The sequence below is a fragment of the Pollachius pollachius genome, assembly GCF_949987615.1.
Source record: "Pollachius pollachius genome assembly, chromosome: 11".
Taxonomy (NCBI): domain Eukaryota; kingdom Metazoa; phylum Chordata; class Actinopteri; order Gadiformes; family Gadidae; genus Pollachius; species Pollachius pollachius.
Genome location: NC_136944.1, coordinates 15,252,967 through 15,378,207, shown reverse-complemented (window position 1 = coordinate 15,378,207; position 125,241 = coordinate 15,252,967). Strand labels below are relative to the sequence as shown.

Genomic DNA, 125,241 nt, shown 5'->3' with positions numbered 1-125,241 from the left:
AAGGGATTGTAAACATGGACAAAGCTTAAGCTCACTTCTGACCGAACAAGTACAGGAAGGAAAGGACAAGAAGGGTAAGGAAGCGAGGAGGCCTAAGGTACCATCGGATGCTGCGGGACACCTCTCTCTTTGCTAAAGAGAGAGGGGGAGGAGGGCAGGGTGGTGGGGTTGGGCGACGAGGGGGACACCTGAAGTGTTTGACGCTAAATGAGCTTTTCAAAGACAATAATTAGACTTCTAGCCCTGAAGGTAAATTACCTGCTAACCAATTGAGCTGTGCTTCTAATTATAGCTTCTTGCCTCTGAGCCACATGCCACGGATTCCTTGTTCCCGTGCGCCGAAGATGTAAAACACATTAATAGATTCACGCAGGACTGGCAAAGGCCTACAGAGAACCACAGTGTTCAGGAAACATGTGCTACACTTCCACGGTGTACCGCCGCTGATTGCACCGATAACCTTTACATATTTTAATCTCGGCAAATAATTAGTATTCCATCGGGAGAGTTTTTTGTCCAAAAAATTAAACAAAAAGATTCTGGGGGGGAAGAAAGCTGGCGAAAAGGAACCCGATTTACGCGGGGGCAAGAAAGACCTACTAAGGACAAAACATGGGGAAGTCGCATTCCACCGTCAACTGAATGTGTGCAAAAATAATGCATGCATTATTTATCAATGGGTAAGACGACCATAATCATGTGATAGGGTGTGTATTTGTGCCCTTAAGCCTCAGCCATTCGTCATTGTTCCGTGGAACGTGCGCCACAGAGCCAGACAGCACTGTGGATGCAGATTGCCATGAAGCAAAGGACCACTCATTTGAATTCATCCCCCTGCCCCCCCCACCCTCCTCCACCCACACCACCGAATCCAGCGACGCTAATTAATATGTAAATTTCTCATTGTTTGTTTGCTTCTATGTCAAACTTTGATGAGAGGAGCAGCTTCCAGGTTAACAGAGATTTAGTTTAGATTGAGGGGTTGGAGAACTGCCAAGTAAACCATGCAGCCGCCCCTGTAATCTAATACTTTATTTAAATAGAGCAACCAATACTGTACGACGTCTCCTCAGCTCAGAACCTGGGAGACCGCCTAATGATATTTTATTAAGCCAGAGTAATTGAGGATCCCGTCAAAATATGTAATTAAACACTTAAGCGTAATTATGCAACACAGTAGGAGTCTGAATGAATTAATTAAAAAAATGTCAATACATCACTTTATTTGGATTCCTTTGTCCCTTTCATAGCGTCATAATTAACGTTTTAATTGTAGTAATCTGTGACTGTTTAACGGAAAAGAATGGCAATAACGCATAGAATTTTAGTAAAAATGTATAAATGTGCGTAAAAAAATATGAAAAAAACTAACACAATCCACATACACATAGTACATACATAAAACATACATGCATATATATGTTCTGGTGTAATGTTTTCTTAGTACTAATTAAAGTATGCTATCATGTGTCTTTTTGTGTGTGTGTGTGTGTGTGTGTGTGTGTGTGTGTGTGTGTGTGTGTGTGTGTGTCTGTGTGTGTGTGTGTGTGTGTGTTATTATTATTATTATTATCAGACTGTCTGGGGTTGATGCCTACCTGGAGAGGGAGCTAATATTCTAGGACTAGCGCTAACATGTCAGGTCACGAGTAACACACACCTATACAGACACCAACGCACGCACACACACACATACGCACACACACACACACACACTGTGCGCACACACACACACACACACACACACACACACACACACACAAACACACACACACCTTTCTCCAAGTAGGTTCAAGATATTAATTAAGATAAATCGAGCTCAATTCACACATTCGCCATCCGACTATTTATCAGAATTATGTTAATCATTTCTGTAGGGCAGAAGAATTATTGCACATTTTCCTATGTAATTCATATTAACGTTTAGAATTAAATGATTCGGTATTCTTACTCCACGTGGGTTGCATTTTTGCCATCACATTTTCTTAAAGAAACGTACCATTTCATAATATTAATATGTTTGGCAGCAATGCCACTCTACGGTATCTCAACAATATGGAAATGTGACCATTATAATCATATGCAACCTTCCAAGTCGATATCACTATAGTTTCCCCCATATAGACCTGTAACAATAAGCCAACTCTAAAATATATACATATATACAGTATATTATTGGAGACGTTAGTGGAAGGCACCCAAATGCTAGGAAGCGGTCCGACCGTCATCATCAATCATATCACACATTGGCCCCTGTCTTCCTCAAGCACCGTCATGGCAGACGTTTTGGCACAGGAAAGAGGCTCTGGTTAATTAAACTCGGAGGAGATAATTAAGTTGCAATGGTGGCTCGGATGGCTCCGGTCATCCGCCCTGCAATCCCCCCACACCCCATACCCTACCACCTCTGCCCACCCGGCCTCTCTTTAGCTGGGGCACGGACCTGACAGGTGGTGCAGCTGACAGCTCACACCGTTACTGACAAGACACTACACATGGTGGGGTCTGTGGGCCAAGTCGTTGGCCTGCTCTCTCGGTCTCTCTCGCTCTCCATCTTCACCTCTCTCTCTCTCTCTCGATTTCTCTCACCATGCTGCACTCAAAAGATGGCTATAAGCCGTGTCGCACAGTCCACAACACAGGTATATAAGGGGGGAGCTTGCTCGACACATGCATTGTATTGCTGTGAGCTTCGTGTCTTCTTCTGCTGTTGTTGCGCGGCGGTGGTGGTGGGTGTGCCGATGGTGGGGTGGGGTTGATGTAGTCGACGTCTCTGGTCCAGTTGAGTGTGCGTTTGTGTGTGTGTGTGTGTGGGGGGGGGGGGGGGGGGGGGTCAGAGAGAGAGAGAGCGAGCGAGAGTGGCTCAGGAAGGTTTAGGGGGCAAAGGGGGCCTGATCTTCCTCCTACACCAGCACCAGGACTAATGAGGGTTAGGACGGGGAGGCCAGACGACGGCCATGTTAATAAATTTAGATCTGCAGAGAGATCTTGACTCGTGGAGCCTGCCGTCTAAGTGACATTTACCCAGGAGAAATCCACCGCAGCTGAGCCATATTAACCTTTTATAGATCCGCGTCGAACCGTGCGTCCTAATTGGCAATTGGTTTATGAAAGACGTTTTTTTTTCACTTTCTCTTTATTCTCTCCTGTGAAATCCTGTAACATGTACGTTTGATGTCCAGCATATGGCAAACAGTGTCTGTGTGTGTGTATTTGTGTGTGTGTTTGTCTGTTTTATGTATACAGGCAACAGTAAGCAAATAAGAACTGTAAGCTAGCCAACATTTGTCACGTTGATAATTACCCTGGGATAATGTACTTGGATGTCATAGAACAGTCAAACATCTGGTCAGAATTATTATCCAAAAAAGCAGCAGTGAACTTACATGTATCCCTCCACTATTAATGAAACACCTTCACAAGTAAAAGTAGGCATAGGCCCATGCTTTTCCAGATGTGCCAGTCCAGCACATCTGGACTGGCACTGAGGTGTGCGCTATTCAAAGGATGTTTTGTACCTCATTAGCATTTGTCGGTCCCCAATTTGATGTTGTGTGTCTGCCAATAATGCAAAAGTAATTGAGTGGTCTTCTTCCTCTATTTGGGCATGGATGACCCCAGCATTTAACATCGGTTCAACGTGGTGATCAGCACGAAAGCAGTGGTCAGCGGAGCGTACTCTACATTAGGGCAATGGTAGCAGGGAAGGGGAACTAAGGCCTCTGTAAATTGGTTGGGTAGTTTTGCTCACACCATGAGATGTTCAGGACCCTCATGAGAGGCCTGGTGTACGTGCCATCCATCACGGCAAGCTCAAGGATAGTTCTTCATGGTCCAATTTTCCGGACCATGAATCTCTACAAAGGCTTTGAAGAAGGCTAGCTTTGTTGATTTTGAGATACTTGATGGGCATTTGTTGTGACGCTGGATACAGGCACTCAAGGCTTGTCTTTTGTTTGTCAGGAAGTCCTTCTTACTGTCAGCAATATAGAACCAAAGGTAGCTGAAGCCAGTGACCTCTTTGAAATGCCGTCATTGGAAACTTTTTGGAAGGTAGCTTTGGGCCTTATTTATGGTCATAAAATCATGTACTTCTAAAACGATTGGCTTATCTCTAAAAGGACCATACCTGAGCAGATTTGACTATTCACCATGAATGGGGATTTTCCGCTCTTCAAATCAGAGCAGAAGAGATTGGTCCCTGATGCCCCCGTTCTACTTAATTATAAATTAAAGTAATGCAGCCAACGTTAATGAGTTAATTTAATTTGTCTCGTACATTCTGTTCCATTCTGTTCCATTCTCGCCATCAGTAATTTCAAGTTAAATTTTTGTCTGTGCCTAACTTGGATAAGGTGAGATAAAACAGTCAATAAGTTATTATTTACAGAGTTTTTAAGGTTTGATTATATGTAAACTGTATGTAAAACACAAACATGTGACCAATAAAACTTTGAACTTGATTAAATACAATTTCCCGGAATTTAGGGGGTAAAGGTGAATAATGCCATTTACAGGTGACCAAATTAACAAGCCAGATTATGTAAGCACAACACTCAACAAATTACATATTATAGGTATAGACATTTGTAAATATTTGAATGTTGAAATGTTACCTTTAAGAACATTAACTGAGGGTATTTCACAAGCCGTGGGTGCATAACTACGACAACAACTGCAACATATGAGTCGTTGACCACAGGAGAGCACACACAAACAGTATACAGTATACAGCATACAGTATACAGCATACATCAGGCCAGGCCAGACAGAGCGTGACAAGGAAGTTGTTGCACAACGCTTTTGTGCGGCTCTTTGCGAAGATATTCATTTATAATTAATTAATCCTACCCACGATGGCCACCACCACATGTGGACTTCTAACGGTAGGTAAAGATGACCGACAAGCCACTGGTGAGAACGTTCAGACAGTTTTATTCTTCTGGTGCCACCACCACAGTCTCGCTAGCATGAGCTGTCTGGCTGAGGAATAAGGGAGGAGGGGATCAACGCACTCTAAATGAGTAGACGTAATCCTACTGAATGTGGAGTTAATCCATCCCATAATTAGCAGATTTTCTAATGTATGCCGGGCTTTAATGACCTTTGCAAATGAGAATGGTTGTTTGAATTTCCATCCTTCACATCGTTTTATCCCCGCCGTATCAGCACTGATGGAACCGAGAGCGGCAGATGATGATATGAGAGAGAGAGAGAGAGAGAGAGAGAGAGAGAGAGAGAGAGAGAGAGAGAGAGAGGGAGAGAGAGGGAGGGAGAGGGAGAGAGAGGGAGAGGGAGAGAGAGGGATGGCTTAATGAACAAATGCGCACGGTTTTGAAATGGAAACTGATGGTCTTGAGCCCACCACGAGATTGGGAATGCATTTCCACACCTTGCATATCATCATGAGCGTAAGTGGGGAGGGGGGAGGGGGGAGCCCTGACCCATTAACAACGGATTTCAAGCCTCTTCCTTCAATTAGCCTCACCGCACTCGCTAGCTCTCTCACACACACACACACACACACGCACACGCACACGCACACACACCCATCTAAAAGACCCATCTCACCGCACTCGCTAGCTCTCACACACACACACACACACGCACACGCACACGCACACGCACACGCACACACACACACACACGCACACGCACACACACACCCATCTAAAAGACTATTTCACACACCGGAGCATATAAATACTAGCCGAAAACTAGCCATAAAACAAAGGTGCAGTCGAAACGATGACTACTAAATACTGTTGAGTTATGGGGGACTTGGAAGTGGTTTGGGAAAGTTTGGAACTGGTAGCAAGAGGCCAATCTGGTAGCCATAAGAGGCTAGAGGTCAACAAATACACGGCAGGTAACTTTCCCTGTTCAATAAAATAACGGACAAACAACAAAATATCTGTCCCTACAGTAGACATGATGAAGTTATTGAAAACAACTTGGTAAAATGTATTATATTTATTATTAAAGAAAAAGTTTGCCACTATAAACCACTATGCCTGACAGAGAGGAAGTTCAAATAACTGACAAGGGTGGATTTAATGCCCCCTCCCATACAAGACGCGTAAGAAGTATGCCATCTTCAGATGCTGCGCGTAAGAAGCCACCGCGCTAAAGCAAAGCTCAACTAAAACCCAAAGACATTCATCGTGGCTTTAATGCTATCAAACTCTAATCTGTGTGGGATTTTGCGTGTGTTAACACACAGCTACAAAAACGCTGAGAGCAAACACTTCAAAAAGCACTACATAAATGTCTCACTATATTAGCGAGACAATAAACAACCTATTCAATTCGAGGGATTTGCATGGGAAATGGGAGCATTAGAGAAGACACGAGTCTCTTTCGTTTCTCTGTGTACTTTGAGGGGAAGGATGGCTCCACTGTGGGCAAGGGGATAGGAGCCCCAAACGCAGGCAGACAAGCCTCCCCTGTTTTGGGAACATTCACTCTCACAATGCCTTAGCTTAGCGCCATCCTGACCACAGAGCAGAAATAAGCTAATTGCTTAATTAGCTGACCCAATTCGATAATCTTTTGGCATATTAACATGAGCTATGCAACGAATAGCCGTGATTCACAGTCACCGTGGTTATTTATGGGTTTACCGTAGTGAGGATCAAACACAAAAACCCACAGTCAACGTTGTTCCTTTTACGGAAATGGCTGCTTTAGAAAATACTTTTTGTATTCCAGCAAATATTTAGAAATGTATTTTTTTTATTTCATCCGATTCTAATTGACCTTGGCCTAGACACCAACGGTTATTTTTTTCAACAAAGTTCCTGGCCTGCTCCCAACACAATTGGGCTACAGTTGGAAATGATTGGACCATTTATACAATAATGGCAGATGAGAGAAGGGGTACCACACAATTATAAAAGTTGTATTTGATCAAATGATGGTTGAAATGGATTAATTTACTCTTTTTCTCTCTACATGTACACTTTTACATACATGATCTTTGCTCAGCACTGGCAGTTATGGGCAAAAAGTATGCCATTTGTATGAGATGAACTCATCTATATGCTAATTCCTTGGCATGTAGCACTGCCTGGTTTCTCCCATGCAGGGGCTGTTTACCTATTAGCTCTCATGGATGCAAGGGGAATTGGAATATTAGAATAAAAAGATCAGAAATAGCGCGCATTAGCAGTACATCAGCTGTTATTAAATGTGTAACAGCGTGCCGTTTCTGGCCTTTGTGTTCGAGATGTGACAACAACATGGACGTCGACGACAGTCATTACAGCTGAAATAGGCCACCGTACCAACTTGTGAGATACAGGGCCTTGTTGCCTCTTTAAAAAGGCAAAGTGGGTTTTATTTCCCCTTCTCCAAAGTCATTCAAATGACTGTGCCACTACTGCTGAAATAGTGTATGCTTTCCCCACCCCCCACCCCCCCGCTCATTTAAATAAGGATTAATCTCAAAAGTACAAAGTTAAGAAAGAACCCATTTTGAGTTTGGGCAAATTACATCCTTCCCTACTAACTTGAATGAAACACTACAGCTCTTTGCTATGTGTGTAAAAACATACACACACACCAACACCCACACACACATACACATACACTATGACTCGTGCCACAGTGACAAAATGTGTGCAAGGAGACAGGCAGACCCATATAGAGGCAGAGGGTTGTTTGACAGATCACATTACAAGCCAGGCCCCTAAATGCTAATGTAATTTTCATATGAACCAGGCTTAAAGAGATCCAATCGCCATCCCCTGATTCAGGCGACTGTTGTGTTCAAGGAGGATGACAACCCCTCCTTATTGTCTATGTAATTCACCAAAAATTGCCACTTACAGTCCGCTCAGAGTAGGACGCTTGATCTTCAAGCTTCCTCTGGTCTCTGCCACTCATCCCCGTTTTCTACTTCTTCCAAAAGTGCCACCACTTCATTAACCTCGCCAGGCAGGAGATAAGAGAGAGGCAGTGCATCAAAAGCTGCTCTCAGTCAGAGAGAGAGGGGTGTGGGGGGGGGGGGGGGGGGGGGGGAGAGAGAGAGAGAGAGAGAGAAAGAGAGAGAGAGATATATGCATGGCAGGCCTATCAGACACACAGACCAGAACCCAACAAAAAACACACACACAGAAAGTACCCCCACAGAGAGTATCGTTTGTTTCCTGGCATTCATTTACAGACATGTGCAGCACATGTATTATTGTCAGGGTTTTTTTTTTGCCTGCTTTCTTTCATGGTTTGAAGAAATTTGATTGGAAAGGTTAACATCTTAATTGGAGAAGCATGTTTGAATATATTGTAGTTTTGTCCGGTTCCTTAATAAAATAGGTTGAAATATTTAGTTGCCAGTTCAAAGAAGCTTGATTGGAAGAGCCTTGGACCTGAGTTGAAGGGTATTCTTTAACCACGGCGGTTTTAGTATACCCAACGATGGAGAAAGATGGAAGTTCATTCGTAATAACGTTACATTAAAGTTAATTGTCACTGGTTTTGTTTTTTGTCGTTTAAACCGTGAACCAATGTAGACAGATCTTTCAGCCCAAATTCAAAAGAAGCGTGAAAAAACTTGACTTAAACAACTGTGGTTCAATCCTCAGACAATGGAGAAACATGCTTCGGTACAATACCTGCCTCATCTCATGATAAGTTTTAAAGTTAAACCTAAGTTTGAGGAAGCTTATTTTTCACTAACCAAGGACTATATTTTATTAAACTTGGAATAAGAACATTCCCAGTGACATCAAAAGGTTCTGTGAAACCAGATGGGTACAACCACTTCTGACTCCCTCTCAAGACATGAAAGAACATCATGTATTAACTGAGTCACAATATTGTTTTACTTGCACCACATATAAATCTCGCTGGTGCTTTTAATCCCTCTACGCACAGTTTCCTCAGAAAAAAAAAGAGGAGGACATAAATTATTTTTCTTTGGTGGCAACGGTAAATCCCTGCCTGGATTCTGTTAAAAGGCTTAAAATGTCACTAAATGCCAGGGCTGAGACTAGCGCGAACACACAGCTTCTTTGAGACAAGACTTTGAGAAAAAGCTGTTGAAAGTTACCTGAAACTGATGAGGTTAATATTCTTATCAGAAGCCCAGGCTCCTGTGAAAGTGGATATTGAAAATAGCAAAGGTAACACTCCCCATTAAAAGGCTATCACAGGGATTAACGGCATAAACACCAATTACACATCTAATTGTTTATTGTCATAGCGCTTTCTAAAACTGCTTGAACACTTGGAAGTACGGAAAGGTAACTTCATAAACCGTGTGAGAGTGGAATAAAACCGAATAGAAAAACATCACACAAATAACAGGCAATCCAGCTTGGGGTATTCATGAAAAAAAAAAGGACTCAAATACCATGCACATCCCTCTCTAGCCAAATGGAGGCCTTAGGAGTTTGGAACTAACTTTATACGAGCATGGGCCTTTCACTGAAAGGTAACAGAGGACAATGGCCCAGCGAGGAAATACACTCGACATGTGTGAATCAGAAGGTAAAATACAGTGCATTAAGTCGCCCTCTGCGGAGAAACCACAGAGGGAGGGGAAGAAGGGAAAGAGTGAGACATTCTCCTATCTATTAAGACTTTTTTATATATATATATGTGTGTGTGTGTGTGTGTGTGTGTGTGTGTGTGTGTGTGTGTGTGTGTGTGTGTGTGTGTGTGTGTGTGTGTGTGTGTTTGGAAGGAGTTTTTACTGAGCCACAAAACCCAGCAGCAGGAAAAGGGATAAAAAAAAAAGACTAGGCGGTATGTAACCGCAGTGCTGAATCTCAGGCTGGAGTTAAAAGTTGTACCGCGGTGTTAAGGAAAGAGAGGGAGAGAGGGAAGGAGAGAGCGAGAGAGAGGGAGAAGTGTGGCAGGATCCTGCATGCCGGCTGATAACATGCTTGGATTAGGGATGTTTAAGGGGAAGTGAAAATTATTCATTTGAGATGGATGAAAGCTGCACTTGTCAAGTCTACCAGTCATGCACTTTATACATTTCATTTCCAACCGCTGCCATGCATAATTTCTCCTCAATGCAAATTTCGTACACACACTGAAATGGTGGGAATATTTACCCCCTCTGCCAGAACACATTCTGACACAGAAAATGGATCATCTCAATTGAACAGGGATGGAGAGGGAGGGGGGTAACAATGCAATTTGTTTTTATTAAATGTTTGGAGTGGTGTGAGAATTTGAAATTTGTGTCAAAGCAAAATAATGGGAAATGATAAATTCCACTTAAAAAAAATGCTTAAATCTTAAAAAAAAACAGATGTCATGGTAACAACAGAAGAATCTAGAGCGTTGTGCACACATACGTCTTCATCGCAGTGAGTTTCACTATTAGGGAGTGTGTGACTTGGTATCTGATTAATTAGCGGAATTAGGTTTAAAATATCTACTAATGTTGGTCTAAGAGCCTAGTATCTACACGTGTGTGTGTGTGTGTGTGTGTGTGTGTGTGTGTGTGTGTGTGAGTGAGTGAATGAGTGACTGAGTGTGTGTGTGGCTATACAAATATTATGATCTCTCTGATGAGAATTAGGTCTCCAGCCTGAATAGCCAATAAATTAGAGGCACGATTCTCGTTTACTCATCAGAGCTAATGAGCCTGATAAAATTACCTCGAGCATCATAATTACAGGCTAGTGGCAGACTCTGGCACATGCTATCAAATGAGACCTCCTCGCTTCAACAACTCTCACACACACACAAATCCGACACACACACAGGCCAGACACATGCACCAAAAAAACTTGGGTCAGGATAGAAGTTGCCACCCATCCCGGATAAATGTGAAATATTAAATTAAAACAATTATATTTGAAGAGAGCAGCATAACAATATTATAATGTTGTTATGCTGCTATTCATGTATGTATATATCTATATCTTTATCTAAATATATATACATACATAAATAAAAAAAAGAGGAAGTAGCACAATCCAGGATACACCGATCAACTATCTGTTATACCTCATTGTTCTTAAAAATAATCAAAATAAATGATAAAAGTTTCATCAACAAAACAGAATTCAAATTTCCCTTCTTTCTGTCACCCGTGTTCCCACTGATTTTGTTCGTATTCTCTCCCAGGCCTTTCATAGAGATTAAGCACTTCATGGGTAATGGCATATTTTAATGAGCGCTGGCAGACTGGACACGAGAGCTCACCTCCGAGGATTCCATTTCATCACACGTTCACAGGATGAATTGTTTTTTTGACTTATGAATATTAATATCCCTCTAATTTGAGGCTGTTGTTAATGCTTGTCGCTAGGAGCTCGGCAAATCAGGTCCCATTCCAGTTTAAAACCCATGTATTAGACAACCCCCTCCCCCCCCCCATACACACAGCAACCCCCCCCATCCCCCACCCCCTGACACTAAGCCATCGCCTTTGATTCTTAATTGCAGAAGTGCAAGCATTTGCAGTATATGGCGCGCAAAGCTTTAATTAACTCTAATATCACACATATTCAGTGTTGACTGTCACAGACATCATGCCTTGCATTTTTTTTCTGTACCCCGCCACCCAATCTTCGGCGGGCGCTCAACTAGAAAGATTGTTTTTCCAAGTTCATGATCACAATTTCATGCATTTCAAAACGGGAAAGGGGGGGATGGGGGAGACGGATTCCTTAAGTAGCTGAATTATATTGACGGGAGCAAATTAACTTGATGCCTTCCTAAAAACATTATTTAAAAACACGTTAAATGCACACATTGATTGCCATTCGTCTTCAAAAGAAAAAACTGATTTATTGGGACAATAAGTTCAGTCAAAACACTATAAATATGTACGTCCATCATCAGTTCAAAATTGTGGCATGAAAAAGAAACAGACACCGCCTACAAACACTGGAAATAGCATTTTCACAGATGAGTGACTAAGCAAATCAATAACGTTAAGGAATGTGAAATTTATAATAGGCCAGGTAGGGATTGGGGGCCATTCTTTAACAGATATTAGTGAAGAGTAATGTTTAATTAAACCTGGTGTGCAGATAAGGAGCTCCATACAAACCTATAGTTTATAAGCCCTGCCTGGCCATAAGCTACAGCTCTAAACTAATCCTCTTTCACGTAATATTATTGCTTCAGCCCAGCTGAACATTTTGCAGCATTTATAAAATTAGCAAAGAAATTAACTGTCTGTACTGTGGCAAATTGGATTTCAAAGTTCCTGCGGTGTGATACTGCATACCCAGGCTGCCACCTACAGTACAGAATGAGAGCTTTTATGGGCGGTAAAAAAAAAAGGGCAAAAAACATCTCATTCAACATGTGTGGGTTATGTCAACATGTGTGTCTTTGCCATCATTTTGACATCTTGATATTTTTCCTGTTTAAATTTCCTTTTTTATGTTCCCTAAAACTGATAGAAATCGATTATAAAAATGTAGAATTGTTTTAGTCTTGGATTAAGACAACTAACTAAAAGTAACATTACTTAAAATGTGTTATAATTCTAAATACACGGTCAAATGGAAATCAATCTCTCCTTGCTTCTTTTGATATGAATTAAATTGGAAGATTTCCTGTATAATAATAATAATTCATAAACATGCCTTTTTTGCTATACGAGTGACTATGCTACAGAGTTGAAAATATATGAAAATATATGTATTTTTACAATTTCAATCGCATAAAAAATGCTTCAAATACATTGTGATGGGTTCTCTAAACATTTATTATTACACAGACATGTTAAGACAACCTATCCTATAAAAAACCTGAGGACACACACACACACACACACACACACACACACACACACACACAAACAAATTCTAACAATATGCTGAAGAAAACAATTCAAGGTTTAAATTCAAGGTGAGCTATTAAACAGTGTAAATTTAACAAAACCATGATCATCTTCCAATACATACAATAGTGAATATTTTAACATGAAGCAAATTATTTTATCGGTCACACTTGCCAAATTTTCCACAGTAACCCAATTCAAAAAAAAAAGGACACAATTAATTCTTCTATAATATATTCAAATCGTTGAGATATAAAACCATTAAAAGCTGACTTAATACCCACACACTTTTCAGTTAGTGTATTAGGGCATGGCAGTAAGCTTCAACACCGGTTCTGTGTTTAATCCACCACTCTCTTACTTCTTCGCCTGAAGAGTTTTGAAACAGACGACTTCCTCCTTTTGGGTGATTTCTTTACCCCTGTTCACCAAAATAAAAGTCTCATAACAAACGGCATTGGGACGTAAATCAAAAAACTTCTTAATGTTCAAAACAACATATAGACTTTGAACTTACCAAGGCTCTGCATCATATTATTTAACTGTTGATCCTCTTCCACTTCCCTGAAATGAATTTAACATGAGTAATGCATTGTTAACGTGGTCCTGAATCAACCAAGTGCAGAAGAAAAAAAAGGATGATAAATTTAATGTGAACAGCAGTTCGAGTGAGAAGGAATGAAGCTCATAAAAAAATCACTTCCACTGTTCTCCAAGACTACCGACAAAACTAACAACAACAAAGCCAATTGAATCTCACCTGAGCCTGTCTTCATCCAAAACCTGCACAATGGCGTTTCGGCCGTTCACTATCTCCACCAGTCTCTCCATCAGCCTCTCCTCACGCTCTCGATCCGACGCAGACTTTAAACTATCTGGTCGAGCAAAATTAACACGGCTGAGAAGGAGATAATGAAGACAATACTACACTCAAATTAATTATTTGTGCACACACACACACACACACACACACACACACACACCTGGTTTTCCCAACAGTATTCGGAGTTCTGCCTCCACTCCAGGCTGTTGTACCTCCAGGTCTTGTATCCTGGCTCTGGATGGATGTAGGCATTCATGGCAGTTGGTAAATGCTGCAATTTACCAACTAAAAAAGGTACTTAAGCTAAAAAGTAAACCTAACAAATAATCAAGAAATATATAGTGAATTGTACGCAAAAGATGTATTTTGAACAAGTATCGCGTGAACTAAAAGTTTTAAATTGGTGAAATATAATTATGGGGTTGGGTTTCAACGTGTAGAATATAGTGCCTACATTGGAAAGACGGATGGACAGACGCACATGCACACACGCACACGCAGACAGCAATTAACACTCACATGTAGACCAGTTCGGACTCCTTCCTAATGTACACCTGCTTCTTCCTGATGAGGTTGAACCACTCAACCATTACAGGGTCCATCAAAATGTCCCCCCCTACATCTGAAAGGGGACGTCATAGTTTTGGATACATAGCGCTTAATTGGAAAAGTGTGAGTCAATTACTATTCAATTAATCAAAGTTATACTGTTAATTATAAACTCGGGGGCCCATGTATGAACATTTATTGGGCCCTGGATTCAGGATTCTGGCACAAACCTCATGTCAAGACAGTCACACGGCTTTTAATTTAGTAAATTTAGATTCCTTTATCTCGTCAAATTGAAAATGCTGCCAATTAGCAAATGCATTGCCATGTGCATGCATTATATCTTTCTAATCACATTAGTAACAGATTCATACCCGGACCGAAATATTGCAGGAAGAATCCAAAAAATGTGCAAAGGCGGAAACATCATAATTTAATATCAAGCTTTAAATTAACAGCTTTTGTTGAGGCCGAAATTACACTTGGCTTGTCTTTCCGTTTCACGATCGCTGAAGCCAAGGTTTCTCACACGCTCATTTAGCCTCCAATTAATCAATCAATCAAGTAAAGACGACAAGTGATGTCTCCAACGAGTATCTGTTCAAATCTGATTGAGTACGTTATGTGATGGGGGGCAAGAACAACCAATGAAAACCAAACCAACATTCAGACCAAAATGGCAGCATGTTCACTGTATAAATTCATAAAGTTAAAAAAGACTGTATAAAGGAATAATATTGGTGAGAATTATATATTTTTTATTGTTGGACAGTGTGCCAAAAACTAGCAAACTATTGACTTATGTTTGCTGCATAGATCAAGGACACATCAGGTAGAGTCCAGGCTTACATTGTGAAGTCATAGAAATCCAAGAATCCCTCTATGCTGTACCATCACCTTTATCAGTAAAAATACAGGCAAGAATTTTTAAAGCCAGAGTTTAAACAATTATACACACTTAATTGGTTTGTGCCACGGCAGAAGCAAACATAAAGGATCCTGCCTGACCAATCGTGCCTCAAACAATGAATCGTTTTGCCAAGAGGCCCCTTCGGATACCCAGGAATTAGTGTCTAGGTCATCATCTCAGAGTCAAATCACAGATGAGGTGCTAAACACTTGAAGCTTATACACACGTTTCCACTGGGGAAACTGACTTACACGCATGTTAGAGAAAGGTTAGACAAAAAATAAAATAACCAGATTGGTGTTTAATCTTGCTGAAACGGTAAACTAGGGAAATCCAACACACTATCCTTACGTATGATAATCAGATTTATAAGGCAATGAACATGTCCAAATATGACCCTTAACATTGCACTTGTAGTTCTGGGCAACGCAAAAGCAACATGGGTTTACACACGACACAATAGAGAGGAGTACATTTGCCTAACAAAGTATAGATCAAATTGAATGGCCCTTTTATGTCTTTTATAAAGTGTAAAATTGGTATAATGGAGTTGAGAAAATAAATCAATGGGGTCTTGTTTGGGGAATATGCAAATATCAAAATTTGCTGCTCAACAATTATGGCCAGTACCCTCTGGGATGTCAAGGGACCAGAGATAAAACGGCCAACCTTGTTCTTAGAGCCTCCATCTCTAAAAATAATACGCTTGTACGATGAATTACTAACAAGGTTTGGTTCCCCCCTCCTCTCCCCTCCCCCTTTCCAAATGTCCATTCATGGGAGGTATTTTAATTCAAAAAGGCGGAACATTCATTTTAAATTCTGACCAAAATGACAGCACGTTCACAGCCTGAGCTCAGGACAGATTCATCGAGCCAAAGAGAGTGAAAGGAATAATATTGGGTGGTTGGAAAAAAAAAATGACTGTGGCCCAAGCCATGTTTACCTTGAACAAAGCAATCAAGCACCTTCAGGCTCCAACTAATGAGTATTTGAACTGTGATTTAGTCCATGAAACGTCATAAATAATGACAAATGTCCATCACAAGGAACCAGAAGCCAATGCCTTGTCAAAATATGCTTGCTTTGTCTGCAGCCAGGAAAAACAATGAAGGTATTCATTCTAGAATCTGAAATATCTTAATATCCGAGTTCAGTCTGTACACAGGGATGGATCGAACTTCTTTAAAATAAGTAAAGTGGTAAATATTCACATGGGTAGGACAGTGTATTAGCTAGTGTGTTTGAATCCTAGCCAAAAAGGTAGGTGGTTTGATCCCCATGTCCCCAATGACTAGCATCTGAAGTCGCTAAACTGAATAATAAAAATAAAATAAAAGTATTCGAAATGACTTCATCGTAAAAAGACACACCTTCCTCACAGCTGCGTAGCTTTTTCTCCAGCTCCACCCCCTCCTTCTCCAAGGTGCCCAGTTCCTCCTCGATATCGCCCAGCTCCTTCACGATCTGATCTGTCGGTATGTGATGACACCTTATCTGATGGCATCCAATCAGAAAAAACACAAGTCACCACATACTGGAGGGATGATCAAACCGCCACATTTGAAGCAGGTTGCTAAATACACGGGAAAGCCTGTCACGACAGTCACCGGCGAGGTAATAAAAATATAATCATATTTGGATAGCCGTTAATTAATCTCTTAAAAAAAAGAGAGACTTAATAGGGGAAAACTTACAATGGTTGACCTCATTTCGGTCTTGGAGGCGTTGGCGGGTGACAGATACTTTCCCCTTTTAGTGCCTAAAAAAGGAGGTAGATAAAATTGGATTAGGTAGACCTTTTCATGGCGGATCATCGGGAAACCATTGTCGCATGTGACTTAACCTGCTTCTTATGTTAAAAAAAAGAAAGAAAAAAAGGTCGACATGTTCTCATGATCTTTCCCCTGTCGTAAGGAAGAGCCCGGAATATCAACAGGAAGGGGAGAGAGGCCAGGCCCAGGCGCCTGGCGGTTGGCGATAACAGAGAGAGAGAGAGAGAGGGAGGGAGGGAGGGAGGGGGGAAAGAGAGAGAGAGAGAGAGAGAGAGAGAGAGAGAGAGAGAGAGAGAGAGAGAGAGAGAGAGAGAGAGAGAGAGAGAGAGAGAGAGAGAGAGAGAGAGAGAGAGAGAGAGAGAGAGAGAGAGAGAGAGAGAGAGAGAGAGAGAGAGAGAGAGACAGAGAGAGAGAGAGAGCAGGGTCTCGACCTGGTGAGCCGCTGAGGTGTAGATGTTCCTGATTGGCTGAAGTCCGAGGTGAGTAGGCGGGGTTTGGTGAAGGACATCCCGCGGTAACGCGTGTCATGGCTGAAGTAAAACCAAGCAGGGGAATGGGGGGGATCAAAGAGGGTCTATGATTTCTATTGCGAAACCGCAAAACACAGGAAAAGTAGAATACTGATTAAATGTTGACAATGATCACGTCTTCACACCCCTCTTTTATTTGGATCAATTAGTTGGAATGACGCAACAATTATATGACACCAACGAGGAGCAAAAAACAATCTTACCATTCAATAAATGCGAAAATGTTAAATTATTTTGTTACAAATGTAAATGTATGTGTCAGACTTGAATGACGGACCAAAACCATCACCAAACCATCATATTTGCGAAATGTATCAAAAAGGTCAACCAGATTACCCAAGGAGGTCTGCGGTTCCACTGGGATCAAAAGGTTCCCACATGGAGGATGAACCAAGGGTACGTCCGGTTGAAACACTTCAGGTGCCACAGCCGTAGCGCTGATGGTGGCCAGACACACCTCAGGGACCGTCTGAGGCACGTCCTGCTTTCCGCCAACGTAGACGTCCGAACTTCTGCAAGGATAATAAGGAAAAATCGAACAATGTCTGCTGTCTATGCATAGACCCACCAATGAATACGAGGGATGTATAAAAGGTGAAAAGAGATAGAACTCACCTTTCATGTTAGAATGGTAAAAGAAAGGCCATGAAAACAGTGGGAGGGTCATCGCGACTGGGAAGTAATGAGGCGGCTGAGGTGTTGGGACAGTGGTGGAGAGGGGGGGGGGGGGAGACGGACGGACGGGGGAGAGGTTGTAGGGCCAGCGGGCGTTTCCTTAGGACCGGACTAGAAGATGGGCAGGGCTACAGAAGGGGAATAGTGGCATGGCACTCTGAGCCCGTCGACAACCACAAGCACAACAGATGAGAGAAGGGAGAGGAAGTGGTCTCAGTAGAGAGCAGAGTACAGAAGCTGCACGGTTTCAAGGTCAAAATGTTTCAAGACATTTTCTCCCTCAACGGTTAGCCTTTTTTTCTGAGCCGCCTTTCACTAAGCAAGCTCGTGGTAGTAAGCCGGTTTAGCCGGAGACTTACCTTCTTTCTGGATCCGTTGTGACGAGCATCAGCTTTGAACGCCTGTCCTGACAGGCCGTCAAGTCTGCACGCGAAATACAAAACTGATTGAGAGGCCTACTTTGATAGCCATAGCTCAGCCTAATGCAGAATTATACAGCAAAACCCCTTGATTCAACACTGCATCACGGTTGAAGTGGGACTCATCCGTTGCTTGTGGACGTTGAGCCTACCCATTCTGTAGGCTCAACCCTGGCTGGATGTGGGCCAATAAAGCATCTCTAGTTAGCCTGTAGGAAATGCATGCGTTAGGGCCTGAACCCCTACTCTTGTAAGCAGATGGCTTAATCTGTATAGAAGTACTGGTTCCACTGAGACATATGCGCACATCTGCAGGTACTATGAGATCATTGGTATGGTCTGGGGAATTATCGCACTAGTTCATAAGAGCTCCGTGTTGAGCAAAATAATGCAAATAACACATGGCATGATCATCAACCAACTAATGAAGCCGCCGTCCAAAAAAAAAAGTGAAACCTTTGTTTACCAGGAACCATCTGGTTTAGTCTATCAGTGAAAAATTGCGTCATGACACCTGGCCTTAGCAAGATATTTCTTTCCACATCGAGTATACAAGATTGGAGCAATATTACTTGGAGTTAATTGGAAGTTTAAAGTATACACTGCAATGTTTGTTTTTTTATGCCTTATGCCTAACAAGGACATGTAGCATAGGACCACAGGTGAGAGTCAAACCTGGGTCGCTGCAATAGTTTTTCCTAGATGGTTAGCACACTAGTGGTTTGAGCCACTAAGCCATAAACACACTGTGGCCACTAGAAATTTGACTATAGTCAGAAAAACATTGTTTTTTTTTCCCCCAATTCCTGGTTGAATTTATGTATATTTAATTAGATCATATCTTACCTGTGGTTGTGTTTCCCACCGTTGTCAACCTGGTCTCGTCCATCTGAACGGACTTCAGGCCAGAGGCTTCCACAACGGTTTGCTGTCCTCTCTGGGTCCTTTCCTTGCCTTGGGTAGACGTTTCCTGTGTGAAGCCAGCACCACCATCTGGACTGGGGTCATCTCCGAACCTGCATCCAAACAAAACACGTGCATCATCATCTTCGACAGCAGCATCAGCATCAGCATTATCATCAGCATCATCGGCATGACGACCATAAATAGAAAGCATAGGGCCACCTTGCGGTCCAAACACAAGGTCCCAAAAAAGAGGGTACCAGAACAATGACACCCACCTTCTCTTCGCCGATCGGACGGTGAAATGGCGGACATTGTTGTTGTTGCAGTTCTCCTGAGCCAGCTTATTGCCGCTCTTCTCCTTTGTGCCTTTGGAGTGGCTGTGGACGTCGGCCGGTCCAGGGGGCTTCCTGTGGGTCCCAGGGGGCTCCACCAAGGGCCCGGCCTGGCCCGTCTGGAAGAACCTCTGGCGGGCTGCCTGGGTCTTCTGTGCCGACAGGGAGAGCGGGGTGGAGTGGTCCGCCGTCTTGTTCGCAGAGGAGCTCACTGGGGTGACGGGGGTCAAAGAGGTCACGGGGGTCGCAGAGGTCAAAGAGGTCACAGGGGTCACTGGGGACACAGAGCTGAGGTCGGCGGCCTTGTAGGTGACGGGGTTGGTCGAGACGGAGACGGGACGCGGGGCGGGGGGGGTTTGGCTGACGCTTCTGGGTCGTGGCGCTAGCGTGGGACGATTACCGTCCGGTCGCTGAATTGAAGCAGGAGGATCATGATGGTGATGATGAGGATGGCGGCCGTTGGATTGCGCCGTCGAAGCCGGCTTGAACGCGTTTGACCAGCTAGACACGAGAGGATCAGGATCGGTCGGGACCGTCGCTGTGGACGATACAGTCTTGGGCTCGCTCTTCTGCTGATCCCGCTGGTGGGAATTGCAGACGAAAGTGTCTGGCGACGAGCCGACCCTGTAGGCCCCGGGACGGAGCGTTCCAGAGCAGTCGCTGCATCTGGGTGGAAGGGGGGTGGAGGGGTGGCGGTAGTTTAGACATAATAATTCATTCAGCTTATGTAGCGCTTTTCTTAATGCTCAAAGTCACTTAACAGTGATTGAACACAGATTCAAATCATTTATTAATAAAGTATGCAAGTCAAAAGATAAAATAGGATGAAAATAGGAAGCTAAAAAACTGAAATAGCTATATAAGACTAGGACTAGTTAAAAGGAGGGAGGGGAGAGAAGGAAAGGAGGTTATGTGTTGAAAGCGATCTTGAAAACGTGGGTTTTGAGGGCCTGTTTAAACGATGGGAGTGTGAAAGCCTGTTGGATGTGGTTGGGGAGGGAGTTCCAGAGGGAGGAGGCGGCAACTTAGAGGGCCGCACAGCTTGTGGGTTACTTCACCGCACAGTGTGGGAGACTGAGTGGCTTAGAAAAAGAAGTAGCTTCTCACCTGAAGCAGCTCCGGTGATAGAGCTTTCCGTCCACAAAGTGCCTCTGGACCAGGTGAACGTGACTTTGGCACGTGACACATTTGCTGTTAAGGGTCCCGGACTTTCCCGTGTTTCCGGGTGTGGCCGTCTTCTACAAAGTGGAGAGACGGTATAACAATTTGAATTGGTCTGTTTGAAAGGGTAACAGAACAACTACAGTCAAAGAAGCTGCTTATGGTGTGTTCCTGAATCCTCGGACGCCAGCCTTCCGAGTCGGAAGTCGGGAAATCTCCCAGCTTTCTTGTGGCATTTCTCGGAGGCACACCCCCTTTTGGTCCTCATCTCTCGGAGAGAGAGTTGACCGAGAGCAGTGATGACGCTCTCAATTGATTTTCTTTGTATTTGTACCACGTTGGTCATTTCAATGCTCTTTCACACTTGATTACATTGCTCCTTTATTCTGGTCACCAATTTATGCATTGCACGGTCTTGCTGTGCGTGCAATACAATGTGAAGTTGTGTTGTTTGTGTTCGGGCTGGTTTGCTAAAGAGGCTAATGTAGCTAACAATAAACAACGACTAGCCAATTTCATGACACAATCACAGAGACGAACGGGAACGCTATAAATGCTCCGAGACCGGAAATGACGTAGAAGTGCAACTCGGAAGGCTGGCGTCCGAGGATTCAGGAACACACCATAAGCATATGTCACTCTTCTATGACATGGGTATATGCATTTTAGAGAATTTTAAAAAGGAAATCTGGGATTCCCCCCTCCCCCCCAAATAACCCGACCTGCAACATCCAACTGATCTTTATTCACTTTCTGTCTCCTACCTTATCCTGAATGAACTCATTTCTGAATTGACTGAAATCATTCACTTTGCATGAATGCCTCTCCTCAATGACTAAAGACTAACTAGGCTGTCGTCAGGTGACACCCACAACTAGAACCAACCTCAGCAGTGGCAGAAGAGTCTCTGGCCGTTCCGGGGGAGGACTCTGCAGCGTCCGGGGAAGGAAAACCTTTCTCAGTCGCCGTTTTAGAAACAAAGGTTTTGGAGACCATGGGGATATTCTTCTTCGACAGATTCTCTTTGGAGCCCTCTGCTGGCCGTTTAACACCTCCAACTGGAAATATGACAAGCAATTACTCTCTCTCTATAGATACACAAGTAAGCCTAAGCTAAACAAACATTTTCCAAAATAAAAGTTTGTGGGTTTCATTGTGGAACAGGTTTAAGATAGCTCAATATATATCATATAAAGTGGGTTCCATAACTATTAATTTAATTTGAAGTGGTAAATTGGACAATTACATATAAAGTGGATACACAACCCAAGTCAGTGAACAACATTCTTACTGGCAGAGCGTCCATTGAAATAGTTGTAGTACTGGGAAACATAGGTGAGGATGCTGAGCCTGTCTGGAACCCGTAAGGCCACCATGTCCTCTGCATCCAACAGAGCAGGAATCCCCAGCTTCTCCTCAGCAATACGGAATGCCTAGAGGAAAATGATAATCATGATACAGCTATTAAGTCGACGGCTTTCATAACCATACAGGCAGGGATGGGCACAAATACATCAAAATGTGTTTCCAAATAAAATACCAAATACCAACCTTAAAAATGTATCAAAATAAGCTACAAAATACAGCAGCCAAAAAATGTATCAAAATAAAATACTTGTATTTTCAAAATACTACAAAATACTTCTTTCCCAAAGGCAGTTTTTTAAACAACCTTTCTCTAATAGCTTTTTTCATCTATCCCTTCACTTGTACACTACCTGGAAAAACATCTGAAAGCAAGAGACTCCTTCCATAACCAGTCAACAGATTAGATATGCTGACCCCTCATGTTAGAAACATCCAGATATAAACCTCTGCCCTGAGAAATGTTCTGTAACTCAATGAACCCTTCCTTATTTATTCTCTTGGTGTAATAGATTGCCCACTATGAATCAGTGACAATAACTCAAAGACAAACAATCCAAATGGATGATTTATTTAGAAATTTAAACTAGGTAGCATTTTAATCTTTTCAGTTATTTAAGACCATCACTACCAAACGTATGGTGAGTTGCATCACAGTTGAATCATTTTGTATGCACCTGAAATTGGTGTGTGCACAACCTCTATCAATCTAAACACAAAAAAAAAGTTTAAAAAAAAATAAATCAGTTTGTCACATTGATACCATCCAATCAGTTAGGCCAATTAGAAGCCAATAATTATGACATTATCAATAATTTCTTATTTGGAATGTGCAAGAGGTTGGAAATGTCCTTGTTTGAGGAAAGAAATTATGTTGTCAAGTCACCATAGCACTGAAATATTTCACAGGTCAGAGAACAGACATATTGAAAGTCAAGAAAAAAACTGTAAAACAGAAAAAAGAAAGGAAAATAGCAAACTCAAGTGTGCTATCAAAGCTTGTGAACTCAAGTCCTTGTGCTGTCCTTGTGTGAGCAAAGGAGTATGTGTAACCTTAGCCACCTTAGCTAGTAGTGTCTCCTCAGGTGATGCCTTTAAGCACAACTAACTTCTCAAACAGTGTTGCATTCAGACAACGCCTATGGGGCCTGTTAATCAGTCCAGCAAAGGAAAATAAACGCTCTACCGAAGCAGAACACGGAATGGTGGTATTGAACCTTACAAAAAGGGGTTTTGATGAAGGGGTACTGGTCCAAGGATGGCAAGTCCTTCCTTTGGTCCTCTAAAACATGCAGTGACTCTAGCTCAGCCTTGCTGTGAGTTGGCTTCTGGATAACCTCCATGTCTTCTGTGAAGATGAAGAAGTCATCCTCTTCCTCTACCGTAGCAGTTGCGTTTCAAGCCTCACTCTCAGTAACAAGCCCAAGATCTGTGGCAGCCTGAAGCATCAGTTCTTGGATTCTTTTTTTTTTTTTACTTGCCATTTGTGGAGGCAGCCAGCACATCTTAAAGTACAGATGGGTCACACTCGCCAGGATCGCTTCATTCACTTCTGGTCGAAGTTCTAGAAAGGCACCAAATCTGCGCCGGAAACCATCCACTGTGGCATGCAGATGGTGTGACCAGAAACTGAGGTTGTTGAGCTTCAAGCTTTGCCTCTACCGCAAATAAGGTCAGAATTAATTCTGCGTAATAGCAAGGTGACTGGCTCTCCAATCGATCGATTGCCTGCGCAAGGGGTTTAAGGACTTATATTCTTCGATGTGCTCCATCTCTGCATCCTTAAATAATGGCAGGTTTAACTTTTTCATGAGATCAGGGAGTGTCTCGCGGATGCCGCAGAGCTGATGAAGGCTGTCATATAGAGAGTTCCAATGTGTCGCACAAGGTGTAATCTACCTGAATTTAAGCCACAGACAGACAGAGACTTCGTGCTTTATAGTTAGATAGATAGATGTCATCACGGTGTTTGACAGAAAGTATTTTACAATATTTTGAAAATACAAAAAAACACAACACTAAAGTATTTTGATACAAAATACGAAGGCATTTTCATCATCTCAATAAAATACAAATTACAAAATAGTATTTTGTATTTGAAATACGTATTTGAAATACAGGTATTAGAAATACTGCCCATCCCTGTATACAGGGAGAGTTTTTTGATGTGCTTCATAATAGATGCTGAAGCACAAGAACCGTTTGTATAAAAATAGGAATTGTTGGGAAAAAAAACAATACGGGGACCTCACCCAATTGTCTGTTGAAATGCCAAACTTTCCGATAAACAGTCCACACACATCAAAAAAAACAGTCCCTCTACCGTGTGTGTGTGTGTGTGTGTGTGTGTGTGTGTGTGTGTGTGTGTGTGTGTGTGTGTGTGTGTGTGTGTGTGTGTGTGTGTGTGTGTGTGTGTGTGTGTGTGTTTTCCTGTGCGCTCTCAGGGATAAGACTGAGGATAAGGGGGGCAGGATGCAGAGCCATTGTCTAGGATCAGCCTGGACTGACTCATTAAAAATCCACATCAGGATTAACATGGAGGACCCCCACTGTCCTAATTTCAGAGTCCCAATTCGTGCATTTAATAAGAGTGCTCGGAGTGCAAAACATTGAACTTGTGTTAATAAGCAAAATGAAAAACAAAACACACACAAAAAATAGATAAAACAACTGTGGAGAAGAGCAACACCAAAGGGACAGTTCATGAGACAAAATCCCACCGTATAATATATCTACTGAAAAAAAACTAAAAAGCCTTCACATGAGAGGAATATCGTTTGTCACTTTCTCAGTTCAACGAGTTCATTCTTATCTAGAATTCAGTGAAGCACACGTGTTTTCATGGGCACTAGAACACACTTTTAAAAGGGAAACGTAGCCTCTGCGACCATGACACAGTTCCACACAGCCTACACTAGGATCACCAGGATCGAGTGGCCTGTAGAACAGTCAGTCTCATTCAAAATAAATAGGTTGGAGAGCTTCTCCTCAGATCGGGTTCTTCATCTGACGACACGGTCAGGACTATCCCAGACCAGGAAGTCCATTTAGTAGACTATCTAGGCATAGCCCCATTGGGCATGTGATCGTCAAACGCTAGAATACTTGGACCTCAGCCTGCGTTTAGGGTCGTTAAGGGGTTAAGTAAATTGTGTGTAGAATAAACAGGCATTAACTGCGAATATTAAGAATCGTTTAATATGAGCGTGGCATACAATTACCTTTGGTCTGTGATATGTTGATTTTACTAATTGGCTTTTTATTACACTGCCACCACCAATCACAAACCAGTTTACATTTACATCAATCAACCTCCTGAGAATCTCAGAGCAGTCTTTATGTTGTAGGCATGTGGTTGAACCTATCAATGGTTGGTCTTCAACTTTGAATAAGTGGTTGACAGTATTTATATTTCACAGTAAAAGATGCCTTATTTGAAACACGTAGGCCTACAATGTAGCGAAGAGACCTTACCAAGTGGTTGTTTTGAAATACATCCTCTTTGTTTAGTGACTCATAGTCTCTGGAACAGAAAAAATGTTAAAAACGTTAAAAGGACAAGCCTTTAATGGCCTAATTAAATAGCAATACACATCACACATTCATACATTTAGGACGATACTCAACAAAGACTAACTCTTAACAACGATCCACTGCATTACAACTCATTGCAAACTAAGCTGACATGTTCCTAGAGTTTAATTATCTAGACAGACTAGATCAGATCAGATCAATTTACAGAATGAACACATACTTACATCAGGTCCGGTCTGTACTTGTGAATCAGAGCGCAGAATGCCATTCCGTTTTTAAACGAAGTCGTCATGTTGTTGATGGCAACATCTTGGTACCCATCACACTGCATTTTGCACCATTTCTCCAAAGCTTTGATAGCGGACATCCTTCTCCGTCCACGAACACTGCACACGGCTTGCGACCTAGCTTCGATTCCACCACGTAAGTTATAGTACAATTTTTAAAAAAAGAAGCCACATCGACCGTGAACAAAACGGCGGACATAAAGTTATCGACGAGATCTGGCGTGTAAATAAATACGGAGCTGGCTGTCTGCAGCCGAGGCTCTGCGTCCGGTGTCCTGTTGTACCTGCGAGGGGTGGGAACTTTCTTGTTCATTAGCCTGATTGCTACTATAGGGGATGATTCATATTTAATACACTAGTTAATGTTCATTGTTGTATAAGGGGAGTGTGTGTGTGTGTGTGTGTGTGTGTGTGTGTGTGTGTGTGTGTGTGTGTGTGTGTGTGTGTGTGTGTGTGTGTGTGTGTGTGTGTGTGTGTGTGTGTGTGTGTGTGTGGATTTGTTCGAAAAGCTGAATGTATGCCTTGGTAATGTGTGTTTTGTTTAGTGTAGTTGTAGGCTACAGCATAACATGACATAAACTGCCCAATGTTTAGTGGGATGGTAGGCCTATGCAAAGTTTTGTTTCAGAGAAAAGGGATTCTTGTTGTTGAATGTTATTTGGTTAATTCCGGTCACAATTGTGAACCGTGCACCAAGTGTGTGTTTACATTTTGGAATTGCAAAGATTACTTCAGTGCATTATCTCTAATGACATGTGTAACATGTGAACATGCAACGCAAGATAAAACTCAACGCCACCGCCTACTTTTGGTCTGTCCACACTCCAGTGGATTAGTAAACAGATAGCTCTGCTGTTTTTGGCAGAGCACTCGCTTGGTTGAAAAAGTATACAAATGAAGGGGGGCAATAGAGATGGAACATGCTTTTTAATAAACTCAACCCCCTCTAATAGTATATTCGACAACAACCCCCTTTAACATATTGTGAGTCAGAAAAGAGAGCAAACAGGGGAATTGTCTTTAATTTATTTGGTGAGTCATTCATGTTTAAACCCTGCTTAAACAATACAACAATAGGGGCGCGTGTGATGGAATCATCCATATGTTGTTTACTTTTAATAATTTAAGCTTTGCTTTCTATTCTTTGTATTGTCTAGCCACCCCGTTCCTAGAGTTATCTAACGTTAACTTTGTGCCTGGGGTAAACTGGTCACAAGGGAGCAGGGATCCCCCTTATGCCTTCTTCTGCTTGATGAGAACACAGGCAACTCTGTGCTTTGGTAAAACATCTCCCTGATTTGATCATTGAAAACTGCATTTTGGGCATGTGGTAAAACTATTTAAATAGCTCAGTGAAACTGTATTCTGGGATCACTCTGCTAGAGAGGAGACTAGTATGCTTACATTAAAATAGGTTAATTGTCTACAACTATTGTGTGCTTTTTTGCATTTAGAAGTCTGTCCTAGACACATTATCTTGTAAAGAAATTGCAACGACGCTCAAACAATAGCAGAAACACTAATTTCTCCCCATGGGTAACAACCAGCGCATTGTGTGTTCACAAACAAAAGAGCCAGTCCCCCTATTATATTTGCATTAAATGTTGGAATTCAGACAAGACCCCCAACACAGATTTTGATTACACATGTGTCTCATTCTCATATACGTGGCTGCTGGGTCAGAGATTATGAACTAATGGGAAAACATTGTTATTGATTGGTGTTAGAACGCTATACCCCCCTTGGTACACCGGCTTCGTCATGTCCACCATAACTAAAGGGACGAAGAGTTAATTGATGCATGTGAACTGTGGACCTTTGGCCTGAAAACATCATTGAGCTCCACTTTATTTTTCTTTGAAAGGTTAATGTTCTCTCTCTGAAGTGTAATCAATGTCAACATGGGCATGGAAGAAGAATGATTTGTAGGGCTTTTATAAAAAATAATTGTGCTCATGTCTTCACATTTGAGAAAATAGGTGTATTCTTTATTTTTATATCCAGTGGAGGGCACTGTAAGACTACAACTGCCACCTAACCAAAAGATAGGATATGTAAACACAAACAGTGCAACATAAAGTCCATGAATAGGAATTGCTGCATTTTATTTCAGTAGCTGAGATACACATGTCTTGTTTGTTGAGGCACTGTTGGCCCCCAAGGCTCCTTTGTGGACGGAGTTGTTTGTATTTTGTTGAATGATACAGGAAACTGACGGGAAATTAACAGTCTTGGAAATAAATGGAAGAGAATTTCTTATCAGGATTTATGTGTTTGTGATAAGATTTGTATGTGTTATATATATCGTGTTTTGTGTTAAATAAGGTCATGTTTTATCAGCAGTATTTCTGTAAAAATACAAAATATATATATACAACATCCAATACTCACCAATACTCATATGATACCTGAAACAATATTTGACTCCCACACAGGCAGATATTAATTATTTGGTGAAACATGATATGTGAGGCTAGGTGTCTCCAAACACCAAATGATGTTCTTGAACACAACTTGTGTTGATGTTCCTGGACTCTATTGTATCCAATTAAAATTCTAACCGCATAATTGTGGACTCTTTTCGAATTCAGGGTTAAATTACAAATACAGAATATGAGTTGTTGATTACTTTCTGAGATGCCAGTTGGCGAGGCCAATTTACAGCCACTTCCATAGTTTCCTGTCCGAGATTGTGTCTTGTGTTGGGTCAGACATCCTGCAGGTCAGAGGAAGCCTGAAAACTGATGACATCATTTAGACATCTACAAAGCACAGACCCCTTTTCTTTAAAACCGTGATTGTTTGTTTGGAGAATATGTTTGCCTTCAGAGATATTCCACCTTTTTTTGTTTTACATGTTCACTTTACCGCATAGTCAACACCTTTTATGTTGCCTGTATACTTTTATTTTGAGACAAAAACTAAACAAAGCTATGTACACGTTTAGATATATGAAATAAAAGAGGAGCAAAACAGCTATATAACAAAATGTTATAACAAAAAAAGGCCTGGCAAGAATATGAAAAGTAAATATTAATGAATGTTCCAAGAAAAAAACTCCTTTATAATGGGCACCAAACTGTACAAACAAGACAAGTAAACTCAAAAGAGTTAAAAAAAAAAAGAATGAAATAAAATAAAAGATAAACATCAGCAAAACTCAACTAAGGCCCTCCCATTAGAACCTTCCAACAAAATAAGTCTCTCTCTGACCTCATTTGAGCTATAGATAGTTTAAAGACTCCCCATACTCCTCTTAATCAGACTGTTCAGTACACACAGGAAGTACAAGTACAAGCAAAAGGCCATCCGTCATGCCTCCTGTAGCCCTCTTCCTGTGTGTGTGACGCACGCGCCCTCCTCCTCCTCTCTGGACGCCACCGCCACCGTGCCTCGTATCTCTGCTGCGTGTCTCCTGGCCTCGGCCCGCAGCTTGGCGATGCTGCAGGAACGCAAGTCCTCCGAGCTGGGACCCTCCCCACTGCCGCTACCAACGCCGCCACCACCCCCCCACCTCCCGTCAACGGGCCACGTCCGGTCCTGGGTCGCGTCTCGGGTCATATCCGCCGCCCATAAGTCCTCTTGACCCTCCAATCGCTCGCCGTCGGAGCCCTCGGCCGCGTGGGGGGAACTCTCGAGGCCTCTCTGGGCGTCCTGGCCGCAGGTCCCCGTGGCCTTGCCGTCCGCGGCGGTGTAGCGTCCCGCCAGCTGGCTCTGGAGCTTCAGTTGGCGTCGCATTTTGGCGCGGCGGTTCTGGAACCACACCTGGGTTGCCCAGAAGGTGGGGGAAACAAACGTAAACAACAACACGACCCATAAACCCGTCTTTTTAGATACTATATGACATCTTATCCTAGCTATCTTTGTGTATACGGCGAAGGGGTTAACCTAGCGATTGTTAGTGCTTTACACTTGAACATCCTTACTGCACCGACAGCGGTATATTTTTTCACTTAATTATGGCAATTGTACTTATTGCAAGTCCCTTTGGATCAAAGCGTCAATTAATGCCCTAAATGTAAATGTAAATGAACTCGATAACAGTTTAGTGCTAAACAATTGAGTTAAGGTCTGATGTTTACAACTATTGAGTCACCCTGTCGGTACCGATCAGCTCGGACTCGAACTCTCCCCCCACCTCCACCAACTATCCTCCTACCTGCACCCGGGCCTCCATGAGGTCCAGCCGGAGGGCCAGGGCCTCCCTCATGAAGATGTCCGGGTAATGGGTGCTCTCGAAGGCCTTCTCCAGCTCCTCAAGCTGCCAGCTGCTGTAGTTGGCTCGCGCACGCCGCTGCTTCGCTGGCCTCTGTTCATCTGGAAAGTTGCGGTGGCAAGTGGCAATTACACAAGCGCCGACGGGTGACAAGGAACTAATAGCCCTAGATTGGATAATTAGCAAAGCGTTCATTAAAAAAAAAAGGGGGGAGCCCCCACTTTAAACACTGCGCCCGATAATTGATTGTTAGTTACGAGCGGTTAGACAATCTTTTGGTAAACATTTGCAAAGCAATCAGATGGTGCTGCTAGCGGGCTGGCTTCAAGAAAATTTGGATCCAGTGTTCGTGCCCGTTGGTAAACAGTGTGTTAGCTTTGGAGTACAGCGGTTGTCAATGGATGGTTGGCTCACCCATCCCCTCTGTGAGTCTGCCCATGGCGGCAGCGTGCGAGGCCAGCAGGAAGGCTTCTGCCTTGCCGGGGTGGGGCTGCAGGTAACTCCTCAGTGACTCGTAGCTTAGGAAGGGCCCCGGGAACAGAAGGTGTCCTGCCGGAGAGGCCAGCCTCGCATGGAATGCTGGGAAGAAGTGGGTCGCAGGCGAGGGGAAGATGGTGGGTAAGAGGCTCGACACCAGCCGACCAGGGCCAAACATTGTCCAGGACCTTGGAAAAATAATCGTCAAGTCTTCAAGATAGGACGCTAGGAGGAAAGTGTGGGCCGCCCTGGCTCCTTAGTCTGCCAAAAGATGCGCTTGGAGGAGGCAGTGGTGGTCGCTTGTTTTGTCATTAAATAAACGAGGATGTGAGAGAGTAATGTCCGTCCATTAGAGACATGTCTGCCTCTGAGGAGCTGGCATCAGTCTGAGAACTGATGATCTGCCCGGGTTTGGAGTCTTCTGAAGAGAAGAAGAATGCACTCTGAGGTTGGACGAGCTCTGTTGAGTCACAGGGTTGCAGGTTGAGTAGTCAAGGTATAAGCCTTAAGTGGTTGGCTCCTCACCTTAGCCCCCCCCGTATACCTTCCCCTCCCACTTTAACCCCCCCCCCCCCCCGCCCCTCCCTTTCAGGTCATAGGGTTCCAGAAAGATAGCAGTGATTGACTGATATGAGTTGTGAAATTGTACTTATTTGTTATGCAGATCATACAAAAAAAGGCAATCGACTGCCAAAAAAAGGCAGTCTTGCAATCGATATCTTTGATTTCCTAACCAAAATATCCTGGGTCACTGAAGAATGTATACACGATACCCCCCCCTTACTGACCTAATGCAGCTAATCTAAGCACTAACCCTGGACAAGTTTGGACACCTTTGGCTTCTGAAATTTCATTAAGTGAGAAGGTGTGAGCTGAGTGTGTATATTGCACTTCAAGCGTGTATTTACTTTGGTATTACACCATCCCTCAGAAAGAAAATACTGAGAAAACACTACGAAGCAGAGGATGGTTGGTAGTTACTATACTATAGGGTAAGGTAAGAATCTGAAAACAGTCTAACAACCAACGCAGAATGCTGATGATCCTAAAGTGCCCCACCTTCACAGATTAGTCACTTTTTCCAACACGGCAGCTGCTGTCCGTCGTTGAAAGACGCATGGTGGCGTGTACCACGCGAATGAAACACAGGTGTGTCAATTAATCCAACGTTACTCAAACCACACACACACACACACACACACACCTCTTCATCATGTTCAGACTATTACTCTTGAATCAAAACAAAACAAAATCGGGACACTGTCAGTGTTGTCATCACTAACAGGTGATGCTTAGGGAGCTTTGATCACATGTACATACACACAGACACACACCGGAATCTCAGCAAGACCCAGCTGGTCAAAGCCAGAGCATGAGGAGGACGATGATGATGATGATGATGATGCATCAAGCTCTGGTCATTCCACAGTATTTGTGGCCCTTTTTTTTCTCCTCCATCTGCACCTGTCTAAACACAACATTAATACCCAGGTGGAGGTCAGCATGTAAACCTATCTTAGAGAAGGGAGAAGGGGAAGAGAATAGAGCAAGAGAGTGACAGAGAGGAAGAGACAGGGTAAAGAGAGAGAGAGGAAAGAGAGAGAGAGAGAAAGAAAGGGAGAGGAAGAGGAGGCAGAGAGAGAGAGAGGGGACAGAGAGAGACTAAAGAAGCGACGAACAGAGTCAGAAAGAGGGACACATTTTCTGATGTGTTCACTCTGAGAAAACCAAACCGCAAACAGATTAGAAGTATCAACGCCAGAGTGCAGCTAAATACACACTTTGTTGGGGTGTGGTGGTGGAGGTAGTGGTGGAGGAGGTGGAGGTGGTGGGGACTGTGGATTACTGCAGCCATCTGCGTCCGGTCCCAGCACACAGGTAGACCCGGGGCGTCTGGCAGGCCTGAAAGCTGAAAGCGGAGCCGCAGCGCACTGTTTGTCCCTGACAGGCTCCTCTAATGCCCATTGATCCAGATAATCAGGGGAGAAATTGGTGGGGGAAGAAAGAACAAAACGGTTTGGGCTGGGGGGGGGGTGGAGAGAGATAGTGGTAGTGGTATAGTGGTGGATCACTCTTAGACTACGCTTGTCCAAAGGATCTACTGGTGGAGACAAGTTATGGAGAGTCAGGCAGACAATGGAAGGGGTTAATGCTCAAGCCTTTGTTTGAAGTCCCTCGCAGGTAACTCTAGCTCTGCTGATGACAAGGGCCCGGCCTGCGAGAGGGGAGCCACCATCTGAACACGGATAACGGTATCATTAACAAGAGACCTTAACCTAGAGGGGCCCAAAAGGCAACATTATCTATGGATTTGGAAAACACCATTTGGGGAAGTGGCTGTCCTGTTATCCATTAATAACATGGGCTCCAAAAGTCAAGGGGCTTTGTTTGAGCCTGCAATAATTGGTTTGGAACGAGCGAGACAGGGGTTGGACATCCTAGTACAAAGTCATTAATTCACTAATAGTAAACTTGTTTTGGGTAGATTGCAATCAGTTCAGCTAAAATAAACACAAAATAATTGGTTAAAGAAAAAAAAATTCAACTAAGTTAACTGATCTATTTTCATCTCATGTGTTGAATGCTGAGTGAATATACAACGGGCGTAGGTCAAGCCTATCCGGTGTCATTTCCAGACTGGAGATGGCCAGGGAAGAGCAGACAAGATCAATATTTAATCACAGTTTAAGTGAAGTCTAAAGGTTGTCAATGTCTGTGTCAACGGCTCCTGTCGGGATTGGACCAATGTTTTAACATACTCGTCCAATTTCTTTGCAATGAATTACAAACGAAAAAACTCCCTTGCTCCTCCTCACAAAGAAATAACATAATCTCATCACATTAACATGTTTGTAACGGCGGCCCGGAACAAAGAGGAAATGTGTTCAAACAGCTGAAAAATAAGCTTGAAGCCTAACATGTTACGGCTATGCTATGCTCCCCCCCCCCTCTCTCTGCCGGTAATAGTATCCTACAGTGCATGGGCTGATTGTTTTAGTCCTGGATCACTGGCCATGGGATACAACCTGAGACCCCCCCCCCTCCCCCTGCAGACCCTCACACTCTGTCTGCTTGCCAAGTCAAACCCTTCAAGGGAAAGCGGCCTACAATCTAACAGCAATCACACTTCATATATCAAAGTGTCCGCCAGCGGAGAGGAGGAAGAGGGGGGGGAGCAGGCCCACATTTTTCCTTTCTTTTTTCTGCATTTCTTCTTCTTCTCTCCACGCCAGCCAAGTGCAACTGAAGCGTGGCCGCGGCGGGGGAGATCTAAGGTAAGGGGTGCCATTGAGAAGGAAGAACCAAGAGCAGACAGATGTGCACGGGCAGGTAGTGGCACATTGTCCAACAGTGGGGTTGGGGGTGGGGGGGCTGCTTGTGTCACATTCTTAACTTCCTTCAAAAAATTCCCTGTCCATTAACAAATGAAGCAACAGGGATGTCTATCTATGAATGGGGAGCAGGACCATCTGAGAGGTTTAAAGGCTCGAAGGTCTTGAAGAATGGCTGTAAAGTTTTGCAACAGTACAAGAAAGTAAAACATTCACAAAAAGTGACAAAAAAGCGCCTCACTTTTTTTTTTTAAGACGATAAACATTCTCCATTTTCACCCTGGTCTACAGATGTGGGCACAGCTGCGTCTGAGGGGTATCAGACTTGCGGTGACGAATCCTGACAGCGGCGTTTAAGCTGTCAGTAGGCGTTCAATCCGATCCCTTCCTCTTGTCCTTCTCGCTCGCTCTCTCCCAACAACTTCCTCCTCAGCCGTCACTCATCTCGGTTCCGCATCACTGCTGCCCAGCCAATGGGATGCTGGCGCCTGACCAAGGGCCAGGGCTGCCGGGACTTGTATTCCAAAAGGTGATGGATAACCATAAACAGCCAGTCATTGGACACCATACAGGTGCAATTAACGCATCGCCGTGGAAACGGCAGCAGAAAACTGTATAGCGATGGGGCAGTGAAGCAGAGCACGACGACGAGTGAGGGCAACAATCATAACCCTTTGGGAGAAAGCACCATGTCAGACATGAGGAATTATAAATCACTGCATTGAAACAGAACGTGAAATCGTGGAAAAAAGGACAATGTAATGTCACAGATTAAAGTCAACTCTACTTCCATTACGCCAATGACTGTAAATACTTGATAACTCACACAGACCCAAGGTAATCCTATGACACAAAATGGCCTTTTGTTTTCATATTTGCTTTCGTCTGGAACAGTGAGGGTCAATTAATGATTGAACATACATGCGTTTATTCACATGTACATAAACACACACACACACACACAGTTAAGCCATACATACTAAATCCAGGGTTTTGGAGTTTTGTCTTTATCATCAACCGATATTCAGATAGAAGCATCAGCTTCTATCTGAATATATAAGCTTCAGGAAGCATGCGGTATCTTTAGCAGCGTGTTGCATTAAAAGGAAAATATGACAAGAGACACAGACACAGACAGACAGAGAGACAGAGAGAGAGATGAAGATCACTGAAAACGATGACCTCGTTCAGATAATACAGTTTTCATAAATCCATTTAGTTCTTCAGATGCACCGTCCTTCTCACAGACCGATGACAGACTCCACTGCAACCACCGGTATCGGTTAGGCTCACACACACACACACACACACACACACACACACACACCCCCCACAGGTAACTAAACACCATCTAGAGTCTCTGGGCTGTAAAATGGTCTGCCCACATCTCATCTTCAAAAAAGAAAAAAAGGAGCCCCTTCTTGTCTTTGTGATTGAACAATTACCGCCACGCTTAATTGACCCTAAATGGCGAAGACCGGCACATTGTTTCACTTATCCCTTGACTCGGTGAAGAGGTGCTGCGATGGAGTCAGTAGGCGAAAAACAAACATGGGGTGCTTTCATGGTCAGGATGGCTTCCATCACGGGCGCCATTCGCTAACGGCTTTCATTCGCTACATGCCAGTGGAGAACGAGTGCACCTATGACAGCTGTTTCCAGCTTCGTTATCACAGTCCGGAATTGTTGGAATAAAATGAATTGGCACGAAGGCCTTGCTCCAATCACCACCCCACCCCACCTCCTTTGTGTTCTGTTTGAGGTGCAGAAATGTTAATATTAAAAAAAGCAATAATTGGTTCTTGGGAAATTTCCATGGTTGCTACGCAATTCCATCACTAAACTGCCATCAAAATGTGGCAATGGTAGAACTCATAATTCAACAAGGCACCGTTGCATATTTTGATATGTATAATGGTTTTCATTGTATATGCATTGCAATCCAATATAAAAGCCATTAAATCATGGGTTTGTCCAAGTGACAGTTTATTTACTTTTTCTAAGAGCATATAACAGATGGGAGTTAAAAAGGTGGTATTTTAATTAATGTCTGTGATTTCATTGAACAAACCAAATAAGTCAGTTTCATTTGAGACTTTTAAGGACAACATATTACGACATTCCTCAAGCTAGTTATTTAATGTTTTACAGAAAAATACTGGGCATCCTTTTTCTTTATCAAATGAGTAATTCAGCAGTAGGGCAAAGGGCAAAGTGTCTTTTAATTTGAAGGGATTTGCAGTCTTATGAGATTAAGTACCCAATACTAAAAACAAACATTGGGCTTTTGTCATTTTCTTCTGATGTAAATAGCAAAGTTCAAAGCTCAATACATTGCATTTCCCGTTTGCTTAATGTGTGCAATTTGAGGGTTTTGTAAATATCACTTCTGAAATGCGGAGCGACACACAAAGGAACTGTTTTTTTTTTAATATATTTGCCATACATCCAACATCCCTTAAAAATAAAAATAACAATTTAACCCCTAAGCAGTATTTTAATTTTGCAATTTCGAAAATGTTTGTCTCATAAAACCAAAGTGAATACGAAAGTGCCAAAGGCTAACAAGTATGATGTGTTTGTATGTTTTGTTTTGCTTACACACCTAAAAATAAGCAGAACTAGAGGAATAACAAATCTCCTTGTGAAATGGGAAATAATCAAAAAACAAACGCTATCACGACAATGGTTTACAGCAGACGATCAGAGGAGTTCTGTCTGTATTAGTTACGTTGTAGCTTCCATGCGGAGGACCTTCATGGCTTCTGCGATCATGGCGCTGGTGTCTATTTGTCCATAGATGCCCACCAGGAAAGCTTTGTGGAGCAATATGTCTGCATGTTCTATTGGGTTGAGGGGGGGGGGGGGGGGGGGGGGAAAGGTCACACAACGACATGTTATGGGCATGATGACATCCTCTTAAAACACTTTTTTCTATCTTTGGATCAAAGTGTCTGCTTAGTGATTTAAGTTTATTGTAGTTTAGCTTTCGTCTCAAACCTTAATGGTTTCTCTGTTGATTATTGTACATCATCCAAAGTACCTCTGTGATTGAGATTTTGCTTTACTGTTATTTACTATAATTTCTGTGTCTAGGTGATGTTATCCTTGCGAAGGAGTTGTTAATGCTGTTTTGCACAAAAAAACCTGTATGGATAAAGTTTGATTTGACAATAGAGTACTGTATTTAAAAGTTAAATCAAAACATTTTGGTTATTTTTTTCAATTGGTGGGGTAGGCATTTGCTCGCTGGAGTTAGTTTGGTGAACGTGACTAAATGGTGTGTTGTCCTTACCTTGGCAGAGGAGCACATATTCCGGAAGATTCCTGAGTGCCGTCTGCACCACATCAAAGTTCCCGCTTCCCATGCAGTACATGAAGGTGGGGAGGAAGTCTTTCGCCAGTCTGTGAGCGAGAGAAAGCATCCCGTCACGTTACGGACCGATCCACTCGTAGCTGCACAGTGTGGCAACGCGTTGACAGGCTGAGTGACGTGGAGTGCTGTTCTAACCCAGTACGTCCAGAGCACAAACACTCAATAGCAACTCCTTCAACCAAACCTAAACTACCTTCAAATAGCAACCTGGAGCAAAATAGGGATCATACAGATGCATGTTCTGTATTAATAACTTATGGATACGTTGGTTTATGGTGAAGGGTCATTTGATTGCTGTGAAAGAAAGGAGCGCACACACACTCACACACACTCCTCATTAATGAGGTGCTTGCGTCTATTCTCAGGGTTGCCTACAGGTAGAAGGCAGACATTGGGTTTCAAACCCGGAATCTTTCGGCTGGGAGTCAAAAGCCCTAAGCACAAATGCTACCCTCCCAAACTTTCGCTCTTTGAATAATAACCATCAACCTTTTTGGTTCTTCAGACGCACAAACAAACACACACGAGGAGGACGGTCCACTCACCGGGGGTTGCCTTGGATACAGCGCAGGGCCAGGTTGAAGGCCATGTTCCTGCACAGCTCCTCCGACGACATCATCAGCCTCTGGAGGTCGTTCTGGGGACAACCGTCAACACAAAGCAATGTGAGGGGGGTGGTGCTCCACACACGCACACTTGCACACACACGCATGACACACACGCATGAAACACATGCAGACATGAGAGATGCAGAAATGTACCTTTTATATTTATACTGGCTATTGCACTGATGGCTGTATGAGTAGATGAATTGGTGACTGGAAGAATGGATAAATGCTGATGCCAGGATGACTGGATGAATTGACTCAATGGCAGGCTGAATGAATGGACCAACGGATGAATGAATGACGATGCGGTCAGTTGACTGTCTGGATGGATGGATGAATGAGTGAACGAGTGAACAACTGGGAGAGCGGATGCGGGGGGGGGGGGGGACTCACGGTGAAGTACTGAATGATCTCGGGACTCCTTCGGGACTTGTCGTCCACCTCGGTCAGCACCTCCAGCACATCTGTAGAACCGAGAGCCCACAGGTTAGAGACGAAGGCCCCTGGCAACGCTACACCGAGACGATAAAGGGGCTGTGTGTGGCCAGGGTTACCCTCCACCGCCTCCCCTCTGGACATCTTCTTTAGGTACAGGGTCATGTCCCCGGCCGTCAGGGTCACGGAGGCCGAGATGTTGACCAGGGGCAGGGCGCCGCCGGTGGGCTCATCTAGAAGAAGCACCGCAAAACACACACACACACACACACACACACACACACACACACACACACACACACACACACACAGTTAAGCCATATCACTTCAGTGAAATACAAATAAATCCCAGCACAATAACAGTACATGGCAAAAACACGGCAAAATGTCTCGGTGTCCAAAGCAAATATCTTAGATGCCGTGACAATATGATAATAAGAAGGGTAAAGTTATGAAGATGTGCTTCAAAACTTCCATCTATTAGAATAAAAGAGCAGTTAAGGTTTTTCAGCATTGACCTTAGGATTATATTCAGCAGACGCTTTGAATCACTTCAAAGTGATTCAAAGAGGAGGCTGGGAATAATCAAACCATTCAATCAACTCAATAATAATAATAAAACACACCAGAGGTATTGTGGGTATTGTAGTTGTGCTTACCATCCCTGTCATCAGCGTTGCTGTCTGCTGAGCAGCTCTTTACAGGCAGGGTGAGTCCAGCCAGCAGAGACTTCAGCTGCCCCAGGTGTGGGTTCTCCGAGCACAAAGCCCTGTTCGGAAAAACAACGCAAAAGCAGTCCATTAAAAGTGCATTAATTATAATGTGCCTGACATATTCATCCCTTAAGGGCATAGCATGATGTGGTTTTTGTGTGTCCATGAACTCACTGCAATATGTCCGAGTGCTTCTGTAGATAAGGAACCGCTGCCGCTGCATTGTGGGTAATGTATTTTTGCGTGAACTGAAGGAACTTGTTGATGAAAAGCAAAGGGGAACGGCTGCGCTGGAAGTTCTACACACAAAACACAAACGTTTCACACACATGACATAGATTCGAGGATGCAATCAAATTCAAATCCTGTCTTAATACAAAATAAACATTTACCAAAAATATAGATATATTTAAAAACATACATATCCTTTTTATTCGTATATCTAAATGAAGCGTGGGCCCACCTTGAGGGCCCTCATGAAGGAGAGCAGGCAGTCCTGCAGTGCCCTCTGGTGGTGGCTGTGGAACACCAGCGGCTGCAGCAGCTCCAGGATGGCCAGCACATTGGTGAAGAAGGTGAGGTGGTTGTGCTGGCGGAACTCCTGCAGGTTGAGGTGCATGCGGCCGTGCAGCAGCCCTGCGATCATGGGCAGGTGCCTGCGGAGAGGAGGGGGGCACGAGAGGAAAAGGCGGGTCAAAACTCGGCAGATAACAGCAGACGCACGCACACTGGATTAGAAAACAGAAGTCCGGAATGCAAATTTGTTTGTACGTATTTTACTATGTGTGTACAAAGTCAAATTCTGCGTAAATATCGATACAACACATTTTGATTATTTTATCATCCTTTCACATACTTTTTGAGTGGACTTGGGTTTGATTGCAAACTGCGGTTAGACCTTAACTCTACACTGGTATTTATCAAGTCGCCCATTCAATCGATCTATACGTCCACATTGTAGTGGAAGGCACTAGGACTCTAACTTCATCCAGGGGGACCCGTACCGCAGTAGGAGCACGGGGTGAGAGACGGCCAGCTTCCTGCAGGCCAGGTTGGCGTCTGACATGCGGCTCTCCGCAGACTTGGACTCTCCCGTTTCGGCAAGCAGCGAGACCAGCCGATGGACCAGCACGTCCATCTGAGGAGACACACAGTACACAGACATCCCGATGAGGTGTGGTGATGAGAACACATCCAGCTGGCAAACACACAGCGGAGAGACGATATAATGGGGTGATGTGGCGGGGAATCGGGATAATCCCTACATATCCACAGGGAATATTATAACCCTATTTTAATTAAATACATCATTAAGTTCTTGTTTGGTTTCAGATCGTGTTTAGAAGTAGGATTAAATAACGGAGAGTCCCGGTACTCGAAAGAAAACCGTGTGCGTTGTGAGTGTGTGTGTGTGTGCCTGTGTGTCTGTGTGCGCCTGTTTGTGTGTGTGGGCTCGCCTCTGTTTATGTGTCAGTAAGCCTCTGTTTGTGTGTGTGTGTGTGTGTGTGTGTGTGTGTGTGTGTGTGTGTGTGTGTCTGGGTGTGTGTCTGCGTGCATGTCTGTGCGTGTGTGTGCACCAGTGTGTCTGCATGTGTGTGCCTGCGTGTGTGTGCACCCCTGTGTGTGTGTGTGTGTGTGGTTGTGTACATGTGTGTGCACCAGTGTGTCTGCATGTGTGTGCACCAGTGTGTGTGCATGCCCCTGTGTGTACGCCTGTGTGTATGGGTGTGTGCGTCTGTGTGTGTGTGCCACTGTGCATGCATGCGTGACCAACAGGTCTCACCTTGCAGGTGGTGCCGTCGGCCACGCCCCCGCTGCTCCAGGTGTCGTCCGGGAGGGTGACGTGCTGCAGGACCTCGGGGGACTGCAGGTAGATCTGCAGCAGCAGACTCTGACAACGCTTACTCATCGCACTGAAGGACCACAGGGAGACAGAGAGAGAGACGTCGGGGCGATCAACTGCAAGTTCAAATACAAATGCATTCTTTTCAAAATGAAGGCAAGGCAAGGCCAGGAAGCTTTATTTATGTAGCACTTTTCATACGCGAGGCAGACTCAAAGTGCTTCACATTGAAACACAGTCATACAATATAAGAAAATAGATAAGTAAAAGAAAACAAAGGCAAAGTCAAAAAGAAATTGCAATAAAATTAGTAATAAAAGTAATAAAATAAAAATAGATAAGTAAAATTAATTAAAGGCAAAGTGCAAAAAAATGCATTGTGGAAAGTGCACGAAGAGAAAGACAAGGGATTGTATCGTCACAACAACGCTCTTTGACTATTTACTATTCCCCTGCATCAGTGTTCACAGACTACACCCACTACCTCTAGAGCAGTGGCGTGGCATCTGCTGCTTCCTATTAGTAAGTAGTAAAGTCGGTTTATCCTGGTGTCTATATATAAACTCCCTAATGGTGACCAAGCAGTCGCACGACAAATCAATTCAAATGTGGTTCTCTTCCATGTGAACTGAGGTGTTTGCTTGTTGGGGAAGACCATCAGGACAAAGCCAAACTGATTCATTTTGAAATAAAGTGCTGTGTGTGCGTGCGTGTGTGCCTTCCCCGTTTGTGATCAACAATCACTCTTGAACTTGTCATGTTTCACCTTATCTCTCACGACCAAAGAGCACATGAGATTATTGCTCATCACACTCAAGGAAGTGGTGGACATTATGGGGTGTCTGTGGTTGTGGAGATACAACGCAGGAACAGCCGCCGATGAAACCGGCTGATTAAACAAATTTAACTTAACAGTTAATGTCTCTTTTTTTAATGCTTGTTCTTTTCTTAAAACTGTACTTGTCTTCTGATCGATGGCCCATTCAGAAACCTTATTACACCTTGTGCCTAGTGTATTATTTACTATAAGTACGTAATTTTTTATTATGGAGATTCAATTCCGATTGTGCCATCAATAGTGTGCGGCTAGTCTGGTCTGGCCAGAACTAAATCACCTGATTTTGTGCCCAAGTAGAGAGTGTTTCTTTATTTCACCCAAGTAAGCTTTATTGGTCTAATTTTCCTAAAGTGGAATGATGTGGCCATTTCCGAGAAATGACCATTCGGTACGGTAATTTCCCCTTTACTCGCTCTTTGCAATGGAAAATCGATACAACGTTGGCCCCCCCCGAAGTAACTAACGACGAGATCACAAAGCATGACAGTGCCTTTCTCTTTGGTTCCAGTTGGGGAAACGGGGATGAATGCACCACGATCGTTTATGCAAAAAGTCTTGATAGCCTTATACAGACAAATTCAATCCACAAACGATGTCATTTGCGCTCATCCGATCATCCTACGGCCTCAAGCCTCTGATCGCCTTACGGGACACTGTAGTCCACGCAGAACCAAAGACCTAATTACCACCAGCTTCCCATTTAAGCATAAGTTGCACACGACCTTGACAAAGAACTTCCTCGCACCTTGTAAAGCAGTCGATTAAGACGTCAGAATAAACACAAGCAATCTCATCCGTGTGTTTAGCATTAGCACGCAGAGTGCTTTCAGCGCAAACAACTGTTTATCCTGCACAAGAGCCAGCCGACCCTTCTCCTTTAAAATGGATTTACACACATCAGCCCTGCTTTTTCCTTTCTTCCCAAGTCCGCTGAGCTGCATTTAAAATATTGTAATTCCAAAGCTCATTTCGCTTGACCTTGGCCAAAAGTATCTCTCGTTAAAGCGCTTTATAGCGCACCCAAGACGTGCTTTCCACCACGAGGAAGAAAGCATGCCCCCCTGATCTCCGCGGCAGGCCCGGTCTGGTTTACAGGGGGGCTCGCAACACAAGGCGAGCAGGGTGTTTGTGAGCCCTCGTGGCTCGTCTAATCCCCTCGGCTTCATCGTTATTATTATTACTACACCCACGCACACACACACACACACACACACACACACACACACACACAGAGCTGTTTTAAAGGGGATCCTGGTTTTGTCAGACGACTCGGTCTGCTCCCTAATTTCACACCAATAGAGCTAATTATCGAGTTCTGCCCGCGCCGCGGCCGTGGGCTTGATGGAAGGGGGGAGTCTACAAAGTTCACCAGGGCCGAGAGACGTAGGAACTATAACTAGTGTGCTCCTTTTTCACCCCATCTCGTGGCACTCTAATGGGAGCGGGGAGGAGGTCGGTCCGGGTGTGTGTGGCTCATTAGACAAAACAGAAAAAACGGAACGCGTGTCAAACCGTGTGGCTTGTTAGCACGTTGGCAAGCGATACAGGGCTATGAAATATGCTAAGCATGTGTATTTGCAAATGATTAGAAAACAAACAGACGCCGATGCGGATTAGCCCATTGGTGGACGCGCTAGGGTGTTTGCCACCCAGCCGGGCAGACTTTGGATGAAGGTGTCTGCTGAATGACTTGTACCAGTAACAGAAGCAGTATTAGCTTCAAGAGAGACTATCAACCCTTTGCACACTACGGCCTCTCTGTCCAGAGCTAGCATTGGAGAGGACTTGCTCAATCGCCTGAAGGAGACATCGTCGACGGGGTTTTCCACGTCTCCTCTCATTGAATGTTCCTGCCAACGGGTGCGGCACAGACCAAAGGGAGCATGATACATCTGCTAAAGACATTTAGTAAATTGCATACATTTAGACAAAAGGAAAAAAAAAACGTGCAGTGAAAAGTGACACGGTGGATCCAAGTGTTTAAGATTAAGATCAACTTGATTTATCCCAGACAAGAAACTTGGGAGTGAAAAGTGGCGGGTAATGAAAAGAAGGGAAAAATACAGTTTTGCTGCCGCCACCACCACCACCACCACTACCACCAACACCACCACCACCACCACTACCACCAACACCACAGCCACCACCACCACAGCCACCACCACCACCAACACAACCACCACCACCATCACCAACGCCACCACCACCACAGCCACCACCACCACCACCACTACTACCAACACAACCACCATCACCATCACCAACACCACCAACACCACCAACACCACCGCCACCACCACCACCACCACCACCAACCAGGCCTACCTGTCGCCCCACTTCTTGGTGCAGCTTATGAGGTACTCGCACACCATCCTGATGAGGTCCACGTCGGCGCTGCAGCAGGACAGGAGGAGGGGCAGCCGGGACTGGATCAGGGAGCAGGCCGTCTGGTCCGGGGAGCCACTGCTGGTGCTGCTGGTCGGGTTGGTAGTGGTGGTGGCTTCGTCGGCAGGGGTAGAGGTGGCCAGCTCGGACTCCAGCAGGATGAGATCCACCAGGCTGACCAGCTCCTCCGAGCTCAGCCGCAGCACAAACTCCTCCGCCTTCTTCTGCAGACGCAGAGAGAGAGAGAGAGCGGTGGTCAGGCTACGCCGTTTAACGCCGGGTTCATTTGGGTTTCCGTGGTCATCTTTTGATCATTGTCTTTCCCATAATCATATTGTGGACAATAGTGATGCAAAAATGTGATGCCTCATTTCACAAGATGAGGATATGTAAACCTTAAAACGTATTACAATATAGGATCGGAAGTATGCATTTACATTTCTAATATTTATTGCAGAAAATGGTTGCATGACGTTAATTCACAATAACCACGCTGCCAAACCTCGACTCCTACCTGAGGGATCTTCTGGTCACGGCCTTGCCAGATGCGTGGGATGTGGCTGCAGGCCCACAGGAAGTCCAGGGCAGGCGAAGGGTCCAGTCTGGTGCCACACACACACACACACACAGACACACACACACACACACACACAAACACACACACACAGAAACACAGACACACACACACACATAATGAGAATAATCCTCCTCCTCCATTAAAGGATGATGAAAGCTTGTGCATCCCAGTATTATTCCAGTCAGTCATTAGGTCCCAGCCAGCCCTACCTCTGGTCCCTGCGCTTGCTGAGCACGGCGCTGATGCACTGCAGCAGGGTGGACCAGTTGGACTGGTGGGTGAGCAGGGCCAGCAGGTAGGGTCTGTACGAAGGGGTTCCACGGCCCTGGAGTTGGGACGAAAAAATACATTTGTAATCATTTGAATGGTAAAGAGATAGGAGGACAGTATAGGACTGTAGATAAATGTTTGTACCTTGTTGAGGGCAAACAGCAGCTTCTGCTGGAGGTCTGGGCAAACGGAGGTCACCTCGGGGTCCAGATGCTCCAGCCAGTCCACCAACAGACCCGAGCTGAGCCCGGTCTGGCTCACCTCCGAGCTGAAGGAAAGGAGCCGATCATATGGTGATTAGTGAAATGCTGAAGCTTCTTCTGCATAACGCATCGAATGATAAACCTACGATACAAAGACTGAACTTCTGGGATGAATTTGCATTGAATGACCGTATAGCTGCTCTTAATAACAAACCTGATTGATGATTGGTGATGGATGGAATGCTATCACGTTTCGTTAACACAGTTCAAGTCCCTTCACAAGGCACTAGACCAAGTTAGCCAGTAGTCATTAAACAAGTTAGCACTCAGAGCATATTTTAGGACGGATATTTGTTAGCTACTCATACAGAAAATAAATTCAGTGGTAACTGCAACCCGCTGATGTCATTTGAATCTCTTAGGTTTAATTGAGAAAAGCAACGTTGTGACACAACTAACCCAATAAAGGCTTGGTTCATCCACTGAACCAACACCCGATGGGACTATTAGACATGTGGCACTCACTTGTTGGACTCCCCCTCTTTCTTTACAGCCATCTCCTCTGTCTCCCGGAGCAATAGTGAAATCACCATGGCAACAGGACCGGCTGTCCCATTCTTGGTGCCGATGGTCATTAGAAGAGACAGGAGCTCCTCCAGATAGGGCGACTTCGTCTCCATCAGCCCCTGCAACACTAATTTACAGAAGACATGCTTAATGCTAATCACTTACAATTAACAAATCATTAGTCACTTTTCACGTTGCCATTACTGAATCATCTTTGCCTCTGCTTGGTACCAGTTCATTACATCACCATGGGCAGTTCATTATTTCAATTAGACCAGCTGATTTACCGGTAACCAGATCAAAGTTTGTTTGACATTATCATGTAAAAAAAGGCATCACTAACTCAGCTTAAAGGTGCAGCAGATACGATTTAAGAGTGAGAGGGAGCGACGACTTTGAAAATGAACAACCAAAAGAGTCCCCTCCATCTCTGCTCCCGCCCTCCCTACGTTTCTCCACCATTGAGAAGGGTTGCAATCACACACCTGTGATTGACAGGCAAGATGGATCCCTGGACCAATCAGTGAAAAGATGCCCTGCGGTCCAACTCAAATTGTCTCATACAGAGGCAGACACGAAGTCAACCAGAGCAGATATTCCACAGAGCAATACACTCACTAATAGCGGGCCGATGGCTGAGGCAATTTCTGAGAAATAATGATAGCTCTTAAATCTCCCCTTCAGCTCCTTTACAAGGGTCGGCCGGAGGGCCACACAGTGGGGTTAAAGCCTACCTTTGCCTATGAGCTCAGCCTCTGGGTTACATCTCTCCCCGGCCTTCAGCATGTCGATCACGGCTCTGACCGCAACCTCGCTGTCACGCCGGTACGCCAGGGCCTCTGCAAGGTGGAGGAAACCTGCTCGAACTGTATGTACACACACACGCGCACACACACACACACACACACACACAGGTTATATAATAACAATAATAAAAAGAACAACATATCTAACTGCCACGCTAACTATGCAACTAACTAGCCAATTGGCTATCTGACAAGCTAGCTAGCGGTCCTTCTAAATAACTAAATTAACTTAATATTTAACCTGCTGGATGACTTAGTACCGCAGTAACAACCAGTGAACCAAACAACTAACGACCAAACGGACCAACTCTTGTGAAGTGGGGTGCGAGGAGCGTTCCTCACCGTCACTAAGTCGGTGTTTGTGGGAGTACTGCCCGGCGAAGGACTTGAGGAGGCCCTTTAGGGGCCCCGCCTCCACTGCAGGGTTCTCCAGCCAGGTGAGCATCTCCACCACCACCTTGAGGAACAGGGAGGAGAACGCTCCGTCCTGGGTCACCAGCCGCTGGGGGAGGGGGGGGGGGGGGGGGGAGGGACTTTAATTAGTTTAACTTAGAATCACATTGGGCCAAAAAACGTACCCAATTCATGTTTATGTGTAATATCTCTGAATTTTCATGGGCCACTTTAGGTTAGGTTTATTTTATGGATATGCAAACTGTGTACGTGTGTTTTGTTATGCTAATTGTATTGAATTTACTGATACATTGTTTTTTCCCTATATTGGTATTGCTCTATCAAACTTTTGTGTTGTATATTTTGTCCTTATTCTACTATAATAAGTACTAACTCATTCTATGTTCCATTATCTTGAGCAGAGTTATGGTTACACAAACAATGTCCCCGGGATCAATCAAGTTATCTTAATCTGATATAGAAACATGAAACCACAGCCGTCTCTATTATCATGGATTAACTCTGGTTGTTACCGCTTACCCTGCCATCCTTCCCTACCTGGTAGAGGTGAAGCTGCCGCATCAGAGGGCACGACAGGGCGTGGCTGCGGTGCATCGCCACGACGACCGGGCCGGCGTGGGCGGAGCCGAGCAGAGCCGCCATGGCCTGCAGGAGGCTGGAGGCAAGGCCCGCCGGTTGGACCAGGCCCTGCTTGGCCCTCATCAGCTCCTTGGCCAGGGCCTGCTGCAGGGCCAGGGACAGCTGGCTGGGAGGGGGGCCCGGCCAGCGGGGGTCCGCCTTCAGGGGGAAGATCTGGGGAGGGACGTGAAGGAGAATAAATCAGCCCAAATAAACTACAAACAGAACACAGAAGGGAGGAGGGAGCTGGATTAGACTATCAATTTAGAAAAATTAAAAATCCTTCTGAACCGGCCAAGGGAAATTCATGTTGATCCCAAACATCATACGACTTCATACATTTTAACTTTAACTTTGATTTGTGCTCCCTGATATTTACCCTTGAGCCTCATCTAAGTAGGACAGATTGGGATTTTTGATCATTTAAATTACCACTTTAAAAGCCCTGGGTATTATTGAATATATATATATTGGCCTGCACTTTTAACAATAAAAAAGTCATTATTAAGTCATTAAATGAATGATTTGAAATAAAAAAACGATAACATAGAGTAGTTACACAAATCTTTCAGGGCTGGGTATTGCCAGGTACCTCACAATTCAATTCAATTCCGATTCTTTCGGTCTTGATTCGATCCGATATCGATTCGATTTGATATTGATTCAATTGCTTCGATATCGATTTAATAACACGTGCAGATGACAGAAATACCTAAATATTATTTAGAATTAACCATTTCAAAATGAATTGACCATTTCGTTGTGCTTTAATTAGCAAAAAAGGGAATACAACATTGTATAGTATGGAATAAAACATTGTATAGTATTGTTCCTGAGCTAATCTTGCAGCATAAAAGTAATAATCATAACATGGACGAATGTAAAAGGGCATGTAAATTTAGGCATACTCGGTTCTAGATTACAATGACTGAGTATGCTTTTTCTTTTTATGGAAATAATCGATTTTAAAAAATCTTAATCGGATTGAATCGAGAACAAATAAATTGCAGTGCATTGATGAATCGCTATTTTTACCCAGCCCTACAAAATTCTGATTACTGATCAATTAATTGTCATGGACGCCCTCAACATAATACCGACGGACCTACCTTCAGAAGTAGGCCGGTGAGGTCATCCGTAGGTTCAATGACGGCCATCTGATTGGCTGTTCGTATCTTTGCTGAACTTTGGGGAGTTTCCACAGTCACCTTTGCCTTTCCCCCATCAGTAGAATCTGTGGAGGGATATTGTATTGTTAACATTTATAAAACAAAGCAACAATGCACAGAGCAACATGTTCATATAATTTAGCTTGAATCCAATCGTTTAGGGCTTTTTATGGTTCCACGTTCCCGCAACGCAAAGGGGTTATGGACCCATTACGTCCTTACGGACCTTCCTTGCGTCCACCGCAAGGGCCGGACGTGCGCCTCCCAAAAATCGTAACCTTCCGTCGAGGCGACGCAGCAGCAAGGGCCGTGATTGGTCCGCTAACTAAAACCTGACGCAGAACCATAAACGTTCACGACTGCGTTGAAGCGTCTGCGTGGTCATTGCGTTGCGGGAACGTGGGACCATAAAAAAGCCTTTACATTACATTCAGATACATGTACATTTGCATTAAGGGCATTTAGCTGATTATTTCATCCAAAGCAACTTACAATAAGTATATTTTTCAGAAGAGAAAATATATATATATATATTCTGTTAGTATATTAAAGATATTCATTTAGATGCAATTGGTTGAGGCCTCTTGCTAAGTAGATGCCTACAGGTATTCTTCTGACTGTCCAACCCAAAACCTTTTTCGTCTGGGACTCAGACTCTCCACGAGACGAGCCATGCATTGGTGATTTCATTGAACGTGTTAATAACAGCATGAACCAAAGAGGGCCGGTGAGCACTGACCTCGGCGTGGGGCCAGGGAGGCGCTGAGCAGGCCGTGGAAAGTGTGCCCCCCGCTGGCTCCTCGCTCGTGCTGCACCTCCACCAGGTGGGCCATGTAGTCTGGAGGCACGCAGACACATTCACATTACAGGGGACTGATGTGTGTACACATGAATGCATACCAATGCAAATGCGAAAAAGTACCTTAGCACAAGTACAAGTACAAATTTCTTTTTGTACAAAAACAAAATAAAGTGGTGCTGAAATGAGTCGATGACATCATTGAAGTCAATCGATTACGTAGCTTTCCGTTTCAAATAATTAAAATGTATTTTGGAATGTTTTTTATTTTGACTGCTCGTCGGACAAGCAGGCATATCCTGCTTCGACTAAGTTGTGATGGGCAATGGCCAGTATCCATGGCAGTGTATTCATACTAAATGAGTCTTCGCCAAACCAAAAAAACAATCAACCGATACCTTGATGAATCAACCAAAAATCCTATAAATCTCTCCATTTGTTGAGGACTTCGCTCAAGCCCTAAACTAATGTGCGAAATGATTAAAAAAAAAACAATGTTAAAAAAGGTGACTCGGGCCCCACTCACGCTTGTCCATGATGTTCTGCTCCAGCGTCTGCGGGTCGTGGGACACGGCCTGGTCCAGGTACTGCAGCAGCTTGCTCATGCTGGACACGGGGATGCCGAAGGACTGCACGAACAGCAGCAGCTGCTGGGGCTCCAGGTCCTGCAGCGCGGCGTCCACCAGCCGCGACACCTCCGAGCGGATCATGCGCAGCTTCAGCCAGTCGGGCAGCAGCAGCGCCTCCTCCGACGTGTCCACCAGGAAGGCGGTGGGGAGGGGCTTCTTGTCGGGGAACCAGATGTCCAGCAGGGCGTAGAAGTCGCTCTCGCCTGGGTCGGGGGAGGAAACATTTGTGGTAGGAACGAGTATGTTCATCGTCAATCATTGATTTTACGAATAACAACCTTATGTTTCTGTTTCCTAAGGCTACTTCACACTCTGCACATTTAAATGAGTTTAGTCGCACCGTGTATACATTTATTTGTTGTTTTATTTTTCTGATTGTATGTTCTGAGCGTTCTCAGCCTCAGTTGTAAGTCGCTTGGGCTCCAAGACGCCGCTGAAATGACTCAATGCCAACGTGACTCCAAAGGTGCGAACTGTACCTTTGGGTGGTCCCAGGGTCAGCAGGATGACCATGGCGTGGACCACCAAGATGTGCATGGTGGCGGTCTCCCCTGTAGTCCAGCGCAGGAACACCTGGTCCTGGGACTCGGACTGGAAAATAACATCAATAAGAACAACACGAAAAAACAAACAAAATTTGTTGCAAACATTACTGAATATATACAAAAATGTAAATATTAAAAGCATAACGTCTTTTAAAATCTGTATATTTCATGGTTAAACCTAATGTTATATATAAAGCGCTTCTCTAGACGCCAAAGCCAAAGCAAATAATCCTCAAAATCAAGTAGCAGAAAGAGAGTGTGGGGAGTAAGACGTTGGAACGCATTTCAGTTCAGCTGGAGCTAGCGAGACGGGGGCTCACCCAGCTGTACAGGTCCTCCCCCTCCTTGGTCTTGCGCATGCGGCGGATGTAGGAGGAGAAGATCATGAGGAAGGCCGACAGCACGGCATCCGACTCAGGCCGGCAGGAGTGCTTGGAGAACAGGCTGTTCATGATGGTGGAGCGCTCCACGATCAGACGCGCCACGTCCTACAAAGAGCCACGCACAGCGGTGTGTAAAGTCAAAGTCTGTTTTATTCACAATTCCAAAACAGAGGAATCCAAATTTTGTCCCCGACCCACGGTGCAATAAGATTAAAATTAGGTCAAATAAAATACGGAATATTTACAATAGTGCAAAATAATTCTGAATAGTGCAAAGGTAGGCCAATAAAAAAACGTTATATATAAAATAAAGTCCATAAAAAAAAAGCATTTGCTCAGAGATGCATCACTTCAATTTGTTAATAATGTTCATCTCAACAGTCTGTAATGTATACATTTACTTTTACACATGTACTCATACGTTTCTGCGGCACATAATGTATGTATTTATTTATTATTCTTTCAATTTTCTTCTGTTTTGAAATTGCCATCAATGTCCCATACAATACGCTGTGATACCTGAATTTGTCTGGGATGAATCAAGTACAATCTTATATTATGGTATCTCTCACCAGAGCCAAGTCGTTGTGTGCAGCCTGCTCCTCCACCGGTGCATGCTGGGAGAGATAGATGAGGTAGGCGCTGATGGTCTGTGGATCCGTCTCCATGTGGATGGCCTGCAATGACATTAGGACGTCAGGCAAGCTTCATAATAAATGGTTAGGTTGGCATGAAATGCCTCAATGTTTATCACCATTTTAGATTTAGTACTTTCGTTTTGTATTCATTAAATTATATTTTGTACCCTATACATTTTCGTTCAGCTTTTTGTAGCTATGTGAAAGCTTGTCATATTGATTCTTGAGTTGAGTTAAATTTATGATTACAATATTAGGGTTGCAGCCTAGTGTTGAAGGCTGAGAGTATTTGGTCTGTCTGTCATAAAAAATAACATATTATCCGGGTTTTTCCAAATTAGGTGGATCTGTCCTCACCATGTGCACACATGTGCTTGTGTACTGTGCCTTCAACTGGCAATTTGCAGCACTTTCCTTCCCCTTTGGCAGGCTTTCCCTGAGCACTAATTAAGGCACGGTGCTATCACATCACCGTTATGCCGGAATTGCAGATACAACTGTCAGACCGAGTGCACCGCTTGTTAGAGGAAATCACCCGTCAGGGTATATTAATCAAGAGCCGAAGCTGAAGGTGGCACACAATTTGACAGATGACGCCAAAATACCCTGATTATGGTTTTCCCTTTAACAAGGACAGTGTGCGATGGTGTGTGTGTGTGGGGGGGGGGGGGGGGGGGAGGGGGTGGTGATCACTGACCTGCTGCAGGGCAGTGGAGGTCATGCCGCGGACGCTGTCGAACAGAGGCAGCTTGGGCAGGTCCTGCAGGAGCCACTGGTACCCGGGCAGGAGCTCGGCGTCCGCAGAGTCCTCCTCCATGGGCTGGTCGCGCTCCTCGCCGTCCCGCAGACCCCCCTCCCCCAGGACCAGCGACAGACCCTGCGCGGGAAATGATGTCAGGGTGTAGTCACAAGGCGGTTTGGATGCGAGTGGTCTAAAAGTGCCCGCTTTTATTGTGAAGGGAAATGCTTCTCTTGAAGACTTTTAAAAAAAACACAAATAAATATATTAATTAATTAAAAATATATGTCATCAATCGATTAATCTTGTCTTTCTGATTCCTTTAGCTATTCTGGACTCTGTCCAGAAAGAATTATAATTGAAATTTGCATTTGCATAAAAAGAAAAAATGCTATACATTCATTGTTCTTCCAACATGGATTTGCATGCTTCTATTGTTCTTAGCCCCACTTGTGAGAAGCTTTGGATAAAAAGTGTGTCAGACTTAAAGACTCAAGCAAACCTTCATAGCCAGAACCCGCGAGGCCACCTGGGAGGAGCTGAGGCGGCGCAGGAAGTAGTCCAGCACCTCACAGGTGGTCTGCTCGTCCGCCTTGGGCCCCAGCAGGAGGTCCTGCAGGCGCCCCAGCAGCTGCCTCTGCTTCTGCTGTCTCTGTTGGGAAGGGACTTTTATTTTGAAGGGAACTTCACAGCACAGTTCTCTCCCGTCGCAGAGATGGAGGGGCTTTTATTTGCACGGAGATACGCAAGTTTGTTATGCAAATATGATGATTTCCAGAGCGAATAGCACAGTAAATCATGAATTTTAAGATTGGTTTAATGAAACCCTTTTGTATATAATCAGTTACAGAAATCTAAATCTAAAAATCTCTTTATTCTCAATTGATTCAGTAATTTCCAAAAAGTCTTTAATATTCAACATCATTACAAAAATGAATGAACAAAAGGAAAATACAAAAATAACCGATGAACGATGAAGACTAGAGGAACATACTTGTCTCTTCTTGGCCCTCTGCTCCTTGCTCTCTGCCTCATCCTCGTCCTCCGTGGGAAAGTTGTCGTCGGCGGCGTCGTGGAGGAGGAACTCGCACAGGCACTGCACGGGCAGCACGTCCAAGGACCCCTCGCTGGACTGGACCAGGTCGGCCAGCCAGGGCATGGACTGAGAGGAGGCCTGGGGAGCATCCCCCGAATGGAGGGCAACAGGTTAGAGATCCAACCCGAGTGCATGGTTCACTGGTACATTGGACCACGCCTCCATCTATTTGTTATCTTTCACAGATTCCAACTTTCTTCTTAACAGATAAGCAGGGTGCAATGACCTACTATTAGGATTCTACCAGGCCGAACCACCAGGTTCAGACTACCATTATTTCATCAGATCTCTTCGGTTGGTTATTTTTAGTACCTTTTTAAGTATATTTAGTATCTATTTTAAGTAAGTATCAGTGTTCGAGGACAGGTGCCGTTTTTAACCTTTAAATTACCAGCCAAGTCTTATTGAGATTCAATTCATAGTACATGTGACGCAAGATGCAGTTAAGCAGTACGGCGCCTGAAATGTCAGCCCATTCTAAAAGTACATGTCATCAGATTCACTTGATGACATGTATCCGAAGTGTGACTTAGTCCACGTGATTGAACAGGAGCAGGTAGGGGAAAGGTGTCATGCTCAACTATGCCTACAGTTAGACTACCTGTCAGCTTGGAGCCGGCTAGTTTGCGTTAAAGAGAAGAGTCGGGTCACCTGTCTCTGGATGATGTTGAGCAGGAAGTCGGGGTTCCGGCTGCGGCAGAGCAGGTGGCCCAGGCGTAGAGACGTGTTCAGGGTCTTTATCTGCTCCTGGACCGAGGGAGGGGGCCGGCGAGGGGGTCCCCTTGAGAAAAGAAAAAAACACAAAACAATATAAATAAATGTCAAAGAAGAAACGCGAAAAGAGTCATGTTTTGAAGTTCTGTCTATACATACATTAAAAACAGAATAAATAAAAACATGACTTAAGTCATGTTTCTAAATTCTGGCTATAACTGGCTATAATTCTGGCTATATGTATTTGTATAATTTCATTATTATCATAATGCTGATAGCATCTGGTGCACATACACTGATATCAGTATATCACATCCATTATACAGATACATATAACACTGATCCAATCACATGATCCTACTGCCCTACAGCCCATTGTGTCTAGCTGGTTTCCCCCAGCCTCCAGGTCTTACTGGGGGTCCAGGGTGGTGAGCTGGGACAGCAGCAGGCTGTTGCTCTCCGTGATGGTCTGCTTGGTGGAGGCGGCCGCCAGGTGGCTCTCGAAGGCCAGGATCTCCTGCCTCTCCCGCTGGGAGGTCTGCAGCTCCCGGCTGATCATCTCCGTCTTGGTGTCCTCGTCGGCCACCGTGCACGGCGGGAAGGAGTAGTTGCTGCCGAGAAGCAGAGGGTAGGGCAGAGGGTCAGGGGATGGGAGAAGGGGCCTCTGGAATAATGGGGAGCTAGGTTCTTTGTACGTACTTGGTCATCACCATCTCCATGAGCATCTTCAGCGTGGGGTAGCCGTCCCAGGCAGCCAAGCCTGGGGGAGAAGGAGAGGCGGAACAATGTGGGTTCGGATGTTTGTCAGGAGGAAATCTTTGATCCGTCTTTGGTCAGAATCGATGTAAGAAAATGACATGGATTGATGGATTCAAATCTATGTTTTACTTTGGAAAACAGATTGCCTCAGGGATGGGGTGGGTGAGTTTTTTGTTTTATTTTTTTGATTTGGGTGCCGACTTGTATTGGATCCTCTTTGTTCCACATATTATTCTCACTGTGCATTTTGTGATCTTTAAATTACGCTAGCTTTGTAACTACAAAAGCTAAGAACATATAGTGTTGTTTTTTGTTATTATGTACTGGATGTGGTTGCATTGTGGTTGGGGTCACTGGATATAAGGTTGGGCCGGTTTTTGTCAAAAAGCCAAATGAATGGATGATGAATACCTATTTTCTGTGGATTGAATGCAGCCACCACGAGCAACAGCAGCCATGCCTTCCAGTAGAGTGCGGATATTGCCAGATTTGGTGGTTGATACCTTCAAAGTAAAAAAGAAGCATTGATATGAATGACCATGACCAATCCAAACAGGCATTCATAGGAGCATGACAGTACATTAACAAATGGAACGGAGCGTTACCCGGAAGGCATCACAATGTTCTCCGGATGGTGGTAGGTACAGAGGTTGAGCACTGCATCGATCAGCTGGATCCTCTCCACCCTCAAAACGTCCAGATCTGGAGGAGAGGCGGATCATACCGCTCTGTTAAGAGGGGCATCAGCAACGCTAGCAAGCAAGCATGCAAGGCAACAGCCATCTCGTCAGGAGCAGTTAGGGTTATAGGTCCTGCTCTCTCAAACCCTAACATCCTCCTAGCTTCTCAAACCATTTGAGTCCTCCTAGCTTCTCAAGTCTCTCTGTTGCTCTCTAATATAATAGCAAACTCCGAAAATAACAGAAAAACATGAGAAGGGGACCGCCACATGCCATCGGACTGGGCCCCGGCGGCTCTCTTCACAAGGTGGTCTGCCAGCTCCATGGCGTCGGCGGGTCCCAAGGGCAGGTCCCGGGACAGGCCGATCACCACGATGCGCATCAGGGTGTCCTCGAGCAGAGGAACCTCAGAGCACAGCCGCAGGAAGAAGCTGGGGGTGGGGGGGGGCAGGTGTTCATACATCATACAGTCATATGAATTAAATTACATTTTCTGATCACAATCGCAACCTCATTCGTCCAGGGAATCAATGGCATACCATCACATAAACATAGATACACACATGCAAAATACAAATGCAACATCACTAAAATATATCAGCTGTTCCACATAAGGAGCTGGTTTCAGATTAGGCTAATATACAATATTAATGAACCATTAATAACTATGTATTTAGTATTAAAACGTAAATTAACCATCCATCATTTACATGGTTACACATATTCCCCGTTCTATACTTCAGTGCCAGGGGCACCCAAATGGAAAATAGGAAAGGCTCACTTTCTGTCGCTCTCCGGCGGCCAGTTGTCCCACTTGTAATAGGTTTCGGGCTGCTCTGTGAACAGCACCTTGTGGAGGCTGAACATGTGGGGAAGACGGCAGCTGATCAACAACCAGCTGTAGCTAACATAAGCTCCTGCCTTGGCGCATGCACGTCTCAATGGACTCATACCAGTGCACGTAGTCTTTGGCGCCCGTTTTACTGATGGAGGGCACCACGGTGTGAAGCCACCACACGGCGTCTCGTTGGATGGCGGCGATTTGGTTCTGAAAGGACCGCAGGGTCTCCAGATCTGGAATCATCCCCCCCCACCCCCCAAAGAGTCTGATGTCACAAATGACTGCGGTTGGGCTTTATGTTTTAGGGGACAAAAGCTGCAGAAAGGACAAATAAGGCTGCGCTGCTCAGGGGCGGCTGTTGAAGAACAAGGCAGATCACTCACTTTTCTTCTCGCCTTTGTCCCATGCGAGGCCCGCCTCCTTGACCTGGCCGGTGATGCCGAGCATCATGGAGACCGTGAGCAGGTCAGTCACCTGGATAACAAAACGCTCCTGTGGTTGGAGGGGGGAGAGGGAGGGAGAGAGGGAGAGAGATTGTATGGGTAGAATGTGTTGGAAATTTGCACACACCACCACACCAGCCTTCGACAGGCTTTCAAAGGAGAACCACAACCCCACTTGTACATTTTTTTTCTTTATTCTAGAGCAGGGGTTCGGCAACCCGAGGCACGCGTGCCACCACTGGCACGTGGCAGCATAATCATTGGCACAATTGAGAAAAAAACAAAAAACAATGCGGCAGCATAATCATTACTACCGTTTTTTTTTGCACTTTATTCTGTTTTGGGCATTTTCTCCCAGTGCAAATATATTTAAATGAGTTACTGAAAGCAGTGTTCTGAAATGGGATCAATTAATAGTATGTAGCCTAAACCTATGTTGTGAGTAATAGAGAAGAAATTATTTAAAATATTGTTGCAAGTGGCCTGTATGCATCACCTTCACATGATTTTGCAAAGCTGTACATGTCTTAAAGATATGATGTGGATGGTTCCAACATTCTCATATATTCTCGTTTTTTACATTTCTCGCATTGCAAATATGTTACAGAATGAGTTTCTGAAAGTGGTGTTTTAAGATGGGACATATGTAATTATAATTTGTAATCCCGTGTTGCAAATATAACAACAAAAAAAACATTATACAATTCCAGGTCTTCTGGAAATGTTTTTGTTCGCTGTGTCATAATTCAGCTTAATATATTGTTGCTTAAGGCACACTCATTGACGAGAAAATTTCAAACTGGCACTGCATGTTGAAAAGGATGCTGACCCCTGTTCTAGAGGACTCCCCCTATGGGTTACAATCGTGCTACTGCATGCACAATCTCTGCAAAATCACCCACTGTTTCATATTGGTTTATATGCTTATTGAAAGTGAAAGTGAGTCGAAGGACCGTTTACAGGGGAGCTGGCCACCCCCTGAATCACAGAACCCTGTACGGGGTCAGCGGGGGGGTGCGGTTCCCTTTTTCATCCACATAGGACCATTGAAGAAGAGCCCACCTTGAACTCCATCTCGGTGTAAGTGGTCTCCTTGCGCTCCTGCATCAGGCCGAGGCAGAAGGGCTGGAAGTTGATCTCGTGCTTGGTTTGCTTGATGATCTCGCGGAGCAGGGCGCGCGAGGCACGCAGGTAGTCGTCCTTGTTGGTCAGCAGGTCCTGGAACACCATAGCCAGGAACTGGAGGGTGTAGAGGCACCAGAAAAGAAAAGAGTCGTTCCAACAGCCGTTTTTTTGAAACTTTGGTGGTTAGAAATCCCCTCGTTTTGCCACCAGGGGTGACACTGATGGCCACACAGGGGATTGAAAGCGTCCCACCCTGAATGCGTCGGATAAAGCAGCTGGATCAGCACCCAGCATAATTGGTTAGGTGCACCAGGCAGGTAGGCTTCTCTGTCGATCATTCGTCTGTGTGGACATGGTCACTTGTCGCTATGGGGTTGATTTCAATATATATTGTAATAATGGATAATCACATCTGGTGGTAAAATAGTCACTAATCGGCTATTTAAAAATAATTTTGTGATGCTACCATTATGCGGGACCATTATGGCACCCACTACACTCAAATCCTTCTTTGAGCGTCCCTTCTCTAGCTTTCTTCCTTGATAATGAAGTAATTTATCCTTTCCCTTTGGGAGGTTCGGTTCAGAGGGGTGCCCTAAAATGTGGCCTGTGAAGCACTTTGAGCCTAACTGGGGATTAAGGGCTGTCCAGAGAAATGGCCTTTTGAAATAAAAGGGAAGGCGGGGCGCCCGGCCGTCACCTTGGGGGCCTGCTCAGGGCTGTGCTGCAGCAAGGTGTGCAGCGTCTGCATGTTGTTGGGGTTGCGGGCGTTGGACAGCTCGTTGAAGATCACCAGCTTCACCATGGTGCCCAGGTTGTCTTTGTGCGCATTCAGCAGCTCCCTGGTGTGTGTGTGTGTGTGTGTGTGTGTGTGTGTGTGTGTGTGTGTGTGTGTGTGTGTGTGTGTGTGTGTGTGTGTGTGTGTGTGTGTGTGTTTGTGTGTGTGCGGGTCACATACAAAAAGCTGTGGTTAGATCACAGATCAAAAAGATATTCAAACGGGACTGTGATCTGAAAGGAGCATCGGATGGAACGCAACGTGAAAGGACAGACCTGACGCAGAGCATGTAGTGGTTGAGGAGCACTTTGGGCTTCAGGCGGATCTTGATCAGGACGGAGATCACCTCCATGTCATCTGAGCCGTGCGTGTTGCAGTTCATGCACATGGACATGAGCAGGTCCTGCGCTGGTCGGTTCAGCTGGGGACACACAGATGGATTTGCTGCTGCTGTTCTCTCACAAATGCTGTTTGTATTCTGTTCTGACAATTTGTACTGACTATTTGGTCATTTAGCAGATGCTTTAATCCAAAGTCATAAGTAAGTTTTAAACATTTTATAACTTGACATGTTAATAAGGAGAGTGCATACATTTGAAAATGTGTATTGAGTGTGATTGTAGGGTGACAAGTATTGCTATCCAGGGTCTATAACTTTTTTCAGTACAGTCTGAAATTGCATTCACAAACATTTATACATTGGCATCTAGCGTAGTGGTTGCAGATTGAAACATACTCAATACAAAAGACAAAAAAAACGTATTTTCATAGGATTATAGGATCATAGGATTAAACACCTATTGAAACGTACTTATGAATATTATACTCAATTCTACTCAAAACACTCCCGTTCTGCTAGACACCACTAAACTCGACACACTTCCCCTTTAAGACTGTGGACGCCCCCCGTAATCCGTGCTTCTCAGGGCAGAGCGAGAGGCGGTACCTTGGGGTTCTGCAGCCACATCTCCAGCCTCTGGACGGCCATGAGGCGGGCCTCCTTGAAGCCGCATGTGGCGGTGAGCAGACGCAGGAGGTTGCGCGACACGTTGTCCATGGGCTGCCTGCGGTTCAGCTGGTCCCTCAGCACGTCCAGCACGTAGTCCTCCACGCTCTCTGCCAGCTCCTCGTACCTAGCGCAACGCATAGGAGGGGGGGGGGGGGGGGAGTTTATTCCCTCATCGGTGCCGTAATGGGATTGGCCAGTGTCATGGCTGGGGTTAATCGACTTGGCCGACCGAAGGGTCCTCTTGGTTTGAGTCCCATTGTGCACAGCTTATGTGTAGGCATCTTCGAGCAATGGTGTGCAGGGATTGCAGCTAATATTAGTGTTAACTGCAGGTCATTTTGGGGAAAAAGTGAAATTTAATAAAAATGGCAATAGGATATTGAGAGGATATATTACGAGGAGCCAATTGGTGAAGCCAGCTAAAATGCAATCAAATAAAAAAAATGTGTTTACTGATAGTGTTTATAGATAAATAGATAATGTAGAGATAATAATTAACCTATTGTCCCGCAAAAAAAATAATAAAAGCGAAGCTAAAACCAAAAATAATTGTTATTTGGAAATTATATTTCAGGTAGCCCCCTCTCCCATAGGGGCGGGGGGGGGGTTGGGGTCTACCAGCTCCTGTACCTGGGCATGACCTGCCCGTCGTCCTCAGGGCTGAGCTTGTCCTCGCCGATCAGTAGCTCAGTCTGGCTGTCGTCCTCGTCCGGAGTGGATGGATGGGGGCTGCTGCCTAAAACACACACAAACAAAAACACACAGATCCAAATTATTTTAGATACATGGGAAACCCTAGTCTTTAGTGTGTGTGTGTGTGTGTGTGTGTGTGTGTGTGTGTGTGTGTGTGTGTGTGTGTGTGTGTGTGTGTGTGTGTGTGTGTGTGTGTGTGTGTGTGTGTGTGTGTGTGTGTGTGTGTGTGTGTGTGTGTGTGTGTGTGTGTACCTGCGCTGAGGTCTCCCCCTCCGGTTCGGCCCGTGTCTGCCTGCAGCAGCATGCTCTTTGGGGGCATTTTAGTGCCGAAGGCCGTCTGGATGTTATCCACAAAGTTCTTACAGTGGGAGCTGTCCACCCAGATCCTTTCTCCCAGAGAGTCCTCTATGTACACCTATACAGAAACAAAGTGTCCACATGAGCATTAATACCAAATGGACTAAAGCATCTATTCATTGCCAACAAAAGCTTATGCTCTCTCTCTCCCTCCCTCCCCCTCCCCCCCAACCCATTCTCTCTCTAAGCATATTTCACCATAGTCGAATAAAGAAAACTTAAAAAAACTTTTATTGTATTTTTACATTGTGAAAAGACCCTTACTTTAACGAAGATCTCCGGCCAGTTCTCATCCTCTTCATAGGCGGCCATCAGCAGGTTGCAAGCCAGTACCGAGACAAGACTGTTGCCCTTCGCTTTGAAGTTGATAGAAGCATCCCGGCGAAGCAGGCTGCACAACGCCTTCATAGAGAGAGTCACATCACAAAAGAGAGTAAAAAAAAATACAATTTGAACATCAACTATGTAAAGTTGACTATGTAAAGTCAACTTTACATAGTCTTCTTTTCTAGCCTGTTTACAATATTACATTTGAGATTCAGAACTGTATTAGCCATGGTCCCAATATATAAGAAATTATCTACACACAAATTTAGAAATATTAATGAAAAGGCAATGAGTATATAAATATTTTGGAATGGAGGACAGAGCACAGATATAAATAAAAAATACATGTTGTGCAATAGCTACAATTTCAATGTACTTACAAATATAATGCAGCTGTTGCGACGGATCACAAGACAAAAGAAAAAACAACAACAACAGCAACAGCAATACAATTCCTAGTGATAAAACTCACCTCAATGATTCCTTCGGTGGCGAACACGTTTGGTTTGATCTTGGCCAGGAACATGAGGCTGAGGTAGAGGGTGATGTCCGGCTTGGCTCGGTTCAGTTTCAGCTGTTTCACGGCTCCACACAGCAGCCCTTCGATGCGATCGTCGTTACCGTCCGACTCAGCGGCCTCGATGTCATCCAACAGAATAGCTGGGGGGACTATGGAGCAAGATGTATCGGTAAGACTTTACAGAGAGGTACATTAATGAAGCATGAATAGACATTGGTCAATGCAGTTATAAGCATTATCATATAGCATTAGGGTTAGGGGGTTATTAAATAATGTAAACATTCATACCGTAGTTTAGGGTTAGGGTCATAAATATATTGCCTGTTAAGCCCTTTAGACTGTACCTGTGATTAAGGGCTATACTAATAAAATAGATTTTAACATAAACACCATAACGTTAGTTAACAAAATAATAACTTGTTAGTTAATGCTTATTACTGCATTTACCACTGTTAATTAATGTACCCTTATTGTAAAGTGTTACCAATGGATCATTTTTTAATCATTACACATACCATTAACACCCTGCAAGCTTGTAGATTACATTACATCTTCAGGTCCATCATTTTTACTTTTTCAGGGATCCTCGAAATTGGAAACCTGGTGTTCTACTGTATATCGCTGTATTATGATCAACTATAATCTCAGATTGTGTTTAGTCATCATCAAAGCCTCTGCCTTCAGATACAGAGCACTGAATGAATTTTTGATTCATGTAAATATGCATACGTGCATTAATTAAAAGTAAAGTTCATGTTATGCCCTTTACAGTCCCCAGGGAATAAACACAGAAAGCACATACCTTCGATGGGTATGACCGAGGGTTCCTTAATGGAGGGGGATATGGCCCTCTTGTCGACAGCGGCGACCTCCGCAAGCCTTCCAAGGGCGCTGACCGGAGGCGTGGTGGAGAGCTTGGGCCGCTTGGTGAGGCCGGACAGTCCGGAGGAGGAGGGCAGAGCGGTGGACGTCTCCCGTTTGCGATCGACGGTGGTACCCGTGGACGCTGGCTTCAGAAGGACGGCAGGTGCCTTGGACTCCCCCCCACCTTTTGCTCCGAGCGCAATGAAATCTCCAGGGGGAGGGTGACCTGGGGTGGATGACAATAAATAATGTTTACGTGTGTGTACTTTCTGATCCGCACTACTTTGCCAACAGTAATAAAACACATGTCCCGAGTAAAAAGAGCTAGGGATGGGTCAGCTTGATACACAGTAGAACTGACACACTGCAGACAGAATACAGAGCTTTAAATGGGTTGTTGACAAACCTGACGGTTTGGCAGCGCTGGGGCGCCTGAGTGTTGCTGGCTTTGGGCGATTCATGGTCCAATGTTGTTAGGCAAGGCGACCTCCACCTCAGACCCACAGCAGGTTCCCAGACACTGTTTATATTTTGGTCGACAAGAACAAGTCTCAGCATATTAGCCTTTCGCAAGGAAAACTAAGGAAGCGGCCAGCTAACACTAAGCTTTGAGTTATTGGCTAGTGATAATAGCAGAACACGATAACTGAGGTAAATCTAATACTATTGGCTCATCGAACATCACTGATAGATCACAGAATCCTGAAATTGGATTTCAATTTCAAATTGTATAACGTTTGACTAACTCGAGAAGAGAAAAGAGAACATCATAACGTCATGGCATAGAAAGAAAGTCATGAATTACAATTGCCGCTACAATCTAATACATGTTTGATATACATACATATCTAACAAATAAAACAAAAAAATGCTCACATTTCCTTCCTTTATATGAAAAGGTTTTCATTTAATACTTTCGAGCCACTCTTTGTAACTCATAGTACAACCAGGGATGTTTTGTAGAACATGTACGTTAGCTAGCTCCCTTCTTCGCCGTGTCGAGTGACGGATCAGAAAGCAACAGAATAATTCATACTACCCCCTGCTGGAGGGGAGCGTTACACAACCACCCATCCGTCATGCTTCTGTCTGTCGTTCATCAAATTATTCGATAAGGATAATAACTACAGAACTCGTACGTGCAAACAACAGTTTCCTGATATATGAGTGTTTAATTCAAAGCTTTAAATGAGTTTCGCAAACCTTTCACCTGTATCCTATTTCCATATTGGCACGACCACCTGGCTCTCTCAACGGCTTTCAACGGCAATGTAATTTTAGCCTAACAACCCTGCAGCTCGTTTATACACTTTTGACTTTGACAACACACGCACACACACATATACACATGAATGTTTGTATACGCCTCAGTCATAATCAATCATTTTGTGATATATGTTATAATATATATATATATACAGTATATTTACATATATATATTTCAAGAAAAAAAATCATTAACTTAAACAAAATCCGTATCAACAACAGAGACCAACAAAAAGCACTACTAAGCTGCATTTCTACGGATTGAACACAGGGTGGCAGTAGTGAACAGCTCTAAAATTATCCACAGCTGCTGAGTAAACGCATAACAAAGATGAATGACGACATTTACCCCATTGCTAGATAAAGAACAACCTCATGAGAAATCATCCGCTGTCTGGCCCTCTACAGTCGGGCCTGCTAGGCTGTCTGCCTGTATTTGTGTGTATGTGATTGTGAATGTGTGTGTGAGTACGTGTGTGTGTGTGTGTGTGTGTGTGTGTGTGTGTGTGTGTGCGCGTGCGTGCGTGCGTGTGTGTGCTTGTGCGTGCATGTGTGCCTGTGCACATGCACGCTCATTGTTATTCTTATTTGTACGATGGCGACTGTGGGAAAATAACCGTGACAAGTTATCTTTCTGGCTTGCTTTACAAAAAAGGCGGAGAAGGGAAACATAAACATTCCACAAATTTCCTCCCTGCAGTTATCCAATATTATTGCACTGAATAATTTCTTCTTCTGATTGTGACAATGTATTGCTCTCACACCATTGCCTCTGACATTCACATTTTGTTTGTGTGGGGTACCGCATGGGGTAACTGTGGCAGAATTTCCCTGAATTATGTCATAAATTGATTAGACTATTTCTATAACTAAACAGATTGCATTGGTGGCCATTGGGACGAAACACAACACTACCTGGGCCTGTTACTTATGAAAGGTATTTTATAAAATACTGGAGGGCAAAAGGTAATTGAGTCTAAAATGATTTTCTATTAACTAATGCATGGCCATTCTGGAAGAACAGTGCCACAGTGCCACTGGCTGTTAGCTGATGCCGATGTCGGAAATATTCCATGGACAACAACAGCTGCCTCTGCCATTACTGTGGATGGCGCATTATAACAGTTTCCATGAAACATTGACATGCCAATTCATTACGTCGAGTGCTTCTGAGTGAAAAGAATTAAGACTTTTTTGGTGGAGTCAGTTAGCGGAATGTTGAGTCAGTACTCCATATTTAATTCCTGTGTCATACTGGGTCCACCTCTTTTTTTTCAAAAACATGTTTGTATGTTTTTCCTCTTGAACGTCATTGACAATGTTTTTCCTTAAATGTTAACGTCAGAGATGTTGTGTGTGTGAAGCAAGAGGGTAGCTAAAACTAGAAATGGGGAAAACACCATTGTTACCCACTGTCTAACACCCAAGTTCAAAACTTTGTTGTGAATGAGACACTTCACTCTGTGGCTTCATTTTTCTTCTCAGTACTTGAGAAAGGAAGGAATCCTTTGAGCAGCAGGTGCCTCTTTGTGTGAGATCATATTTCTGAGCTCAGCAGCCTGAACAGAGAGGTGAGATTAGCGACTCAGTTTCACTTCCTGTAATCCAAAACACACCGAGTGAGCGAGCAGGCTCACTGGACTGTACGCAGACGGACCCCCCCCCCCCCCCCCCCCTCTCGCTCTCTCACACACACACTTATTGGACTCTATGTGTAAGGACCCCACAGTATTGAAGTATCATATCTTCTCTCTCTCCATTTGTATCTCTCCCTATATCTCTCTATGAATCTCTCCCTTGCCAACACACTCTCCCTCTCGCCATCTCTCCTTCTCTCTTCCACCCCTTTCTCTCTCTCTCTCTCTCTCTCTCTCTTTCTATTGCTCTCCCCCCTGCCCTGTCTCTCTGTCTTCATGTCTCCCTGCCTTTGTCTCTCTTTCAAAGCATATCTCATAATAGTCAAATGAACAGTGAAAGTCATGAGATAGTAGGAACATAAATTACAGTGAATATGACATCCCTCATTTTGCCTGTGAGATGGTATCTTTATTTCACAATAACTGATAACTTCATCCATGAGCTGCATTTTGTTGGGGCCTTTTAGGCGCTGGAGCCACATGATCACATGACCTTAGAAATTGAGCTTTCATTTTAGCTGCTGTTTAATTGTCATGAATGAATGTATCTTGAGTCCATTATATTTCTACTTTAGGTAGATCTTAAATAAGGGCTGTTTGATGAAGGTTCTCATGGTATTTCAAGGGTCATGTGTTGCACGGAAAAGTAAACCTGACGAGACTAACTGAAACAAGTGTACAGCAAGCATAGTTTAAATATTACTCATCCCATGAAGTTTATAGCATGCTGCTTTCTTCTAAAAGCATGCCATATTAAGTTGAACGGCTGTCGTACAACATCACCATTTAATTAGTTCCACGTGTAGATTTAGTTGGAAGCGTCCACTGGCAGGATACATCACCACGGTAACATTGAAACCTATCACAGAAATATAGTACAAAAATATTTGAATAAGTGGGGGAAAAAAAGTATTTCCAACACAGATAAGTATAACCCTTCCATACATGGAGTTAACCCAGAAGTAATACATTTTTTATGCATAACACCAACATTTAAGGTGATTTAATTTGATATTTCTGGCATAGCTGTACTAGTTTGAATTGTCCTCGTTCAATATGTCATTGCTTAACTCCATTTCGGTTAACTTTCTTTTGAATTTGTTTTTGAAAAGGGTTCACAATTTGACTGGGTGAAGGATGACAGCATGTGTAAGTGTAAAGGAAAATATCTTAGAGTGTAATTGCTAAGGGCATATTTGTGTAAATGCAAATAAGTAAGGGCTACACAGACTTAATAATTAACTTAACAATTGCGGCAAACATTTATCCGTCGACTACTGCCATATATGACTTGATAACGCTTCATCACCCAAAATAGCACGAGGCTTCAATGCACATACATTCCTTTGGATGGAATGCTGACTTACTGAGTCGGATGGAGAGTTATGATGTTTTCGAGGGGTAAATGCAGCACCTTTTACTCCATTTACCCTGAGAAAACATAATAACTCCATCATGCAACCATTTACTCAATCTCAAATAACTCAGAAGAAAAAAAAAATGTTACATCAGTTGCTTTATTAAGCACAATTGTGCTTATGTAGGTTTTAGATCGAATTGAATAAAAAAACATTAAGCCTACCCTTTTACTCATTTGTGTCTGTAATCTATTTATGGCGTCACCCCCCCCCCCCCCCCCCCCCCACCCACCCACCCCACCCCCCACCCTCCCCCCGTTGCCCGACTCACGTCAGCACAAAGTTATTTTCATGAATGGAGGGGCGGTCACGAGGAATGACGTGAGTGCTTGCGGAAGCAAAGCGTGGAATGTTGATACATTGTTGTTGTTTTGTAGTTAATTTAGTACGGGATACTTTGCTGTTCGCATGCTATTCGCTTAGCCAATTGTGTCAAGTTAACTTCAAACGCTGCTGGAGACTTCACGGCGCAGCACATTTTATTCGCATTCCCCGTTACAGATCTCCGCATTGAAGAGGTATGGTTGTTTTTTCTTTGATATTCTGACATTCTTTCCTAAATGTCCCACGGTCTCACGGTTACACTAGCGCATGCAGACGGAGCGTGAACGAACACATGTCCCTCGCGACGGTGGGACGTTACTCGCTTTCCTACTTCATGTTAATGTTGAGTTATGAAATATTGTTCACTGTTTTGAAAACTTGTTAAATGTTTCATCGGCTTGAAAATGACCAAAATAACCCGATAACGCTAAATAAACCACTTTTTTTCAATCAAAAGCGAACTTGTAAAGGCCTAATCGAATAATTCGTTTTTTGTACGTGACATAATTTACAAATTAAAGTTATCCAGAATATTTTCGAACAGACTGCAAATTAATTCAAGTGACCAAGTTACTCATACACAGAAAGTAGGCCTAAGCTACGTTAGTCGTCGTAACATAAAGTTAAACAATGAATAGCCTATACTACGTATTTTTTTATAAAGTCTGATACAACACTGACATGGGAAACAACACGTGGTCTGCATTTTAGAATTCTGGGACAAAGGGCACGAGGCGCAGTGAGTGAGACCACCAGCACTGCAGAGCGAAGCAACGAACTACAGCCGCGCCTCCTCAGACCTTCTTAATAACTCCAAACTGTCCTAGAATAATAATAATAATAATAATAATAATAAAAAGCCTGCATTTAGGAAGTATGTTTTCAAACACAACCCCGTATGCCTAGGGCTTATGAATGAAACTACAAGATGATTAATCATTTAAATCGCAAGGAGCAAATCTGTTTCTCAAAATTAATTTGGTAGGTTTTTAATAGGCTACTGCGTAGGTGTTTTTAGATTTCATCCAAGGTTTATACGATTTATGCTAAAAGCTCATTATGGGCTGCATGACGCGAGAGCATGCTTTCATTATTTCCTACTGTGACCAATTTTATGACTTGTTGATCCACCGAGGGAGTAGCCTAGTGAGTCACTATGAACTCAGTGGCGAAGCAATGACCAGGCAACTGTATCTTGCGGAATATAGGCTTATTTATGTTATATGCTTGTCGCAAATCAACATTATAATTATGTTCAGTCAGTGTTGTTAAATCAAGAAACACAAGCTTTAACTCTTGGATGGGGTCTCCGTTTTTTTTTTCACAGGACGCGTGATGTCAAAGTAAAAGTAGCGGAAGTAAGTGATGACTCATCACAAACCACTAATTAGGCCAAGTGGAAACCAATATGCGTTGACGTCCAACATCACAGGTCACAACTAAATCAAATGTGGAGCTCGACAGCCATTGGCGTGCATGTGACGTCAAATCTGCTGACGTTAGCGTCAACCACTTTACGGACGAAAGAGACGCGTCCCCGCTGACACTTTTTTGGCGCGCTTCTACTCCAAGTGCCTTTTTAATCGGGGAAACTTTGCAAATAAAGCAATTTCACATTTCGTCTTGCAGTTAAACATGTCTTCACATAACAATGGGTATTGTATGTTACATTACATACATCCGTGTCTCCAATGTTTTCCCTTTTTTATGTAAAATATTTGTTAAGTAATCTAACGTGAGGCTGTATGTACAAAGTTGTCCAAAGCTTGCATCCATCCCATGCTTTAATTACACACAAGGTAGTGGAACTGGGACAGGTATGCCTATGTCCTTGTTTGCTGAATGCCTGACATTCCTTAGAATTCTCTATGTCCCCTCACTTCGCTCTCTACGATATTCAAAAGAGACTCTCTCCTCCCTTTCCTTCCACCACCCCCCATCCCATTATTCATGCCAGCCCCTTTCCAAGGAACGCTGTACTTTTCCTTCCTTCCTCCACGCGAAACAACGGGGTTTTCCAGGAAACGTCAGTTGAGAAAGGGTGTGATTCCCTGCTGCCCGCTTTCGTCTTATACCCGTAAACAGGGTGACTCACCACCCAGCTATGTTCCCTGCTTCCTTCGCTTTCGCTTCCACCCCCATCTCCCCCCCCCCCCCACGCACACACACCCCCAAACCGCCCCACGTAAGAGACCGTGCCTTCTGAGAAAATATGGAACATGGATTGGGAGGAAGGGGGAAGGAGATTTCAGTTTTCCAGTTGAACTTTTCAGTGGAGTGCTTTTCAGGGGAGCTTCTATGTTAGCCTCTTTGCATGTTCTCAAGGAGCCAAGAGGGCAGAAAAACAATACGCGGCACAGATTTCTAAAGACATGTGTGCTTCTGTCTTTGATTTGCTGTTTATTTAAGGAGGCGACTGCGGCCTGTAGATTGTTACCTGCCGTGATTCAAGTAGCACCTTGAACCCGGTCGGGCAAATTCCAGACTAGACTCTCATTTTGGTGTCTGAGGAGAACAAATACTATGTGTTTTGAGTCTGGTTTATTTAGCAGTTACATTTCGTTTGGAGAGCATGATTCTTTGAAGCATATTCCAGACGGACCAAAACGGTCTTCTCATCTCCTTTGGGTGTCTTGGGAAGAACAAAGTGCTACGTTTGAATCTGTTTTATTTATCTATTTAACTTTTCTAAAGCTTGTTTTTATGTCTGACCCCAATTATGGAGTGTGGTTCTTGGAATGTAAGCCTTGGTTTGTGAGTGCTTTAGATCCAGCCATGGTCCCTTGTGTCTTTGCTATGGATGTTTTTGTTAAGCGTGAGTATACCAAACCCATAGAGGCTATTTCGCACACCAAACGCCCGTAACCATTGGTAAATATGCCTTAATGAAGATTAGGATGGAAGTCACAGAGTCCCTCCTCCAGACTTTCTTGTGTATATTTGTTGATGTCCTAATATAACATTCTGATCTTGTCGTGTGTGTGCGTATGTGTGTGTGTTTGTGCTTATTTGGTTCAGTAAACGGTGTGGTTTTGATAAACACTCACCATTGCAGGGAGCAGCTATTTCCGTAAGGGATTGAGTTATTGTTTGTTTCTGTTTCTCTGCATGGCAAAAGGGCCACTTATGAAGACTAACAGATAAATGGAAGATGCACAGTCAAATCAGATTCACCTTATCCCCCTCCACTTATCTTGTGGAGGGGGGGGGGGGGGGCAGCACATTTAAGTTGTTTACATGTCGACTCAATTTGATTGGTTTGGGCAGGAGAAGTGCATAAGGCACTTCTGAATTCCAGACGTATTTAAGGATTTAACTGCTGTGGTTCTCACAAGTGTAATTAAGTCCATTGAGTTAGTTAGTTGGGACAGCAGAGTGCATTGAAGGATGTGTTCCTACCGTACAATACCCGTTTACAGTGGGTTGTCCATTATGTGAGTGCATGGACGATTGTCCATGCGTGTGCGTTGAGTTGTTTGTTGGAGTCATTTAGTGGCAGGATAGTGTGATGTATATCATCATCACATATTTCATATCTCCAAAAGATAATGCATGGGATTCATTGACCTATAGAGTTTGAATAACCTTGATAAGCAAAACTTATTGCGCATCAACTACAGAGATGTGCACACATACAAATATATCTTAAAGGAGGCCTGTTAGTACAACACTGAAGGGGGGGGGGGGGGGGGGTGAGGCTTGTTTTAAGGGGTTTCTGTGATATTTTCTAAGGGGGAGACCACTGGGGATGCCCTTTGATGCAAGACCAGTTACGGCGGATCGTTTGGGGGCCAACAGCCTTCTGCTGGAGGAATCACTGTGCTACTCTGGCGACTTCTTTGCTTGGCAGAATAACCCCCTGTGTATGGGGTTTGGTATATCCCTTGATGCTTTTGAAGTGTAGTGCAGTCTGTTTGCATCTCTCCAGACTAGACGGTCAGAGGTGTTTGAGACTTTAAGTCTTATTGTATAAACACCTCTTCTATTATCCTGACTTTATGTAAAGGCTTTTTGCAAGTTTATGGGTTGCGTTTATATCCTACCCACCATGGGGGGCTTCTGTCCCCACATTGAGCTCTGAGCTCAGTTGAACTTGTTTTCAAACAGCTGCAGCAATGCATTCTATGGCCTGCAGCTGATTCAAGGGCAGTTCATCCCTCAACTGAATAGCCACACCCTGCAATGGTTTGAAAAAACTCCCCTCTGACCGCGGTATTACTTCTATCTCATCTCCTCTTAATGTACGTGTGTGTGTGTGTGTGTGTGTGTGAGACTGTGTGTGTGTGACTGTGTGTGTGTGCCTGCCTGCCTGTGCTGTGCTGTGGTCTAAATATATCCACTAGGGTTTAAATAAGGGCATCGTGCAGCCCAGGAAAATCTCTCTAGGTGTAAAAGGATCTGACTGGCAAGACAAGGCTTAAATCAATACGGGGGCATTGTCTCTCAACTCGAAAAATACATCTGTGACTGTGGAGGAAAGTATGCCTCTGTGACACTGACTTCTGGAATGTTCCACATGCTGCCTTTGCTTGTATCCCTGTAAAGTTCAGCAGAACTAAACATGCCGTGCTGATGTAATGATCAACTGTCGCTGCTGGCTATTTGATGACTATTGCGTTTTTTTAAACTACATATTGCACATTGCAATCCTGCTCTCGAGGTTTGATTGCAGATGCATTACTTGAAGAGGAATTGTATTTTCATATCACTGTAACTTTATGGTTCTTCTGTTTGTGTTTGTTTTGAGAAGGCATGCTCAAGGTACTTGTGTTATCGTTGTTTTGTTATTTCCAGACCAACCCTGTGTAGGCTTTTTGTCGCGCTGAGGTTATGAATGAGACCTGTTTACCGTTTGAGGGGACCATGTGATTTGCACTCCCACGCCCATTGGCAGGGCGTTTCCATGGCAGCAGCCCTAGCATGGAACAGTGCACTCGCAGTCAGCCTAGAATGCAGGTCCTGTAATGGAGCCTTCAGGGGCTTGGTGTGTGTGTGTGTGTGTGTGTGTGTGTGTGTGTGTGTGTGTGTGTGTGTGGGGGGGGGGGGGGGGGGGGGGGGCTCTCAGAGGATCACAGCACAGCAATCTCTGATTTTGGCCACTCTTAAGCATGCCTGGCGCTGTTGTATATACTAGAGAGAGAGAGAGAGAGCCAGCAGGGTAAGTCTGTAAGCGTCCCCTGGAAAAGAAGCTCACGCGCTACAATTGTCAAGGTGGCGACGGTGCAAAGATCTAAAATAGACAATGGGTGACCGGGCCTGTTTCTATTAATGTTTTGTCTCATGAAAGACATCACTGGAGGCCCTCCTCCGAGAGGTTAACATGGGCCATGGGTCTACTCTCCCCAAAAGCAACAAGAGTCCGTAGGACGATTCATCACGGTTGTCTTCTGACCTCTGTTGGCCACGTCTGGTACTAAACGCGCACGCCCAGATATTGTCCCATGATGACGACGCTCTGGAATGTTGTTGTGGTGTGGTGTCCTTTCACATTTATTGAAGTGTAGAAGAACTGGGATTGACCCCAAGGCCACGCTTTGATCCCTCAGCCAAAAAGTATATTAAAGTTTTTTCCACATTAACATCCATAACAAGCAATTGTTTTTAACACTGACTTTTGTTTTTCCCCACAGGGACTTCTGTGAGGTTTTGGCCCGTTGTCTGCATGCAGGGTATGACGACTCATTTCAAAACAAGCAAAGCTTTAAAGGTACGTCTGAATAGTGAGTTAGTCTCGTCTGGTCCTGCATTCTGTGTCATTACTGTTCAGGAAGCTCAACTCTCTCCCCTCTCTCCCTTCCCTCCCCTCTGCCCCCAAGAACTCTTGACTCTGAAACCCCCTCCCATCTGCCCCCAAGAACCCTGGACCATTTACTTATTTTTTTTAATGTAAATAATAATATAATTATAATTTTATTCATATACAAGTTTTTTTGTTTGCCTATCTTTTCACTATTCAGAACTATTTTGCACTATTTAGAATTTTTTAATTGTAAATATAACTTAATTTATTTTATTTAACCCAATTTTATCCTTTTCTACATTGCACCGTGGGTCAGAGACAAACAAAATTTAGATTCCTCTATTGGTCTTGTACATTTGTTGGAATTGATAGTAGGGCTTACTTTGACTTTAGACACGGCGGCTCCCGTTAACGCCTGCCCCGTTTCCACGTCTTCTCCTTCAGGTCAAGAAAGAGGAGGGAGAGAATGCCCCGGCGCTCAGCGACGACGAGCTGGTGGCCATGTCAGTGCGGGAACTGAACCAGCACCTGCGCGGCCTCACCAAGGAGGACATGGTGAGGCTGAAGCAGCGGCGGCGCACCCTCAAGAACCGCGGCTACGCGGCTAGCTGCCGCATCAAGCGGGTCACTCAGAAGGAGGAGCTGGAGCACCAGAAGTGGGCCCTGCAGCGCGAGGTGGACAAGCTGGCCCGCGAGAACGCCAGCATGCGCCTGGAGCTGGACGCCCTGCGCGCCAAGTACGAGGCCCTGCAGTGCTTTGCCCGGACCGTGACCTCGCTGTCCCCGGGGGGCAAGGTTGGCGCCACCAGCGTCATCACCATCGTTAAGTCGGCCAAACACGCCAGCATCAACAATAATAACAACAACAACAACAACACCAACAACAACACCACGCCGTTCTCGGCCCCCTCCTGAGGGGGGTCATAAGAGTCCTGAGTTTTTAAATGCCCAGGTCTTGGCCATACCCGCCTTGACCCGTCAACCTTGACCCCCCCCCCCCAATCTGCCCACCCTACTCATCCTCTACAGCTGGGGGGAAGCCTAGTTGTCAGGACTTTTAGGAGAATGCAGCAATTTGCCATGGCACCTGTGTTACGCTGCGTTCACTTCTTCTTTGTTGCCGTCTGTTTCCTTTTTCTTACATCGTCGTTTTCTGCGCACTGTGTGAACGTCTAAACCTACTCCTAACCTAACCTCCATCCCACAACCCCCTCCCAGCCTCCCTCCCAGCATCGGCAGGGCACCTTGGAAGATCCGTCCCTTGTTTTCCATGACGGAGAGAAGAGTCTTTGCGTCTTTACTCCAGCGCGAGTTTGCGTTTACCTTGTGCCATACTGTAGTGGCATAGATCCGAGGCGACTCGGATCCTTGATTTTAAGCTTTTCTACTGCTGCAGAACGTCCAAGGTTTTTACTTGATGTAGATGTCAGAGTTGTTTTACTTGGTCCCATCTCAAAAGAACCCTGTGAGAGCATTCTCGTCCTTTTTATACCAGTGAACCAATGGAAGTGTAGCCATTGATGCTTAACCTTAAAACGAGAGTCATTGAGTGAACAGTATAAAGGAAGGTATTCATATACATGTTGAATATTCCATTTTGCTGAAATTTCACTTTAAACGTTAAGGGTATTAGTTGTTAAAGTTTGTCAGTAATCTGTCTTTCAGTGTGTGTTGCCGATAAGCCAATGTTAAGCAGAATTGCTGGTTTGGCACTCGACTCTCCTCTTTGAAAAGGCAGACAGGACTGATAACTCATGGAAAAAGAATTGTCATACAGGGAAGATATATATAAATAAATTGATAACTGGAGACAATAGGGCAAAGATCCACTCCTGTAATGGCTTGTTTAAATCAACTGGCTGCTGTCTTGATTGTGAATCTGGCCATCACACCAAATTATAGCTTAGAGAAGGATCTGAACTCTGCCAATTTGTTTCCCACAGACAGACGCAGTGTTGAATGATAAACGTGGATACTTGCATCTGAAGAAATAGGATATTGAATAGTGCCTGGGATTGTGTATTGTCTACTCATACAAAAGCCATTTGCCTCCCAACAATTTCCCGACCGATACAGATTGAGACTTTTAGACAAACATACTTATTTGTTTATTTTGTAGTTATGGAGTTATTTTTTCCTCCTCTCCAACCATTAATATGGTAACTCAACAGCTGTGCCTGTGAGATACACGCTGGCCTTCAGAACATGTAAGCATTGGACTTGATGTCCTCAATGCAATAGCACTTGATATGAGAATGTAAGGGAAGCGGTATAAAACTACAAGGGCAACTAGTGGCACAAAAACACCCGTAAACTTTTATAATGCCAAGACTGATGAGCTATCTGTCTATTTTTCACATTTTGTTTGGAGGGGGGATTTTCAGTTGTGAGGTCTGACCACTTATTGTGACATTACCATAAAGGAGCACTTACTTGTGAGCGTCTGCCTTTATCCTTTTTATATGCAATGCCATTTTCCTTTTGATCGTGGGTAATCCATATTGGATAGATTTTCATTTTCATCAATGGCCCTTACTCAATTTAGTTCCTGTATATTACAGACTATTATATGGCTCTATTTTCAGTTTTATAGCAAGACATGTAAAAACGACAAACCAATAGCACTCTAATCCGGCTCTATAGTCACACACCGTCCATTGTCTAAAAGAAAAATGCAAACAATCATTCCTACTGCTGGGGTCAGGAGGCACGACTGCTGTTGGCCTTTGTGGTCAGTGTTGGGAGAAACTATTAGCCGCACACCTTACTTTTTGACACAGACGCTGATTGCAAACTCCACAGACACCCATCTCTAGTCTCAGCAGCGTCACACAATTGCCGTCCAAAAGGTTTGAAATTCAATTCGATTTTTTTTTTTGGGGGGGGTTCTATTTATTTATGTGGAACAACATTCCCACTTAAGGAATGGAGTGAGTCGTAGAGATTGTAAATGTCAGCATTTGCTCTTTGCTCAGAGGACATGAGCTGTGCTTCCCTCGATCCCATGGCTGCAGAGAAAACTGTGGGGAGGTTTGCTGCTGTAAGGACCTGCTGTGATGTGTACGCAGGGACGTTGCTGTGCTCCTGTTCTATTTTCACTTTTAAGCTGTTAGTCAACTCCAGTGTGTGCTCCCGCTTACATTGAGTTTTATATATTATATATATTCATGCATATTTTTCTATATTTATGTCTAGATGTTGATCTTTTACAGTTGATGGGAGTGGTGTGATTATGTCATCAATAACTTGTTGAATTTAGATAATGTTTTTGACCTCTTTAGAAGCAGGAAAGTTTCCTTCACTTTCAGATGATCTTGAAAAGACGATTCTTTGTATGTTTTTCATTGAAATGTTTCTATCTATGCCAGACAGATATCTCTTACGGCGTTTAACACTAAAATGTCTAACAATTTGTACTGTAATGACTTGGTATGGAGACAGATGGATTAACTCTACCTAGAACTCGAATTAGAACTCAAGATCACACTGACTGAAAAGTCGCCATTATAAGCACTTCGTCCAACTGTTTTTTATGCATGCGCGTTATGTCTATTTTCAAATAAAACTTAAATGCTATTGAAAATATCGAGGTATAAATAAAGACGATGGCAATACAATATTCCCATGGAAACGAGGTTGCAGATTAAATATCTATGCAAAACCAGATGCCTAAAATACTTTGAATCCACCCTTTTACCACCATGCTATGTTGTCTCATCATTGGCAAAAAATATTGACAAACGGTTTTATATTTTGTAAATGTAATCGTGTTTACTAATTACTAAATTATAAACTTTATATTTTTATATAGACAGGAGACTTTACATTTCCCCTCCAAGAAGAGTTGTTGCTAGGGATATTTAAATAATATTTTATATTCAAGTCATAGCAATGCAACTTTTGTAATGGTTTATGTATTATAGCGGTCTCTCATAAATCCATGTTGTCATTTTAATTCCAAATAAGCGTTGGTGGCTATTTGTTTTGTGTCGAACTAATGTGGGTACCACTTTTGTAACTGTAACAAAATCTTACCCGGAAGTTCTTCTAAAGCTGCTAAGACTCGTGTGCCCTGACCCACTCAGCTCAGTTATAAGGACTGACCAATAGACTATATATGTTTTGTATATATGATGTTTACATGACAATGTTTAGCGCATTCACATTGAACATTAACCAAATTACAAGTTAACGTTTTTGGAAAAACCCTTACATTGCATTATGCTGACCTCATGTGGTGGAGTTTAACATGAATAAATTGAAATGTTTTAATCATTCAAGCACTTTTGTTTTTGCAAATGCCTATGTCTGATCTGGATTTTTAGAGCTAAGTGTTCTAAATTTTGCTACCATTTTTAACGAATTGTGTGTAAAGTGTTGCTTCTGTCCACAAAATGGTATTGGTAATATTGGTTAAATCTTTATGGATGAGTTACATACTCTACACTATTTCATAAATGATTGGAATAAGTGGGTAGGTTTACTGTTTAGTCTAGAGAAAGAAAATTTTACAAAGATTATAGCCAACAGTGACACTATTAACAACAGCGAGCAGCAACTGAAGTCCTTTCCTATATATTTTATATTTATTTAATTGATTTTGTTACATTCACAAATTGTCCATATTCCAATGAGGTACCAACATGTATAAAGTAAATCTGTATTTCTTCCTGTACTCAAGATTACCAAAGTTTAGCCATGTCCCTTTTGTACTTTTAAATAAAGATTCCCCTTTCTTCCTAAAACACAGAGGGAGTCCTTTGAGCACACTCATGCCAGCAACAATATTAAATTATTTATTTTACATCTGTCAGAGGAAAAAAAAAAAGAACAATCTCTTTATCATGTAAATTACACTTTGTACCCATCTTCAAAAGTTAATTCTGCTTTCCCAGGAAGAAAGTTATGGCACGAGTGGAATTTTGATTACTTCACACTGATACAAGAGTTATGAATAGTCTGCATTACTTCAGTACAAAGACAGATTGAAATCAAACAAGGTATTCACAAACATGTCATTTTTTCCACACTTTCCACATATACTGAGTAGTTGCTTTGAAAACGCCTCAAAATACAATATTTACATCAACATTTTGCTTACAACAATTTTATATGTTCAAACTAGTTTGTACCAAAACAATTTGTATATCCAATTAAAAATATCAGTTCAAGGTAAAAATCACACAGATCACTCAGAACTATTCCTTTACATATAATACAAAAAATAATAAGTGGATGGAGTAGAAAGATGTTGCCGTGAGATGTCAGGAGACTTGATTCTCTTTACATTGGTTAAACCCCTCTCAAGCAGAGCAGAACAAACTACAGGCTTCTTCTGCACAGGGCTGAGGAAAACTAATGAGGACCCCGCTGGAATGTTTCAGTTGGTGGGAGAACAGCCGCTTCCATCCATTTTGCCCACGCTTGTAGCCAGCTACTAAAAGGATTCCACCCCACCAAATCTGTGTGGTTTGAAGTGCCCCCTTTTGACAGAATCATCTCGCCTGTCAGACGAAGCCCCACAGAAGGAACCAAACACTTCAAAACAAGGAGATGAGAGGTGAGAGAGCGAGAGAGAGAGCGAGAGATCAGGGCCAGGAGGACTCAGACCTTGCCATGACCACATTCCCGGTCCATCCTTTATGCTGGCTGCATATGGCCATAAACCTCATGAAAACAACAAGAGTCAGGCAGAACAGTCTTCCTTTGGCCACTCATGTTATTGATACATTGTTGTAATACGACGTATCGTATATATCCCTGACTTGGTCCCTCCGTGGTTAAAATGAGGGGATTCTCCCCTCCCGTCTAATAATCATTGTTGAGCTGGACCCGTCATCCCCGCTCATCTCTCCGCGCGAATCGCATTGTAGTGAGACGACACACAATGGCACCCCTAGCTGCTTCAGAATATTAAAAAGGTACAGCAGTCGTGCAAGCTCTTCCTCGCTACGGCAGTTGAACAAAATCGAGCAGGAGCGGAGGGCGAAGGGGGGAGAAGCAGGGGGAGGAGAACGGTTGGGGGGGGGGGGGGGGGGGGCCTTGGGTAGGGCTGACGGGACGAATGCGACGCGCAATTTAGAAGTCGTCGTCTGAGGTGATGAGCATGATCTTGTCGGATTTGCGCGGGGCTTTGGCGTTGTTCCCTGGGCCCTGCTTGGCGGTCTGGCTGGGCTGGACGACCTCCTGTGTGGACTGCTGGGCGTACTGCTGGTAGGCGGGCGAGAAGTTGTGGATGGCGTCCTGGACCATGTCCCCCGGGTTCATGGTCTCCTTCAGGCCGCTGGAGATGCTCTGCATGGGGGCGTTGTTTGCTGTGGGGGAGGGGAGACATGGGGGAGAGACGAGAAGCTCATCAGCGGCTTGGGGGGCGGTGGGTTTGATGGATCGACAGTGAAACACAAACGTTAGACTGGACACATTTCTTTTCCGAGAGGAATATGTGGAGATACGAGAGATCTAGGCGGCGACAGGGTAGAAAAAAAAACCAAGAGGAACAGGAAGAAGCCTTGTTTGAAAAAAAACAGGAACCTAATAAGATGACAACATCCATCATCAGACGAAACTTCCCCCGATGCCTACAGCTCCAGACACGCCCCCGACAGACGCTTTGACGAGAACTCAAAATCTGATCTGACAAGTAACGCATAGAACGGGAATGTTGCCGGGAAAACACAGCTGAACCATGAATGACCCTTGTGTTTAAGGCTGACATATTAAAATACACATCAGTGACATTTAGCCCTCAGACATAATACAGGATATAAGATAAGCGCATATCCTCTGTATTCCTTCTGTGCTGAGAATGAAAAGTAAGTCAACGGAGAGAGAGGCAGCCCTTGCTGGAAATTCACTGCCCCACATTATACTGTACACTGATGGGGAAGACGGTTTACTGTTGGAACCAAGGGGAAAGGGGTTGGAGTTATAATCAACAGCATTAGATACTCATAGTAACCTTGTCCCTGGGACTACAGGTTGAAAATAGCAATCTGCTAGAACCTGGCACAGTGCATATTCTCTTATTGTAGAAGATTAATGTCTTAGTGTGCACTGTTCCTGTTTTGAAAAAATATATATAATACAATAGAGCATCACCTGCTAATTATTACATATTGTTTATGTTACACTATCAATGTAATACTTGAACAAAGCCCCATCTGTGCAGCAGAGCACAGCAGAAGCACAGTGAAATAAGAACCAAGCACAAAGAGTCGACTCCGCTGTTTTAAAAGCCAACACGTTAAACGCCACTTGCAGCGAGCTGGACATCAAGCCTTTTTAGCCTCTGCGGATAAAAAACCTGCAGCCCGCCCATTTGAGAGGGGTCACTGGCGGTGATTTCTAGCATGGCTTATTGAGGTGGAAAGGGGAGGTAGAGATGCATATGTTCCCAGACACCGAGGCATGCATCCCCCCCCCCTTGGCTTGCAAATGTGCCAAGAAGCCCGAAGAGATAATAATAAGGAGCCCCTGTTTGATTGATGGCGTCTACGTGGAAAAATATTTTATCTTAATCAGAGGTAATTGCTTTTGTTTTGCCGCACGGCTTTTTGAGGCAAAACATACGATGGATAATGCTTAATAATAGCTCCTCAGAAAGATGTTATTTTTGGCGTCATGGCTGGACAGATGGGTCAGAAGGGTGGGAAAAATAAAATGAGTAAAATCGCTGAATGTGGAATGGGATTCATGGATAGAAAATCTCTCTCTATATATCAGAACAAGTTAATAGGAAATACTTCACCCTCTATCAGCCCTTCGTCTGGTCTTTGATCCCTATTTGTGAGAGCCTGGTGAGGTTCCTCATATTAGGTTGGTAAAAGAATGCCAAGCTGATGATGGATAAGGCAACGCTTGTAACCTGGTCACCATGGAACACCGTTATGCCCTGGTCCCCATTTGTATATGCCTTGTTGTTATCATAATAAATACTGTTTCAATAGGAATCGCTTAGGGTCCCTAAGTGTTCCCATGGAGAGGCTAAAGCGTCCTGGCCTGAACAGCCCTGTCAAGTTTTTAAGAGACATGCACAGAGACAGAGACAGGGACAGGGGCAGGGACAGGGACAATGTGGCATGTGGCTCAGGAGGTAGAGCGGGTTGGCTGGTAACCGGAAGATTGCTAGTTCGAACCCCGGCTACTCCTAGATGAGGGTCGAGATGTCCCTGAGCAAGACACCTCACCCAAACTGCTCACGGTGTGTGAATGTGTACATGAATGGGTGAATGTTGGGCAAAATAGCGCTTTGAGTGGCCACTGGTTAGAAAAGCATTATATAAATGCAGTGCATTTACCATTACAGAGACACATACACAGAGGAGGAGATAGAGGTAGAGATATACACACTCAAAAACACTATAAAAGAAAGGTAACCATGGATACAATGGACGCCTTGCATCATATAAAAATTCACAAATAGCATCTAACGCCTAAAAGGGAGGAACATACAGGGTTGAATAAGACAGACAGCCTTCAGAGTCTATGCCCATTGTGACTCTGTCTATGTGTGGCTATGCTAACCCTGTCGACGTGTTTTCACAGCAGAAACAGATAGCGTCGGTCTCACTATTTACCAGCTGAACCTTCTGCAGATGCTTGGGGCGACTTCCACTGGATTCCGATAGCATGAAGGAGTTAGGGGGTTAGGCTTCTTGCTCAAGAACACAGACAGGGACAAGTCGTGCCCGTTGGGGATCGAACCGTGCACCTTTCGGATTGGCAGTCAAACACCCTCTAGCCACAACACATACCCCCCTAACCATCTTCCTCCCGGTTGTTTTGCGTCGGTGTACCACCGTCGCCGTTACCTGGTATTTCGTTCTTCTTCTCCTGATAGACGTCGCAGGTGAAGGCGTATCGAAGGGCGATGGCGGCGAAGAACATCTCGATGCAGATGATAAAGTTCTGCCAGCCCGCCGCCACCGTGCCGGCGCCAACCTCATGGCCGTCGATCAGCCGCGCGTTGGGGATCACGCCGCACCGCTCCAGGATGGCCAGCACCATGCCTGGTGAGAGGAGGGCGTCTCATGTTACCGGGAGCGATTGTTTAGATTGTCGAGAAGAGGCTTTTATCCCAATCGATGTGGATATTTGTTAGGGTTATTTGTCGAGCATGCGGGGGTTTTAGGCATGAGATGCCTGCATGTGGACTGTCTGCAGGCAACAGGGTTGGAACCCAGAACCTTTTAGCTGGGAATCAAATATCATTATCGCCGTGAGACTATTATGCCGCCTCCAAACTGCATAGCAATTTAAATGTTCCGAGATAATGGAAAGGATAGCATAGTCACTGTACGGGGGATTGACTCTCGGCCAAAAAGGTATTGGGTTTAATTTCCAAATGTCCACAGAATGAGATTTGTAACTCCTAGCCTCCTCCTTTAATGAATCCGACTTCACTGAAGTCACTTAGGATGAAAGAGTCTTTTAAAAATGAGTAACCCGAGTGAAAGCTGAGTGAATTACAGCCAATACACAATGAACTGACCTTGCCAGAAGGAAAGGAAGATGACCGATTTGATGGTGAGGAACTTCAGCACCGGTTCGTAGGGCCGGAGCAGGTCACTCGTGGCGAAGAAGAAGAGGAAGAGGGCGTAGAGGGACAGGCTGACGGAGAAGTTGTAGATGATGCTGATGTACAGGTATCCTCCGCTGACGCTGCACAAGTCAGAGACAGCCGTGGTGTCAGATTACAGATAAGAACGCTTTTACAACTTCTCAATTATACATACGGTGTACGGTGTGAATCTAAGCACGGTGTTGAAAGGCAGACATGTTGAAAGGAGCCATTCAAATGAATGACATTTGTCCAGACGAGATGCACAGATAAGGAGCAACTGATTCTTGGGGAATCCACTGTTCTCTTGAACCGAAACAATAAGAACTAAGGACGCTATTATGCTGCTGCGGCTGCTGCTAGGGGGGCTTTGTCGCGTTTTAATATGGTCCCAATATATTAAAGGATTAGGAATTACTGAGAAGGAATAACAGGGTGCACTTTTAAATGAGGCTTTCACGAGCATCACGATTACACCTATCAAAACGCATTAGCCTGATACCTTCAATAAAGAAGGAAATTGGACGGAAAAAAATAAAGACCAAAATGCGATGCTGATCCCGCACAGCTTATCTGTTATGTGGGGGATACCCTCAAATCGAAGTTGACATTGTGCAATTTAAATTCATAGGCTTTGTGCGAGTTCCTATCTAAAATAATAATAATACAGAGCGAAAACATCTGTGACAACCCAATCATACTCGGCGCGCTACTCGATTAAACCGATTTCTATCAACCATTTGGATGGGGGAGGGCAACCTGTGAATATAAAACTGATAAATAAGTTTGTTTTCTTCCTTGGTTCATTAGGAGACATTGTACTTCTAACGCTAAAACCATTACTGCCGAGAATGACTTTTTGTTAAAACCACTACAGGGTTGCGTGGACGAAAATCTCCATCGGCATAACTTCCCTCATTCATTCCTTGGTAGATCAATAACATCTTTCTAATAAAAAGCCTTCTGGACTCAAAGGGGTTCCTTGTAAAACTTATGCTGTTGGCGCTTCTTATGTTCATGTAAAACCGGGTGTAATGCTCAATACTCTGATAATGTATTCAGTCAACACAAAAGTGCGGAGTGTCCACCTAAATGTCAGTCACGCATTTTGGGGACAAGCTGAGGATTTTAACATTCCACTGTAAGGCGCGGCACCACCACTCACCTGAAATCACCATCATGATACCTGCCCTCCGCCTGCAGGATGATGGTGATGACCGACATGATGGGCTTGACCACGCAGAACTGAAGGGTAGCCTGGGGAAGAACCATGAAGAACCATGAAGACGAAGGCCGAAGATCACAGTAACCATCGTGACTGTTAAATGGATTTCACTACAGCTAATGACCTCCAAGAATATGATTTTGTAAACAGCATGCCTTGCATTATAAATCACACACACACACACACACACACACACACACACACACACACACACACACACACACACACACACACACACACACACACACACACAATTATAAAAATATCTTTCTAAATGGTAATAATCTTTCAAGCTGTTAGAACTCATGGTTTGCAGTGCAAGTAAAAAAACTATGCAACGGGCAAAAGAAAAGACGAATTTGAGCAGCAAAGGGACCTCATGGGTGTGTGATGTATTGAAGTCTGAATAAACCAATGTGATTGTGGCTGCTGTTAAAAAGAGGCATGGCTGTGGCAGTGAACATAATTGGACCAAACAGACTCCCGAGGCGATTCACCTCCAGAAAGGTAACTTTGGAAAAGCCAGGGCTAATAAGATTAACTATTTCCTAAAAATATATATGAATCAAAATAATGACACATAATTGTTCTGAAAGGACACCATCTAAAGCCTTCCAGCATCCTTTTCAGGACCAATTCATCACATGGTTTATTCTTTGTTAAACCAAGGTCATTGTCTGAGAGAATGTAACAACAGGAAATCTGTTAAACAATCCGTACTGATTCTCATACTGAGAAATGTATGACTGGATATGAAGCATATTCAATAACCATTTCCTTGAATCTTCATTACATTATAATGAAAAGTTGACTAACAACAAAGCATAAAACTGCTATCAAGTCAGAAAATGTAGTGATAGCAGGGGGCATTAACTGCATAACAATGAGGAATCAATGAGTGCAGGGCTTCACTTAGACACTACAGAGTGGACTGCACTCCACGCTTGGCCTTGAGTGCTGGAACTGTAGCATAAATTCAATACTAAAAAATAAAAAAAGACAAACGAAATCCATATAATTCTGGTCATTAACATGGTGATGATTGCCATCTATCTGAAGGAACAAACAGAATGCTATTCCTTTGAAAAAAAGGCCTCATGCCAATCTCCTGTCAAAGATCCTCTTGTCAGCAACAAAAAAAAGCTTATTTTCACTGACTATTTTCTGTTTGGAAGACATGCCGTTCAGTTCAGATTCCCATCAGTTAGACTGCAGCCTCATAAGACACTGTGAGCACACTGTGAGCACAGCTCAAAGCTGAGCTGCTGTTATACTAAACTACCTTCAAGTACATTTCAATTGCTTTTTAGTTTTGCATGCAGCTACAAGGGGCTATCATCTTGACAAGAAGACAACCAATTTTATATTCTTAAAAATGCCTTTTTGGATTTTCTTCGTGATGTCTATTGTGGCGATGCATGCGATTCCATGACAGAAGGGAAGGAGCCACTCACTGGCTTTGTCATTGGAGCTCACCTGTTTACAGAATCGTAGAAAGCCAATTGAATAGCTCATTCCAACCAAACAGCAGGTTCCATAAAGGCAACTTGACCTGCGGAGAGGACAGAATTAGTACAAATTCCCTTCCCAGAAAAATAATACCTTTTTTTATTCTATCACATAATTAAAAAGGTTACTATAATTAGAGTGTAATACTTCACACACAAATTATTGTTCAGATGAGGAAAAACTCAAAACAAATATGTTATGAAGTACTCTTAGTACAACCGTGTGCGTACCATAATCAGTCAAATTTCAAAATGAAATGCCTCTAGATGGGCGTGCATTGCTGTAATTATTGAGAATTGTATAATGCAAATATATACTCAAAAATGTTCTGGATAGCATGACAAATCCCCAGAAAGCAAGGTAACGTCCCTGCACATTAATTTTATTATTATAAAAAGTTGATCTTAATTGGGAATCCCTACAGCTTTCACAGGGATCCCCAGACAGAAATGTTGAACTGCTCGTTGCTCTGGATGCCATATGAAAGGTGATTATTTGGTCATCCATCATAGAAAACAGAATTACATTGCATTGTTGACCATGCCCAATATTCCTTCCCTCAGTATGTTATGAAATGTTGTACATCTTTTGTGTATAGAAAATCCTCTAGTCATCACTAAAAACTGTTTAGATGTGTTGTGTATTAACATCTTTAACCTGATTGTGGTTTGCTAATCATCATCGTATTAAGTCAGGTGTTGCGAAAACAGAGAAGAGAATTGGAAAAACACCAAATAACAAAGATTTGCTTGCCTCGTCTACTAAATATGGTTTAGCTGGTATAAGGCCTGTCTTGTTTTAAGCCAATGTCTCTCCCTTTTAAGAACCTGGCAAAGACTTGTAGTTGTTCAACTGAGCCAGGTGATGTTCTAAAAAGATAGCTCCCCCAAACCATAATATACCTCCCAAGTGCATTGCATTTATTGATTAAAAAAAAAACTTTGTGTACTGAGATTAACTATCTTTATATACGATTGACATCATCACATTTCTAAATAGTAGAATTATGAATTATGAATAATAATTAACGTTTTTGTCATTCTAGCGTGCAAGAGTGTTTCCCAATGATGTGCTTATGCTTGATGCTGCGGGTAAATGTGAGCAATCACCGCCAAGCAAAACACCAAGCCCTGCCTGTTTACCCACAGCTACGAGAACAGATATTCGGCATGTGTGGTCCAGTGACCCAGATGAGAGTCTATTAACCGACAGGGAGCTTGTTTCGAAATGAGCTAGCTAGCGCCCGCTGTGAAGTGATGATCCTTCAGAGCTCCAGCAGAGTACTCACAAGGGGCTCACTGAGTGTAGTACTGCTACCAGAGTACTCACTGTAAGTAGTACTACTACGAGAGTACTCACTGTATGGGTTTTCCTCTGATCTCTGACATGATAGCACTCTCTCCCCCGAGGTACTCGAACGCCAGGCTCAGAAAATTGTATATGACGAATGCTGTGAGAGGGAAATTTATAAAGATATGTTATATAGTCATGCAATTGTTTCTAAACATATTACGATGTGCAGGCCTGGCTTGTTACAAACATGAAAAACACGATATTCAAGAAAGAAAAAAGGACAAACTTATAATTATAGCAATGTTACAAAACTCATATTCAGGCTTGTTTTAATTCGCAAAAGTTTCCAGGGTTTCTTTGTCCAGGAAATCTTTTAATCCTTTGTTGCTATTTAAGGAGGGCTTAAACAAAGCCAATGCAGACTGCACCCACTCTGCAGACAGTTCTCCATAGGGCCTTACCTGCAAGGGCTAATGGCATTCCTACACCATGCAGTACAATCAAACCAAGCATAAACCCAATGAAATGTTCTACAACTTAATCTGTAATCGAATCACTGCAATTCTCTAACCTATCATGCATATTATAAATACAAAGCAAAAAAAATATATATGAGAAGCCGTAGACCATGGATTTACATTAAAGAATGGCTGGAAGACAAATCGGTTTTTCATCTTGTGAAATCAATACAAAAACCCACAAAAAAACAAAAACAGGAAGCTGCTAGGTAGCCATGCAATAGACCCGTTTTGCCAATACTATGTAAAAGCTTCTGAATCACACACACGCCTATCTGATGTTACAGCTCCTGAGAACAAAACCCTTTGAACAATGGTTTCGCAATTATATCATTTACAAACTAGTCTGGTAAGTTTTTTCCCCACCCTGTCCCAACTCCCTAGACAAAAGGGAAGATGCATTGGGAAAGGAGAGAAGAAAGGGACAGGCGTAGGGCCCCCACCCATCAGGTGACGTACCTTCATAGCAGTCACGAATGGAGTCAAAGTAGACGTAGTACTGGTCATTGCTGATGAAGAGCAGGCTGAGCCAGGAGTCGAAGGCGTACACAGGCACGATGAACAGTATGCGGATGATGTAGCGCTGTTCGTTTGGCACCGTGTAGGACCGCAGGTGTGTGTATATCTGCGTGTGAAGAAGAGCATGGAGAAAGATAAAGGAACCAAGAACATGAACTGAATGAAAACTCAATGCTCTTCTCTAGCCTAAGGTGAACGATATTGGACATTGGTCATTGATAATGACAAATTTAGAGTTTTGGGTTTCAAATAAATTCAACTAGGTGATGAAAACAGTTCCCCTGAAAGACCGGTAATATTTTCTTTCCTTTTTTTTCATGGCTGTGTAGGGTATCAGAAATGATCTGTACATTGAAGATCCGCAACAAGTATAGTACGACAAATTGATGATCAATACCAAATCGAATTTAAGATCAACTTAATTCAATGGCTATAGCTACATCAGATAAACCTTTTGTTAATAATATACAAATCAGAAAAAAAATATAAAAAAAAACTTTTTAAAGAGATTTAAATCGATGGATTCATGTCCAAAATGCACCGGATAACTGCAGAGATAGATACAGAGCAGCTGGCTTTGAACAGTGACTGCCAAGGGAAATGTATGTGTTAATTTGATAGGGCAAAGTGAAAGCATGCATAGCGCGAAACGAGAAAGACCCATGGGAGGAACTCTGAAAAGCAACTGTAGCTTCACAATTTCATGAGATAGTGTGTGTGTGTGTGTGTGTGTGTGTGTGTGTGTGTGTGTGTGTGTGTGTGTGTGTGTGTGTGTGTGTGTGTGTGTGTGTGTGTGTGTGTGTGTGTGTGTGTGTGTGTGTGTGTGTGTGATTTTGAAGGACATCTTGCTGCAATATAAATTGTGATGTGACAATACGTGCAACAGCCCCTGCCTTTAGACCTTGCCAGATAAGAAAAAACACCAAGAACACATTTTGATGATATCAGCTGGGCCTAGCTCAGACTATACAATATCTTGATAAATAATAATAATAAATACGCACAAAGCACACAACTCTCTCTCTGGGAAACAAAAGAAAAAAACGCACCACAGTTGTAATGTCAATGCTCAGGCCATCCATCCCCCCCCACACACACACATGCACACGCACACACACACGAGACCCGAGGCACTCGTCTCCACGACAGCGAGCCACCCAGATATATCACTCAGAATGTGACCTTTTTAAGTCGAAAGGACTTTGTTATTAGTTGAAACTTAAACTGCTGTGAGGCGGAAGTTAGGAGGCATGTCGTTTATTGACGCCCACCACAGTGTTACATTTCTGTATTTGGCGTTATGCGTTGGTATACCACAATGACACTTTTTGTGTGTGTGTGTGTGTGTGTGTGTGTGTGTGTGTGTGTGTGTGTGTGTGTACACACTATGATCTAATGCATTGCAAAGCATACAGTATATGTATTCAGGTCTTCTGTTGACCTATTCAAAATCAGTTAAGTCTTAATCAGGGGCATGTCACTACTCAAACCATATCCATGTATTTCCACCGTACATTTCGTAACTTTGCTAATTACTCTTTGCATTAGAAAAGCTTTTTCTAGGCGGGGTGCTGATGAGGTGGTGAGTGTGAGGAAAGCTGGTAGCCGGAGGCCCGCCTAAGAAAAGGGTCAGGCAACACACACACACACACACACACACACACACACACACACACACACACACACACAAAGCCCCAACTCTCTGAAGAACAGTCATGCAAACACGGTGAGCTCATGCAAATAACTCAAGGCAAGACAAGTCCCTAAGGACAAAATCAGACCAGACCCCTCGGTAATGTTAACCTGAAGTCTGGTGAACACCGCTGTGTACCATCATTAGGGCTTTGGCTGGGCAGTGGCTGATTTCCGAACATGGCTGAATCTTCACGTTGCTCAAAGTGTTTGAATTGTTTTGAGTGCTACACCCTCCCTGGGCGCAGCCAGTTTTATTTTTTATTTGGCAGACTGTGATTCTGCTGGAATGTCATTAACTGAAACAGCTCAAAACAGCACTTAGAAACAACAAGGACATGATACAAATCAAACTCCGGTCCATTAATGGAATCCGTCATAACTAGTACCTATCCTAGTTTTTATTTGGTTGGACATGAATTGACCATGAATGGTGCTTAGTACAAACTGAGTGACAGAGGCTGTGAATGACATCTCTTGACCAACTACAGGCATTGAATAGCAGCTAACAAGCAGTGAACGCAAGGAGTAGCCTAGCTACACTTCGGGTAATACAAATCAAGAGGTTCAAAAACAACTTTAAGTTCAATAACCCACACCTTTCTGCATGGAGAACCGGCAGGTTCTCATATAAATTAGTGTTCATTTTATAACCGCACATCCAATTCAGCAGAAGTAAGAAATGAGCCAGTAGCTTAGCAACATTATGCCTTTACAACAGTTGACAATATCCAGAAAGCTGAATAGATAAGAACTGTGGATAGATAAAAGTGCTCACTTAACTGTAACAAGGTTTTATGCAATACTTCCCAAGCCGGACTTTACGCACACTCTATGGTGTATGGATTACAAATTAGTTTCAGCTGACGACCACAAAAAGTACTAGTTCATTATCTTTAGTAACCACAGCAGGGCACAGGAAACTATTGTAAAATAATTATTTGTTATTGAACCTCCGGAGCACTGCAGGCTTTATTAAATGACAACATCATTAAATGACCACAGAATCATTAAATGACCATTAGATAGGATGCTGACCATCCAAGAGGGTTAGGGTTTGATGTATTTCATGCCGCTAAAGACCACACACACACACACACACACACACACACACACACACACACACACACACACACACACACACACACACACACACACACACACACACACACACACACACACACACACACAAATGGCTAGGAAAAGCTTGGGCTGTTTTCCATAATGCCAACCTGGGTGGAATTTAGCAGCATTCTGGGGGATGGCTTAAGGCCAAAGTATGGAACAGCCCATTTTTTGCATAATAGCAGCAGTCCATCAGAGCCACGTGGCAGTTTAATTAGAGAGATGGAACGATTAAGAAGTTATAGAAAAAAAAAAAGTATCTGAATTCATTGATAGAATCACAGCTCCCGGGTAATCTTGCATAAACAAACAACAATACAACATCAGGGAAAGACGTGATATTCAATCATGCGTCCATATTGTTTCAGGTGGCAGGGAGCATGCAAGGTCAGCGTCAGCAACATTTAGTATTCACAACGTGTGGCACAATAATCCACAGCCAATCTTGTTTCTAACAAAGTCAAAACGGCACACCAGCAGCATTCAAAAGCTAGCACTGCAGGCTTTAGTTCGTCTCCCCCCCCCCCCCCATCTCTTTGCCGCACTTCACTGGGCTTTACCTCCAACTCATCCTAGTAAACATACAACTTCTGCCTGCCCCCCAGCTACACGCAAACACGTGTTTTTGTGACGTTAACATCACTCAGGGCTTGAAACAGCGTCCCAATGGGAGGTCAATTGCGACTGAATCCCTGCAGTTGTTTGGAGTACCGGCCATGGTTGGGTTCAGATGGCTGGAATCGTCCTGAATATTTTATCGGTTTCAAAAATGTGGTTGTCACGTTGGTTTTTGTTAACACTGCATTGACGAGCAGTGCAAAGAAAGTCCAAACACACAAATACAATGTTTAAGAGGGTGCACCACATAACAGTAATAACACATATCCTTCTAACCCATTTCCCTGAATTATAAGCTTGTGAACTATGAAGCAGTTTATTTGTTGTTAGAGAGAGAGTTTGTTTTATGATGGTGGTATCTCGCCAAGCTGAAGATAAAGTATTACATTGCAAGCCGTCTAGGCCGTGATCCTTCCTTGAAGCTTTGAAAGTAATCTCTGTTGATTTGTCTACTAATAAAGCCCCCCTGTTGTATTATCTGCAGTTCAACGTTTGCAGTTTATACGTAGCAGATAGGCCAAAACAATATATGAAGATAGTGCACCCACTGAGTGCAATCACATAAGCCTACATGTGCACACCACATCCTGTTCCAAATTGCATTGCATATTTCATAAATGAATGATGTTCAAAATATCCATTTTGAACTGACCAAATAATAAAATGCCTTTTTTATACCAACATCAGTGTTGCTGAGGCGTTCACGTGAGCCGATAAACTTGACGTTGATAAAAGAAGCCATTTAGGTCACACACTCGTCTTTGCATATTTTGATTGCGGTATCCAGGTGCGCCAACGCGTTACGTTTATGTTTGCCGTGATTAAGTCAAGCCTCTTCACAATTTAAATAATAGCATTGTAAAAGAAAACAAATTAAAGCGTTCATTCGGCTTATAGAAAAGCAACAACGACAACAACACAACACAAAAACACTCACCTGGTGACAGGTCATAAGCAACGCAGACCACACGAATATGCCCGAGAGGGCCTGAGCGGTCATGGTGTTTAGGAAGATTTGATGACCCACCAGGATGGTCCCATTCCCGTCCCGAAGAATAGTCATGTTGGATTCGTCGGACATATCTGGCAGGATGGGCGCTGGCAGGTGAACAAAGGACTCGTTTTGGGTAACGGTGTATTGATCCAATGCCGAGGCGTTCATCTGTAGTTGGGGAGGGGGGGGTGATGATCAAAAACATAATACATTGTTAACACGAATTCATCTCCTGCTGTACTGCAGTTTCACTGACCTAGCTGACGCCTATTCGAGGGACTTACATGAGCCTACATCCAAGTTACAGTAGCCGCCTATAGATCGCTTAACGTTAGTCTCTTCAATAATTCACCAGCTTACCTTGGCCCCGGTGTCGTTGAGGATGTCCCCTAGCTCGAAAAATACACTTGTTGTCCTGATTTGAAATATCAAAACTAGTTTTCCACCTATCTTAAGCGTCGAATATAAAGAAACGTGCCCATTCGTACTTTTCCTGGATCTGGCATAGCGTTATACACCTGAGTTCAACGGCTTCAACTACTTCCTCGTTGATACGGATGGTAAAACTAGGTCGAAGTCCGAGGCCCCATAAGTCGATATAACACAATCTTTAAAAGTCAGAAATTTACAAATAGTTCCGTATACTATGCCCCCAGTTCAACATAATGACTGATTTCTCTTTAAAAACACGGACCTGACGACTTCTCTTGGGTAAGCAGGATAAACAGGTCCGGCAGGGCACAGGTGAACCGGTGACGTGAGTACGCGCGTCGTCATGGTCACGTTTCACCGTGTCCCAAAGTAGCCCTGATCTAGTATTGATCCGCCTGCTACATGCAGTACAATTGTGTTCCTCTAGTGAAGTAGTGTGAATAATTAAGATGTATGAATGTATTTATGTAATTGGCTTATTTCTTGTCTGACTCTCAATAGGAAGGGTAGCCGTTATCATACTCATTCAAACTGATCATTGATGACATTTGGTAATGTGTCAACCCAGTTCAGACATTCAATTTAATTTGTGTTGCCCTTAATCACAGGTACTGTCTCAAAAGGACTTAACAGGCCATATATGTATGACCCTGACCCTAGCCCCACATAGCGCAAGAAAGAACTCTCTTAAATATTAAAGAAGAACTCCTGAGAAGGAACTCAGGGTGGGGTTGCATTGCAATGCAGACGTGCATTCATAGTCGGTGATGTTTCATTTAAGGACAGGAATATAAATCAAATGGTGCTCATATACATATTCAGTCAGCCTAAGCCATTTTTTACATTGATCTTGAATTGACAACAATTTATTCTTAAAAGGAACACATACACACAGTGTTTAAAGAAGTGACAAAATGAAAATGACAAACATTAGACAGTTGTGTCTTTTTAAACTTTTTTACAGTCTTCGACATCCTTTGGCAGCCTGACTCATGATCTGCTACCAGACTTGACAGCTTTTGATGAGGTCTCTCAGGAGTTTCACTGCCTCTATAGAGGAGTCCTTAAGGGCCAGTCCCAGGAGCACAGGCCTGTTGCCAGCCTCTTGTGACACACAGGTTGCCAGGTTTTTGGCACACACATGTGTTAAAGGCTGGAAAAAAGAAAGAGGAAGCATTAACGTGACATACAAGACTATTAAAATAACTTGGCATAAATTGCACACTGCACTCAATGTAGTTTGGTGACAAGGCGGTGGTTTTCCGGACTGGCCTAGTTTCCCCATCAATGCATCCCTTCCTTTCACCCTGCACACAGAACCATTAGCAGAAAAGTGTTCAGCTGAATATATCTTGCCAAACAGTATGGCGTGATTGACAGTTCCACATGGATACCATCGGTTCATTTTGTTTTAGAATCCCATTCTAAAAAAAGAAAGAAGTCCGATATAAAGACTTGATAATTGCCATGGTTATGTTGGCAACTAGAACTAGCAGTCCTCTAAGTGGGTAACGTTTTTTTTGGTACAGTCCCTGTGGCGTTTTCCCTCCAAAGTCTATTTTAGAATATCTTACTTTCAGATGGCAATGTGGACAACCACAGGAAGAAGTTCCTGAACACAGACATTGCTATCTTTAAGAATTTATCAGACTTTAATTGGAAAAAAGACTTGGACATGGGTGTTTACTTTATTTTGAATTTTAAGAAAACATGTTGGACTTGTGTTACATAAAAAATGGTTCAGAGTACTGTATAAGGTTAAACAGCAGTCAATTCCAGCTTGAAAACCAGCCACATAGGATAAACATTGTGGGATTACAAAGTCGATGGCAATATATACATTAATCTGATGTGTTAAAAACCTTCCAATTTATTTTGTCCCTATAATGCCACAATCAATTAAATAATTAACTTGTTTGAAAAATACGCACAAACAACTCTCCCTGTCTGAGCTGAATTCTACTGAGCAGGGAGCATGTGACAAGAGTCATCATGATAACGGGCTAAACAAATAAATACATAAACAGTGTCTGCTGTGTCTATGCGTGTGTACACATCCTTTCCTGGCTGGGAGGGTTCACTCTGAGAAACTGTAGCTGGTAGTGTGGTTGGATGTAAAGAGTCATCCTAAAGTCAGGGTGTGTTTTTCAATAGCTTTAAAACCTTTAATAAACTCACACAGTATTTATATATTTACTGTACCTCATCTTTTCCCATCAGTACTTTGGTGGTGAACATTGGCATGCTGACATCACTTGATTTGGATTCTGGTGTGACGGACACCAACGTTCCAATCTTCCCATATTGTGTGAGAACTATGAATATATAATTGCTGAATTCGGTACAGATGACCTGCGTCCTGACTCCATTGATTTCCTTCTCCGTTTGTCTTGTTTTGATCATGGTGGTAGACATGGTCAATCCTGTAGGACGCAGATTAAGGACAAATAAGAGTTAACAACAACAACAGTTAATTGATTGTAAACAACTCCATGAGCAACACGCAGGCATGCATCCCATACAGAGATAATGAAATCCACCACAGCACACACACACTGTGTAAGTTAGATACCTTTGGTATTCTGCTACATCTGTTAAAATGTTGTGCTCTTTACACGCAGTAAAACACAAACAACCTAATTTATTATAGCCTATGTCCTGAGCCCCATAGCGAAATCTACTGATTTAACGCTAAATCCGCATTGTCTGCTAGGTTAGCAGATTAATTTTCGCCAACAGTAACTCATCAGTCGCCTTTATAGCAAACGCGTAAGGTGTTCAGGCTCAAATGTCCATTCAAAAAAGCGATTGGGACCTCATCTAATGTCACTAAGTACACGTGTTCGTTCAGATGCAAAACACACCATGAGCACAAGCCCGGAAGAAGACAATAATAAGCTGCATTAGCAAACATTAGCTCCAGGGACAAAGCGTACTTGCGTAGCTGCGGACAACAAAGATTTCCTTCTTACCACAAAGCAGGAACAGTAAATTATGTCTTTCAGAAACAATGTCAGCGATACACTTTCGCACAGTTTCGCTTTTGCTTTGTCATGCTCTTCAACCACCTACGAAGCAACCAAAACTCCCTCGCTTGTTTGCACATGCGCAGAAGGAGCAATATACAGTATGAACTAGTGACGTCATGGTAGGTGAGGCATCGCTTAATGTTATAATTTTAATGAACTTCGAGCACATTCATTCATAGAATAAGGTGCCATTACACGTATTTTCATTCACAAACAGATGCATACAATGTTTTGAAGGAGTTGTTGTATATTCCAGTACAGCCAGAAGGTTATATATAGGAAACATATAAAAGCACAACAAGCATGCAAATATTAGCGTATGTACTCAGTTAACAATCAAATTACCAAAATATATTAGGGGTGAAGTTATTTAACACATGTATCCACCTATCAATACTCAATCTGAGAAAAACGCAGTGCAGAAAAGTTGTATATTTACTGTAATAAGGGACGATTACATTTAATATGAACTCAACCATATTGAGTTGGATTAGTATGTTGAAACATTGTTCAATTGTCTTCCACGATAATACCATCAGTTTATAAGAAGATGTAACGTTTTGCACCACCGTTTTTCTGTATTAATCTTTCTATACAGATGTCACTGGCTGGCCACTCACAGCCAAGAAGTGATGGGCTACTCAGGCATATGCATCGGTAGGGGGAGGGGATAAAAGTGCTGACACTGCAAATTATTTCCTCGGGATGCTTGTGTGGCACTGAAGTTATGTCCATGCCAGATGCAACATAAAGCCTCATTCACTATCCAAACGCTACACACGCACACACACACACACACACACACACACATACATGTACACACACAGATATCCCACATAGCAACACACACACACACACCCACACACACACACACACACATACACAAACACACAAGCAAAGACACACAAAAACACATACACACACATCACACAAGCAAAGACACACAAAAACACATCACACAGGTATCACACACAAACACACACAGATATCACACACACACACGCACACACACACACACACACACACACACACAGATATCACACGCACAGACACACACAATTCAGATCGTCAAATAGACTGGGCTCAGCGAAATTATTATTCACTCTGAATAAACGGCCCTGTTCATAGAATTGGTGGTTCTACTGTTCTCAGTTGTGCTTGATCAATCACTCCAGGCCACTGAGTGTGTGTCCTTGACACACTTGCATGGTCACCTGATGTATTAGTTGTGTGTGTCTCCTTGCACAGCAGACAGCACTATTATGGAATCTCATTTGGGTGTTAAAAGTACAAACAAAGCATTCTCGGGTTACATAAAAGGATGGGCCCCCTCGTTTGTTTGAAATACGTGCCGCCTCAGACTCAACATTGTGGTCATATCAAATATTCAACAGTATCACTTGGCTGTATCTTGCATCGGTCTGTTATTCCCACAAGGGTAATTCACCGAGGGGGAATGGATTCGGGCCTCACACAAGTGACACGAGAAACAATAGGGAGGCAATGAGGACACAGAACGCTTCTCGGAACACACAGCGGCTATGTCGCAATGGTGTTCTGTGCATCACAGTAAAGAATATCCTGAAGAATAAAAGCGTTGGGACCTACACTTATTACCGCTCGTTGTTGTCCCAGCCCAGAGTTTTTAAATAAGGATGCGAGATGGTTATTTTTTTTGGTATATATTATTTACAACATTTAATATGTCCAGATTATGTAACATTTTATTCAGACGTCTGCGGCTTGCCGGGATACTTTAATTTTTTATATATATATATATATATATATATATATATATATATATATATATATATATTTTATAGTTATATGGTTCAATAAATCAAAAGTATAAGCATTTTAAAGTAGAATTATAACATTAAACATTGTTTAAAAAGTATGACAAGTAATGCAAGTTGTAAGTCATGGTGTTATGCTCCCTTTGTGATGAAAAAGATAGCAAGTACAAAGATTTACTATAACTAAAACTATAACTTATAGCTTTATTTCTTTACTACATGATAAATGTCTAGCTAGTTTTATTTATTCAATTTCATGACACCAAATGGTATTACAGATTGAAGGCAATCTATGTATGCACTACCGGTAATAGGTCCTGCCATGATAGATTACTAATCATGGTTTGTTAAAGAGAATGCTGACACATTGCTCTTCTGCTATATTTACATTCTCTCCGACAATTTACCCTGTCCATAACCTTCCTAGCTCCTTACTACACCCCTTATTCCCCTCACTTACTCTCTAGACCGTACCACTCAAAGGCCTAAACCTCTAACCCTTTTGTTTCTGTCTCTCTCATTACAGAGGACTCAAAATCCCCATTTCCATTTGTTCCAAGCCAGGATTGCTTTCTTCAATTCAGTGACGTGCCATGACTTCATAGCAATATGTGGGACCACAATAAAAGACAAGCATATTACACCTTTAAAGTGGGATACCTTCTACTCTTGGCATTGGATGAACATTAAGGTCTGATATAACAACATAATATGGACGCTGAATGTGGTTCCTGTTCGGTGCAGATTACGAGATGTTATTAATAGTCGGTCACCCTGTTGCTGATTGTCTTCCTCCCTGTTTCTTGGAGATAAACTCTTGAAAGAGTTATTATCTTGTCCGTTATTTTCTCTGATAGTCCTACTTGGCCTGCTTGGCTTTTGAGACATGAAATCAGAAGGACTTGTATAAATGAGTTTTGGCATGTTTCCCGCTTAAAGTATGACTTCGGGAGGATGATTAGTAATTTATCCTCTTCACATTTCTTGTTGCATGGAAACACCGGTGTCATGAATTATGTTAATATTTCTACTTTCATTCTGGTTCCAGTCGGAATCAACTGAATGAAGTCTTTATTATTCATGAACAAATCTCAAGGGCCCACGGGCCCCCGAGAACCATGTGAGAACACGTCAGCAGCCCCCAGCCCCAACATGTACGAAGGCAGCAAAACACCTGGGGAAAATGATGCACATTCCCGTCACCTGCACCTTAGCAACTGTACGATGCCGAAGACAAATGTATTAATTTTAGTACGAAAATATTTATTTGAGGAGGATGAAGTTGATGAGCTATTACAGGACATTTCATAATCCTTGTCCCCTCAGATGTATTAAGATGGACCTCTCAACTTGACCCGCAAATTGCTGACCAATTAGGGCATCTCTTCCCTGATAGGTTTGGGACGATCCTTCTTGCCTGTCAATCACAGATTTCTTTTTTCAGACTTCTTGGATTGTTTATTTCAAAAATCTTGCTCTCTGCACTTGTACTTTATAACTCTCAAATCTGCCTACAGCAGCTTTAAGGTTGCTAAAGTTACTAATTAGTTTGCCTTCTTCGTTTGTTTATGTTGTTTTATTTTGTTGGGCCAGGCAATACTTTGTCATTCATATAATAAGGGAGGTTGCACCTTGATGCCATGGCATGTCATTAGTTACTTTAAATAATGATATCTTTCAAAGATGAGTTCTTGCAATAGGAGAACAAATATGGGCCTACTTTTACACACACAGTTAAGCACGTTATATTGATGAGTCTATTAACTGTAATCAGCTTTGTATGTGCATTAAAATGAAAGACAAGCTGTTTACTTTTCCATCAATGTATTGAGCGGCTGATTAATTAAACTAGGTCGAATTGGTAATTTATTCTACTGATCATCTTGCTGGTCTGTCTGGCAGCAGCACCTCATTAATTCAGGACGACTGCGAGGCATTGACATTGTAATGGTGTCATTAAATATCCCATTCGCTTGATGATGATATTCAGTTCAGATTCAATTATCTTTATTATTGAGATAATAATCACACAATACACTATGACTACCACTACCTCTCCATTGGGTCAAATGCTACATGTTTCTCCTATGTGGATACCGGATAGCCTACTATATTACTAATAGTGATAATAACAACAATGCTTATTGTTATTGTTTATAATAATATATAATTAGTTGTTAGTAGGGTATTTAATTAGCAGTGTGTGTTTGTGTGTGTGTGTGTGCGTGTGTGTGTGTGTGTGTGTGTGTGTGTGTTATAGGTGAAGTATTGTAGTTAGTATTCTAGTTAATTAGCATGAGCATTCATTTAATTTCCCGCAAATTGTAATTTGTTCTTCTTCAGTTAAGCCTTCCTTTCCCACTGCATACTACGTCTGCTCACTTTCAATTACACATCTAAATGTTCATTTTCAATGTACACAATTAGAGCTTCGCCTATTTCCCCGGGCTGAGGCCGAGAGCTATTTAGTCTCAACCCTGACTACTTTTTCAATGACTTTCGATTTTAATTGAACACTCTGAGCTGCTTCCAGATCCCGAAACAAAGTGGAGACGAGAGCTGTGCTCTCGAATACAGAGCAGTTTCATGTAAGGGGAACAGTCTCTTGTTCACCTGCTCTGCTCTCACCATGAACCGGAAACCACCGTGTGTGTGTGTGTCTGTATGTGTGTGTGTGTGTGTGTGTGTGTGTGTGTGTGTGTATGTGTGTGTGTGTGTGTCAGCGTGTGTTTCATGTTTCAGATCAAAACACGACTGATATGCATATTTTACAGTTGGGCTCAGAGCCTCGTGTCGCTGTTGTATGAGAGAGAGAATGAGACGACAAGAGAGGGAAACAGAGAGAGAGAAGGAAATAAAGACATAGGGGATAGAGAGGGAGAGAGAGAGACAGACAGAGAGGGGAAAACCGAGAGAGAAAGATAGAGAGAGAGAGAGAAAGAGGGAGGGACAAATGAGAGAGAGAGAGAGACAACAAGATAAGGAGGCAGTGAGAGAGAAAGAGAGACAGCGAGAGAGGGCGCCAACGTGAGAGTTGGAGAGACAGCAAGAGGGGGAGAAAGAAGAGAGAGGGAGACAGTGAGAGAGAGAGGGTGACAACGAAAGAGATGGGGACAGCGAGAGAGAGGGAGAGAGACGGGGTGCTGCTCCTCTGAGCATTTCATGTGATGTGTTTAAGGGAGATGCCATGAGAGCTACTCCGCTGTGTATTCGGCCCGTTGTGGCTTGAAGGAGCAACCATTGTGAGCTCAGCCCCGAATTGAGGTGATGAATAAAGCAACACTGGTGGCCTCAGCACTGAGGGAGAGTTGTGCTTTTCATGTGCATTTGCATGTCGCTCCATTTTTGAGGAACCTCTTCAAGTTTGCTGCCTAGAAAGGGGCTTCTCTGTTGTGGGAGCTAGGTCTGGATAATATGGAAAAAGGTATTATCAGGGTATTCATGCATTTTACACATTTTCGATAAAAATCACGGTATGCTTGTGCATTGAAAATACCACATTTAACAGTAACATTGAGGGACACTACATTGAAGTATATGGGAATTTAAAGATTAGTCACTAAAAGTAGTTTTCTGTTCTCTCTGACATTTAAAACCTCATATTTAGATCATTTGAGGGCCATATCTCCTTGGTAAGACTGATTATAAAACTGGGTCTCATGAGAGGTCTGATACCTTAATTTCATGACGGTACAATACAATTCAAAGACGTTAAACAATAACGTTGGATTATTGCCCACCTCTAGACTTGCCTCCCTTTTCCTTTAGCAGTGTTGAGGGTTGACAACGGTATTCAGCACAGACAAAAGCCTCATTTAATTACAGAGTCTGTGCCAAAGTAGAGCTTTATGAGTAGAATGGAGAGCTAGGCTGAAACATGAAGATGCTGCCTCCACAGAGGAGGATAAAGAGTGCCAGAATAAAAATGAAGAAAATGTCAACTAAAAAACATTTTCTTCATTTTAGAAATAAATATTTTGTGATCATGGTTATTGCCAAGAAAGTCTGTCAGTATGTCTATTCGCAGGGTATACTCGTAGTTGTATCATACTTTTTAGCTTATTGAGGTATGCTGTTGAAGAATAGCGAGTAATTGTAGGATGATTATACATATTGAGGAGAAACGACGCCCACAAATGACAATTAGCGTAAAGACTACTAGTATATACCCTCCATAGCTTCAAAGGCTGGAAGAGTTAAAGGACCTCCTCCCATCTTAAATAGAGAATGGAGCTTGAATCTCTTTCCACCCTTTTCCAATTCAATTGATTGATTGGAGGACACGCTTTCAGTATCAATACATCAGCTCAGACAACTCAAATTACTCTTGCAGGATAATCCATATATTTCCTCCAATACTTCAATTATTTTGTCAGCATTAAGTCGCATTTCACATTTAGCAGATGCGTTTAGCCAAATTGACTTACAGATACTGGCCATTGAGGAGCTGGTGTAACAGGCATCTTTTCTCCAGAAGAACATCAGGGACTTTTGGAGCCTTTTGGGAATCCTAACCACCACAATAAACCCACCCCCATATTCAATGCAACATTCTCCTATGGCCAGGAAGTCCAAACACTTGTACAGTATTTGCACATCTCCCTCTGGCACCAAGGGGCCAGTTGCAGAATTTTTTAAATGCTTTTGGCTTGTTCAGGCATGGTGAGAGGAGCTGGCCAGGCGTGATGCACACTTATTCATGAGATCATATCTCCCAAGTGGTTCCAGTGATTGGCCAACGGTGACATCTGAGGAAGCCTCTGAATTGACAATCAGTTTGTTTGCATGCACCCAATTCAAACAAGCGTAATCCTCTGATAAAGTCTTGTTGGGAATAAGGCGTTTAGATGTTTTTTCCCGGTGGGTTTTCCGGCATTGTCTCCATCGACCTAGTTTGTATGGCCAATCAGTACTGAAAGGAATTCAGAAGAAGTTACTACTGCTGAGAAAGGGACCATTTGCATACCTTGCCCTGACGATTTCTGTCTAAACTTCTGAGCACTTGATCATTCATCAGGTGCATTGTGACACATTCAAACCCCAAGGACGTCCAATGAATATAGCGATGTTCCAATGCCACTCTTCTTAAAGATGGCAAACTTTTAAAGGTTTTAATTCGTCAGAATATGCTGACAAATGCATTGCCAGATAATGATTAACACATTGTGGCAGACTGACAAAGATAAGATGGCTATACGTCCACTTACGCTCTAAATCTTGACAAGGAGGAAGCTTGAGTGAAACTTTGACTCTCACATGGATGCCTTTTGCCCATTACAATATATGAGGAGGGCAGAATTATTCTGCCAGATGAGGTTAATGCTAGGGTTGGACACAACCCAATGAGCAGAGAAGCCCATTTGGGACGGAAAGTGTGGGCTGTTAACACTACAAACTCAAACAGTGATTATCTGACCCAAGCGCGCTGCGGATAAACCCCTCATCTCGAGCACACACACACCTCTAACAGCAAGAACGGACACTTACAGGTGTCAATTGCGCTAGTTGCTCCAATGCACTGATGTCTCAATGACCAATGCCATTGCATCAAATGTGCATGCACAGCAGCCGTGGAAAAATGGGCAGGAAAGATTGGGCAGCAAAGAAAAACCCTTGAACCAACCAGAGCTCCAAGTCCAAAAGTCTGTGGGATGGAGAAGTGGTGGCTTGGTACTTTGGCAACAACTCTGGGGTGATCTCAGGACCCCAAACTGCCCTGCCCCCAGGCCACTCGAACGGACTCAAACACAGCGATGCACCCTTAGGTACGCCATCTGCAACACCTGAAAACGCACACACACCCACACACACAAACGCACACATACCACAAAAACGCACACGCACCCCCCCCCCCCCCCACACACACACACACACACACACACACACACACACACACATACACACACACACACACCAGGTCTGCTGGTAATGACTTTCTGCAAGACTGAAATATACCTCTCTCTAATCTGGAGCCCCAACCCCCTGGCCTTTACCATTAAAAAGTTCCAGTTCCTGTTATGGAGATTGAGGAGTATAATATGCTTTAGATCACAATGTGTACATTTGTGTGTGTTCCAGATGAAACGTAGACAGCCCTCCTCGCAAGCCCCCACAAATGTCCCTCGATACAAGACCTTTAATTGTCATTCATTGGATTTGAGTTCCTTTGTGCACGATGACTAGCGCGGTGTCTGGTGTTGACTGATTTATTTACAGTTCTGCATCAGTATTATCTGGAACACCAGGAGCCACCTAGATTCATTACAAATACACACGCACACACAGACACACGCACGCACACGCGCGCGCACACACACACACACCTGAGAAAAGGTCACAGAGAATGATGGAGTAACACAACAAATTACCTCTCTGTTTCATTGACGTTCTTTGTGGGCAGGTGGGCCATGTATGCTGCATAATGAGGCGTGGTTTTCCAAAGTCTGTTGTCTGAGTTCCTCAGCTCCTATAAGAACGTCTAGCCTGTTGGATAAGGTTGAATCGTTTTTTGTCTCAGTCAATCATACAGGCATTTGGATTTTATTATATTTCCTTATCTTGATTCTGGTAGTAGTGTGTTGTGTGTGGGAGGTACATTTTAGCCTGCTACATAATTCTAACCAAGTCAACCCATTCGTAGATCAGTATTCTTTCCTAATGTTCATTACAACTCAGATTTAACTGCAAGGTAACAATGGGGGACATTCAAAGTATAAATCATTGTTTATTCCACCCGATTGAATTTCATATCCCATAAAACTTTTCGGATTTCGGATTAAACGCTGAACATAATTTCCAAGAGGATATTGTACTAAATGGTGAATTGAAGCCACCCACCAAGACTGATTGAAACTTCTCAAGAGTAAGAGGTTTCTCCAATTACTACTCCTGGAGTGATAGCAATGCAGGCTTTTAATGACGGGGATGGGGATGAGGATAATGGGGATGGTGTGAATTTGTGTTGCTCGGCAGAGAAAACTTCTCGCTACGCTGGTTTTTAATTCTCCTGCAGTGCTCCACTACATAAACACCACACCAGCATTGGGTTGGCCTGTCACCATTCACAAAGGCATTAGGGCATCAATGGACTGTGAGTGTGTGTGTGTGTGTGTGTGTGTGTGTGTGTGTGTGTGTGTGGGAGTTTGTGTGCTTTGGTGTTAGTTAAGTATGTGTGACTGAGTCAGTGCCCCAAAATGCTTGTTTATGTGTATGTACGTGTGTGTGTGTGTGTGTGTTTGTGTATATGTGTGTTGGCATGTGTCGTCCAATGTGGATGTGTGTGAAGGTGTCCATGTGCTTGTGCATGATCGTGTTGTGAGAATTTGTGTGAATCTCAGGTTTTATTCATCGTCATGCTTCTGGGTGTGTTTGTGTTTGCATGTGGAAGTCAATGTGTGTGCGTGCTTGTGTATTCCAACCACACTTTTGTGCATTCAGTGCATGTGTGGTTGGACGTTTGCATGTGCGTGAGTATGGGAGTGTGGTTGTGTATGTGTGTGTGTTTGTTTATTTGTTTGTATGCATTTACATCTCCACAATTTAGTGTGTGTTCAGTGCCTGCATGTGGTTCTGTGTGTGTGCGTGTGTGTCTGGGTGGTGGGAGGGGTTGTATGTGTGTCTGTGTTTGCATTTACATCCCCACTTTTGTGTGTGTTAAGTGTATGCAGGTTTATGTTTGCCATTTGTGTTTGCATGCGTGTGCGTCTGTGTGCCTGTTTGTGTTTGCATGGTTGTTTGCCTGTGTGTGTGTCATGTATGCGTGTGTGTGCATGTGTGAGTGAAGTGCCTTGGAGGTAAAAGAGGGGGAGCGCGAGGTGGCTGATGAGATTAGGGACCTCTGGACCTCTGGACCTCTGTGATGTTTGCTTGGCTTCGCCCTCTTTCGCCCCAAAAGAATCAGCTAAGCTTGAAATGTTCAAGTCTGTGTTGTTTTTTTTCGGTACACAGCGTCCAGTGCTCGTCAGGCACCAGGTGCAGGGATCTGTTGAAGGTGCTTACTGAACAGGAACATTACGTTTGACTTGAGCTGGTCTTATCTGGCCCTTGGAAGTCCCAAACCCTCTTTCTTTATTTTTTTCAGTCAAATGTTTTTTTATCCATTGCAAGACATTGTGTTATTAATTTTTTCAAATGAAGGCCTGCCACAGAATTTGACATAAATGGAAACAAAACAGGCCTTGATTATTATTTTAGGCTTTTGAATTGGTTGTGCGCTGCTCTCCTCAAACTACAATTTAGGCCTTTTTGGTAATTACAAAGAACGTAGACACTGTTTGAAACTGGACCGTCAAATCTAAATAATTCATAGAAAACTGGAATGTGGTGATATATACCTTGATACTAAATATATACTTTTCTGTAAACATACAGAATAGTATGCAATATATCAACAAAAGACTGGGTATAACATTTGTCTCACATTACATATCTGTTTATCAGAGGGGCACAAGTCAATTAATCATGCTGCAAACTAACTTAAAAAGAAAATCTTCAATCCATCAGCAGTGCAAGTATTACCATCCCTGGCTCCATCAATGAAGGAATATCGCAATGATATTTTTTGCGTAGCTATCATGCAACTAAGATAGCCAAAGCTCCTAGTTTTAACTATAAAGTAGAAAGGAAAGCCTTTCAGAGGATTTAAGGTTGGCTGTCATCATCAATATTGTAATATCAAAAACTGTGAAGACAAATTAGCATAACGTAGGGGAAATCAACGAGTGTTCACAGTAAGTCAAACTCGAAACCCTTTTACTCCGGCATCGCCTTGAGCACGACTGGTATACAGCCCTCGGATGAAAACGCCGGGTAATCAGTTTGCCTCCCTGTCGTCCCCGATTGGCAAATGGTTATTTATTTCTATTATATAATCAGTGAGTCAGGTTGAAACTTGAGCAAGCTAGAGAATCCATTTTATTTTGTAATACACAGCATCCCCATGGGGGGATTCTATTGTGAAATATAATTTCCAGCTAATTATGCCGTCCGAATTGTCAATTTTCCTTTGACTTCTTGAATACGATTGTGGTTGTCACATTTACATAAAGCAGCATGACATGAAAACTCCTTTCACTTTACTTGCTGTTTGTTTTTATGATAACAGTTTTTTGTGTTTATGACTCCTCGGATGAACTGCTGCGATTGGACACAAGAACAACCTGGTTGTTTTGCATGAAACTAAATAGGAGAAGTCAATGTTATGAGACGGTGAGAGAGTTTCCTGTTCCTGTACCCTGGGTTATCAGAAAGCTTTAACACCTCTGTGTGTTCCTCAGTAGAATTCCCCTTTTTAAGGCATCTCATTAGTCAGATATTGTTATGAAAGGAAAGGAAAATGACAATTCATTTTCATGCTGTTGGAGTGCAGAGTAGAGGTTTCCCCAATATACTCTTCAGCACTAAAGATGATTGGATATTGCATAACCTGAATCATTGCCAATAGGCCAAAGCCCAGTTTTAATGTAGTTCAGGCTTTCCTGGGTCCATGCCTATGTCCTGGCTCAAAGCCAAAAGGGCAATTAAAGGAAAGTATTGGATGCACATCAAGTCAGGATAGCCATTCCTTCAATGAAAATCCCAAGACACATTTGTATTGAAAAGATGGGGGTAAGGGGAGACTCCTTTAACTTGTAACATCTTCCATTAATAAGATGTTCTGTTCCTTAAACAGAATCAAGAGCAACGTATAACTCTGGGAGTTCCAATTTCCATTCAGATATTTTGCAATTTCAGTATAAAGACTATACACTGTTTGCATTATGCTATTATACTGCACAACATTTGAATCACATTTGCTTTAAAACTGCACGGACCACAGTGGGTTCAGTCTCATTCCGTAGGACTCTCGTAATCCTGGGTATGCAAAGGAAAGGTAATTTTGCTTTTCTCGGCACATTTCTAAAGATGCCATTCTCACTTTATGTTTTATTGCACGGCAGATTGGAAGAATGCTCCAGGCCTTGCAATATATACATTGTGCCAAGTAGTTTGTTTCGAGGAAAATGCAAACCAAATAGCGGTAGAATTGCACGGATCACAGATCTGCATTATAAGTATATTGCATTGCACTACCATATATTAAAACTTGAATTTGAATATAATTGTTTATATTTACCATTTACATTTTCCCAGAGAGCAATTTAGTGACTTTTAAAATAAATTAAAACAATCTTTTCAAATTAGCATGCAGCAGACTGTGTGTGCGATCACAAACATATTCCTATTATAACACCCTTATCATATCTGATAAGAAATGCCTACAATCCGAAGCTGTTTTTTGTGTACTCTGTCGTAAATATATTCAAACGCATGCACAGCAGAGGTAAACCCTGATAGAATTTATCAGGATCATGATTTAAATGTCAAAATATGTTTTGGCACATAAAATTACCATTTCAAATGTCCTTCCATTTCACGATCTCTCTCACCTTACCTCTCTTGACCTCCCCTTAAAGACTGAGAACATCCACAGAATTTGAAAGCACCACTATTGGGGTCCTTGTTGAAGGGGTCAGAAGGGTCTCAGTCTCTCTTTTGTTATATTTTTGAGGTATTCATCGAGGCGGCGGTAAAACGTTATTATTATCGCAATAACTTTCAGAGGTTTTGCAAGTTCATCAGCTTACTTGGGCATGCAATTCTATGACAAGTTATGAAGGACCCGCTTTCCATATTCACGCCATGAAGTATTCATCCCTCTCTTTATTGTCTGTGTGTTGAGCGATAAAACTTTCATGATTTATTGATTTCAAAAGTAGGATATCACAAAGAGCCCAGTCCTTTGAAAAACAAAGGCTGTACTTTCTCTCCGGCTGTCATTTTGTTTTATGTGCCATAGTGGAATTGAAAATATATTTTATGCACACACAGGTACATATTATTTATTTACGTTTTTTGGATTGCCTTCATTTGTGTGTGATGACCATTTTTGAAGTGACACTTTTGTCTGAACACATGAATCAACATCAGGAAAATGTCCACAACTAATAATATCATTGCACAGCCAAATTGGCAGGACACTAGCTGTTTCATATTAAATTAACCAGCAGGTCATTCTTTCATGGGGACAATTTATACCTCTTACTTGATACTGTAGTACTCCGCCTTCTTTATTCAGCTTCTGATGGATACTTCTAGTCATTCAAAATGACTAGAACACTCGGTGATAAAATAACTAATAGTTATTTTTTTTCCTTTTTCAGCCCTGCATAATTATTGTCTCTAAACACATCTCACCTCCTCCTCGTCCATCTTCTCATCCTCCTCCTCGTCCTCCTCCTCCTCCACTGCAACCACCTCCTCCCCGTCCTCAACCACCATCACTACCACCTCCTCCTTATTCTCCTCAACCTCCACCGCCACCTCCTCAACCTCCCCCACCAACTCCTCACCCCCTTCCTCCTCCACCTCCTCTTCCTCCTCGCCCTCCTCCTCGACCACCAAAACCACCTCCTCCCCGTCCTTGACCACCATTACCTCTTCCTCCTCCTCCTTCTCCTTACCCTCCCCAACCACCTCCTCATCCCCCTCCTCCTCTTCCTCCTCCTCCTTCTCCTTACCCTCCCCAACCACCTCCTCATCCCCCTCCTCCTCTTCCTCCTCCTTCTTCTCCTTACCCTCCCCAACCACCTCCTCATCCCCCTCCTCCTCTTCCTCCTCCTCCTTCTCCTTACCTTCCCCAACCACCTCCTCATCCCCCTCCTCCTCTTCCTCCTCCTTCTTCTCCTTACCCTCCCCAACCACCTCCTCATCCCCCTCCTCCTCTTCCTCCTCCTTCTTCTCCTTACCCTCCCCAACCACCTTCTCATCCCCCTCCTCCTCTTCCTCCTCCTTCTTCTCCTTACCCTCCCCAACCACCTCCTCATCCCCCTCCTCCTCTTCCTTCTTCCCCTTACCCTCCCCAACCACCTCCTCATCCCCCTCCTCCTCTTCCTCCTCCTTCTTCTCCTTACCCTCCCCAACCACCTCCTCATCCCCCTCCTCCTCTTCCTCCTCCTTCTTCTCCTTACCCTCCCCAACCACCTCCTCATCCCCCTCCTCCTCTTCCTCCTCCTTCTTCTCCTTACCCTCCCCAACCACCTCCTCATCCCCCTCCTCCTCTTCCTCCTCCTTCTTCTCCTTACCCTCCCCAACCACCTCCTCATCCCCCTCCTCCTCTTCCTCCTCCTTCTTCTCCTTACCCTCCCCAACCACCTCCTCTTCCTCCTCCTCCTTCTCCTTACCCTCCCCAACCACCTCCTCATCCCCCTCCTCCTCTTCCTCCTCCTCCTTCTCCTTACCCTCCCCAACCACCTCCTCATCCCCCTCCTCCTCTTCCTCCTCCTTCTTCTCCTTACCCTCCCCAACCACCTCCTCATCCCCCTCCTCCTCTTCCTCCTCCTTCTTCTCCTTACCCTCCCCAACCACCTCCTCATCCCCCTCCTCCTCTTCCTCCTCCTTCTTCTCCTTACCCTCCCAAACCACCTCTTCATCCCCCTCCTCCTCTTCCTCCTCCTTCTTCTCCTTACCCTCCCCAACCACCTCCTCATCCCCCTCCTCCTCTTCCTCCACCTTCTTCTCCTTACCCTCCCCAACCACCTCCTCATCCCCCTCCTCCTCTTCCTCCTCCTTCTTCTCCTTACCCTCCCCAACCACCTCCTCATCCCCCTCCTCCTCTTCCTCCTCCTTCTTCTCCTTACCCTCCCCAACCACCTTCTCATCCCCCTCCTCCTCTTCCTCCTCCTTCTTCTCCTTACCCTCCCCAACCACCTCCTCATCCCCCTCCTCCTCTTCCTTCTTCCCCTTACCCTCCCCAACCACCTCCTCATCCCCCTCCTCCTCTTCCTCCTCCTTCTTCTCCTTACCCTCCCCAACCACCTCCTCATCCCCCTCCTCCTCTTCCTCCTCCTTCTTCTCCTTACCCTCCCCAACCACCTCCTCATCCCCCTCCTCCTCTTCCTCCTCCTTCTTCTCCTTACCCTCCCCAACCACCTCCTCATCCCCCTCCTCCTCTTCCTCCTCCTTCTTCTCCTTACCCTCCCCAACCACCTCCTCATCCCCCTCCTCCTCTTCCTCCTCCTTCTTCTCCTTACCCTCCCCAACCACCTCCTCATCCCCCTCCTCCTCTTCCTCCTCCTTCTTCTCCTTACCCTCCCCAACCACCTCCTCATCCCCCTCCTCCTCTTCCTCCTCCTTCTTCTCCTTACCCTCCCCAACCACCTCCTCATCCCCCTCCTCCTCTTCCTCCTCCTCCTTCTCCTTACCCTCCCCAACCACCTCCTCATCCCCCTCCTCCTCTTCCTCCTCCTTCTTCTCCTTACCCTCCCCAACCACCTCCTCATCCCCCTCCTCCTCTTCCTCCTCCTTCTTCTCCTTACCCTCCCCAACCACCTCCTCATCCCCCTCCTCCTCTTCCTCCTCCTTCTTCTCCTTACCCTCCCAAACCACCTCCTCATCCCCCTCCTCCTCTTCCTCCTCCTTCTTCTCCTTACCCTCCCCAACCACCTCCTCATCCCCCTCCTCCTCTTCCTCCTCCTTCTCCTTACCCTCCCCAACCACCTCCTCATCCCCCTCCTCCTCTTCCTCCTCCTTCTTCTCCTTACCCTCCCCAACCACCTCCTCATCCCCCTCCTCCTCTTCCTCCTCCTTCTTCTCCTTACCCTCCCCAACCACCTCCTCATCCCCCTCCTCCTCTTCCTCCTCCTTCTTCTCCTTACCCTCCCCAACCACCTCCTCATCCCCCTCCTCCTCTTCCTCCTCCTTCTTCCCCTTACCCTCCCCAACCACCTCCTCATCCCCCTCCTCCTCTTCCTCCTCCTTCTTCTCCTTACCCTCCCCAACCACCTCCTCATCCCCCTCCTCCTCCTCCTTCTTCTCCTTACCCTCCCCAACCACCTCCTCATCCCCCTCCTCCTCTTCCTCCTCCTTCTTCTCCTTACCCTCCCCAACCACCTCCTCCTCTTCCTCCTCCTCTTCTTGTGAATCGCTTGATGCACACTTAAATTGTATGCAGATGAGGGAAACTGATGTCATTATAGGTGCGCATGGATAACCGTGTGGTCTTTTCGATGTGCCTGCTGAGCACCTCTTCAAAGCGGTCTCCGAGGGACCTCTCACTTTCGCACTTTGCATTTTCTCTTTCTGGTTTCAGTTGTATTGGAGGAAATCTATAAGTGCGTTATGCAACCGCTATCTTTTATTCCGATGTCGGTTTCAGTTTTCGTCTGAAAAAAGGGAACAATGGCACAATTAGATGATTCATTTTTGTACTTAGTTTTTTGTGGATTATCTGGTTCAATGAGGGATACCTTGTTGAAAAGTGTTTCGTCAAAAGTATAAAGATAACGTAGGTGGTCTAGGCCAGCTTGAGATTTAGAAGTAAAAAGTAAAACAAACTGCAAAATAGAATAAATGATGCAGAAGCCCACAGATCAGGATGAAGAAAACTCACCGCTGGTGTCTGTCTGCCGACAATAGACCAATAATTATTTAAACTGCAGCTTGTCTTTGACATCATTGTGTTTTTTCTACTTCACTCTTAGCTTTCATCAACAACAGTACAATATATCCATTTTCATACAATTACTTTATTTTTCCTCCCAGCTGTACATACACCTACACGTACACCTTATATTTATATTCAAGCAGTAGGAAAAAAAGATCTAAACATAACTACCCACTTCAAAACATGAACTTATAAACCCACCCGTCAAATGCAACTAATAATAGTAATTGTCACCTCCAAGGAACCATAGACATAGCCAACACTATTTTTTACCTTGGAGCATAATGGATGTGACGTAAGAGGTGGACAGGAGGACCGAGCACCAGAGAATATTAATCCTCATTGTTTTAATAAAGCCATGGCATCTTTTTGTCAAGGTGCATTTCATTGATACATTTTGTGGCTTCCTCACAGAGGGGTATACTGAACAATGGAGGAAGGTTAGGTACACATTCTGTACAGAAATCAAGTAGGCTCTCAATCTTCCTCACTGGAGCTGACAGCTGTGATGATTTTGTGTATTTATTGCAGAATAGTGCACAGCATAGTCTAGTGTTTAGGCTGTTTGACTCCCTGCTGTTATGGGTTCAAACCCTGAAGTCTTCAGTCTACCTGTAGGTTACCAATGAGCAAGACTTCTTCCTGGCCATTAATTCCATTGATCAAATAAAAATAAGAATTAAAAGTTCTACAAATAAACTTTGGATAACAGCCAGCTTAACACTGGCTATAATATATATTTTTAAATAATGCTAATGTCCAGATTATTATGCACTGTCTCATCATCCTCATGTCCAGGCCACTGGGCAAACCCAGGTTCATATCCTGGGTAAGACTGCTTCCATTCCCCCGCCCGCTGCCAGGCGGGTCAGTAGAATTTCACCACACTGGCCAGGACCAGAGCCACAGCAGAACCAAGGGCAAGTGTAATACCTCCATTATCACACAAACACAGAGGTCTATGTTTAATGCCTAATGGGTTGACTGCTATGACAACCTATTTGGTTCAATTATTGAGTGAATGATAAAGGGGGAATTCATCTTTAGCGATCATATTCAAAACAACATGTTACGGGTTACAGATCAGAAATGCTAGGTTGCTAGGTTGCTATCCTGGCATGTCAGGTGAGGCTGAAGTGATTCTAGTAAACATGGCAAGTAAGGTTTCCTCGAAATCCAAATAGAAATAAATAATCCTGAGCGACCTTTAAATCGGTCATGATAAAAAGACCCTGAAAGATGAAAAGCATAAATAATTGGGCTCAGGGGCTCTGAGGTGCATATTTATCTTTGCACGTTTTACTACATCCCTCGTAACTCTAATTACTAATAATCATTTAAGATGTAACAAGGATCAGGAACTCTCTCTGCCCTGAAGAAAAGAACAGCCACACAACAGACAATACCGTCGACTGCGTGACATGCAGGCGGTTTCGTTGTGCATTCAATTTCCCGCTTCTTTTGACAGCCTCCGGGATCAACGGTCGATGGCAGCTGCACCAAACATGGAGGACATCATAAATACAGCAGATACATTGAATTCATAGACAAAATGGCCATCCCAGCCTCGGACACACATTATGCTGTTGGCGAAATAAATTGCTGTGTTTTCACGTCAAAACAATAAAACAGAATTGTAGGCTATGTATGTGACTTGTTTATCAAGTGTGAAGTGCACTTGCTGCCCAATCCACCTGGATTTCTCCTCGAAGCTCCACTCCCGCCCATATACACAAGTCCTCCTTCAGAGTCTTTGGCCTTGACCACCAACACAACAAGCCTTCTGTTCGATACATATATTTATACTCTGAGGCGAGTTCGGAAACAGAGCATGTTAGTGGTATTTTTTTACTTGAGGGGAGTTGGAGAGATAACAAACAGGATACTTTTCACACCCCTAGCTGTCAAAGTCATCATCTTTGCCACCCTGACCTCCTCCTCTTCCTCCTTCTCCTCTTCCTCCTCCTCAACCTCCTCGTCTCCTTCCTCTCTTGAGCTGCGGTCACTAAGAATCATTTTAATGGTTTGGTACTACAGAGGGAGAGAGAGAGAGAGAGAGAGAGAGAGAGAGAGAGAGAGAGAGAGGCTAAGAGAGACATTTGAGAGGATCTCACTGATTGTCCTTTTCCCTACGTCTGCTGTCCCCCTGGCCAGTGACACGTGTCCCACTGGTGGTGGTCTCACAGCCTGTCCTGACAGCTCTGCCGTTCAGGGACCCTTTACTGGCTGGATGTCTCAATACACCAGTCAAGTCTAGAGAGAGAGGGGTCATTGAGTATAAAGAGGGATTCTTACACCTCAAGATTCAACTGACAAGTTCAAGGGCAAACTCACTGATTAATTCAAATGGCTTTGTAATGTGATAGGCAGGGAATACATAGGAGAGGAGAATACTCAGAATCCATTTCATTCATGTAACACTAGGCTATATACCCACTTTGTATTTATATGTAATGCCTTTTCTCTGATACCACACTGCTACGCAGTGGGGGACTTGAACAGACAACCTTAAGATTCGAAGGCGATTGCTTTAATGGCTCTAACGGCTAAGCCAAACGATAGCCGTTCCGATTGGCAGTTATGGAGTTTACCCACGAGGACCCCTGTCAATCAATTACATGTAATAGGTATTACATACAGTTTCACATTATATATATATATATATATATATTTACATACATCCAAATGTGACTTTTATGTTTAGATTTCGAAAAAACGATACTAAACAGCTTGAAGCTACATGCGTGCACATGCATATACATTGAGTTGTTCGGTTATTCCTCCATCACCTGAGTTTGCAGGGGTCCAGTGAGCTTCAGGGTTGACTGACTCCATATGCTGTAGATGAGAGATGCAGGCCAGAGACAACAGCGTCTCCTGTCCCAGGGATACCCCCTCCCCCATGGCTTTCATCTCTCTGCCAGATGGCTTTGATTGTGCCAGGGCTAGAAACATATGAAGAACACACTATATCATAAAACAAAAAAAAAAAAACACTAACAAACACAAACAAAAACAAACGGATATCTTCTTGAATCACTTCTGAATGTGTGTTGTATTTAATAGAAAGCTGTGTTGCCATATTAGTAGCAACGACTATGATAATACTTTACTGAGAATATTATCATAATACATTTAGAATTCTTTCTAAACTTTTTGGTTTGGTGGTGGTTGCCGTTTTAAATTAAAATAGCACAATTATTCATTCGATAATAACAAAATGTATTGAAAGACATATTTTAAAACGCAAAAATGTTTGTATGAATAAGGTATAGATGGTAGTTTAGTTATGGTTTAGTTCCATTCTATCAACCAATCACATCACATGGTAAACCCGCTAAACTGAAATACAGCATGTAGCTTTTTAGACAAACAACAGTGGACTACTCTCAGAGGAAAAGAGCCTCATTCACCGTCTAGTGTTGAAGTGCAAAAGAACAGCTAATTAAAAGGCTAACTCGTTATGTAAGCTGGGAACACACGATGCCTGCAGAACAAAGGTTGGTTGAACACTGTGTGCGGTACGATGTGGAGTTGACTGTTTGGGGAGTCTGTGATTACAGTCCGACAGTCAGACCATATAAATCATATATTTCTACAGGATCCTGGGCTCTGACTGTTGCCCTTGGGTCACCTATATAAGGAAGGTGTTCTTCAGCAATACATTTTGGCCAGTACTCTGATAGGAGGGTCTTGTTGCAGGTCAGACTGTGGGTTTTGATTGAAGTGATATAGCTCTGCTAATTGTTTGTGTGTTTGTGCGTCTGTGGGGGTGTGTTGGGGTGAGGGGGAGGGTAGATGTTACATAAGGAATAAAAGTCTTCGGTCCATAGTAGAGTCTTCAGCTAGTGTGCCTGCTGATGTTAATTCTATTAGAGCCATGTTCATTCAATTTCTCAATTTCTGTACAGATGTGGGAAATTATTTAATTGAGAAAACAAAATTCAGAAATTTTCTATTATACAAAATTATAAATGTTTTCAGAGTTATTTGTTATCTGGTTGTGATTTGTATAAAATGTATTTAGTATACTTTAAAAATGCAGTGGCAGGCAAATTATTTGCCTCATATAGAGAACCATAAAACGTGTCATAGATCAACTGAAATAGATAAGAAAAAATCAGTTAAGAGTTTACATATATATTCTTAAAGTATGCCTAGATTTGAAGGATTGAATGAGGTTCATAATACGATTATGAATCTCACCGAACATTATTGTGATGATATCAGTACACAGGAGAGAGAATAAAGTTGTGAGAAAAATGTTTTTAATATAGCAGTAAGCAGGGATTAGGGATCAACCGCACCAAGGTGCTACCCGATACCAACAAATTCAACTGACAAATGAATGCCCCGTTGTTCCATTCCAAAACGTATTAAACTTTAGTGAGGTTTTAACAGTAACCATTAGTTTAAAGTTCCCGGGGAATATTTATTACACCGTTGAGGTAAGGCCCACCATCTGTTGCCACTAGGTGAGACACCGGCAGGCAAGGTAACGCCATTAGCACTATAAGCAGGCAAATACTCTCATTTACATGCAATGCACAGGATGTCACTTTCTGTTTCACGTCCGCACCACAAAATTGCTCCTAGGAGGGGATCGGGAGGGGGGGAGGGGGGTTGAGTATGAAATACTGACAGGGAACAAATATACAGCAAGACAAGTGGTAAAACACAACACGACAGCAGGGACGAAAAGTACCTCAACGCCCCCAGAAAAGTGATGATGGGTAGGAAATGTTCGCCTTTTCACAAAGGCTGTCTTCAGTCCCCTGAACCCAGTCGAGAACCCTTTGGGCTCAGTGCCATGGAGCCATCCTCTTTTGCAACATCAGACTGACACCCCGCAGTTAAGTAAACAAACAAGTCCTAAAAACATATTTATTTAATATCGATTTTGGTGCATGAATGGATGAACACACCTCATTTAAAAACCCATTTCTTATGTTGCATCCATTCATTCATATATCAATAAATTATTGATCCCTTCCTCTACTAGCGTTGCAGCAGATACTGTTGCCTCGAAAGCTGTTCAACCTCATGCAACGTCATTCAACATGCTCGCAGCTCATGGGCGTGGAGAGTGGGCCTTCCCCCTGCCCAGACTAGAAGGTGACGCCGGGCTTGATCTCGCAGCGTGTTGCGAGGCCCCACATGGGGGGAAAACACCCAAGCAGTAACTCCCCCGGACAGGATCAGCCTCGGCCTGGCAAGGGCCAGCGATGCGGTTGCCGTGTGAACGGGCAGGCACCACTTTAGTGCCCCGAGGCTTTGGGTTGTAGCTGCCAGATGTCGGGATAAGCACAATACGATGAGTACAGTGGAATTACGCTTATTTTTCTTTGTTATGCACCAGCGCGCCTGCACCGTTGACTGTTTCCGAGGACTATCAAGTGCCGTCCAGATGGTGACACCTTTTATTCAAAGACTTAAAAATAGGTGACTTGGATGAATAGGTGATGAGTAAGCAGCGGTATTGCAGCAAGACAACAATGATAACCTGCCGCTTTATGTTTGGACCTTTAATTAGCTCGATTAGGTGCAAACAGACGTTTATAGTAGTATGACATGAATAACAATTGTTCAACTTGCCATCCAAGCACAATATGTCCACCTCCCAAGGGGAATTAGTGCTTAAAGGACCTGTCGCAGGTGCCTAGTCACACATTTAAGCTGTAACAGTTTGTTTTTTTTATAATTTCAGGCAGTATTATGTTCCTTATTCGCTGTGAGAAAATAACTTGTTATAGATTAGGTCGTACAAACAACACCCCAAGCCATTAAAATGTGATTAGAAAGCACTTTCTTAATCCGGTTTGGAACGCGATTGCAGCAGCAAAGGTTAGAAAACAAAAAATCAGTGAAAGCTAAAGTTAGAGAAGAGTTTGAGTGGCACGATCAAAAAAATAACTCATTTTTTTGATTCTTTGGTACTGGGTTAGCAATACATTATTAAAAGGATGGAATGTAAGAGGATGTTGGTAATTTATTGGTAAATACTGCTTTGGTTTTAGAAAACGCTTGACTGGAAAATTATTATGATTACAAATGTGTTATTAAATGAGTTAGCTATGACAGGTTTAATACAACACATTTAATAGCTGTTAGAATTTTTACCACTTGAGAATTTGTCTCTTCGTATTGGGGTAACAAATGCAGTAATATGGTTCTTGTTCTTGTTCATTTTCTTGTTTTTGTGCACGTATGTGCCTGCAGCATGTATGTGTGTGTTCATGTGCAGAGAGAGTCTGTACTCAAGAGTGTGACGGATATAACTCACATTGCCAAGTAAATACCGCATCAAACACTTTGGTTCACACCTAATTACCAATACAGAACATCTCCGGGATAAAAAAAGATCATAAAAATGGTGTTCTATTGAGTGTGAGATCCCTGACACGATGAAACACTACAGCTGGTCATGGTGTTTCACCGAGCACTTTTTAACCACTCATCACTGATTACACACATAAAACATGTTATTCTTTTCCTCTCCCCTCTCCATAGTTATGGGCACAGAGGAATCGCTTAGACAACATTACGTAGGCGGTTGTCCTTTTGCTGGTACGCACAGCCTCTGCGTGGGCTGTCTGCAGGTCTCTCTTTCGGTCTCCCTCTCTTTGTCTCTCTCTCTCTCTCTCTCTCTCTCTCTCGTCCTTTCCTCCCTCTCTCTATTATGGGTACGGCACTCGGAGCCGTGTGTTCCCAAGGTGCTCTCAGACAGATGCAAAATAGTGGGCGCTCCGATGGAAGGAGCCCGGAGGCACTCACCACTCGTTGTCCACAACTCCACACCAAAGAATAGCATACAGAAGAAAGTCTCAGAATGCAGAGACACCCAGAGTGAACGAACGATGAATTCATATCAATATTTATTCTACCTTTAGGCGGTAGTAATCTCATAAAGGTTTAACACCACCACCAGGGTGTGTGGTGTTGTTCTAGTTGTTATTATTTAAAAATACAGACTGTTCATTGATGTACAATAAAGTTTGCACAGCCAATAGTAAACTGTCCTGAACCTTAGCAAATCATGTCAGTTGATCAGCGAGGCTTAGTAGATGTTCACGACTGACGTGCGACACAGGCCCCAAACAGCTGTTTTTCCAAACCAATGACACGTGACGTCTCCGACTTTTCTCTCTGAATTAGGCTCCATCCAAGGACATACGATGATATATGTGGATCTGGGCTTTTCCAAAGATCACCCAAGGTCTTCAGAAAGCTTAATCCCGCAATCCAAAAATATATGGGCTGTCTTTCTCAATTGCTCGAGCATGGCATAAACACAACCAGGGTTAGAGTTCAATTCCCACTGGTGACTCCCATATTCAAAATGTTTGCCCCATGGAGGAGGGAGTGTGAATTTGTAAACAACACATAATAGAAAGTGAGATAGAAAAGGGATGGACCCTTCTGATTGGCTAAGAAATTATTTGTGTGGGAGATTTGAATCTCTTCATATGAAGCAAAAGCTCTTCAAATTAAACTTAATCTATAGCTTCCTGTCTTAAATAGCTTACTTGAGCTATATTATTCCAGTGACTTCCGGAGCTATGTATCACATACAATATCACTTAAAATATGTATCAAATTACAGCTCTGGGGTATTATGAAGTTTCATGTCCAATTGCAAACAGATGGGAGGATTTATGAATGTTTAATCACACATTGGCAAAGAGCCCGAAGATCTAGAGCAATACATTCAAGACGGCATATACTGTACGTAGCATTCAGTACAACTCAGAACTCGGAAAAATTACTTGTTCAAAATGAATTGAACGGGTGTCCAACCCGGAATTACAGGTCGGAACAACGGGTATGAATTCAGAGCTCAGGTTTGTCAGACTTTACAATGGCCACCTTCATCGTAAATGGGAATACAATTATCAAAGCGTTTGTTGACGTTTTGACTAATAATTTGTGTACTAATCAAATATTGTAAGGCATCATTCTGATTATAACACAAAGTAAAACGTAACTAAAGTTATTTTAAAGACTAAATGAGCTTGCCAGTGTCTTCTTCAACAGACAGACAACCCCTGACATGAACTGACATCCATACTACTTATGCTATGTGTTGATATAAATAAATAAAATTGACAAATAACATTTCAAACTTACATTCCTGTGTAAACTCCCCCATGTTTGTCTGCTCAGAGTATAATGTGCAAAATATCATCTTAAAACTGATTTCCACAGTTTGAACCCATATCCGGACTGAGCTGACGGCTATGGAGCAAGTTGAAAGAAAAACCAAATGACCTAAAAAGGAAAAGTACAGGCACTTAGCCATGGCAGTTTCAATTATGCATGTCCTGCATCTCTTCCCCCTCCTGCCCAAAATAATACCAATGTGTCACATATACATCCCCTCTCCATATTTGTAACCCGCATCCTATTGAAGGTGGTCCACCACTATTTACAGAGACGGCGTGTCATTTCCCATGGGGGTAAGGGAGGGCAGACCAGAGTAGCATCATCACATGCATAAATAAAGCTGTGAGGGTCCTGTGGTCATGACAGAGAGGCACGCAGCACGACGATACTGGACGAGGCTAACCCCACCCCCCCGTCTACTTGGTAAGCGTCTCCGTGTCGGTGGTGGTGGTGGTGCGTTGGTCCCGCTTGGCGAGACGGATGGAGGGGGAAGGGACCACAAGGGCCCTTGGTGGTGTTGCAAACTGACTGGGCTGTCCAAACGCCCACGCTTCTCTCTCACTCGCACTCACTCTCTCTTGCTCTCGCTCTCAATCGCTCTCTCTCTTTTTTTATACTCTCGCACACACACAACCCATCCCAAGACAGGAGAATTACAAAGCCACCTCAACGCACACACACGCACGCACGTGCACTCACACATAGTATGCACACTTGCAGACAAGTGCACACATGTACACACACACACACACACACACAAACATGCACGCACACACACACACACGTGCGCACCCATACACACGCACGCATGCACACACGCACGCACTCACGCACGCATGCACGCACGCACACACACACACTATACACAAATCTTCTCTTTCCCCATCAACTTTACTATTTCCAACACTCCTACCCATTACTTGTGTAAATTATGAGGCAAGCCTTGCGCTGAGAGTGTTTAATAATGGTTTTAGACTTTGGCAAGGTACGGCAAGTATCACAGGAAGTATAATTTGTAGAAAGTGTAATTTCACTTCTCCTGCAGAGCCTTTGATAAGGGGATAACATCTGTCAAGAAATGTAATTCAATTCGTCTCGTGGGGTCTGTTGGCGGTCGGTGTACCTTTAGGCTGAGATTTAGCTGTATCACATACTCCAAATCCTGCCTTTTCTCCAAAAGTAAATCCTCCTCACATTCACAAACTTAGGAAACTAGGATGTGAAATGACACGCTGTAATGTGTCATTTGAAAAAAGTACTTATTTATTCAGAGTAAATATTGAAATAAATTCTAAAAGCACACCAAAAATTGAACCAGGGCTGTTCAGAGCCATGTCCCAGTAAACGCCCGGTTTTAATGCAAAACCAGCCCATGTTAACTAATTCTACCTTGCCCCCCTGGTTATTTCCCTCATTATAATTTGTTAGTTCAATTCAGTAAAAGTTAAATTGCAACTTCATACATATTCCCTTTGCTTTCTAGTAACTTTGTTGTTTCCCCCCCCTCTGTTATTGTTTGTCCGCAGAATTTCAAATGAAGCATTCAATTGGAATAAGATGAATATGATGTTGTTAAATTGCAAATTGTGCCATTAATATTCACTTTTTTTTTATTTGCATTGCCTGTGTGATCTTTCCACGTGTTGCATCATTGATTATTATTTAAACACATTTCTCTTCAGTAAACACCTTTTTTGGAATATGAAGAGAAAGGTCATGGTACACTTGGTACACAGTGATTTGTGGAGAAATTGTCCTGTGGTGTTGCTTTGGTTTACCATTTAGCCAGAGAGCTTTCCGGTAGACCCACACACTCTCAACAATGATAGCCATTACTTTCCATTGAGTATGCCCTTTGCTTTCCTCTCCAGAACGTAGCTCAACACTGGGCGGGAAACACCCGTTGACTACATTCCAACACTCTGAAAGGGGCGATTTACACATCGCTAGGTGCAAACGGTGTTGTCCAATGTTGTCAAACCCCAGATCACACTCGCTGTCGCTAAAGGGTGTACTGCCAATAATAAAAGACCACGCTGGAAAAGGGTTTTCAGCCAGAAGCAGGGGTTGTATTCTCCACCGAATTCCCCCCCCCCCCCGTTTAAAAACTTTAAGGCAATCAACTCAACAATAACATGAAAAGCTCACGACACACTTTGTGAGACCTAAATGGAATAGTTTCCCACTGACAATGTGGAGGACTGGGAAGTGGATGCATGGGCGTCATGAACGATCCAACTACCCCCTCCAGCCCCCGCCCAAGATTAGGATAAAACTGTTAATGGTTGACAGGAATCCCATTAAACCAGTTGGCACCATCACCCTCTCTGAACGATACCTGAATCTCCTCGCCTCTCTCTCCGCCACCAAATTGGCTCAGCCGGAGAGAGACGGAGGTGCTTAATATTGCATGGGCTAAACACCAGCCTGCTCTTCCTCAGCGTCAATAGATTGAGGAGCTTTTATTCTTCCCCTCTTTTTCTCGGTTAGAGTTAGTTAGTAGTCTCCGCCATCGCCCCCGGCTGCCTGTGAGGTCCGATTCCTGAGGGAGGGAGGCCATGGATCAGAGAGGCGTGGGAAACATCATGCACCTGCTTTTCCGGGACTTCAAGAAAGAGTGTAATGGTGGTTTTGATCCCACGAGTGATGAGTTATTAATTAACCCAATTGAACGTCTTCCAAGTTCATCCGGCGCGTCGTATGTGTGCTGGGGGCGCTAGCAATGTCAAGGCGGATGGCTGAGACGTAGCACGCACACTTTATCCGCAATCCTTAAAGGCCATACCACCAGGTGTGGTATACCTAGATCTGTGCTGGATAGATGAGCAGTGTTTACTTCAGTCCACTGGGTAGGGTGCTAGACTGATCCAGCACAGAACTAGGTGGAAACGCCCACCAGTGATGTTATATGGGGCAGATTTTCGAGACGGCTTGTAAGGCTGATCACACTCGCACCTGGTGGTATCAAATGTCCCCTTTAAAGGTGAGATATTATACGACCAGGTGTGAGTATGATTAGCCATTACAAGGCTTTTTTTTTTTTTAAATCTGCCTCTTCTGACATCACACCTAGATGTGTCACCTAGATGTGTGCTGGATAGATCAGTCTTCCAGCCTACCCAGTGGACTGCAGCAAACGTTGCTCATTTATCCGTCATACATTATCGAAAACGGCTTGTAATGGCTAATCACCCTCACACCTGGTGGTATAATAATAATAAATTAACCTTAACCAGCACTCCCATGCAATCATGCAGTGTCATGTTAAAGTGTCGTAATGTAGTCATGGATTCAATGATCATAGGCCCCTGAAAGGTTTAGTGTGTTCACATGCACGCATTTATTGGACACCTAACACACACACACACTCACACACACAAACACACATGCACACACACACACACACACACACACACACACACACACACACACAAGGAAACTAAAATGTACATTAGTTGATTTAGCAACTATTGTTGATTGAAGAGATTAGGGAGAATATCCTAAAAACAATCCAAATATTTGCATGCAATCCTCTATCTATTTACTAATTTCCATGCTGTGCAGGATTCAATTTGAATTCCAACCGGATGCCCCAAAACAAAGCATAGCCATCATCATAGTAATCAAAAGTACGATTAAATTCCCCCACTAATAGTATTATGACTGCAATCTATTACATTGATTAGGGTCGACCTCCTCACATGACCCAGAAGCCTTGATTGTGGTTCCTTCACTCCCTCTGAGGGGGAGGAGGGGGGGCAGAGTGATACACTAGTGAGCCCTGCCCTCCCCCCCTCCCCAACCTCCACCCCCACCACCTCCACCCCCCTAGTCTTACAGCTGCACCGTTGCCTCCTCCTGTCAGCCTCCCCCTCCCTACAGCGTCTCTCATTCACTCAGGCTGAGAGGGAGGAAAGAGCCGCCGCTGTCGTCCTCCAGAATAGTCCCGACTGAATACCCCCCCCCCCCAACCGCAGCATCATCGTCATCATCATCATCATCATCATCATCATCGTCATCGTCATCATCATCATCATCACAAAATACATCAGAATGCACTCTTCATAAATTAAATCTTAAAGTGAATTTACCCACCGCGACGCACGGAGGGACCCCGGCGGTTCCCGCGAGGACGCCGCACGGTGTTCCGTCCCGTCTCTCCTCCGTGTGAGGGAGGAGACGGCTGAATAACACGTCGGGTGTTTTGTTATTTATTTATTTGATGGTGTTTTAAAAACTAGGAGGAATTCCGTGTTTACTTGAGCAGGAGAAACGATAAATATTCTGTTTGGTTTTGTTATGTTTTTTTGCACATTTAAAAGGACACAACACAATAATCCCACAGGCCTATGGGGAGACGTCAAGAGGCCCCCTTCTGGTGGGATCGATTCACCACGAGACGGGTCCTTCACATTTGAATTTATACTTTAAGGTCCATTCTTATATCCAAACGAAACATATACCCAATTCCAAAAAAAATCCACTTATTTATCTCAAGATTGAACCGCTTCAAAGATGCACTGCTTTACGACATGTCGATGCACTGCTATAGGCCTACCTGTGGATAATCCTCAAATCAGCATATCTTGCACGCCACAAGGCGCCTATACCACTATCGTTTATTCCACTACTCCGGGATAAGCTTGTGTGAAAAGGAGGATTTTGTCAACCAAACCCAGTGTGGCATGTATGTTAAACTCGCCCCATATATATATAGCCCTGCGGTGGGTGACAAACAATCGTCTTATGAGATTTCAACTTAGTCAGACCGGAGAGGATCACCGCGCACCGTCCCGCGTCGCTCGCCGCGTCCCGTTCCTCTCCAACTGATAATCAGTTCAGTTGGATCGTAGTTTAGCCGTGTGTAGTGCTTTGGGTGTAACACCAAGACAGAAAGAAGGAGAAGAAAAAGAAGAGAAAAACAGTTCCCCTGTTGCAGGCGTAATGGAAACTCCGGACTCCGGGTGTGTGTTGAGAATACATAAAGGAGCGCAGTGAGAGAGCTTTCAATCAGGGCTCAGCCGAATAATCACTTTACTGTTCCGTGGATCCGACAGGCTCACTCCCTCTCTGTCACTCTCTCCCTTGCT

At 43.6% G+C, this 125,241-nt stretch overlaps 6 protein-coding genes across 7 annotated transcripts; 1 reads left to right on the top strand and 5 right to left on the bottom strand.

Moving 5' to 3' along the window:
- Nucleotides 1-11,846: 11,846 nt before the first annotated feature.
- micall2a (mical-like 2a) lies at nucleotides 11,847-26,296 on the bottom strand. Of its 2 annotated transcripts, XM_079745579.1 has the most exons (17): nucleotides 25,964-26,296; nucleotides 25,680-25,728; nucleotides 22,132-22,273; nucleotides 21,726-21,898; nucleotides 20,787-20,917; nucleotides 19,623-20,345; nucleotides 19,288-19,457; nucleotides 18,382-18,445; nucleotides 17,684-17,859; nucleotides 17,249-17,347; nucleotides 16,740-16,804; nucleotides 16,416-16,539; nucleotides 14,103-14,205; nucleotides 13,744-13,817; nucleotides 13,521-13,635; nucleotides 13,278-13,324; nucleotides 11,847-13,181 (listed from the first exon to the last, which is right to left on the bottom strand). In XM_079745579.1, exons 1-17 carry the CDS (start codon nucleotides 26,104-26,106, stop codon nucleotides 13,102-13,104), a joined length of 2,478 nt encoding a protein of 825 aa, XP_079601705.1. In that variant the 5' UTR covers nucleotides 26,107-26,296; the 3' UTR covers nucleotides 11,847-13,101. The 2 variants fall into 2 exon arrangements, 1 of the variants encoding a protein (XP_079601705.1); XR_013812194.1 differs by lacking the exons at nucleotides 11,847-13,181; nucleotides 14,103-14,205 and having other exon boundaries at nucleotides 13,310-13,324.
- A 2,388-nt stretch (nucleotides 26,297-28,684) lies between these two features.
- On the bottom strand, nucleotides 28,685-30,897 carry LOC307082532 (uncharacterized protein; the record flags this gene model as incomplete). The annotated part of the gene is made up of 4 exons (XM_079746151.1): nucleotides 28,685-28,742; nucleotides 29,379-29,791; nucleotides 30,186-30,343; nucleotides 30,657-30,897. The coding sequence occupies 4 exons, from the start codon at nucleotides 30,895-30,897 to the stop codon at nucleotides 28,685-28,687; spliced, it is 870 nt and encodes a 289-aa protein (XP_079602277.1).
- Nucleotides 30,898-36,042: 5,145 nt separating this feature from the next.
- Nucleotides 36,043-63,801, bottom strand: ints1 (integrator complex subunit 1). Its single transcript, XM_079746499.1, has 47 exons — nucleotides 63,689-63,801; nucleotides 63,219-63,332; nucleotides 62,751-63,038; nucleotides 61,901-62,097; nucleotides 61,366-61,503; nucleotides 60,997-61,159; nucleotides 60,682-60,787; nucleotides 59,989-60,175; nucleotides 59,318-59,463; nucleotides 58,965-59,106; nucleotides 58,202-58,378; nucleotides 57,080-57,188; nucleotides 56,809-56,929; nucleotides 56,637-56,714; nucleotides 56,129-56,286; nucleotides 55,781-55,877; nucleotides 55,587-55,678; nucleotides 55,116-55,176; nucleotides 54,830-55,027; nucleotides 54,354-54,483; nucleotides 53,601-53,780; nucleotides 53,109-53,258; nucleotides 52,565-52,744; nucleotides 51,802-51,906; nucleotides 51,167-51,334; nucleotides 50,781-50,892; nucleotides 50,199-50,504; nucleotides 49,613-49,711; nucleotides 48,814-48,938; nucleotides 47,624-47,878; nucleotides 47,015-47,174; nucleotides 46,601-46,732; nucleotides 45,825-45,993; nucleotides 45,241-45,364; nucleotides 45,036-45,151; nucleotides 44,764-44,851; nucleotides 44,190-44,473; nucleotides 40,967-41,096; nucleotides 40,188-40,321; nucleotides 39,647-39,839; nucleotides 39,358-39,482; nucleotides 39,130-39,239; nucleotides 38,590-38,703; nucleotides 38,429-38,499; nucleotides 37,973-38,064; nucleotides 37,347-37,456; nucleotides 36,043-36,894 (listed from the first exon to the last, which is right to left on the bottom strand). Exons 2-47 carry the CDS (start codon nucleotides 63,271-63,273, stop codon nucleotides 36,779-36,781), a joined length of 6,591 nt encoding a protein of 2,196 aa, XP_079602625.1. The 5' UTR covers nucleotides 63,274-63,332; nucleotides 63,689-63,801; the 3' UTR covers nucleotides 36,043-36,778.
- Nucleotides 63,802-67,521: 3,720 nt separating this feature from the next.
- Nucleotides 67,522-77,618, top strand: mafk (v-maf avian musculoaponeurotic fibrosarcoma oncogene homolog K). Its single transcript, XM_079745801.1, has 3 exons — nucleotides 67,522-67,651; nucleotides 73,088-73,164; nucleotides 73,642-77,618. Exons 2-3 carry the CDS (start codon nucleotides 73,120-73,122, stop codon nucleotides 74,110-74,112), a joined length of 516 nt encoding a protein of 171 aa, XP_079601927.1. The 5' UTR covers nucleotides 67,522-67,651; nucleotides 73,088-73,119; the 3' UTR covers nucleotides 74,113-77,618.
- A 138-nt stretch (nucleotides 77,619-77,756) lies between these two features.
- Nucleotides 77,757-92,987, bottom strand: tmem184a (transmembrane protein 184a). The gene is made up of 9 exons (XM_079745800.1): nucleotides 92,610-92,987; nucleotides 92,193-92,417; nucleotides 87,761-87,926; nucleotides 86,850-86,940; nucleotides 85,458-85,533; nucleotides 83,922-84,013; nucleotides 82,688-82,857; nucleotides 82,008-82,205; nucleotides 77,757-79,511 (listed from the first exon to the last, which is right to left on the bottom strand). The coding sequence occupies exons 2-9, from the start codon at nucleotides 92,415-92,417 to the stop codon at nucleotides 79,276-79,278; spliced, it is 1,254 nt and encodes a 417-aa protein (XP_079601926.1). The 5' UTR covers nucleotides 92,610-92,987; the 3' UTR covers nucleotides 77,757-79,275.
- A 430-nt stretch (nucleotides 92,988-93,417) lies between these two features.
- On the bottom strand, nucleotides 93,418-95,635 carry psmg3 (proteasome (prosome, macropain) assembly chaperone 3). Its single transcript, XM_079746645.1, has 3 exons — nucleotides 95,618-95,635; nucleotides 94,884-95,104; nucleotides 93,418-93,834 (listed from the first exon to the last, which is right to left on the bottom strand). Exons 2-3 carry the CDS (start codon nucleotides 95,094-95,096, stop codon nucleotides 93,682-93,684), a joined length of 366 nt encoding a protein of 121 aa, XP_079602771.1. The 5' UTR covers nucleotides 95,097-95,104; nucleotides 95,618-95,635; the 3' UTR covers nucleotides 93,418-93,681.
- Between the last annotated feature and the right edge of the window lie 29,606 nt (nucleotides 95,636-125,241).

Bases quoted from the DNA above. Each gene is read 5' to 3' on its own strand.
- micall2a (XM_079745579.1), bottom strand. From the start codon at position 26,106: ATGTCCGCTATCAAAGCTTTGGAGAAATGGTGCAAAATGCAGTGTGAT. The intron at 20,918-21,725 runs GTTGGTTCTAGT...TCCACTTTGTAG, and splicing joins ACTCTTCTGCCACTGCTGAG to AAGACGGCCACACCCGGAAA. The intron at 13,818-14,102 runs GTGAGTGTTAAT...ACATCCATCCAG, and splicing joins GAGTCCGAACTGGTCTACAT to AGCCAGGATACAAGACCTGG.
- ints1 (XM_079746499.1), bottom strand. From the start codon at position 63,273: ATGAATCGCCCAAAGCCAGCAACACTCAGGCGCCCCAGCGCTGCCAAA. The intron at 59,464-59,988 runs GTACCGCCTCTC...GTGTGTCCCCAG, and splicing joins TGTGGCTGCAGAACCCCAAG to CTGAACCGACCAGCGCAGGA. The intron at 39,840-40,187 runs GTACGGGTCCCC...TCCTCTCCGCAG, and splicing joins CACCCCGTGCTCCTACTGCG to GCACCTGCCCATGATCGCAG.
- mafk (XM_079745801.1), top strand. From the start codon at position 73,120: ATGCAGGGTATGACGACTCATTTCAAAACAAGCAAAGCTTTAAAG. The intron at 73,165-73,641 runs GTACGTCTGAAT...CTTCTCCTTCAG, and splicing joins AAACAAGCAAAGCTTTAAAG to GTCAAGAAAGAGGAGGGAGA.
- tmem184a (XM_079745800.1), bottom strand. From the start codon at position 92,417: ATGAACGCCTCGGCATTGGATCAATACACCGTTACCCAAAACGAGTCC. The intron at 82,858-83,921 runs GTGAGTGGTGGT...TGACTTGTGCAG, and splicing joins TATCATGATGGTGATTTCAG to CGTCAGCGGAGGATACCTGT. The intron at 79,512-82,007 runs GTAACGGCGACG...CCTCCCCCACAG, and splicing joins GAAGAAGAACGAAATACCAG to CAAACAACGCCCCCATGCAG.
- psmg3 (XM_079746645.1), bottom strand. From the start codon at position 95,096: ATGTCTACCACCATGATCAAAACAAGACAAACGGAGAAGGAAATCAAT. The intron at 93,835-94,883 runs GTACAGTAAATA...TCTTTTTTCCAG, and splicing joins TACTGATGGGAAAAGATGAG to CCTTTAACACATGTGTGTGC.